General features: G+C 40.9%; 1 protein-coding gene and 2 pseudogenes across 1 annotated transcript; 1 reads left to right on the forward strand and 2 right to left on the reverse strand.

The window, feature by feature from the left end:
• Positions 1-23,856: 23,856 nt before the first annotated feature.
• LOC142456820 (guanylate-binding protein 1-like) lies at positions 23,857-48,381 on the reverse strand. Its single transcript, XM_075558108.1, has 11 exons — positions 48,198-48,381; positions 42,696-42,905; positions 40,056-40,183; positions 37,706-37,815; positions 37,290-37,486; positions 36,441-36,683; positions 35,326-35,606; positions 34,127-34,339; positions 30,219-30,321; positions 29,487-29,680; positions 23,857-25,635 (listed from the first exon to the last, which is right to left on the reverse strand). Exons 2-11 carry the CDS (start codon positions 42,883-42,885, stop codon positions 25,498-25,500), a joined length of 1,797 nt encoding a protein of 598 aa, XP_075414223.1. The 5' UTR covers positions 42,886-42,905; positions 48,198-48,381; the 3' UTR covers positions 23,857-25,497.
• Positions 48,382-56,314: 7,933 nt separating this feature from the next.
• Positions 56,315-56,489, forward strand: LOC142438085 (U2 spliceosomal RNA; annotated as a pseudogene).
• A 5,140-nt stretch (positions 56,490-61,629) lies between these two features.
• Positions 61,630-85,404, reverse strand: LOC142434417 (guanylate-binding protein 1-like; annotated as a pseudogene).
• Positions 85,405-128,914: the final 43,510 nt, after the last annotated feature.

A 128,914-nucleotide genomic window follows, 5' to 3' on the forward strand; every position in this document is an offset into this window, starting at 1 on the left:
CATGTGCATGTGACAGACATTGAAAAAGGAAGGCCAGAGGAAAATAATCACCATATTTTAATTATGATGCTGGCAAAGAATATGGAAAAATAGAGAACAGACAAACCTGTTTTGGAAGAGGTACAGTGATAATGCTCCTTAAAACCAAGATTGGTGAAGACTTGTCTCAAGAAGTTTGGGCATGCTATCAAGAGAAACCCATCCCTGGAAAAGGGCATCATGCTTGGTAAAATTGAGAGGCAGTGAAAAAGGGAGACCCTCAACAGGAAAGACTGACACATGTTTTAGGGTGAACAAGAGGCCCTAATCTCAAATAAAATTTGAGGAATACTTTGATTAAATCTTAAAAGGGACAATGAAAACACAGATACATCATCTGGGTGAGGGAGGCCTTTAGCACGAGGAGGTCAAAAAGGCATCTGAAGATTCAACTCAGGAGACGAGTTAAATAAGTCATGGCATGAAGGAAACTCACAAATTCATGAGTGGTGGCAGATCAAAATATCACAATTACAGGTGGGACTATAGGAGCAGGAACAGGCTCATCACTGGGGCATGTACATTAATTTAGATAGAAGGGCTTATATGATGGATTCAGGGTCTTTTGATCCAGGCAAGAATAGTAAGACATGGCTTGTGACTATGCGATCCCCAGTAGTGTCCCTAGTAAGGTGACCTCCAACAAGAACACCCTCAAGCAAGCCCTTAAAAAAGACTGCCTCTTCCTGAGCTGGCTGGAAAGAAAACCAAAACTAAACTCATTGCCATTGAGTCAATACTGACTCACAGCGACCCTCAGGGGCAGCATAAACTGACCCCTGTGGGTTTCCAGGGTAGAAAGACCCATCTTTCTACTGGAGGCTGGTGGTTTTGAACTGCCAACATAACCATCAGACCACCAGGGCTACTAGCAGTGGAGATAATCTACTTTCTAAGGCTCTCTGCCTGAGGGCAGCATCATCTACCTCAACCTCACTGATATCAACTCAACCTCATTGAGTAATGCCAACTCATAGAGACCCTATAGGACAGGGTAGCACTGCACCTGAGGGTTCCTGAGCCGGTAACTCATTACGGGAATAGAAAGGCACATCTTTCTCCAGAACAGCGGACCTTGAGGTTAGCACCCAGCTCACAACCACACACCACTAGGGAAAGCATTCAGTGGAGGTGTAATCTAGGTGGTGATTCAAATGTATTTTGGGCTGTCATTGTCATCCACAGACTTTCATAATCATGGATACTCAGAATTTAATCTCTAATACACACCGTGGCTGAAATGGGCGCAGAACAGAACGGTGTGCTGTTCGGAGGTGCATAGGGTGACTAGGCGCCAGAACCCACAGTACAGCATCTAATGACAGCATAGGGTCGCTATGAGCCAGCATTGGCTTGTTGGTGTTGAGATTTGGTTTCTTCCCACTCTGCTTTCGGATAGGAGAATAGATCAATGGAGTGGCCGGTAGCACTGTTATTCAGGCCAGAGGTAAGAACGAAGTTAATCTTTGGTTGAAGGTCCCTCCATAGAGGGACAAGGAAGGTTAGAAGATGATGATGAAGAGAGTGGGAAAGTATGTGTCCACCAAAGATTCTGCCCTTAGAATGCGAGCGACGGTGAGAGGCAATCCTTTGGCAATACTTTGCAGACACAAGACGACCAGGAACACGTTGTTATTGGGGCCAGGTTCTTGTCAATTATGGTGCGAAAGAATCACTGGGACACTCCGAGAAATTAGCGAGGCTACGCTGGGAAGGGCCAGAGGGGCCAGTGGCAAAGATTGAGGACAACTCATGGGCTGCCTCTTGAGTGTAGGTGAGTCAAGGGATTTTAAGTTTATTTATGCATTCTTTGGGGAAAGGTAGGAGTGGGGGTGATGAGGTGCTTGCAAGTCCAGTTTATGTTAATGAAGGGTGTAGAACTATGAATTGATTGTGGGGGTAGATGGGAGGCATCACAGTACTGTATTTAGGGGATGGGGGCACACATGGGCTCTGTTCCTAGAACTTGGTTGCACTCTGAGGCTGAGATCAAGGCCCCCAGCTGCTTTGCCTGAAGCATCCGCTACCTGCCAGAGTTGGAGGTTTGGTGCACGGGGAGCCAATTGCTGGCTGTCTGCGATGATCGCTGGGACTTTTTAAGGGGAACGTGGTTCTCTGAAGAACAACCTAAAGAAGAACTTCCCTTTTACATCAATAGGATCACTGAGATGAGCTGCATGCAGATGGCTAGCTGAAGGGATTTCTCCAGCCAAAAGGAGATTGTTTTAACGCTGTTCACAAGCCAGCTTCCAAATATCTGCTACGTAGTCTTTGGTTTTTACTCCTATAAACCTATCTCAGCACTTCTAGTGTGAGAGTGGTTTGAAAGCAAGGCCTGATGATGTGTTTCCAAAAGACCACAGCCACTGAAGACATCACGAAGCACAGTTCTGCTGTGGAACTCCTGGGTTACTGTGAGTCAGAGGTGATCGGGTCTAACTGGTGTGATTCAGGCAAGACTGTAATGCGAGCTCATTTGTTTCACGGCATCATGGTCCCAGGATGACCTTGTCTGAGATTGCTGCTCTGGGAGATTTCTTTGTGTACTAGAACACTCTGACAAGTTTCACAATCCTACATTCCTAGAATCTTTCTTTTTCTCACATATGACCAATGTGGGTCAAGTACCTTGTGCTGCAGCTACTGAGGAGATTTGGCAGAAAAAGCTATGTGTTCCATATGATCTTCTTGGAGGGAGTGATAGACAATAGACAATTAGATACGTACAATGATTACAGAGGGCATTACCTGCTGTGAAGAAAACAATGATGGGTAGAGGTACCTGGTAATTTTAACAGGGTGCTTAGAAAAAGCTTTTCTGAGCCAAGAATAGAGTAATAAGGAAGCATGCTTATAAATAATGATTTTGGAAAGGAAACTAGAACAGTCATTGGAAAATCCTGGTTATGGGAACAATCGCTATATGTTCTAATAATAAAAGAGAGGCCAAAGTGGCTAAAACATAGTGAATGTATGTGGGGGTGGGTGGGAACTTAACAAGTGTTTGTGAGAGAAAGGCAGGGGCTGAGTACCATAGAGTTTTATAAATTATAGAAAGGACTTTAGGGTGTTTTTTTTCCTGAGTGCAACGAGAAGCCATTAGAGAATCTTAAGTGATGTAGAAATATCATCTTATTCACACTTTAAAGCTATTCTGGCCGAGAGAACAGATTGTGGGGGCCCTTGTGCTTGACTACTAGCTGAAAAGTGGCGGTTCAGACCCACCGGTCTCTCTGTGGCTAACGATGGGCAGTCAGCTCCCAGGAAGATTATAGCCTGGGAATCCTGATTTAAAAACCCCACACAACCCAAAACTCACTGCCATCCAGTCGATGCCAACCTATAGTGACCCTATAGGACAGGGTGGGACTGCTTCTGTAGGTTTCCAAGACTGTAACTTTTTTTTTTAACATTGGTAATGCACTGTTTGATTTCTTGAAAGAAAATTTTAACATGAAAAACTGTCCAATAGCAGAGGTTTTGCCTTCACAATAGTTTCACCTGACCTATTTCAGCAGAGCTGAAATAGACTTAAGGGCAAAACAGGCTTTGCCCCCATCTAGTAAAACAGGTTATGTGGTCAGATTTCTGTCATCTCTTCTAGTCAAGCTCCAGTTTCTACTGAGTTGATTCTTGGATGCAGGATTTGCAGAAGGTAACCAGCCCTACTCCTTCTGAGGGCCTGCTTCCGGAAGACTGTAACTCTTTATGGGAGTAGAATGCCCCATCATTCTTCCCGGGACAAGGCTGTGGGTTCAAACTACTACCTTTACAGTTTGAAACCCAACACATAAATCACTATGTCACCGTTGAGTTGGAATCAACTTGATGGCTAGGGGGTTGGTGAGTGAAAAATAATGTTGCCTGGGACTAGGGTGCTGGCTCAAGAGAAAGCTAATGGATTCTTACATTGAAATTTATTAAATTTTCGATAACTGTATATGTGGTTCATTGCAATTGAGATGTAGTAGAGCTTAAATTCTGAACACTAGGAATATTTATGGTGTGTGTTAGTCTGGGTAGACTAGAGAAACACATCTATAGAAACTCATATGTGTATAACATAGAGTTTTATATAAGGGGAAATTGTACATTAAGAAAGCATCCCAGTCCAAAATAAGTCCATATGTCTGATATTAGCCCAGATGTCCGATACCAATCTATAAATTCCTCTTCAGACTCACAAAACACATGCAATGATGCCAAATGCAGGAAGATCACAGGCCAGTGGGTGGGAAATCTTGTGGATCCAGTGGCAGTGGAAGCATCTCAGCATTGACAGGGGTCTCCACGTGGCTTCTCTGACTCCAGAGGTCTGGTTTTATCAGGGTAGGTCCATGAGGAGCTACTACTGTAGTTCAGAGCACCAACATAGTTCCGTGTGTCTTGTCAGCTGCCATGTCTCCCAGGGAGTGAGTAAAGAGACAGTGTCTCTCCTGCCTCCAAGGAGGAAATCCAGGAATCACCAGAATTCTCAGGAGAAGGCCATGCCCGCACAGAGGCTTCATTAGCTATGATCTGATTTACAGACTAGACTCCACCCCTTCACTCTTAATCCTCTCAAGTCCCCAATTGACACCAGATTATGGAACTACCAAATGGTGAGAGTTCGAAATCATTTTTTTAATCTCAAAAAATGGTGGTGCTCAAGAAGAATGTTGCACAAACTTGTGTGTCCGTTACCATGGACTGCTAAAGCACAAACCAACCAGTCTTGGAAGAAGTAGGGCCAGAGCGTTCCTTAAAGGTAAGGATGGCAAGAGGTTACCTTAAGTACTTTGGACATATTGCCAGGAAAGACCAGTCTCTGGAGAAGGACATCATGTTTGGTAAAGTAGAGGGAGCAGTGAAAAAGAGGATGCTCTCTGTGAGATGGATGGACAACAATAGGCTCAAGCATAGAAACAATTGTAAGCATGGTGCCAGATGGGAAGTACTTTGCTCTGCCATGCTTGGGGTTGTTATGAGTCAGACTGAGTTAATGGCACCTGTGTTAGTTACACAATCTAATGTCAACTTGAGACTGTTAATAGTGAAAGGGCGCGGTTTAGCTGTCAATCAGATTGCAGCTTGATGATCTCGTTTGGAGGTGCTATGGAAATAAATAGCTCACTGGAGGCCAGGTCCCCTCTCTCTGCTACATGTTCCTGATGACAAGCCACATGGAGCCAAAGCCCTAGAGCTGGAGGAGCCATGTGGAGACCCACACCAGCACTGAGATGCTTCCATCCACCATTAGATCCACAAGACTTTCCACCCACTGTCCTGTGCATTTGGCATCATTGCATGTGTTTCTTGAGTCTGAAGAGGAATTTATAGACTAGTATCAGGCATAGGGGCTAATAGCCGACTTATGTATTTCATCTAGACAGGGCTGGGGTGTTTTCTCAAGATACAATTGCTCTTTTATATAAAGCTTGTTCTTATACACAGGAGTATCTCTGGATTTCTCTCTCTAGTCAGCTCTGACTAACACAACATGGTGCCTTAGGAGTGGGGTGCTAGAGCAAGATGTCATAAAGATGGCGAGTGCTTGTTTGACCTCAGCCTCATGGTAGTTTTTCTTCTTTGGAGAGGCAGAGGGCAGATATGGCCATGCAGTTTACTGTTTTGTTTTCTGGAAAGAACTTGGGAAGTTAAAGTTTTATTCTTTTCCTTGGTTATTGTCTTTGGATGAAATTGCCCTTGAATTTCTCAGAGCTGCTTAGTGAAAATGGCAGACAGGAGATCAAAATGGTGGACAGAAAGCCCGGCCCTGGCTTGATTCAGTCAGATGCCTAAGGCCATATTTCATGTCAACAGAATAGTTTATAAAAGGATTAAGATAAGTTAGATAAGGATTGAACTTGACTATTTGAAGAATTCATTTTAGGATCTGGCTCTACTAGGTTCATACTGCTTCCTTCTGATTATTGTTATTGATATAATGATTGATAGAATTTATTATTGGGGAATATGAAAATAGAGAGTTTGTAAGACTGCTTGCATTCAGCCATTAAATTAGAATTTAAATGTGTTAGGCTCTAAAAGGTTAAGCCCCACCCAGTGTCTTGAGTGCTCAGGACATGGGAAGGCAAAGAGACTTGCCTAGGGAGCTTTTTGAACTTTGAACTAGTGGTTTGTGTCTGAAGCTGGAAAAAACCTGGAGCCCTGAACCCCCTCTCTAGGACTGAATGTTGCAAATAACCTGTGAGCAGCACCAAACAACTGTCAGACAGATTCAGGGTCCATTCATTCTTTCCCACCAGTGACTGGCAACGTGAAAAGCTTTGTTTTCCTGTGTAGCATGTTTGAGAGTGGATTGCTGCCCAGCCCTGGGCACAGCCTCGCCCATGGGGAACCGCCTGAGAGTGCTAGTATTGCACAAACCTGGGAGAGCCTGCCTGACTTTATCAACCAGTCGAAATAAAGTGGGCACTTTGTGCAAACGAACAAGACAAGACATTTCATTGTCTGCACAGACAAGGAGCACTGTGGCGTTTCTTGACTACAGTGCCACACACTCCCTAACTTGGGGGCTCCTGGGACCTTTATGTTTTCTGACTACCAATATTCTGACTTGTTCCCATCTCTCTTCACCCCTAACCTGCTCCTGTCCAGAAACAGTCACGCTCTCCAGGATGTTTTCTCAATGAATCCCTCAGTAGAGAAATAGGTTCAGGTGAATAATGGTCAGATAGTGTTGTTGCTTCTAGTGACTCTCATGGTCAAGGTGAAGTGAATGCTACTAAGTGTATCAACTTTACATGCTCTTAATCCCGTTTCAACTGGGAGGGGCCTGGAATGATTTTTTGGAGAAATTTTTGGGGGTGAAAGTCTGCACAAAGTGGAAGAGAAGGGTGGATCGCAGCATAGGAGGAGTGAGCTACAGAAGAGAGTATTTTTCTCAAGGCTTCCATCCTTTCTCTGATTTTTGGTTCTTTTTATATTTAAAAGGGAAAAAAGATAGGTTCCCATCTTTTGTAGCTTCTTCAAGCGGAAAGGGGACAATGTTAGGGAATTCTACGAGCTTCTCTCTAGTTCCTTCTCAGAGGATAGCATGAAATTCTTGGGCTGGTACTGTCTGGAAGTGGGTACCTCATAATTAGAAGAAGCAACAACAAAAAAGCCATGTTCCAACTTATTTCTTGAACAGGAATCTGTTATCTTCAACTGGCATGCACTCCCAGAAGTCTGGGGTACATCAATTACTTGGTCTCCAGGTGGGGCCTTCTTGACTCTGGTGGAGTGAACCCTAGGTTTTACTCCTAACTTGAGAGAAGAATGAGTGGTTAATAAAATATACTATGGTCCCACTCAGGTTTCATGGCGACCTCTGTCTGTTTCCCAGTATTATACTCACATCTGAGAAAGACCATGTTTTCTACTCCCACAAACAATTACAGTCTCAGAAGCTGACAGGGGAAGTTCTACCCAGTCCTATGGTCTTGCTATGAGCTAGTATTCACTTGATGGCAGTCAGTTTCTTTTTGGTTTTGGTATCACTTGGTGAATTTTGGTATTATTTACATTGAGTTGTAATTCATACTGATGGCTGCAATCCTTGTTCTTCATCAGCAAGTGCTCAAGTCCTCCTTACTTTCAGCAAGCAAGGATGTGTCATCTGCATATTGCAAGTTGTTAATAAGCCTTCTAACAATCTTTATGGCAAATTCTTCAAAATCCTCACAACTAGACCAATAAATAGGTAAGATCATGATAAATGGAGAAAAGATTGAAGTTGTCAAGGATTTAATTTTGCTTGGATCCACAATCAATGCTCTTGGAAGCAGCAGTCAAGAGATCAAAGATGCATTGCATTGGGTAAATCTGATGCACAAGATCCTTTTAGTATGTTGAAGAGCAAAGATATTACTTTGAGGACTAATGTGCGCCTGACCCAAGCCATAATATGTTCAATTGCCTCCTATGCATGTGAAAGCTGGACATTGAATAAGGAAATCCAGATTGCCCGCCTGGCACTCCTGCTACCAGACCAGAAATTTAAGAGGTAAGGAGACCGAGACTGGGAGGCTGAGTGCTTGAAATAGAATCAGGGCACTAGAGTCCAACCCAGACAACCCCCCCCCCCCCCGCCCGCACCACCACCCCTCCACCGCCATCTTAAAATATTTTCACTCACAAGGTGAATTGAGAATGCACTGAAGCTTGATTCTTTGTGCTGGCTTGTGGGCCCCACTGGACCTGTGCTCCTCCCTGCACCTACCTCTGCATCGACCAGTGATTGCCCCAGACTGCTGCCTAGGGGTGGTCATAGTCCCCCGCTCAAGGAGAGCCTTTGAAAGCTAGTCACAAGATCCCACACTGGAGTTCCCCACACTGCTTTCCACCTTGTGATTGCAGTGTAAAAGTTGGTGCCCCTCCCCAAGCCAGGAACAGAGTGGGACATCAATCACCCTCTCCCACCTCTCCCCAGCTCCACGCCTGCCAGCATGGGTAGCCACAGATTTTCAGCTATCGGAGAGCTGCTAGGATATTGACCTGTGTCTGATTGCAGTTTAGCAGAGCACAAACGGATTGCCATTAGCAGAGGGTGGTGATGGTGGTGGGGGGGACACAATTCAGTTCCAGGTGGCCAGGGGGGGAAACCCCTCTCTGATAAGCTAGCCATCATTCCCTGGGGGTCAGCAGGACAGCCCTGAAATCAGGGTACCCCACAAGCCCAATATAAAAAGGAGAAAAAATATTTTCTTGGTAAAGATTTCCAATTCCAGGCTGTGGCAACTCTGTGTAACTCTGAGGCAAACCTGCAGAATACTGTCCTTTAGTATGTACTAACATACAAGGTATCCAGAGCTACAGAAACCAGAAGGAATCACCAGAGCATAGCCCAGAGGCTTTCAACGTGAAAACAGCTGCTGGGGCATCCATCCGTCTCAGAACACAGTTTCAGAGAGCATAAATGAATAGCCCACAGCTAGGGTGCCAATTTAGTTCCAGTTGGCCAAAAAATACAAAAAACAAAAGGAATAAAAACATAACACTTCTCTGAGCTACTTTTATTAGTCTCACTGAGCACAAACTAGGGCAACTCCACTTGTCCAACTGGGGGAGTTACTGTTTGCCCTCAGTGGCCCTACACGCAGCTAGGGAAATCCTTCCCGCCCTTTACAGTGCTCTTCGTGGCTGGGGATCCCTTGCCCATCCTTCATGCCCTGCCTATGGTGGAGGGAGCTTCCCCCTGCCTGCTGCAGTGCTGCGAATGCCACAAGGCTGCTACACCAGTGTTTTCTAATGCTCCATATGCTGTGGGTGTCTCCACCTGACCTCCATTGTCATCTTGGCTATGCAATTCCCCCAGCATCCAAAGCTGGAACACTCACCCGCCACTTTGGGGCAAGATTTAAACCCCTCCAGCCCATGGTCAGGTGATTGGGGTTTCGCTATCTCCTTACTCCTCCCACTTTCTTCTTTTTTTCTTCTTCCTCATCTCCTCTCTCTTTTCTGCCAAAGTCTCAGAGTGCTCAGTTTTGCAGGTATTTTTTTGGTGGTGGTGTTTTGTCTTTGCTTGGTTTTTCCCTTTTCTCATCTTCTTTGCTTTTTTAAAAATCATTTTATTGGGGGTTCGTACAATTCTTATCACAATCCATACATACATCCATTGTGTCAAGAACATATGTACATTTGTTGCTATCATCATTCTCAAAACATTTGCCTTATACTTGAGCCCTTAATATCTGCTGCTCATTTCCCCCTCTGTCCACACTCCTCTCCACCTCATGAACCCTTCCTCATTCATATATTATTATTATTTTGTCACATATTGCACTGTCTGACATCTCCCCCTGCTCTCTTCTCTGCTGTCCCTCCCCCAGGGAGGAGGCTATATGTAGATTCCTGTAATCAGTTCCCAATTTCTACCCCACATTCTCTCCACCCTCCAGGCATCGCCACTCTCATCACTGGTTCTGGAGGAGTCATCTGTCCTGGATTCCCTGTGTTTCCAGTTGCCATCTGTACCAATGCACATCCTCTGGTCCAGCCAGACTTGCAAGGTAGAATTGGGATCATGATACTGGGGTGAGGGGGCTTTTCTGCTTTTCTTCTTTCCCCCCTCTCTTTCTGTTCATACTGCACTGCTGGCTTCCAGGCTACTCCCCTCCACTAGGGAAACTCTACCTACTCAACTGGGGGAGCTCCCACTCGCACTCGGTGACCTTACAAATGGCTAAGGAAAACCTGCCTGCCTTGCACTGCATCCTAAATGGCTGGGGATCTCTCTTTCAAATAGCTGGGGGAACTACCACCTATCCCCAAGGTGCTACAAGTGATTGGGAGAACTCCTGCCTGCCCTTTGTGGTGCTCCACACTGCTGTGGGAATTTTGCCCAACCTCCGTGGTGATCTCTCCAACTAGGGTAATTCCATTTTCCATCCACGGTGCTCTACAACAAGGTGGGTACACCTACCCCACCTCTAGTCACTCCTGTGACTTATAAAGGTACCCAAATAAGAATATGTGCAAACCTGTCAACAGACACGATGAAGAACAGGAAGGAATGGAGTAACATATTCCAAAAATTGAAGGAAAACAGCGCAAACCCAAGAATACTATATCCAGCCAAATTCTCTATTAAGATACACGAAGAAGTAAGAGTTTTCCCAGACAAGTAAAAACTCAAAGAATACATAAAAAGAAACCCAGCCCTACAAAAGATCCTTGCTGATCCAGTATGGGTAGACATCAACCCTCAATGAGGACAAATAAGAGACTGTCACATAGAATAACTCCACCCAGAGGGAACAAAGAGAAAACAACCCCAAGATAGGATTAGCTCAGTGGTGGAAAGAAGGCAGAACAAAACACACACACACACACACACACACAACACTGATAGGAAAATACCCAAATAAATGGTACAAGAAGACATTACAATGTCCACAGATGGATGTGATAATACTGAATATCAATGGATTGAACTCAGGTATTAAAAGGCAGAGGCTAGCAGACTAGCTTAGGAAACATGACCCATTGACCTGTTGCCTACAGAGGACACAACAAAAGATTACAGACAAAAACAGGCCGAGAATCAAAGGCTGGAGAAAAATAAACCAAGCAAATGGCAAATCAAAAGCATCAGGGGTTGCATTCCTAATCTCAGACAAAATTGATCTCAAGGAGCAGGCCATAACAAGAGACAAGGAGGGGCACTATATAATGCTCAAGGGAACAGTAGATCAAGAACCAGTGAGCATAATATCTACGTGCCCAACCAACAGAAAAGTGGGTGAAGGGAGACAGAGGTCGGTGTAAGACATGGGTGGAGGATTATAAATTTATAAATTATCAAGGGTTTATGAGAGATGGAGGCTGAGGGAGGGCAAAAATGAGGAGCTGATATCAAGGGCTCAAGTAGAAAGAAAATGCTTTTAAAATGATAATGGCAGTATATGTATAAATGTGCTTGACACAATGGATGGCTATATGGATTTTGATAAGAGCTGTAAGAGCCACCAATGAAATGATAGGTGAAAAAGAAGGAAGACCAAAGAAGAATCCCTGTATTTGAATTTTGGTGCTGGAGAGGAATATTTAAAGTACCATAGACTGCCAAAAGACAAACGAGTCTGCCTTGAAAGAAATACAGCTACAGTGCTCTTTATGGGCAGGAATTATGCAATTTAGTCTTTCATATTTTGGACATGCTGTCAGGAGAGACCAATCTCTAGAGAAAGACGTCATGCTTAGTAAAGTAGAGGGGCAGTGAAAAGTCAGAAGGCCCTCAAGGAGATGGATTCACACGAGGTCAGAACCAACTTGATGGCACAGCAGCACCAGCACCACCAGCACCAGCACCAGCACCAGCACCAGTACTAGCACCAGCACCACCACCACCACCACCACCACATATCATTTGGTGAGAAAGAATGTAGGTGTCAGTTGGAAAAATTAATTTATCTTCAGTATACTGTTCCCTGGGAGCCTTAATAACCTATAAAGTCTTCAAATACTCTCTCCAAGAGTTTTGGTGTTCTAAGTGGGGCCTCATCCTGCGTGTTGCAGAAAGGGCCTACCATCCATCACTTCAGAGGGGATTAACTTAAGCCTGCTTCTAGGGGCCACCTGTATCTTGAAGGAAACCATAGGGACAGCCTTAACCCGGGACAAATGAGTCTCGTGGAAAACTTTGCAATGGTCTTTTTAAAAGTATCATTCATTTTTTTCTACTGGGGATTGTTGTCTCCATGCCGAATGAAGTTCCATTGAACTCCCAGGAGAGAGAAGATGGCTTGAGTCATTTCAGCTATGAAGACTCATCTGCTGTCTGACTGGATAAAAGCGGGAGCCCCCAAACCAGCACATATTTTGTGTCAGTAGTCTTTTAATGACTTCTTTGGCTTTTGCAGCAATCTTCAACCCCGTTGGTGAAAGTGTCTATTATGACTAACATTTATCTTAGACTGTCCACTGCCAAGGCCATAACAATAAAGTTGACACCCCAGTAGTCTCTGGAGTACTGATTTCTATATTGTCTTCCATGGATTAGAGTAGGAGGCTTGTTCTTGAGATGGTTGTTTCAGGAGTAAAGATGCCACCTTCAGATGACATCTCAAATGATACAGGACATCCACTGCCCAACCACATTTGGCTATGTCCAGTCTCAAGGGGAATCCACTCCCCAATGTGTACTCTCATGGAAGGTTTTAAAAGACCGACCATAATAACTCAGGCATGTTTTTTTTTACAGCATTGTTCTTTTGTGATAAAACTGCATTCTCTCCAACGATTTTCCTCTTCTGAGTGTAGATAGGATAAACTCCAAACCAATCTCACTGCGGTCAAATCAATTCTGCTCACAGCAACTCTGAAAGACAGAGTAGAACTGCCCCCGTGGGTTTCTGAGGCTGTAATCGCCCCAGGAGCAGAAAGTCTCTTCTTTCTCCTGCAGAGTGAGTGGTGGGCTCAAATTGTTGGCTGGTAATTAGCAGCCCAGCGTGTAATGCACTGTGCCATCAGGTCCCTTAAACGGAGGGGGGATACTGTGAGTGGCCCAAGGGTTTGGCCATGGGCTGCTGCAGCTCATCACAGAGGCAGGATGAGAGCTAGTGGGTGTTTAGTAAGGGATCTGGAAGACAGCAGGACAAAATCACCAAGACCGCCTTACTCATTCTCATGCAGTTGGGCTTTATACTTCTTTGCATGCCATCACATTTGTCCTGTTACGATATTTCTCAGGGTCTAATGTCTTTCCCATCCAGGAGCACAACCTGCATTGCCGGATTTACATGCAAGGCCATGACTGCTCCTGCATTCTTTCAGTTTAGATTAATGTTCGGAAGGGAAGCAACTTCCCTGAAGGCACCTCCTTAGAATCTGGGTTTGTGTCCTTTTGACTTCTCTCAGCACTTATTCTCTCATTCTGAGTCAGAGTTAACTCTACAATAACCCAACGGGAAGTCACTCAACCTATGTGTTTATCTCCAAGTTTGATTTAAGCATAACACAGCACCGATGGGAATGTCTTCACAGGGGAAGTTAGTCTTGGCAGCAAATAATGAAAAGTTTTTAAGTCTAGTGTTGGTTGACTCTATTTCTTAGATAATACAGAAGCAAACAGAATTTCTTCTTCTTTTTAATTAATAAATCATTTTATTGGGGACTCATAAAGCTCTTATCACAATACATACATAGTGCCAACCACATTTGTACATTTGTTGCCATCATCATTTTCAAAACATTTTCTTTCCAGAAAGTTGATGGAGCACAGCTATCAAAAGATATAGTGTCTGGGTCTTAAAGGCTTGAAGGTAAACAAGTGGCCATCTAGCTGAGAAGCAACAAAGCCCACATGGAAGAAGCACACCAGCCTGTGCAATCACGAGGTGTCGAAGGGAATCAGGTATCAGGCATCATCAGAACAAAAAATCTTATCATAGTGAATAAGGGGAGGAGTGCGGAGTGGAGACCCAAAGCCTATTTTTTGGTCACTGGAGATCCTCTTACAGAAGGTTCTTGGGGAGGAGATGAGCCAGTCAGGGTGCAATGTAGCAACGATGAAACATACAACTTTCCTCTAGTTCCTAAATTCTTCCTACTCCTCCCCCTATCATGATCCCAATTCTACCTTGCAAGTCTGGCTGGACCAGAGGATGTACACTGGAACAGATAGGAACTGGAAACCCAGGGAATCCAGGGCGGATGATCCCTTCAGGACCAGTGAAGTGAGTGGCAATACTGGGAGGGTGGGTTGGAAAGGGGAACCAATTTTAAGGATCTACATGTGACCTCCTCCCTGGTGGACAGACAACAGAAAAGTGGGTGAAGGGAGACGTCAGACAGGGAAAGATATGACAAAATAATAGTTTATAAATTATCAAGGGTTCATGAGGGAGGGGGGGACAGGGAGGGAGGGGAAAAATGAGGAACTGATGCCAGGGGTTTAAGTGGAGAGCAAATGTTTTGAGAATGATGAGGGCAATGAATGTACAAATGTGCTTTACACAATTGATGTATGTATGGATTGTGATAAGAGTTGTATGAGCCCCTAATAAAATTATTAAAAAAAAGACATTTTCTTTCCACTTGAGCCCTTGGTATCAGCTCCTCATTTTTCCCTCCCTCCCTAATGAACCCTTGATAATTTATAGATCATTATTATTATATTTCCATGTCTTACACTGACAAATGTTCCCCTTCACCTACTTTTCTGTTGTCCATGCCCCTGGGAGGGAGTTATAGGTAGATCATTGTGATTGTTTTCCCATATCTCTCCCCACCTTCCCCTTCCCCTCTTGGGATGGCTACTTTCAATATTGGTCCTGAGGGGTTATCTGTCCTTGATTCCTTGTGTTTCCAGCTTTTGTCTGTACCCATGTACATTCTCTACTGTAGCCAGATTTTTAAGGTAGAATTGGGATCATGATAGTGTAGGGGGAGAAGCATTAAAGAACTAGAAGGAAATTGTATTTTCATCAGTGCTATACTGCACCCTGACTGGCTCGTCTACTCCCTGAGTCCCTTCTGCAAGGGGATGTCCAGTTTCCTACAGATGGGCTTTGCGTCTCCATTCCACACTTACCCTCATTCACAATGATATAATTTTTTGTTCTGGGTCGTTGATGCCAGATACCTGATCCTATAAACACCTCGTGATCACACAGGCTGGTGTACTTTTTCCATGTGGGCTTTGTTGCTTCTGAGCTAGATGGCCGCTTAAATATATTCAAGCCTTTAAGACCCCAGATGTTATAACTTTTGATGGTCGGCCACCATCAGCTTTTTCACCATATTTGCTTATGCACCCGCTTCGTCTTCAGTGATCATGTTGGGAAGGTGAGCATTATGGAATGGCAGGTTAATAGAACAAAGTGTTCTTGTGTTGAGAGAGTACTTGAGTAGAGGCCCAATGTCCATCTGCTACCTTAATACCAAACTTATATATATATGTATATAGATCTATTTCCCCATCATTATACAGAAATATAATTACATAAGTACATGCCTGTATTTAGGCCTCTATAAATGCCCTTTGCCTCCTGATCCTTTCCTTTATTTCCTTTTACTTTCCTCTTGTCCCACTATCATGTTCAGCCTTAATTTGGGTTTCACTATTTTCTCTCGGTTACATTGCCCTTTATCAAGTCCTACCAGGCCTCCTACACCCTCCTCGCCATCGATTTTAGATCACGTATTATTCCCTTGTCTCTGGGTTTGTTAATACCCACCTCCTTTCCCCCACAAAACCACAACAACACAACAAAAATATAATGGCAAAAAAGAAAAGCAAAGCCTATAAATAGTTCAAGGTCTGTTTGTTGACCTTTAGGAGTTTTTTCTAGTCGAGTCTGATCGGGTTCCACACTCTGGCCTCAAAATCTAATTTTGGCATTCCCTGGGGACTTCGTTGCTCTGCTTTGTTTTGCCAAACCACTAAAAAACAGAATTTCTTGAATTTCGTCTCTCGATGCCTGAGCCAGCTCCAGGGGTTCCATCCATCACGTTTGCTGCTGCTTTGGCAGCTTGATCTGCCACATTGTTGCACAGAGAAGATGCATTTCCAATGGAGATCCCCTCATAGAGGGGTTTAGGAGAGGAGATGGGTTAATTAGGGTTCGAGGTAGTACCAATGAAGAACACAGCTTTCCCCCAGATCCTGGATGCTTCCTCCCCCCAACTACCATGATCCGAATTCTACCTTGCAGGGCTGGATAGGGCAGAGGCTGTACACTGGTACATATGAGGGCTGGAGGTACAGGGAATCCAGGGTGGATGATACCTTTAGGACCAAGGGTGTGAGGGACGATGCTGGGAGAGTGGAGGGTGAGTGGGTTGGAAAGGGGGAACTGATTACAAGGATCCACATGTGACCTCTTCCCTGGGAGAGGGACAGCAGAGAAGGGGGGAAGGGAGACTCCAGATAGGGCAAGATATGACAAAATAACGATGTATAAATTACCAAGGGCACATGAGGGAGGGGGGAAAGGGGAGGGAGGGGAAAAAAAAGAGGACCTGATGCAAGGGGCTTAAGTGGAGAGCAAATGCTTTGAGAATGATTGGGGCAGGGAATGTATGGATGTGCTTTATACAATTGATGTATGTATATGTATGGATTGTGATAAGAGTTGTATGAGTCCCTAATAAAATGTAAAAAAAGAAAAGAGGAGAAAAAATTGATTAGGGCAAAGACTGTACAGATGTGCTTTATACAATTGATGTATGTATATGTATGAACTGTGATAAGAATTGTATCAGCCCCAATAAATTGTTAAAAAAAAAAAGAAGATGCATTTCGAACCTGTGTCAATACTAGCTAGCTTTCCCAAGCTAGCTTTAGGGGCCTCGGTGAATGCTATTATCTCTGCCCCATCCAGGAGGCCTGCTGCTTGGACCATCCTAGAATGGGGGTCATGGTACAGCCAGTCATTCAAATTCCTTGTTTAAAATACTTCAGATGCCTTGTGGATGAAGCTGCTCTCATCTGTGATGAGCTCCACTCTGGAGCCTCTAGGGAAAAGAGCTAGAGATCTGGGCATTGTGTCCAAGTCCTCAACTGTGGCAATACAGTCACAGGTGAGCATCTCCCTTTTAGCAATCATAGGGCAAAGGTGACAGGGCTTAGGGTGTGTGCGTGCTCATAGACTTTCTTAGTCTGTAAGTCTTACTCTCCCCCCTGGAGTGGCTGATGTGTTTGAACTGCCAATATTTGCTTAGGATTCCAACACAATGCTCACTGAAGCACTAAGGACCTTTAGATATCCTTGTGTGGGTTACAAAGATTGGAAATCATAACCATAGAATACTTCCAAACTCAAAGCAAAAACCACTGCCATTGTGTCAATACTGACTCATAGAGACCCTATAGGACAAGGTACAACTACCCGCCTGGGTTTCCAGGACTGTCACTCTTTATGGGAACAGAAAGCCACATCTCCTGATCCTTACAATGCATAATTTTTAGAAGAGGTTGATAAACACTCCTTGGAGCTGGAAATAAGAAGTAGCATAAACAGTTTCTTTAGGAACAGTTACCCAGGTGAATTCTTGGTCATCTGAGCAAGTGAGTTAGCAACTTGGTTGCCCAAGTGTTCTTCTAAGGGTATCCTCGTCACGAAAAGAATATTTCTTAAGGTCATCTGACACCAATCATCTGCGGGAAAACCCTTTCCTTGGAGTGTGTTCTTCCACAGCCTCACGTGCCCTGAGGAAATGTTCCCTTAGATATTTATGGGTGTTTAATTAGGCACAGATTGTGCTCTTGGCCCTGAATATTGAGAAGTACCATGGACTTCTAGAGAAACAAACAAAGGTTTCTTGGGAAAAGTACAGACAGAATGCTCCTTAGATGTGAAGATGGTGCGACTTTGTTTCACATACTTTGGCCATCCTGCCAGGAGAGGCCTGGCTTGGAAAAAGACACAATGTGCTGTAAAATAAAGGGCCAGCAACAAACCGGAAGACCCTCAGTGCGATGGATTGACACAGTGGCTGCAAGAGCGCGCTCAAACATAAAAACAATTGTGAGGATGTGAAGGACTGGACAGTGTTTTGTACATCAGGACAGAACTGCCATCAATCACATAAGGAGCCCATGGACAGATGTCAGTGAAAAATCCACCCTCAAGTTGATTTCAATTCACAGTAACCAGGTGGCTTATGCGCCATGTGTTCAATGCAAGAACCATCTTTGTGCACAGCACCCACACACTTTTAATCAGGCTCAGTTTTCTATGTAATGGCGACACTATGAGTCTATCTCTGACTATCAAATGCTCACTGGCTTCATTTTGTTCTCCAACCACCATCTATTCCTTCGGAGGCCAAGCTTTCCTTGCCCAATGTGCATACTTGACTCTACTATCCCAAAGGCAGAAAAAGCAAGAGTGCTTTGTGTAGCCACTTTGTTGACCAAGACCCTCACATACTACCCATTGCTGCTCTGGGCGACATCTTTGCTGAGACTAAAGAGGTGGCCTTGTGTCCCGGTGCAGTGACTAACTGGAACAGAATCATACTCATTGTCTTCAGTTAAGAGAACAAATTTCAAGCTACCCTTTGAACCGTTCATTGAAAGATTTCACTCACTTGGTTATATATTCTGAAAGACCAATTTTCTTCAGAAGGTTTTCGATGTTATTGCAGAATGCTAAGTTGTTGTCTCCAGTAAGGGATAAACACACATCCTTTACTCTTTTGATAAAATGAACTTTTCATTTCAGGTTTAAGCACCTTCTGTTCCTTTACTCTAGAGGAAATCAAATCATAAGATGCTTTGGAAAGATTTAGTCCCTGCTCAGATCCCTCAATTCATTGGTTAAAATGTTCACCATGTGAAGGTGTTTGGAAATCACTGGGACTGCCCCACTTTTTTTTAACCTTGTGCCATAGCAAACATGCAAGACTCATCCTCATGAAAAGGTGCAATGGATCCAAGATCCGGGTGCAGAACAGGGTGCCTTATAGAAAAGGAAGTAGATGAGAAGTTGTGAAACTAAAGTCCTTATATATACACACTGTGGATAATTTAAATATGTAAATTTTCCATTTAAAGAAGAACGCTGTTATGACATACTGATTCTGCAGAAGAGAACTTTTAGAGTGGAGTAAATTTAAAAACTCATCTTGTTAGGAGTTTTTACAGCTCTTATCACAATCCATCCATCCATCCATCCATTGTCAAGCACATTTGTACATATGTTGCTGAGATAGTTTATTGTGCCAGCCTGACCGATAAACACACGTGGGATTAATTGAAAGGTGGAGAGATAAATGACTCAGTGAGTCTCGCCTTTCTTATCTCTTACTCTTTGATCATTGGACCAGTGTGTGGCTGTCTTGCTTGTTTTGTGCCTCAATTTGCAAGCTACCTGTGGGACACCTAACCTGTGAACTGTGTCGCTGTAATTTGAGGTCCCTTTAAGACTTGCCTAGCCAGAGAATTGGAATGTACATCTCTGGAGCTGGGGACTGATGGTTGGTGACCTGGCTAACGGTTGGTGACTTGCCTTGCTGTTTGCTGCCTGTGCCGGGATAGCCTAGCTCTCTCTACAGAGGACTACCTGCCACCCCTCAAGACTTGAAGGACTGCCAGTGTCTCACAACTCTCTCACGGGAGTGAGTTGCACAATCTGTATATAATTTATCAGTTCATTTCTTGTGTTATATCTATCTATCTATCTATCTATCTATCTATCTATCTAAAATTATCAGCAATCTGATTTTCTCTCTCTAGAGAACCTTGTCTAACACAGTTGCCATCATCATTTTCAAAAAAAATTATTTGTACTTGAGCCCTTGGTATCAGCTCATTTTTGCCCATTCCTCACCCTCTCTCCCTCATGATCCATTGACCATTTACAAATTAAAATTATTTTTAATCTCTTACACAGACCACTTTCTCCCTTCACCCATTTTTCTGTTGTCCATCCCCCCTTGGGGGGATTATATATAGATCACTGTGATCCGTTACCATTCTTCTCCCACCTTCCTCTTCCCTTCCTGGTATTGCTACTCTCAATATTGGTCCTGAGGGGTTTATCTGACCTGGATGAGTTTAATAAAATTGTATAAATTCAACCATATCTAAGAAATTAGAGCTGATGTCTATCTAATGCAATTTTCTGAATCTCTGCCTCCAAATAATACCAGGAACAGGCCCAAAAATCAAGGTACCAAGAAAAAAAAATTATTGCGCTATGTAATGGAATTGTCCGATGAACTTTTTCGAAGGTCTCTCTCTCGTATTATCTCCCACTTTCTGGAGGAAATTGTGTGCGATTGGTGCTCTCTTTTTGCTTTGTACAATTTACTAGTGAGCAGGGCCACATGGAACCGGAAAATTGCTTTTCAGAGGATTTTCCCCTAGAAATATAATTTCTTTCATAGTCACAGCACAATTTAGGCTGTCTGGTGCCATGGATTAGGCGTTGGGCGCCGCTCTGCAGGAGATAGACGAGGCTATCTGAGCCTGGAGAGATACACAGCGTCAGAAACCCTGGCTAGGTCACTGAGTTAGAATTGACCAGATGACAATATTTCATTTGAATTTCATTTATTTCATCATGGGTGGGTTTGGTAACTTGTGCTTAACGTTTGTTTTATTGTTTTTTTTTTTAGTTGTAAATTGAGTGAAGGTTTACAGAGCAGAGCATCAGTTTCATATCCAAAAATTCAGACGACTGTTTGTTTTGGCCCAGCCACTGCAATCCCCTCATTGCATCATCACCTGTCCTGCGTTCTGTTTCCTGCGTCCATTCCTCCTGCTTTCCTAAACCCGCTAAACTTTGATGTGGCAAATGCTGCCCCTTTGATCCTAAATGGTAGATTATTTATCAGAGGTGTGAGGTCAGTCTCAGGCGTGAAGGGTAACTAAGGGTTATAGTCGTGGGTGTCCAACCTGTCTCTTTTCAAGCCTGTCTCTTTTCCAGCCTGATGTATTTTATAATCCTGAGTTTTGTTCCTCATTTCTCTCCCACACTACCCAGTCCCCCTCGAATGTGATCTTTTCAGAGCAGTTGGTAATAGTAATCCAGGTCTAATGTAATTATTTTGGTCTCAGGATTGTGGTGGCAGATGTTTATGTGTGTGATTCATTAGTTCATTGGATTGTTTCCTGGCATAATTTGTACTTTGGAGGACATTAACCCATTTCATCTAAGTTGTCAAAATACTTTGTATCATAATGGTGATATTTAGTTTGCTTACTTGATTTACCATATACTTAAACAATTCTTACACTTTATATCTATGCTTACTTTTCAGGGAATACAACTTTAATTGGCTTAGTTTATTACTGTTCATTTGGACATGTGTGATAGGTTTTAGTGAGGGATCTCAGTGATTGCTAAAATGGAGGGAGGTGGTGTCCTTCCTCTTTTGAATACACAAATGGAAAAGAGAATTAAACTCATCAACTGAAGGTTGGTTCCTATGAGATGAAGGCCAGGCATGCCTCCATCCTCCAATCATCTTTGCCAATTCTGACACCAATTGTCCTTCCCATAACATCCTCTGCTGGGTGCAAAAATACAACAATTCGTTACAATGGCCACTCAGACCTCATAGACCACACTCATGATTGCAAAGTTATTGGGGGAAGTTAGCAGATTACAATTCAGGTTCATAAATGTTCAGAACACATTTATTTGATCAGGACAGCCTCTTCCTAAGCCATGCCTGTCAGCAGGTCTGTGTCTGATCCTTGACCTTCCACATGGTCTCTCTGCCTATGCCTGGCTTAGGTAAGAACTCTTTTAGGTCTGCCAATAAATGCCCAAGAACGCATCACTCTACCACAAGCCTCAGCCAGATGGTGCTCTGGTCTAACTCCAAGGGACAACAAATCTAGCTCCTCAAGAAGACATCGGAGGCACCCCACTCTTTAAGCAATCCTCCTGTCCAGGGCACTTTGCTTTACTTGCTCTCTGGGCCAAGTAGTTCACAGCTCTGTCTCATGCTCTGGTTCTTGGTTCTGCTGCTGCTGTCCAGCCTCAATATTTTGCATTTTTCTTTTGAGTCACAGCTCTGTGTCCCTAGATCAAAGAGGTTCAGTGTGCAGGGGCTTCAAGGTTAAAAGATGCACTCCATTTCTGGCTCTTCTTTCTTTTTATTAATAATTTTATGGGGGGGCTCTTAAAAATTGTATGACAACCATCAATCAATTGTTTTAAGCACACTTGTATGTATGTTGCCATCAATATTTCCCAAACAGTGACTTTTCTTTCTGGATGGTGATGAAATTTCCTGGTCCTTGTTTCTGAAATGGCTGCCATCACAATCACTTTAACCCTGCAAACAATCACTTACACCTGAATTACATAGTCCTGTGAGCATCCCCTCCTCTGATTCCCTTCTTTTATGCAGGCCCATCGGGAAACAAGGAAATGCACCCAATCTACATGGTCTCACCCAGTTAGTTGGTGGAAGGTGCAAAGACGATGGCTAGGAGCGCTGTATCAAATAACTTAGTGTACCCCATTTATGTATTCCCTTTTTATTCCCAGCGAAGGAAAATACCGTCACTTATAAAGGGATGATACATGACAGAGAGAAATCACAGGGGTCAGGCAATATAGGCCCTAACCTGTGGGAGTGTCAACAGACTGTGAGCGTGAAATCCTTGAATTACCCCTTTAATGTCATTAAATTATCCAATGATCCATCTCTGACCTACTGTCACAGAAAACCAGGGAGTGAGAAAGGGTCAAAGAAACTTTATATTGAATATATTTATTGGAGACACAGCAGGATTTAGGACCACTGGTGAGAACAATATGCCTCCCCTCAGAGAAAAGCCTTATTTTATTTCTGGAGCTATTACAGAAAAAGCACTGAAAAAATAAGTGAGATGGGGTGGCACCTGACTTCCTTGAACTTCACAAAGGAAAAGAGAAAGTCAAACTCCACATTGGCATCATCTGAGGCAGATTTCTATGAGGCTGAGGTCCGACATGGTTTCAGCCTCCAAACTTCTTAACAATTCTGGCGCCATGTGTCTCTCTCCCAGTGCTGCTTTTCAGCTGGGTTCAAGAATTCATCAACATGATCACACAGAACGTAGACAATGCTCACAATACAGATCCATATTAAAGAATTCGCTGCCTGCAAGCACAAAACCAAAAGCTAGATGATTTCACATTGTGTCCAGACTCTGATGCTACCAAGCTAGGAATGAATGCCTTAGCTTTGCTGGTCTAGTTTTCTACCTTTTAAATTGCTAATAAAGAAACTACTATTTGTTTTTGAAATCAGAGTTCTTCTTTTCTACTGTGAGGTTTCTTTGACTTTTCAGTGAGCAGTGTGTAATGCACGACACCATCAGGGTTTCTTTGGCCATTCATGGTATGTTTTGTTTATTCCCTTATGGCAGTAGAGTTTGGAATTGAAAGATAAAACCTGTCTCCCTAAATTCGCCATCTAGTATGTGTGGTGCCTCCTGGCTTCCAATGGGCGCAGGAGCGGGAAGGAATGCTGCGGAGAAGCACACGTGCTCAATGAGGAAGGGGCTCTACTCTGGCTGTCTCACGGGGCGGGGTTTCAGAGTAATAAAACGCTTCAAAATAATCAGAACAGGCAAATTTATGAATGTGGGCTTAATGCTATTAACTGCTTCCTTACATTTTTCTCTCTGTATAGCATCGTGAGACACTGAGTAATTTTTACAAGATGTTATCATATTCGAGGGGGTTTCATGAACTAAATGGAAAACTTTCATGATCTTTCAATGCTATTTTCCAAGAACATTTGAAACTCTCGATCATACAATCCAACCTATGTGTTTTGTATTTTTAATTACTGTAAGCAATATAAAGCAAGTATGTAGAGATTTATCCAATGTTCCTATGAAGCAGAGGTCTGTAAACAATGGTGGCCCTTTTGGGGATCATTTGGTTTTAGAAATAAAGTTTTATTAGGACATAGCTGTGCCTATTAATTTTTGTATTGTCTTGCTAATTTTGCACTGTTGTGGCAGAACTGAGTAGTTGAGAAAGACACTATGGAGCCTATATAGCCTTAAATATCTACTAGGTGGCTCTTTACAGAAAAGTACTGACCACTTATATAAAGACTAAATTCTTATTTGGGGGGGGGGGTGGTGAAAAACAGAAAAAAAATTAGGAATAAAATGTCAAATGAAATATATTTCATTATAGCTTTAAAAAAAAACATCTGAATAGCATCAACTACTTATTCAAGATTTTTGATAATTGGGAAACAGGTTATATGTTTGGATAATAATAAGTACACTATTAAATTAGAAAATGGCACCAAAACAATCTATATTTTCTTTAGGGAATATCAAGTAGGCTTTCAAATATTCATGCTCAGAATTGGGAAAATAGTAGCCTAATATTTAAGATTAAAAGCAATCAATCATTAAAGTATCTCAGTTTTCTATCACATGTTCCATTTAAAGTTGATGTTTGCATATTACACTTTGGTCAAATCTCGTTGCCATACAGTCAGTGCTGACTCATAGTGATCCCTTGGTTGGGTTTTGAGACTGTACTGTTTACAGGAGTAGAAAGCCCTATCTTTTCCCCTCAGAGCAGCTGGTGGTTTTGAACTACTAACCATGTGGATCGCAGCCCAATGCATAACCACTATAGCATCAGGTGCCTTACACATTGATACAAATGCATACTATCCGGTTGTCATCATCTCATTGAGTTTAGTCCAGTGTAAGTTCAAAGTTCCTGATGTCACGTTAAAATGATAATTTGGGTGAATTAAAGAAGAGAAGATGTTTCTTTCTGTAGTATATTTGCTAAGAACTAAATTCCTACCCATGGTGATACTTGCTCTCATTTTCCGATGGAGATTATTACATAGTCAAGGTTTCCCTATTATGTTGATTTAGCTTGGAAGTCATCAGTGATTATCGACCATTAACAGATTATAATCTTAACCCAGAGGGGAACGGCACCTTGTGTTTACCAAAAAGCTAGAGTGGTTTCTCCTGTCATTGGTATCCATCGTAAACTTGGACACACTATGTCCGGAACCCTAAATTGTCTCCTTAAGGCTTTGCTCATTATTCAGTTGACTACTGGTGGCCATTTGAAAGAATGATTCCCCCTAAAGTTGATCAAGTATTGGTCTGTTAATCAAATGGTTGGTGGTTTGAACCCACCATCCTCTCTGGGGCAGAAAGATGGGACAATGTGCTTCTGTTAAGATTTACAGCCTCAGAGACCCTATGGTGCAGTATGAGGCTCTCTAGTCAAGATGTACAGTCTTGGAAACTCACAGGGGCAGTTCTATTCTAGGGTCTCCATGCATTGGAGTCAATTCGATGGCAGTGAGTTTGGTTTGGTTGACCACACAATTTATAATCTCTTTAGAACAATAAACATGAATACAACCATTGTATTGCCTGTCTTTGCAAATTTGGGGTGTTACAAAAATACAAGACTGAATTATTATCAGATATAATAATATCTGTTTTTCTGTAAGCTACCTTACGAAACTCTAAGTTTTGTAGTGGGTACGAGGGATGAAAGAATTCTGCTCTTTAGGTTTTTAACTTATGGTGCATCTTTTTCGTGGAGGTAGTATTCTGTTTTGTGGAGGTAGCATTCTGTTTCGTAGAGCTGTTATTTCAGTTTCCAGTCGTTTGCTCTCATTTTGGAATCCTTCCTTGAGGAGTTGGGCTTGTTCCTAAGGAGAGATGAATGGAAGTTTAACAAAGTGCAGCATTATGTAAGATCTCTACCTTCTCTTCAGTTTCCACATTCATGGGTGTTTTCAGTATTTGACTTTTAACATTTTCTCCAGCCCCAACTTTCATTATATTTTCTCTTGTGAAGTCTCTCCTAGCAATTCTTTAGTTAAAGAAGAATCTGCAGCTCATGCCTCCTGAGGAATTGTTGAACCTATAATACCAGTCTCGGCCTTTCTTCCTGTTAATTGTATACATCTTTGTGAACAACCTTATCCATACGTTTGTTTCAAATGTTATCTATGAATTATAGACCCTTTTATATACCCACACAGACATACACACACGTAGCACATAAATAAACAGCAGTCTCAAAATCTGATGATATGTCAGAATCTTAGATCAGGGAATTTTATCCACACCCCTCTCGCCTACATGAGATTAGGGTCATATTGGATTTATGCAAGGAAATTTAGATTCAATACTGACTTAAAGCACGACATAGAAAGCCTTGTTGGAGGGGCAGGTGGTCACACAGGTAAGCTCAAATGGGGTTAGAGCAATGGTTCTCAACCTTCCTCATGCCACGAACCTTTCATACAGTTCCTCATGTTGTGGTGACACCCCCACACCCAACCACAAAATTATTTTCATTGCTACTTCAAAACTGTAATTTTGCTACTGTTATGAATCAGGCGACCCCTGTGAAAGGGTCATTTGACCCCCAAAGGAGTCACGACCCACAGGTTGAGAACCGCTGGGTTAAAGGGTTAAGGTGTCCTTTTTCTCCTAAAGTTTCTTTTAGAACTAAAACCAAAGTTGGTATGGTATTTGAAATAATGTCAAAACAGTGCAGATTCTAATAAGGGATGAAAATAGACCAGATACCTTACTAAATTGTGTGACACATTGGAAGTTATTTAATATTGCTGAACCTCTGTTTTTTGTTTCCTAATGACCAGAGATATAATCTTTCAATGCAACATGTTCAAAATATGTGAGATGAAATCTTGCCATCCTCACTTCTTTTTTTTGGGGGGGTGGGGTGTGTTTGAATTAATTAATTTATTATTATTATTAATCATTTTATTGGGGGCTCTTATAGCATTCCATCCATCAATTGTATCAAGCATATTTGAACATATGTTGCCATCAACATTTTCTAGACATTAACTTTCTATTGGATATCACCTCCTTATTTTCATCCCTCCTCCCCACCATCCTCACTTCTAATGAGTATCCTGGCTGTACTTATTTCTAGACAGATTAGTGTATTTTTCTGGAAGTCCATGGTACTTTCAATATTCTTCATCCACACCCTAATTCAAATGCATAGATTCTGCTTCCGTTTCGTTGCGCATACAGGGTGAATGAACATACCTTGACTTGGGTTAGTCCTCAAAGCGACATTATTGTTTTCCACACTTCAAGGAGGTCTTATGCAGCAGATTTAAACAATGCATTGCATCATTTGATCTCTTGTTTGTTGTTTCTATGAGCATTGTTTGTGGACCCAAGGAACATCAGGGTCTTAAAATTATCAATGGTGCTGACAACGAGTGTTGTGGCCGAGTCCCGGCAAGCAGGAAGGCAAAGGGCAGGCAAGAGGGATGTTCCCAGATTCCCCGCTTATAAAAATGCCACACTCACAAGGAGGCATCATCAGGCTGTGACCTAACTGGCAGGCTGGGTTTTACCACTACACTGTCATAAAAGTCCAAGTTCACATAAAATCATCTAATTACCACAGGAAGGGTTGTGGAACTCTATGCTATAGTTTGCTTCTCTTTCTAGGGCAAAACCTTTGAACCATGGCTCTGTTGCTCTGAGGAAGGACAATGGTGTGCTTCTCTCTGAAGGACATCCCAGCTTTAGAGTGCTCAGCAGAGAACCAATTGAACAGAAGCCCAGGTTTTCACATCTAGTCTTTCACTATGTATAACCCCTAGCCCATTAACCAGGACAAGGAAGAGCAGGGTCTTAGAATGATCAGTGGTGCTGTGTCCACAGTAGAGACACTAGCCTATGAGTGGGAGGTCTGAGGAAAAACTGAGCATTCATTTCTCAGCTGTCCTTGCCTGGAATTTAGCCTCAGGAGCCCTGGTGGCAGTCTGGGATAAACTCTAGAATGCTAACCAAAAGACTTGCAGTTCAAACCCAGCAGCTGTTCCTCTGGAGAAGGATGGAGCCATCTGCTCCTGTACAGATTTCAGTCTTAAATGAGTTAGAATTGTCTTAATGGTAATCCTTTTTTTGAGAGAGAGAGAGAGAAGGGGAAGTACTTAGAAACAGTGTGTGAAATGCTTACATTCTGCTACGCCCTGAGATTCAGCTTTCTGACTGGGATCTTAGTGGAAGGCACACCCTTTTCTTGACTTCAGCAGACTAGAGCAGAGTTTCCATTTCACTGAGTTCAAATAGGACATACTCACTGTTCTTACTAATTTTTAGTAGATTTTCTTGAGTAAATGTTCTTAATTACATAACTTTAGCTCCATTTCCAGATATTTCAGAGAGTTATTTTAAGAATATGTGTTACCAGTTTCCCAGAGGAGTGGGCCTTTGAGCGATTCACTGAGACAGGAAGAAGTCAAATTAGGAAGGAAACTGGCTTTAGGATGGACTATGTATATCTTCAGCGTGGTGCTTGAAGGGTCTTTGGCCTAATAACAATTTTCTTAGGTTAGGTTCCTATAAGAAAAGCCCAAGGTGGGAATTATTGTGCAGTTAATATACTGAGAACACCATCTTAGGAAAACTCTTTATAGAAACAGGGACATTAGGGGTCACATGTTCCCAGGTATCTCTCAAAGGAGGTGATGTGACCATATGGTAGCCAACTCTCACAGCTGCTGGTGGTGGATGCTCTTTGTATGAGTGAGGTTCAAAAGCGGCTGCTATGTGAATATCAATGTCCTTATGACAAGGTTGCTGCTAGGTGCCATCAAGTCAGTTCTTACTGATCTTGACCCTATGCACCAAAGAGAGGCCCATTGCCCTGTCCTGCGCCACACTTATGATCATGGCGAGGCTTAAGCGCATGGTTGCAGCCGCTATGTCAGTCTATCTCCTTGATGGTTTTCTTCTTTTTCACCGCCCAGCTGCTTTACCAAGTGTGATGTCTTTTTCCAAGAACTAGTTTTTCCTGATAAAATGGCCAAAATATGTGAGATTAAATCTTGCCATCTTTGCTTCCATTCAACATTCTGGCTGTACTTATTCCAAGATAGAACTGTTAAGTTTTTCTTGCAGTCCACGGTATTTCCATCTTCCTTATTTATAAAATAATTCAAATGCGTCGATTCTTCTTTGATCTTCCTTATTCACTGTCCAACTTTCATGTGCGTGTGAGGCATTTGAAAATACCATGGTTTGGGCCAGCCACACCTAGTTTTGAAATGGCTTCTTTACTCATCAACACAACGGTCTTGCGCAACAGGTTTGCCTACACAATGCACAGTTCACTTTATCGACTGCTTGATTGATTGTGGATCCAAGTAAAACGCGATCCTTGACCACATCATTCTTTTTTTCCTTTATCATGACTCCTGTTGGTCCAGTTGTGAGCGTTTCTGTGTCCTTTACATTGAGTTAAAATCCATACTGAAAGCTGCAGTCCTTGATGTTTATCAGCAAGATAATAGCTACCATTTATTAAGGGTTATACAGATAAAGAACTGGATGTGATATAATGGCAAATAACATAGTCAATAATCAGACATAAGTAGGGTTGAAAAACATAAGTGAGCATACAAGTTCCTTCTGCATTTTGTATTCTCACTCTACACTGTGTTTATGATCAGGGAAAACAGAGAGAAAATAGAAGCACAAAGATGGTGTAATAAATTACCTGAAGCTTAATAGCTAGAATCCTGTCTTGCTCTTCTTGCCACTGGGCCCTGTCCCTCTCCATCTTCTCAGTCAGCTGTTTTACATGCTCCTGATAGCTCTTTTCCTTCTGTTCCATAATCTGCTGATTCTTTATTTGCATTTCCTCCAGCATTTTTGCAGAAGCCCGTGCAGCTTCAGTTTTCACACGTTCCACTGAGGAGAAAAGAAAGGGGTGAAAAAATAAGATTACACGGTTGCCTCCTTTTTCTTTCATATGCAATTTTAATTTTTACTTCATAAATGAAATTTCCTACAGTGATTTTTCTTTTGGGTAGCTGGGCTACAGTAGAAGTATATAATACAATTAGGAAAGTTTCAGAAGCTAATACATGTTGTTGTTCTTGGTCAAGTTTAATGACCCCAGATTTTGTCTGTCTGTCTGTCTGTCTCTCTCTCTAGCTAATTATTTTTATTGTACTTTGGGTGAAAGCTTAAAGAGGAAATCAATTTTTCATTAGACAATTTGCACATGTTTTGTTCATGCTATTGATCGCAATCTTTATAGAGTAAAGCACTTATTCCACTTCCTCTGTTTCTGGCAGTCCTTTTTTCCTACCCCTCCCTGCCATCTGACCTTCATCTCTGGATAAATGCGGCCTTTTGATCTGGAATAGGTCATTGTTTCCAGTCAAATTACTTAAATCTTCCAGAGATTTTTGAAAGCTCTCTGGGTTTATGACTTGCTCCTCACCCTCAATCTCCTTTTCCTTTTCTGTAAGTGTCTGATCTGTCTGTAGAATTGAATCCATCATAGCCTCCTTAGACATCAAGTATTTCTGCAGAGTCTCTTCAGCCTTAGGAAGAAGAGAATATAGAGTTAGTGGTAGGATACACACATATATAGGATATGTAGGATATAGAACGTATGTGTAGGATATATATATATAAAGGATATATGTGATATGTAGGGTATGTATAGGATGTGTAGGGTATATATACATGATAGGTAGGATACACACACACACACACACACACACACATAGTTGTTTGTCGCTCACTTTTTTCTCTAAGAACTATTCCTTTTTAGCTCTAGTGAGCTTGGCTCAGGTAATGCTTCCCTCTCAGGGGTGCTCCCGGCTGGCCATTTATATCCCTCTACTACACAAGGTCATTGATAGCAGATTGAAATGAACTAGGAAAAAGTATCTCAGGCCTTTGTAGATTGAGGGCTCTAAGTTTGTAACCATCCTTGCTAGCCATCTGGGATGAGTTTGCTACGAAATAAAGTCATTATGTAGTAAACATATTGTAAGAATGTGAATAAAAAAGAAAGAATGAAAGAATGTTTGGTAGGCAACCGATTCAGAAGGAGATGATAACATTCTTTATAGTCTTGGACCCAGTTTTCCTGGAACTATGAAAGCCAATTTTTTGGTTTTTTTTTTTTTTGGCTTTACAAAGAGAACTTTATTCTGTCTTCCTTGAGGTATAGGACAAAGAAATGTAGACGTGGCTGTTTAAAAAAATAAGGTTCTCAACAGGTTGGCTGTAGAAAGTACTGGTCTCTTTTCAACATCTGAGGTGCCTGCATTCCTCAGAGATCTCCGTGTCTGGGCATTCATGTTTTACTGAGTCAAGAATGTTTCCAAGGCAGGAATCTTGGCTTCAAAGGAAATGATTGTCTCCTAGGAGCCTGGTGGCGTAGTGGTTATGCATTGGGTGAAATCTGCATGGCGGGCAGTTTGAAACCAGCAGCAGCTCCACACGAGAAAGACTGGGCTTTCTACTCCCTTAAACAGTTTCAGAAACCCACGGGGCGGGGGGGAGGGCGGGGGGGTTGCTAAGAGCAATTGCAGTGAATTTGGGTTCCTTGTTTGCTGATGGGAGTCAGCATCCTCTCTGCCTGCTGACTTTGCTCTCCTTTGATGTCTTGTAGAGGAGAGACAGGAAGCAAGCAGGGGTGAAAGCCAGTTTTAAGTTCAGAAAGTTCAATTAGCCTGTGTGAAGTTTAAATCAGTAGATTATTATTTTTCTTAAGCAATCATCTTTGGTTTTGTGTCCCTTGTGGTGTAGAAGCACCACCAATAGCAGCTACAATAGAAGAAAGGCGTTCCTGTTGTGGGATGGTTAAGCTCTCCAATGCTAATTGAAATCTTAGTGGCTTAACCCCACCTAGTAGCTGTGGCAGAAAGCCATGGTGATGTCCTGTCATACATTATATAATTAAGAAATTTTTATGTGGTTTTCTACTCTATTGGATGGGATTGCTATTGAGTCGAGGGTAAATGACAGCATAACAGATGGTTACAAAAAACAAGGTGATTAGCTGGCTCCAATCTCAACTACATGGACACCCCACCCCCCACTCCCTGCAGAAGAATGCACTTCAGAGGACAGCACTGAAACCACATCTCAGGGAGAGGGGCGTGTCTGATCAGAGCACACGGGAGCAAAGAGGGAAGGAGAGAGAGTGGAACACATTCTGGACTACCAAGTCCTGAGAACAATATTCCTGCTCAGAGCAGCCAATGCACAGAGAAGACCATAGGGCTGGTCCCACCAGGAGACATGATGCTCCTCACTGATCCATGGCACTACGGGGGACAACACTGGAGACAGTGTGGGAATTGTGGCCAATTTGACCCCATCACACTGGGGCAAAACACTAAGGGCATGCAACAGAGCAGCAAGGGGATCAAAGCAATGAAGCCCCTGGGGAATACCAAAAATAGACTGTGAGGCTAGGGTGTGGCACCCCATCAGACAACAGTAAAACACTTCTAAAGGTCAACAAACAGACTTGGAACTATCAGCAGTGGTTCTCAACCATCCAGTTTCTCATGCTGTGGTGACCCCCCCCAACCATAAAATTATTTTTGTTGGTACTTCATAATTGTAATTTGGCTACTGTTATGAATTGGGCAACCCCTGTGAAAGGGTCATTCGACCCCCAAAGCGGTCGCAATCCACAGGTTGAGAACTGCTGATTTATACTTTCTTTTTGTTGTTATTTCTTGTTTTGTTTTCTTTCGATGTCGTGTTTTTGTGCTTATTATTGTCTCTGCATGTTTATCTAGATAAGATAGGTGGGATAAACAATCCAGAGGAGAAAACAATGGGACGGACAGTACCAGGGGGACACAGGAAGGGGGGGGGAGAGAAGGGGGCTGTCAACAAGCTCATGGACAAGGCAACAGCAAGTGATCTAAAATAGATGGTGAGGAGAGTGTAGGATGCCTGCTGGGGCTCGATCAAGGGCGATGTAGCTGAGAGGAGTTACTGAAACCTGAATGAAGGCTGAACATGATAATGGAACAAGAGGAAAGTAAAAAGAAATAGAGGAAAGAATTAGGAGGCAAAGAACATGTACAGAGGTCTAAATACAGGCATGTACATATGTAAATATATTTATATATAATGATAGGGAAATAGATCTATATACATATATTTATATGCTAAGTATTAAGGTATCAGATAGACATCACGCCTTGACTCAAGTACTCCCTCAACACAAGACCACTTTGTTCTATTAACCTGGCATTCTGCGATGCTCACTTTCCCGACATGATCACTGAAGACAAAGCGGGTGCATAAGCAAATGTGGTGAAGAAAGCTTATGGTGCCTGGCTATCAAAAGATAGCTGGCTGGGGTCTTAAAAGCTTGAAGATAAACGTATAGCTGAGAAGCAGCAAAGCCCACAAGGAAAAAGTACAACAGCCTGCGTGATTATGAGATGTTGATGGAATCAGGTATCAGGCATCAAAGACCCAGAACAAAAAAGCATATCAATATGAATGAGGGGATTGCAGAGTGGAGACCCAAAGCCCATCTGTGGACAATTGGACATCCCCTCACAGAGGGCCACAAGAAAGAGACGAGCCAGTCAGGGTGCCGATGAAACATACAACTTTCTTCTAATTCTTTAATGCTTCCCGTCCACCCCAAATCATGACTCCAATTCTACCTTAAAAATCTGGCTAGATCAGAGCATGTACACAGGTTGAGATAAGAGCTCACACAGAGGAAAGCCAGGACAGACAAACGCGTCAGGACCAATAATGAGAATAGCGATACCAGGAGGGTAAGGGGAAGATAGAAAGAGAAAGGGGGAACTGATCACAATGATCTACATATAACCCTCTTACAGGGGGATGGACAACAAAAAAACTGGGTGATGGGAGACAGTGGTTGGTGTAACACATGAAAAAGAATAATAATTTTTCGATCCCTGGCATCTCCACCAAAAAAAAAAAAAAGAATAATAATTTATAAATTATTAAGGATTCATGAGGGAGGGAGGTGGGGGAGAGGGAAAATGAGCTGATACCAAAGGCCCAATTAGAAAGAAAATGTTTTGAAAATGATGATGGCAACATATGTACAAATGTGCTTGATACAATGGATTGCTATATGGATTGTGATAAGAGCTGTATGAGCCCCCAATAAAATGATTTTTAAAATGGTGATTAATTTGATTATTCAATTTGCAACTCAAGTGCGAGTTGAATATCTTCTTTTTAATGAGGATACTGTGCGTGTTTATTGAAGGAAGGAACATAAACTATGTAGACCATAAGGCATTTTTGTGGGTAATTACTCTTGATCACATTCATATTTGAAAAAACTGACTTTGCTACAGAAATGACCAAGTTAGTTACCTGTATTCCTTTCCTGGGTTGCTCCAAGTACTTTTTCTTCAGCTCTTGTGTCTTCTGAAGGAGGAGCCGATATCCCCCTGGTTTAGAATAAACGCCCTGCTTCACGTCTTCTTCTAGGCAGCTGAAGATGTCCTGAAGCAAAGCTGAGCAACGATCCGAAGATGCTTGCAGATTCTGTTTACAAAAGTCATCTCTCTTTTTCTCTAGCTGTTCCTTTAATGCGGAAACAGGGATTGAGGGGAAGAGCAGGGGAAGAGGTTAGAATTTCAGAAACTGTTTCTCCACAATGTCGATTACCTGTACACACGGTATATAGGCACTGTATGGGATATTGACTCTACTGGAATCCCTTTCTATTGGAGGTGATGGTCAAAGTGGAGAGTGCTAGTTTATGCTATAATTTAGCAATGAATTTCTCCTTTCCAAATTGTGCCAAAGATCTCCCCTGAACAAATGTAAAATTCAATCCCGCTCATAACAAATAAGACTACAATTATTTTGCTTTTACCTCTAATATCAAATCTGTCTGATATCAGTGAGCATATGTCTTGATTAGAAGTTCTGGTTAAATTTAAATATGTTCAATTAAACTAAGGGGAAGATTAAGACATGTATGCCTCACTTAATGACTGTTTTGTTAGCCAACATGTCCCATTTATGACAGTAGAAAAAAATTTGCTACCCAATCCTTGTGCTCATTAATGACATAGGGCTGGGAGCAGTAGAAGGTGATGTGCAAGGTGAGAGCAATGCTAGCAATGATGGTGAAGGTCATGTGTTAACTCTCCTGGAGCCAGAGTCTCAGTGGTTTGCAGTAGTGAAATGATGCAAATTTACAGTTAAGTAATAATGCTGTCATCTTCAATTTTGCATAATATTATTTTTTATATCAAGCTCCTGTTTGCAATCTAATCACGTCAATCAGTAAGGAGTAGGTGTAGTTCATTCCTGGTGCTTTGAGTCCATAATAATATAATTTGTCCTCCATTTACATGTTGGGCTCCAAAATGTTTTGAGCAAATTCCATTATCCCTTAATCCCATTTCCCCCCACAAAGAGTTTGAAGGCCCTTGTAGTTAAAAAGATGTGCTTGTTAATATTCTAAAGTCGAGTAAGACTGGCCCCTTAAAATGAACATCCATTTCATTTTTAAGTATTTCGTCATCTAAAACTCATTTTGTGTAAGCGAGAGAAATTACCGCTAGTGTCTTTTGAAATAAGTGGTCTTTGTCTTTGAATGAACTCTTGATGAAGAGTTGAATGGCTTCTTTCTCAACAGCTCTGTGCAGGTCCAGCAGCTCCTGGAGGGTCTCTGTGGGCAGCTGCACCTTCTGGCCCATCTGCTCGTCATAGTGGGCAATGGCCGTTTGCACTGCAGCCGAATTCTCTATCTGGGCCAAGGCCAGGACTGCGTTCTCCATACAGGGCAGATCCCCACTGCTGATGGCGTTGACATAGGTCAGCACTAGGTTCTCCAGACCTACAAATTAAAAACAAACGGCGATATTCACTGTAGGTGGTGCAATCCTGAACATGTCTGTTAGCAGCGCTATAACACACTACCTACAGCACCAGCATTACCTGCAAATTTGTTAGAAATATAGACTTTCAGGAACCCCCAGACCTAGGGATCAGAACCTGGCCTTCGACCAAATCCCTTGGTTATATGTGGACAGCAACAACAGGAGCTCTGGTGCCATATGGATTACTCCTCGGGCAGCTCCTGAAACGTCAGCAGATCAAAACTACCAGCCACTGTGCAGTAATAAGCCGCGTCATTCTACCCTCACAACGATTGACAGTCTCAGACACTCACAGGGGCAGTTCCACCCTGTTCTATGGGGTGGTCATGAGTCATAATCTACTAGAAGGCAGTGAGTTTGGTTTGGGTTATGAGTTCTATATAGGACAGGTGTATATTTATTTAATGTTTATATCCACTTTACTATCAAATACCATCAGGACAAAAGCTCTGCTATGTATGTCTATATTATCTGTCCTGACATATGATCAGTGTTTGCAGTTTACCACCTACTGTGTTGAACAGCACAGGTTTTGCTGACTTCATCAGTATCAAGCTACAGAATGTCTTGCTCTGGCTTCTCTATCTTTTCCTCTCCGAGACGTATGACTAGCAAGACCTAGTAGAACCTACTGGCATCACATGGAAGTTAAGACAATAGCAATGCACTTCACATTCCTGTAAGCTGAAATTCTTACTCTTCACTCACTACCCTTGAGTCTATTTTGACTTGGTGGGCATTATTTCTTCCAAATTTATGCTTCATAATTATTAGAATGACAGAGCACTCACGAGGTCCATTGACTTTGAGGTCTCCTGAGAGAGTCTTGACCTTAGAATGGTTGAAGATGAAGGAACAGAAGACTGCAACTTGCTGCACAAATTCAGGATCCAAGCAATCCTCGTGCAGTGTCTCCAGCTGGCCAAGCTTCTTCCGATGAACGGGTCGATCGAAAATAAAGCATTTCTTCTTGGGGAAGAACTTCCGGATACAGAGTCTGGGCAGGTTATAATTTTTATCTTTTTGAAAATTACCTGAAAAAAGATTTACAAAGTTTTTTGTAATTCAATTGGTTAATTTTTCCCAAGGACCAACACATAAATACGTTTTTTACTTTGTAGCCCAATGGTCTCTTTCAAACATCTCCACTCTGTTTTTTGTAGCATGTAAACACCCATAGGCAATGTATATAAGAAGTGCTCATGACTGTGTTAAAATAATATTTTTTATTTACAAAGACAGTTGGCTGACTGGAATTGGTGTGTATGTGCTACAGTTTTCCAGCCCCTGAACTACTATGTCATTCACACTTTACTGTAATCAGTTGCCTTCTCAAATGATCTCTTCTTCTTCATTTTATTTGGCTAACTACAATGTCACAAACCCTAACTACCGAGAGAAACTCAATCTAATCATAGCACAGGACAAGGTGAAAGAAAGAAAACATTTTTTTTCTCTGAACAGAGGATTTGTTTAACTAATTACTTATCAAGTGGTGTAATTAAAATTTGTATTTTAATTCAGATATTGAACAAGCATTAATTTTTAGGTATAACCAGTTTGAGATGTTAACACCCACTCAAAAATAACAATTTATAGTGTAGTTGACTCTCCATTCTCTACTCCTGAGTCTCTCTTACCTGGGCTTAACTTCAGGGAATTCTCCAAGTATTGGTCTGCTGTGATGGGTTGACCATTTACTTCCAAATCCAGGGAGAAATCTCTCAGAGTCCACACAAAGTCTGGAAAGAAGCTCATAAAGTCAGCTGAATCCTCAATCTGACTTACATCTGGAGAAGAATTTGCCCTGATTCGTTCTGTCAGCTCTGTCACATAGCTGAATAACTTAATTAAGGAACAGTCACACAAATGCTAGGGCACTTCATCCTATATTCATTTTATATATTCCAAATCTTTGATACGATCTTAACCCATGTCAATATAGCTGTAGGTATTCGAGCTCTTTCCTCAGCACTTGATTCAAAATCACATAGCTTGTTTATTAACCCCAGGGTCCCCTCTGGCTCTGGGGCCATCCTTGAGCACAAAAGGATACTGCAGTTGGTCCATGGCCTGCTGGTTGATGGTTCCCATGCTGTTGTACACAAAGGTGCTGCTCAGGAGGACCGCCAGGGCAAAGATCCAGGCATCATTCTGGTTGTCGCCCTGCACATCAAACACAGGCCAGAAATATGAAGGTCTTCAAAAAGTGTGTGGAGAAAGCGGGTGAAGAGATATTGGATTTGTTCCCATGAACTTTTGGAATCCATCTCACACGCTCTGTTTTCATAGCATGTTCTTGATTAGCACTGGGAACGTGTGCCCGTTTAATGGGAATGGTGTGAGACTAGGGACCCCCAACCACGGTCACTGCTGTTGATCGGATTCTGACTCCCAGTGACCCTGTGGGTTTCCTAGTCTGCACATCTTTGTGAGCACAAAGAGCCTCCCCATCTCCCTCACAGAGGTGAGTGAGCTCAAACTATTGGTCTTTCAGTGAGCAGTTCAAACTATACCTACCATACCACCAAGACTTTGTAAAGGGAAGTCATAATTACACATAAATGATTCTTAGTTGGTTGTGGGCTTTTTTTCAATTTGTCCTTTGTATTTGAGGTTTTCGCTGATTCATGGGTTATCACTAACCAAGCTCTCTTACGAGCATTTTCAGATAATTGCAAAATAAATACTCAAAAATTATCGCACATTCTTGAATAAAATTTAGCTTTTTAAAAAAATTTAAGTCCTAAATAACATTTAATTTTGCTATCTCTTTATCGCAGTGAAATTTTCTTTTACAAAGGGGCTTCAAAAATTCCTTGAAATATAATAGAAATTTTCCATGAATTTTTTGAAGCCCCTTTGAATAAGAGTAAACCTATGTCTATTTATTTTATTGAATACTTATTTTGCACCTGACATTTTGCACTGCTTATTTTTATTAAATATTCAAAACACCACATGAGGTAGGTCACATATTTATTATATCCATGTTGCAAATCAAAAAGCTGAGATTCAAAGAAGTCAAATAATTTGCTAAGGCAACTGTGTTAATGACAGAGTTAAAGTCCAACACAATGGCATGTCATATGGGTTAATCCTCAAATAATAATAAATTGAAAGGAAAAAACCCAAGCAGGAACAGGTTTAGGACTCACAATAAATCTCAGGACTACCTTAAGAACAATTCGTTTTTTACATCTTGGACTGCTCAATAATCGCCTCCAGGAAGGGAACGCAGAGGAGACGGTGCTACAGCAAAGTGTAGTGAATAAATTGGATGGTGCCCGGCTGTCAAATAAAATAGTGTCTGGGGTCTTATAGGCTTGTCTCTGAACAAGAAGCCATAAAAGTGAGATATCAACTAAGTCCACATGGAAGAAGCACACCATCATCAGTCACTGAAGGACTGTAAATCATGTAATCCGAAGTTGAAAGGAGGGGTGAGTATCAGAGCCCAAAGTCTGAGAATCTGGTTTGCAGAAGGCTATTGATGAGGTGGAAACCCAAGATTCATAGGAAACAAGCCGTTGGTGAACTCCCTCCATCCACAACTGAGGGATGGGAGGAAAGTGGTCACTAAATGGAGTGCATTGGAGAGTTGGGTACAGAAGGTCAAAGGCATAAATCTTACTTGAACAGTTAAAACTTGTCAGAAGATTCCCCTTATGACGCATGCTGGAACTAATCTGGCTTCCAAAATTCAATGTGTTTTGAGGTTTTATTGTTTAGCTTGGTTTTTGATTGTGCATATTAAGGAGAACCTCAGAAGTGTTATGTTATTGGGGTCACCTTCTTGAAGTTGTGATATATGTTTTTTCATTTTGGGGTGTATGAAAACTAGGATCAATGACCCTATAGAGTCAGCAAGTGGAATAAAGGTTTTGATTGGAGTGGGGCACAGAGGTGGGGGCAGGGGGGAGGGGTGATAACATGAAGGGGTCCAAATAGAAAAAGAATGTTTGAAAACTGAATGTGGTAGCGAATGTACAATTCTGCTGGATGCGATTGAACTATGGAATGATTTAATATATATTAATCCAAATCAATAACCCCCCCAAATTTGAAGCTTAATAACACAAATTTTTAAGTACATTTCTAGGTAGGATAAGATTTAGGGCATTAATTTTATTTCTATTTGTTTTATATAAATGAGTTAACTAGCTTATCTCAGAACCTATGGTTAATGAATAGAATATTATCTCCTGATTATCATGCTCTTCTGGTAGAATTCTGGCTTATGATCTGCCCCACCCCCTATCTTTGGTTGCTAAACCTGGCTTCATAACATGTAAACAGAAACAGAAAGAAACACTGTGGTTAAGTGGAAACGGAAAACCTACATAGTGTAGAAGATATTAGGAAATGAGAATCTTAATATGAAGTTGAAAACTCTTTTTCCTTACCTTCTCTACATCTCCCAGCCCCTCGGTGTCAAGGAGAACTAAGGTTTGGTTTAGCTTCAAGGGGTGAGGCACGCACCACATCCAGATTCCCTTGGTGTGAGACTGCACCGTGGAGCCCAGAGAGAAGCCTGCCGTGAGATATTAAGGGAAGAGCGTTAACAACAAATTTTGGAACTTGCCTTAAGAAGTTAAGCACCCAAAGTTACAACAGTCAACAGAAACAACAAACCCGTATTCTTAATTACAACCAGAGAATTTGGAAAATCAGAATATCCAATACTTTTTTTGAGAGTTTGTTGAACTGTGCTGACTTGCACGATTCGGTGATGCTGGAAGCTCTCCCACAGGTACTTCAAATACCAGCAGGGACATCCGGGTGGATAGGTTCACCAGACTAGGAAGAAGGAAAGGCTGTCCACTTCTGAAAAATTAGCCGCTGCACATCTTCTGAATAGCAGCATAACACTGTCTGATCTAGTGCCAGAAGAGGAGCCTCGAAAGTTGGAAGGCAGACAGTATGTGACTGTGGAAGAGTTGGCCCCGCCAAGGACATGGAGAAAAGCTTTGGGGACCTTCATTTGCTGATATGGCATAATTCAAAGGAGATGAAACAGCCACAGGCATCCATTAATAATCAGAGCATAGAATGTACAAATTATGAATCTGGGAAAATTAGAAGTTGCTTAAAAGGGAAATGGAATGCTTACAAATCAATATCTTAGGCATTACTGAGTGGAAATGAACTGGGATGGTATGTAAAGGGATATTAAATATGCCATTGTGGTGCAATAGAATGACTTTACATGACTTTTCTGTCTATAGTTGTAACTCCAAACAAGTGATTGGGTGGGAACCTCACAATAATGTGTCGAGTGTCCTACTAAGGGTCAGTATTCTAAATTAGTCAGTTTTGCATGCCTCTGGGTATATCTGATCCATCCCATAAGCAGGACAGGTAATACCATCACCAGCAGGAAAGAGTTTTACAAGGAAGGATGCCCTGGATCCCTGCGTAGAGAAGCAGCAAGGGCTTCCCATCCTATGAAATGAACAAAGCTGAATGACTTTGGGCAGGGGACTGGTTCGCAGAATGGGCTGGCCTTTTGGGCATTTATCAGCACTAAAAGATCTTTGTAACACTTGCAGAGGTGAAGGGGTCAGGTAAAGGAGAGGCTGAGGACCACATAGACATGAGCCTGCTACCACGAAGGAGGAAAGACATGGCAGATTAAAGAACTGTGTCCTAACATTCCTGATCCTGTCTTGTAACCTATTACCTGCTCAAATAAAGCCCATGGTTGTCAGTATTGTCTGCGAGTCTCTGATGGCTACTTCAGCAGAGAAATAGAGTGCCATGAGAGAGACGGTTGGTGTGAGAAGAGGCTGAGAAGAGTTGGAGGGTGGAGGCCTGTCTGGCCTCTGGGGCAGTTGTGGAGTTGGGTTCTCCTTCTCCCTTCTGTGCCGGAAGGAGATCAGTCGTGACTAACTCCCCCCCCGCCCCCCCAGCCATGGACTACTAGAAGAATGACTAAATCTCTTTTAGAAGATATAACACCCAGAATGCTCTTTACAAATGAGAACAGCAAGACTCTGTCGCACGCACTTTAGAAATGGCACCAGGAGGAACCAGTCCCTGGAGAAGGACATCATATTTGGTAAAGGGTCAGTGAAGAGGAAGGCTTTCTTTTTCTTTCTCCCCCCTTCATTTTATTTGTTTATTATTCAAAAAGCTTCATTTACATTTATGTAGCCTTCACCACTTTCACAATGATTTTCTGCTCCTCAGTAAGGAAAGCACGCTTGAGCCTGTCTCAAGCACATTTAACCCCCCCTAGGCCCTGCTGACATGTTTTTGGTTTAGGTCTCAGAGCACAGACTCCTAGAAGTCAGCCAGACCCGAGCACATGCCACACGCAGGGCGTTGCCACCCTTCTTCATATAAAAGTAAACAATTCTATGACCAGGGCTTGGGGACAGCCTACTTTTGTTCGAGGTTGCATTGTAGGACAATGTAGGCTGGTAGGTCAGTTGCTGAACAATTTTGAGTGCCTTTGCACAGCATCCCCGGATGAGCAAAGAGGAGTTTCTATGAGATGGCTTGACACAGTACCTGCAGCAATGGGCTCAAACATCGACATCATTGTGAAGGTGGCATAGAACTGGGTAATGTTACTATCATAAGATGGCCATGAGTCAGAATTGACTCGATGGTAATAACAGCACAGCTGTTTATTTTATTTAAAGGTCAGTGGAAACTTGTTGCTACTACATGGAACATATTAATACATGTTTTATTGTGCTAACTAGATGATTTCATTTGTATAAAAGTAAAGAAACATTTAAAGTTCATGTCAAAATGTTAATATTTGTTTTCTACTTCTCTACTTGGTTCCAGAATCCATTGCAATGGCCACACAGAACTTATCCTGGGTTTAAAGCAAAATGAGACAAGAACATCATGAAGCCAAATATTTCATCTCTACGGAATAGTATGAGTATAATAGTCTTAATTGTGACCAGGAAGTTAGTTTTTAATATTCATCTCATCTCAGCACTTTCACTTCTCATGTCACCGTATTTGACGTTGAGCAGTATGCGTGAACAGAAGACACGCTGTAGAGCTGTACTGGGGCCACTCACCCTTTTTCTTCCCAGCCAGCTTGTTCATCAGGTAGGATTTTCCTGTACGGTAGAGGCCCACGATAGCCACCACCACCAGAGGCTGCTTAATGGCAGACAGGATCTTCAAAGCTTCCTGGTTAACCATTAGGTTTTTATTAATGTTCTCAATGAGGCACACTGGGTTTGGCATGTGAATCTCTGAGGCCATCTTCAGGAATGTTACCTTATCTGCAAGGAAAGAGGTGCGACAAATAGAAAGTTCTAGTCTCTAATTAGATCAAGATTTTACAGCATATTGGATTTGCAAGGTGGAGTCATAAAGTTTCCTAGAAAGGGAAAAACTTTTGTTCATAGCAGCAAGAGATATGTACCATTTTACAAAATCATCTAAGTATTACAAAAGTAGTCTATTGATAAAAATAATGGTAAGATGATAATTTGTCAATATTCAATAACTCTCTTGATCAAAATTTTCCATCTAGTATTTTGTTGATAATTTTCCCTTTTGATATTCATTTAATAATTCCACAAAATTTACTAGACACTAAATGGAAAATAGTATACACTGCAGGGATATATACATACTGACTATATGTAAGAAAATCAAGATTTATCCATTAATTCTTTTTTTTGTTTTCTCATTAAATATCCATTAATTCTTAATTGAACAAAGGCTTATTTTTTATTGAGATTCTGTTTATACTAACTGATAAATTTTTGTTTTTTATTACAGTGAACTAGTAATGTGATTATGAGAAAACAAAAAACTCACAAACAATACCTATGTTTACATGTAATATACTTAGTGTGGTTGTGGTAGTGACATAATCTCATGTCAGCTTGACGGTATTAAGAGTGAAGAGGTGGAAGCTAGCCTGTCAATTAGGCTACAGCCTGATGATCCTTCCTTGTGGTCATGGCCTTCTCAAGAGGATTCTGAGAATTTCCTCTCATTCTACCTGGTGATTGGACTAGCATGCTGCAGCTTGAGCTAGTTCTTGGCCTCAACCATGTGCTGCACTATCTGTGGGCTGAGCCAACTCATGGATTGTGTTGCCTTGCTGTGCATCACTAGAGCTCCTTTGAGATCTGCTTTGCCATGCTGATGGTGGACCATGTCACCGTGTATACATCAATAAACATTGAGATGCCAGGGGGCCCTGCTTCACTATGTTCCCTCGCTACTGAGTGTTGCTGCCCCACCATGCTGTCTGCTGCCTGTTGGCTGACTCTGTTTGTTTTGCCTGAGGGGAGACTCCTCTGTCTGCTTCCTTGACCTTGGACTGGCAGCCTGAGTGAATTGAAGAACCTTCAGAATATTAACTATTCCATGAAAGTGAGTTGAACTGAGCCCTCTCTACTGCTGTGTAGATTAATATTCTTTCTTGCTATATAAACCTATCTATCTATCTATCTATCTATCTATCTATCTATCTATCTATCTATCTACCTATCTGTAATCATAAGTGTCCTGGTTTTGTTTTGCTAGAGAGAAAAGTACGTAAAGAAGGACTCTGGAGATTATCAGAGATCCCCTTGAGTATCAGCTGAGTGTTGATCAGTTCATAGGAAGAAACAGTCAAAATTGGTGAAATAAATGATTAGTGAACTTGGCATTTCAAAATGAAGTGCAAAGAGAAGAGACTCTACAGAAACAGTTTTTTATTTTGTATAGAATAATTTTCAATAGTCCAATATTTATGCATTGGGTTGCTGACCACAAGGTTAGTAGCTCGAACCCACTAGGTGCCCTGCTTACGAAAGATGAGGCTTTCTGTTCCCATAAACATTTATAGCCTCAGATACTCATTAGGTGCAGTTCTACTCTGTCCTATAGAGTTGCTGTAAGTCAGAATTGACTTGATGACTGTGAGTTAATATTTAGGTAATGGATATGCCAAAGGACAGAAAGACTTTTTCACAAAATAATGGATAAAATATTCTGGATTAATGAAAACTCACAAAGTTATGAAGATCAACAAATCTTAAATTAAAAATTCTTGAATGAATTAAATAAAGTGCTTGTGTTAGGCCCAGTTGACTGAGAAGCAAATCCAGTGACACTCATCTATGTATAAAAAAGAACTTTGACATATCAAGAAGTCATCCCAGTCCAGTTCAACTTCAGTCGTCCGTAAGTCTGACGCTAGTCCTTGGTCCCTCTTCAGACTCTTTCAGCCAAATACTGGTCAAACAGAATGATGAACTAGAAGCAGAAAGATCACAGACTGGCGGGTGCATGCCAATGGAAATATGGCATAGCTTGTGGGATTTCAATTATGAAATAAAATATATATACTTGTTGAAACATTTCCATTGGAATTCCTTCAAATCCTGCAGACTTGTTTTTGGCTAATGCGTTCAGTGCAGCTTGAGCATCTTCCTTCAGTTCTTGCTCATATGCTATGTCTTGAAGTGCTTGAAATAATTCACAATAGAAAATTTTTAAAAAGATAATAAAATTTTCCACAAATGCTTTTTTTTTCCTTTTTGGTGATTGTGATGAATTATTTTGAGTAGGGTTTGGTTCAGTCTTTTAAAGGCAAAAGCAAATTTACATCATATTTGTATGTGTTATCCATACATTGGTAAGTCAGGCATTTGCAACCAAGGGACTTACTATATACCCTTTGCTGTGTTTCAGGCTTTAATCATTTTAACATACTCTGGGTACCTGAGACACATAATCAACACAGGCAATGGTGTTTCTTTTTTTTATGGTTTTTGACCAAAATTATAAGGCAGTTCTCTTGAGGAATGATATCTATTCAATAAATGAATGCAGAGTAATTAAATTTATACATACAAAAGGATGGTAAGCTTGGTGAATTGAAATTGCTTAAATATGGCTCTTTTATCCACGTCTTTGTAACTTCCACTAAGTGACTGGGTGAGATCATGAAAATAGGGTATGTGAAACATTAATAGAGGGAACTGGTTAATCTTGTCATTCCTCTGGGTATAAGAGAGCCATCTCAGAAGCAGGAACAATAAACTCATGATCATGAAGCAAGAAGAGGCACTGGCAGAGCACATACTGCCGAGGTACCAGAGGAAGACTTAGGTAGAGACCATGAGGCATCACAGAGGAGCAGTGTTGAGAACAGGCCCTGAGAGATTGGCTTCTCAGCTCACAGAACAAGGCAGAGGCCAATGAATCACATGACTGGGAGACTGAGAGACTGAAAGGCCAAAGTCCAGAGAAAGATATGGCTGCTGGCTGAGAAGGGGCGTTGCTACAGACCAAAGACTGTATCCTTAATGTTTTCTGTTGCTGACTTGCGGTAACTTGTTAATTTCCCCCAACAAACCCCCATTATTATGAGTTTGTCTTTGAGTTCTGTGTAGCCCAGTGGTCCTCAACCTGTGGGTCACGACCCCTTTGGGGGTCGAATGACCCTTTCACAAGGGTCACCCGATTTGCAACAGTAGCAACATTACAGTTATGAAGTAGCAACGAAAATAATTTTATGGTTCAGGGTCACCACAACTTGAGGAACTGTATGAAAGGGTTGCAGCATTAGGAAGATTGAGAACCACTGGTGTACCCATTGCAACAAATTACCAAACCCAACAGAGCAGAGTGTCATGGAAAGAATGGCTGGTGTCCAAATAGGGTAAAGAAAGATGGGGCTTGGAAATACGTCTGACCTCTGCCTGTGGAATTCAGCCTTGGGCTGGTATTGGGTTCTCCTCTTCCCTTCTGAAGGCATAAGAGGTCAGATGTGACCTCCACCTCATGTCCATAATCTCAAAATAGCAATGGCTGTGAGGATGGTTCACACTGGACCGTGTTTCATTCGACTGTCCAGAGGGTCTCTGTAAGGTGGCACCTGCTGGACAGCACTGAACCACGACTAGTCTACGCAAAAACAAGAGAGCTTCAACACGTACTTTGAACCATACTGAAAATAGAACTCAAAATTTATCATACACTTAGATTTAAAACCTAAAACAATGAAAATTTTCTAAGAAAACATTTGTGATCTTGGGCTAAGCAAAGATTTCTTAGATGTGAAGCTGAAAACAGGATCCAACATTATGGATTGAATTGAATCCTTCAAAAGATATGGTCAGCTTTCAGCTGTGATCTTATTTGGAAGCAGGTTTTGCTTTGAGGATGCTATCAGTTACGTGTATAAGATCATACTAGAGGGAACTGGGGCCTAGTCTTTTCTGAGTGGTAGAACAGAGACAGACAGACAGACACAGGGAAGGCAACAAAGGCACATACATACAGGGAAGGCAGACACCATGTGAAAGTTCATCTAAAATCCAGGAACACCTAGAAATGCCCTGGGCTACCAGAAGCTGTAAGAGACACAAGGCTCGGCTTCCGTGTTGATTTGACCTTCTGGTCTCCAGAACTGTGAGAAGACAATGTTTCTTTCTGTAAGCTACCCAGTTTGTGGTATTTTGATAAGGCAGCATTAAGAAAGTAATGCTCCCATAAAAAACCCAAATGATAATTTCTTCATCTTCAAAATGTAGAACTTCTGACCTTCAAAAGACAGTCATATGTTTTTTTCAAAGTAATTTTATCCAATATATATAAAGAACTCTCATAAATGTGTGTATATACACCAATTAATAAAGCAAAGTTTTAAATAGCTATATGTCCAATGAAGATACAAGGATTGAAAATAAATATTAGTTAAATAAGGAGATGCAAATACTCTTCTAAATGGTCTATTTTCTTTTGGAGGCAGAGTAAGGGAGATGAAGGAGAGCACATCGCACAAATAGATGATGGCCGAAGGCCATGGCTGCCAAGAACTTCAGGGCAGGGTATTTAGACAACCAAGACAAAGATACTGCCTTTTAACCCCAAAAAGACCCAAACCAAGACCACTGTCACGGAGTGATTTCCACTCACAGCGACCGCTCAGTCACGCACTAAGTAGATTCCTTAAAGGGGCAGCCTTTCAATAAAGTAGTGGATAGAAGTGTTTAAGGAATGGACAGGTAAAAAAAAAACTGTACTCTTTCTCAAGACACACATCTGCTTTCAAAGAAACTACAGGCATATGATTAAAAGTGTGCTGTTTTCATGAATCTTCCTCAGCTTTTCATATCAAGTTCAGCTTTCTCTTTCTTTAACAGTGAGCTTACATTTGATTTTTTTTCTTGAAAATAATGCCCTTTACATTCTTAGATGTTATCAGAATACTAAGGAGCAAGTTTCAACAGAGACAGCAGTCATTTAATTGTGTCTCTAGCCAGCACAGGCAGTGCCAAGACAAGGAAAGACAATCCTGAGCATTTCACACTTGAGCTCCCGCAACTGCTGGGCCAGATTCAGCACAGAGCACAGCAGGGAGTCAGTCCTCAGGGACACCAGCTGGGGAGGCCAGGGCACCAGAACTACTGTCACATTAGTTAGAGCAGCTCTTGTTGGTGCTGGTCCCTAGGAAATTCTTCCCACCCGGTCCCACTGCTATCGTAGGCTCTGTCCTGGACCAGAGATCCTGCAGAGCTGGAACAAACCCTGCTTGGTGAGAAAATAGTAAACGCTCTTACCTTCTTTTCCCCTTGAGGTTAGGTGGAGTGGTTTTGTGAGTTCTTGTCTCCCACGCAATCTTGGGGCTTTAATTTCACTCCTCTAACATCGAGGGATGTTGTGCGCGTTCTAATGAGACCGTCACTGCCACAGAACCAGACTGGAGTGAAACGGAAAGCACTGAGTGCAAGTCAGGCAGTGTCTCAACAAGCAGACAAGGAATTACAGGAAGCAGTGCTTGGGGGAGGGCACATGTTTTTCACAGCATTTTCTTGTAAACTGGAAGTTATCTCAGAGACATTTATTGGGGCCGGGGAGGGGGGGAAGAGTGCCTATTGTATCACTAGAATATCATGGAATATACTACAGATTTGAACATCAGATTGGGGAAGATTAAAAGAAAGAAATCAAAGTCTCCAAGACTTAACGTCTTTCTCCCTTGAAGTGGCTGGCGGGTTCAGTCCACGGACCTTGTGGTCAGCAGATCAGTGCATATGCCACCAGGCCTCCTCATAAAGAACCTTTATTAAACAAAATTGCAAAACTTGGAAGCTATGGTTCTGGACATCCTCCACACAGGTCTGTACACTTCTGATGGAGATGTTGACATCTTGCTACCCCTTCCCTAAGAATTCTGGACCCTCTGATTAATATCACATTAAACAGAGAGTTTTAAATATTCTCTCAATATAAGAACACTTTGTTCTATTAAACTGGCACTCCGTGATGCTCACCTTCCCAACACGATCGCTGAAACAAAGCCGGTACATAAGCAAATGTGGTGAAGAAAGCTGATAGTGTCTAGGTATCAAAAGATATAGCATCTGGGATCTTAAAGGCTTGAAGGTAAACAAGCAGCCATCTGGCTGAGAAGGAACAAAGCCCACATGGAAGAAGCACACCAGCCTGTGTGATCATGAGGTGTCAATAAGATCAGGTATCAGGCATCAAAACCCCAAAAGTCTTATCATTGTGAATGAGAGGGAGTGTGGAGTGGGTACTCATATTATATCTGTCCTTTTGAGTTTGGCTTACCTTGCTTAACATGATTCCTTCCAGCTCTTCCCATGAAACGACATGTTTCATGTGATTGTCTGTGCTTTTCAGTGCTGCATAGTACTCCGTTGTGTGTATGTGCCAGAGTTTACTAATCCACTCATCTATCGATGGAAACTTAGAATGAGATAATCTATGGAGAGACTGTTTTTCCAAATATTTATCCATGTTTTTCAGGTTTCTGAATTCATTAGATTACAGACCTTCATAGTACTTTGTGATTATCCTTTTAGTCTCATTAGGGTCTGTTGTTATTGTCTCTGATTCGTCCCTCATCCTAGATATTGATGTTTGCTCCTTTCTATTCTTGGTACGCTGTGCTAGCAGACTGTCAATTTTGTTAATCCTTTCGTAGAACCAGATTTTAGCTGCATTTATCTTTTGCATTGTTCTCTTGTCTTCCCACTGGTTTAACTCTGATTTTTACTATTTCTTTTCTCTTTTTATTAAAGGGGTTGTTCTGCTTACTCTGTTCTAGTTGTTGGAGGTTTTGTATTAACAACAGAAAAGTGGGTGAAGGGAGACATCAGAAAGTGTACAACATGGAAAAATAATAATTTATAAATTATCAAGGGTTCTTGAGGGAGGGAGGAAGGAAAGGGGCAGTTCTACCCTGTCCTATAGGGTTGATATGTGTCAGAATCAACTCTATAGCAACAAGTGAAGGAGCCCTGCTAACATAGTGGATCATGCTTTGGACTTCTAATTGTGTGGTCTGCCTTTTGATGAGTCATTCTGCTCCCATAAAGATCGACAGCCTCAGACACCCAGAAGGGTCGCTCTGCTGTGTCCTACAGCCTTGCTGTGAGTCATAGTGGACTCAAGGGCAGCAAGTTTAGGTTTCATCACACGTATCTACTTTTATTTGAAACTGGGGATTCTGGTGATGATGGCTTAGAGGCCACATGGCCATGAGTCCTAACAGAACCAACAAATAGCCAGGTGCATGGAGAGCCAGAACCAACCCTTAAGTTTTTAAATCTGCAAGAGTGCACATATCCCAGTGAGGGTCCCCTCCCCACTTCTGCAATCCTGCCTGCAGCCACGAAAATGTGTGCCTACTATCAGCTGTGATCCTGTGATTTCTGTTGTTCTGTACTGGATTTATGAAAACTATGGCTATAAATAGGTGGGAATCCATTGGATTCATGCTGATAATTTCCCTTATCTGGTTTCTCTCATTTAAGATGATTTGCCTTTGTAGTTTCTCTGTCTTATCTAAGACTGAATAAAAAAGTTTTAAGCAAAAAATAAAGAAAGAGAGAGATAGAGAGAGAGAAAGAGAGAGTTTTGGGATCCTTATAGGGTTCAGATAAGCTTTCATTGAGAAACAGATATCATCAGAGATCCCCTTTGAATTTTGGGGGGAAGTAAGTCCAAAGGGGTAAATCAGGGCTGGCGGGTGAAAGGAGTGAGCTTTCCCAATGAAATTCTTAAAGGACAGCTCTTGCTACTGTTGTAAATGGGCGAGATTAACCACACCATGGGATTAATAAATGAAGACTATATTAAACAGCTGGGCCCAAAGTAGGCTAGTGTCTGGAAAGCTCTCGAATCAGAACAGAAATTCCTAACTCTATAGTTCAACATAGGGGGCTGGCTCAGGGGATGGGACATTCTAGCTGTTATATTCTTAGGTTGGCAGCATAATTGGATTGGGGGCAACAGCACAGCAGCAGGTGCTAATTCAAGTTCTTACAAGATAGTGTACCTTTCTTGCTAATTGGGCAGGTGGGGTGTGGAGACATCTCAGAAGAATCAAGGTCTTGTTGGGAGAGCTGGGAGAGGAAAGAGGAGAAGAGGGCTAAGTGGTGGCTGGCATTAAATGCAGTTTGAAACAAGATGGAGTTCTCGTGTTAAGCCAGGTGACTCCACTCTGCTAGGAATGAACAGGTACATTGTGGTGATGGGAACAAAATTCCCTGGCAATACTTTCCCGGCCTTTTTTCCCATCAGTGCAGTTTTCAACTTTCTAAAACTTCTTTTGAATAGGTAAATCCTTGGAGCACCCTGTGTTTTTGAGAAAAATCTGTCAAGATTACCTCATTGCAATCATAATCATAAAATACTGTCGCTGTGACCTTCTGAGCCGAACTATCTGCCTTGACTTTCAGGGGCCCAGCAGATGCTCATGGAACCTACTGCTTTGATTGGAATAAAAATACTTTTTTATTGACTCTCAAATGAGTCTAAGGCAAGAGTGTTACTTGGAGAACTGTGCCTCTCGCTGGATCAGCATGCTCTGTTCATACATGTACAAAATGAAGTACAACTCTAACAATCATACTTTCTGATGTACCTTCCAGGTCTTAGCCTCGAGTGTTCCCTGGTGAAAGCTTAATTTTTCTCTATGAAGGTCAATCCCCAAATGCATCGGTTTGGATAGGTTCTCTAGAGAAGCAAACCCAGTGACTCTTGTATGTGTTTGTATATAGAAAGAGATTTATAGCAAGAATTAGCTTACACAGCTGTAGAAGTGGGTAAGTCCAATAGTAGACCATAAGTTCCTGCTCAGACTCAAGCAGTCACATGCAATGATACAGAATACAGAAAGATCATAGGGTGCTGGATGCAGAGCCTCCAAGATCCACAGTCTGCAGAAGCATGGCACAGCTCTGCCAACTATCAAGGTCAGTGGCAGAGAGAGGGGGAGATTCCCGTGTCCTCCTTGAGAAGGCCACCATCAGGCTGTGACCTGACAGATTGAATACCACCTCTATACATCTTCAAGTTCACATGAAATTAGTATCTCACTAGCACAGCATCCTTACGGATAACCTTGGCTCTCTGACCTCCAATTGGGTTCTTGATACCTTTTCCATACATTCCTTTTGAACAGTAAGCTATAACATAATTACAAGGCCGAATAGGAACAAAATAAAAGACCAGGTAAAGTGCAGAGTGCTTGCTTTGTAGCAAATCTTAATGGCTGTACCTTTGGAATCTCATATAGGCACCTTAAGCCTATGTTCTATAAGATGGCAATACTAAAGCTTATCTGGTAGATCTGTGTTGCAGGTAAGTGTAAGTGTTATTATATTTCTTGACTATCATCAGAAAATAAAAGGAGAGGAAACTGGAAGGAAAGAAAAGACTGAAAAAGTAGGAGGAGTTGAACAGCAGAATGGGGAGGGAACGTTTTAAAAAACCATGATATTGCCAGCCACACACTTCTAGGCCTTATGTTTTCTTTTTCCATTTGGAAGAGAAAAGGAGGCGAAGGAGCTAACAGAAAAGGGAAAGAGCCTCAGGGCAGTGGATGATGAATGGAGTGAGTAGCTGCCAAGGAATTTTGGGAGGAATTTCCAGAGGCTAGAGTACATTACAGGAGGGCAGGGAGAGGTCAGAGTCAGCAAATATGTTTCTTTTACTGGTAGAATGCTTACCAGGGGAAGTCTTCCAGTAAAGTAGAGAGGCAAAGTCTGCTTGGATGGATTTACAAAGAGGGCGGGCACAGAGAAGTTGGTCCTCGTGACCCTGGACTATAGAAAGAAAACCCTTCCTGATACAGTACAGACATGTCACCTCAAAGCATGCTATTCTGATCCATCGTATTTACCTTTTAACATAAATTTAGATTTTTAAACAATATTTAACTGAGTCACTTCCCTGTTTGCACTGAATCTAATTTTCTGCTCCCTTTTTCCCCCTCTTGAAAACGATGCTTTTGGAAATGTCTTAGATGCAAGCAGAATGGAAAGAGCAAGTTGCTCCAGTTGAAATGGTGATTTAGTCAACACAGACCAAATTCCAAAGGAGAACGATGATCCTAACACATTTCAAACCCTGGTTCTCCTCACTGTTACAGTCTGATTCAACACAGAGCACAGGAGGTGGGACATCTGCCACCTGGGGAGGGCAAGGCTTCATTGGAACTGTTACCCCCCATCAGGCTGAGTGCAGCCTGTCTTCCAGTGGGTTACTATTAAGGAAATTGACCCTTAAGAATCCCTTCTCTCCGTACCCCAACTTTGTTGTAGACTCTGTGTTCTGGAACAGAGATCTTTTAGAGCTGAAAAGGATGTTGTTCATGGGAAAGTGGTAAGAATACTTGTTTTTCTTCAGATTCTCTTGCTTCTCTGTCTCTCTATCTTGATTTTTTTATTTTTATGTCCCTTCTCCAACATCCTTGGCCTGTAGAAATAGCTAGAAGCGGCCGTCATGTAACGGAACTAGACTAATCAGAAACTGAAAGCCGCAAGCACAAGGAAATCTCAAGAAGCTGTGCTAGCGGGGGTAGGGTGGGGCGGAGAGTACATGGATTTCACAGAATTTCACAACTAAAAGCTTCAAGTTTCAGTTTTGGAAGAGACCATTTGCTGTGGAAAATCCATTTTCAGTTGATCATTTGAATGTAATGGAGTTTATTCCAGGAATAGGGGCCAGTTTGGGAACTCTAAGATGAGGAAGCACTATAATAATTTTTAGGGCCAATTTCCTAAAACAAGCTGTTTCCTGAAATGTGTCATACCCAGTGCAATGCAAGACCAACCCAGTCACACAGAGTGAAGTGATGTAAAAAAAGTTTAATCATCTATTCATAAGTGGGAGTATCCAATAAACACAGTTTATATATGTTTTCTAAAACCCAGCAGTCATTCTTACACATTCCATTTCCAAGGGCAGGGATATTTTGATCTATGAGAGAAACAAAAAAAGTTCATTTAACTAACTTTAATTGCATAATTACATCTAACAAAAGCCCTACTGCAGGCATAAGATTGATATTTAGCCCAGGGGAGGAGACACCAATTTCAGGAAAGCCCAATTATTCTTCAAGGCGGAACTCATGTAGAATGTTGTCTGTCAGAATCCAGTATCCTGGGGATTTTGTTTTAGTAAGTTTTATACATGGAGTAACCAGTGTATAAATGCGCTAGACTGGGTTGTTTTTCTGGAAAGCAGATCCAGTGACATATGAGAGGGTAGCCTCCACGCCAACCAACTAACCAACCAACCACCCAGCCCAGAGTTGTTTTTTCAGAGCTAGGTTTAAAAATTTTTTTTACAAAACCTCATCACCTTGAAAGTACTCACCATTACACTTAATACATTTGTCAAATCTGCGATTCCATTCTCAGGAACATTTTTCAAACTCATCTTTTTGGATGGCTGACAGCCCCTCCCCTTGTTTTTTTCTTCACCTCTTCTCTCTCTCTCTCTCTCTCTCTCTCTCTCTCTCTCTCTCTCTATATATATATATATATATATATATATATATATATATATATATATATATATATATATATATGCTGTCCTTTCATGTCCCTCTTCGTTTGTGTAAACAAAAAGAAATTGCAAGGATCAAGGTCAGGTGAGTAAGGTTCGTGGGGCAAGAGAAGCATACTGTTTTTTTTGTTTTTGTCAAAAACTGGCGCAATGAGATGGCTGTGTGAGCCCGTGCATTGTTGTGGTGGCAAAACCAGTCCACTGTCTGCCTCAAACAGACCTTTTTGATCTCACACTGTTAAGCAATCTTTTCAGATCCTCTAAATAGAAAGCTTGATTAACAGTCTGTCCTGGTGGAATGAATTCCAAATTCACTTCCCCGCTCACATAAATTAAAAAAAAAAAATTAACATTTTCTTGATCTTTGAAGAGCTTTTTTGGGGCAAGGTGATGATGGTGACTCCCACTGGCTTGACTGATGTTTGCTTTTGGGGTCGTCAGAATAGCACCATATCTCATCATCACAGGAATGACCTTGGGAAAAAATTCAGGGTCATCTTGGAGCTGTTATTTCTAAGTACCATGCTTACAATCAATGCTATTTTCATTGGTCAGTCAGAACCAGAGGTGCACATTTCTCAGCAATCTTCTCATTCCCCAGTCTTCCATAAAATTTCACTGAAACGACATCCAAGATAGTCCAGATAACTTACCTATCTCTTCAGTGGTCCATGGTTTGGTCTTTGAGAACAAGTGAACAGATTTTCTTGCCTATAAGGCAATTGAAAATACCATGGTTTTGGCCAGGGGAACCTTAGTTCTCCAATTAACTCATAAGGTCACATGCCAGTGACACAGAACAGTAAGCAGAGAAGCAGAAAGATCACAGGTCGATGTGTGCAAAGGCGCATGGATCCAAGGTTGGTGGAAACATGGCAGGTCTCAGGGTCAGATGGCCCACATGGGCTATACTTCAAGTTAGGTTGAATTCCATCAGGCAGAAAAGCAGAGGTGAATAGAGACCGAGCGCAGTTCCAAGAATCCCTCATTCTTCATCAAGGCTTGTGACATCAAGGAGGTATCATCAGACTGTGACTTGATTGACAGGTTTGATTTCACCCCTAGCTTGGAATGTCTAGTCGACAGAAACCCTACCACAGTTACAGTCTGAGAAACCCACAGAGGCAGTTCTACTATGTCTTTATAGGATCACTTGAGTCATTATTTGCTCCAAGGTAGTGAGTTTTTAATTTTCACATAATGCTTATTTATCCCGTAACACATTGATCTTTGGAATCTTACCTTTTACATCCTCCCTAATATGTATAAGCATGTCTTTAATAAAAATATGAGAAGTCAAAAATGGTATGCTGTTTTAATATGCAAAGTTTGATGTACTACTGAAATGGAATATATGTTCATATAAATATTTTTCTCCACATCTCCAAGTTTTAAAGACTTCCTTGAGGCATGGAAGTGTGATTTAGTGTTATAATTGCATCTAGTGACTACTGCAGTAAGAACTGTGAGAGCCAGAACCTGTCACATATGCTGTGTTTTTCAGGTCTTGTCAGCTTCCCTCCCTGACAAAGAGCCCTCCATTAAAATCCTACCTTATAAACACCCAGTGAGTTCTCCTTCCTGACTGGTTTCAGCCTCACACAGATACTGACTTTTGCATGTTTTACGGTGTATGAAAACACCAGGGAGCAGTTCTACTTGTTCAACATGGGATTGTCATAACATGCTAATAACACATGTGGCAATCAGTCTGCTAAATTATTTACAGGTGTTATTCATGACATAAAATGTATTTCTTAGTACAAGCTTATGTTGTATTATCATTCCTATTTTAAATCCAAACCATACCCTCTGATATCAAGTAGATTCTGATGGATAGAAATCCTATATAATCGCTTCTCAGCCTTTTGGCTAAGATCAAGTGTAGTAGAAATCCTATAGAGCAGAGTAGAACCGACCTCTAGGGTTTCCAAATTTATAAATCTTTAAGGAGGGAGATGACCTCATCCTTATTCCTTGGGGAAACTGGTAGGTTGGAACAGAAGACCTTTCAGTTTTCAGCTCAAACATTAACCCAGTGGACCACAACTTCAAATCTAATGGCTTTTAAAATCAGTTTAACATGTCATACCAAACCAAAAGCAAACCCATTGCCATAGAGCAACCCTATAGTACAGAGTAGAACTGCCTCATAATGCTTCTGAGATCACAAGTACAGGAGCAGACAGCCTCGTCTTTCTCTGATGGAGTAGCTGGTGAGTACCTTTATGGTAAGTAGTCTGATGCTTAACCCATTGAACCATCAGGGTCCCATAAGACCCAAGCAGTTGATCATTTGGGATTCTCTAAAATGATGAGGCAAAGTTAAAAGAGAACACTTAAATTATGCTCATTAATGAATCTATAATCTACAAAAGTGGACTAGAACATTCTAATATAATTTGTGTCTCCTTTTACTCTTTCTCACATCGACAGTCTGCTAATTTCTTTCATAAATATACAGACATTGGCTCTCCTGTACTTTTTCTTATGAGAACAGAATTTCTATTGTCAAGTTGGGACAAGTAAATCTCTTTTTACTGAACAAACGTCAGACTGAAAGTGAAACCAAGGATCATCTCTTAATTTCTGGGAAATGTTCTAGATGCTGAGAAAACAAGTTTCTTTCCTTTCAAGTAGAATGTGATATAAGCAGTTTTTTTTTGGTTGTTTTTATTTCAAATAACTTCAAAGGATCTTCTCACCAGAGCAGAGGAGGCTGTCTGATCCTGTCAAGCTTGGTAATCTCAGCAGCTTTGTGAAGCAGTTCTACTGTAGAGTCCCAGTAAATTAGAATTGGCTTTATGGAATTGTATTTGCTTTTGGCTCCTTACTGAAACGTCTTCTGTTGTAAACTACCAGTTGCCCCAAGTAATAAAGATGATGTAGTCTCCTTCCTTAAAGACTTACAGCTTTGGGAATTCTATAGGTCAGTTCCAGTTTGTGCTATAGTGTTACAAAGACTATGGATAGAAGAACCATACAGAATAACTCAGCTGTACCAAAGCTTCCTACATCCTCTCCAACCCCAGGTGTCATTCTGTCAAGTTTTCATTATACTGGAGAGAAATGTGTCCATCAACTCCCTGATTGAATAGTGCAGGTCTATCTAACTGGGTCAATATTCAGAATAGAGCTTCATGTCCTTGAGCTTTCAAACCCAAGAGATTTGAATAACACAAAGAGATATTTTTAGACTATGGAATTTGACAAAATAAAAGTGCTACACCTTTCGTTTCTCAAAGCTGAAAACAGGTAGCTGTTCTAGTGCTCTCCCTTCTCTTGAATAATGACTAGACATTCTGAGCATGGTCCATGGGGTCTATTGACATTGATCCTCCCAATAGCTGTAAAAATCTTCTAATGATCAGAACTTGGAATGTGCCAAGTATGAATTTCGGAAAATTGGAATTGGTAAAAAATAAAATGGAATGCATGAAGATCGATATCCTAGGATTTAGTGAGCTAAAACTGGCCAGCCTGAATCAGAAAATCATTTGATTTATCATGCCATGAATAACACAATAAAGAGGAAGAATATAATAAAGAGGGATGGCGTGGCATTCATTGTCAGAAAACATTGCAAAATTCATAATGAAGTACAGTGCTGTTTGTGATAAGATTATGTCTAGCCACTTTCAAGAGAATCCAAACAATACAACTATAATTCATATTTTGTAACAACCTCAAAAAGCTAGTAATGAAGAAATTGAAGATTCTACCAATGACTTCAGGTAGAAATTGAGCAAACATGCAATCAAGATCCATTGCTAATTATTGGTGTTTGGAATGTAAAAGTTGGAAGGAACAGTAGCTGAAAATATGAATTTGGGGATATAAATGAAGCTGGAGATCACATTATAGAACTTTGCAAAATCAACAACTTTTTCATAGCAAATACCTCTTTTCAACAACACAGAATTTGACTGTACACATGGACTTTCCTAGATGAATTACACAGAAATCAAATTGACTATAATTGTGGAAGACAGGATGGAGAAGTTCAATATCACCAGCTAAAACTTGGCAGTGGCTGACTGTAGAAAAGACCATCAATTGCTTATATGTAAGTTTCAAATAAAGTGGAAGAAAATGAAAACAAGTCAACAAGAACCAAAATATGACATTGAGTCTGTCCCATCTGAATTTTAAGAAACATATAAGAACAGATTTGAAGCATTGAACACTAATGACAGAAGAACCCATGACCTGCGGGAGTACATTAAGACCGTCATTCACGAAGAAAGCTAAAGGTCATTAAAAAGACAGAAAGACTTTAGAAAAGATCAAATAGATGTCAAAAATGACTCTGAAAATTGCTCTTCATCATAGAGTAGCTAAGGCAAGTGGAAGAAATGATGAAGTAAAAGAGCAGAATAGAATTTCAAAGGGTAGTTCGAGAAGACCAAGGAAAAAATATAGTGAAAGATATAAAGACCTTGAATTAGAAAGCCAAAAGGGATGAACATGCTCAGCATCTCTGAAACTGAAAGAAATGGAAAAAAAATCAAACGTTGAATTGCAATCTTGAAAGATTTTATGGAGAAAATACTGAATGATGAAGGAAGAATCAAGAGAAGATAGAGAGAATACTGTACCAAAAAGCAGTAGTTGATATTCCACACTTCAGGAGGTGGCATATGCGCAAGAACCAATGGTGCTGCAAGAAGAAGTTCAAACTGCACTGGATGTGTGAGCCCAAAACAAGGTTCCCGGACCTGACGGAATGCTCGTTGAAACGATTCAGCAAGCTGAAGAAGCACTGGAAGCACTCATTTGTCTCTGCCAGGAAATTTGGAAGACAGGCCCTTGCTAAGTGACAGGAAGAGATCCATATTTGTGCCCATTTCAAAGAAAGGTGACCAAACAGAATGCTCAAACCATAGAACAATATCACTGATATGACATGCAAGTGAAATTTTGCTTAAGATATCCAACAATGGTTGTAGCAGTACATTGACAGGGAACTGCCAGAAGTTCAGGGTGGATTCAGAAGAGAACATCGAAGGAGAGATAGTGTTGCTGATGTCAGATGAACCTTGGCTCAAACTAGAGAATACCAGAGAGATACTTACTTGTGTTTCATTGGTTATGCCAAGTTATTAGACTGTCTGAACCACAATAAACTGTGGATCACCTTGAGAAGAGGGGAAATTCCAGAACACTTCACTGTCCTCATGAGGAACTTGTACATGGATCAAGAAGCAGTTGTGCAAATAGAACTAGGGAATATTATTCAGTTTAAAATCAAGGAAGGTGGATGAGAGGATTGTATCCTCTCACCAAATTTGTTTAATCCATATGCTGAGCAAATCATCAGAGAATCTGGATTATATGAAAAGAATGTGGCATCAGAATTGGAAGGCTTATTAACAGCCTGCAATATGCAGATAATATAATCTTGTTTATTGAATGAGGTAGTTAATTTATTGTGCCAACCTTCCTGATAAACACATGTGGAGTTAATTGAAGGGCGGAGGGATAAATGGCTCAGTGAGCCTCACCTTTTTAGTTCTTGGGTCTCTTGTTTTGTGATGGTCAGACCAGGGAGCAGCTGCCTTAGCCAGTTTCCTGCTTCAGCTGGCAAGGCTCACTTCCTGTAAGACATCCCTAAAGAGAAGCCACATGGACCTACCCTGATGCATCCCTGGGTGCTGGAGCACCTGTGTGGAGACCCCTGCCAGCACTGAGATGTTTACACATTCACTGACTTGGCTTTCCTCCTACAGTCGGCATCATTCTGTTGTTTTGTGAGATGGAGGAGGACTTTGTGGTTTGGTGTTGGACATATGGGTTAATGTTGGACTTGTGGGCTTGGGGAGCACTGGGTTGGGATGTTTTCTTGATATGCACTTAAGCTTTATATAAAACTCTCTCTTATACATGAGTTTCTGTGGATTTGTTTCTCTAAAGTACCCAGACTAACACACTGAACATGAGGTGGGATTAAAGCACTTGTTGATGAAGAGCAAGGATTGTAACTTTCATTATTTATTATGACTCAATAAAACCCAAATCCTCACAGCTGGACAAATAGGTAACATCATGAGAAGCAGAGAAAAGACTGAAGTTGTCAAGGATTTTGTCTAGCTTGGATCCACCATCAATGCTTATGGAAACAGCAGTCAAGAAATCAAACGCTGTAATTTGTTGGTTTACTCTTCGGCACAAGTCTTCTTTAGATTACTAGAAAGCAAGGGTGTGACTTTGAGGACTAGGGAGATATGTGCCTGACCCCAGCCAGTCGTCTCCATTGCCCCATATGCATGAGAAATATGAACATTCAATAAAGAAGACCAAAGAATTGGTGCATTTGAATTGTGGCACTAGGCAAGAATATTAAAATGATCATGGGCTGCTAAGAGAACAAACCGATCTGCGTTGAAAGAAGTAAGCCTGAGTGCTTCTTAAAGACAAGGATGGCAAGACTTTGTCCTACGTATTTTGGACATAATGTCAGGAGAGACCAGCTCCTAGAGAAGGACATGATGCTAGGGAAAGTGGAGGAGTAGTGAAGGAGAAAACACTCAATGAGAAAGATTGACACGGTGGCTGCATGGATGGGCTCAGGCATAGGTGCACTTGTGTGGATGACACAGGACCGCGCAGTGATCCGCTCTGCTGTGCATAGGGTTGCTATTGATTGGAACCCACTTGAGGGCACCTAACAGCATACTTGACTTTGATGCCACCTGAGAGAACCCTGATCTTAGATTGGCTAAATGTATAGAAACAGTCCAATTTTGTTGCACAAATTCAGGATCTAGCTTTTCAGGATTAGGCAGTGTCTCAAGACAGACAAGTTCTTTCCAGTTGTTGGGTGAACGGAAGACAAATAAAATGAAGTTTTTGCTTCCCAAAGTCTTATTCTTTGGGAAGCATTTTTGTACATAGACTTGGAGCAGGTTAAATTTTTTATTCTCCTGACTCGTACCTGGAGAAAGAGAAATAGGAGATGTATGGGGGTGTTTGGGACCTGATGACCAGGAGTTCCAGAAGGAAGACAATGTTTGGAAACTGACTGTGGCGGCAATTGTACAGCACTGCTTAATGTGATTGAACTATGGTATGATATGAAATCTGTATTAGCTCCAAATAAAATGGTTTTGATTAAAAACAGGAAATATAATATACTTAGTATAATGTTTGTGTTTTACTTTGAATAAATTATGGCTACAAAAGGAGGACAAGTGAAACTGAAACAGGCTTAGATTCTTTAGTGACATACAAGTTCCTTTCAAACAACAGGAACAAGAAAAAGGGCAATGTAATGAATACAGCATTTGTGTGTCACTTTCAATAATTAATTCATGTAAATTATTCTTTTTGCTTCATATTATTCGACTATATCTAGTGTCACAAACTATAAATATGGAAATGAATAGAATTACAGGAAAAGATTTTTAAAAAAGAAACTTCTTTCATGAATAGGGAAATAATACAATTTAAAATGTAACCCATTAATTCAGGTAGAGATGGTTGCTAGTGTTAGGTGCCAATGACTGTGTTCCCACTCATCATAACCCTATACACAACAGCGTCAGACACTGCCTGCTCCTGAGCTTGTTCCCACTCATCATAACCCTATACACAACGGCGTCAGACACTGCCTGGTCCTGAGCTATCCTCATAATAGTTCTTACCTTTGAGCCCATGGTTGCAGCCATTGCGTCAATCCATTTGTCTAGTGACTTCTGTTTTGCTACCTCTCTCTTTTACCAAACATAATGTCCTTTTCCAAGGACTGGCTTCTCCTGACAATACGATGTTCCAAGTACATGAGACAGAGTCTTGCTGTCCTTGTTTCTAAGGAGAATTATTGATGTACTTCTTCAAGACAGATTTGTTTGTTCTTTTGGCAATCCATGATTCTTTCAATATTCTTCTCCAGAACCATAATTCAATGCTTCCACTCTAATTCTGTCTTCTTTATTCAATGTCTAGTTTTCACAGCCTTATGAGGTGTGGGAGAATACCGTGACTTGGATCAGGTGTGCACATTTTAAGAATAACCTTGTAGAGATACAAAGTATAAATATAATCATCTGCACAAAAATGATAATTGCTGGATTATTCCCCCCCCCTTTTTCCCCCAATCAGCTATTGCTATTACCTGGCTTTATCTGCAAGGAATTCTCCAAGTACTTGTCTATGAAAGGATTTTCATTTGCTTCAGATTTCAGAAATCAGTCTCTCAGAGTCCAATCGAAGGCTGGAAAGAAGCTCACGAGGTTCAGTGGAATCCTCACCACCATTTACATCAGGTGTAAAATTTTCCTCTGTAATACAGCTGGGTAATTACCTAAGGAAGAGTCGCAAAATTAATTCTACATATTTTCAAAACTTTGTTTTTAACAAAGTGTCAATTTATTATTCTATACAGTATATGAGACATTTTTCTGTCCTTTAATTATATTTCATGATTTCTGTGTGCTTTATTCCAGGATTCATAACAAGGTAATTAGTTTGCTGATATAGGTGTCCCCTGTCTTTGGTATAAACCTTGGTGGTTTAGATGACTAGCTTTGGACTGCTAATCACAGGTCAGCAGTTTAAACCACTATCTGATCTTCAGGAAATAAATGAGGCTTTCTACTTTGGGCATACTTTGAACACATTGTCAGGAGAGACCAGTCCCTGGAGAAGGACATCATGTTTGGCAAAGTAGAGGGGCAGCGGAAAAGAGGAAGGCCCTTGAGATGGACAGGCCCCATGGCTGCAACAAAGACGCAGGCATGCAGTGGGCCCCCGTACTCGACCGTATCGGTACTCGACCGTATCGGTACTCGACCGTATCGGTACTCGACCGTATCGGTACTCGACCGTATCGGTACTCGACCGTATCGGTACTCGACCGTATCGGTACTCGACCGTATCGGTACTCGACCGTATCGGTACTCGACCGTATCGGTACTCGACCGTATCGGTACTCGACCGTATCGGTACTCGACCGTATCGGTACTCGACCGTATCGGTACTCGACCGTATCGGTACTCGACCGTATCGGTACTCGACCGTATCGGTACTCGACCGTATCGGTACTCGACCTAATCAGATTTTGACATGAAATGTCAAGAAAACTGCATCGGAGCTCGAACAAAACATCGAAATCTGACCCAACGTACATGATTTTTGTAAACAAAACCAGTTCGTGTTGGTCACTCAGGGTTAGTTGGCGTTGTTAGCGTTGTTTAAAACTTTTGCGACTGTGTTCCAAGCATTTTGCTAGAATTTTCTTAGTTTTTGTGGCTTTTTGTACTGTTTTTAGATTAAAAACTTGGGTCCCAAGAAAGAGTTTTCTGAAAAGAATCATCATGGTAAGGAACTGGTAAACCATGTTATCGATATTGTTGATGATAGCTTAGTAAATCCTTTTAGAACACAGTTAAGGGAATGCCCCTAGCAGACCACATTAAACAGATTTTTTTTAAAAAGAGAAAGCAAGCCAGGTCCTAGTGAAAAAAGGCAAAGAAGGGGGAAAAAAATCTCCTGAAAAGCAGCTACTAGTTAATTTTATGGAAGGGGATTCCCCTTCCAAATAAAGACTGTCTCCACCCCTCCCCTCCATATCCATGTCCACAGATCCAGATGCCCAACAATCTCAAGGTATGGCTTATACTGTGGTTGTTAAAAACTTTTTAAATGTTGTGTTTCTTATTTAAATTATATTATTTAACTCTGAACTTATTTACTTTGAAATTTCTTTGTAATGTTTTGTATAAAAAGGCAATGTTAAGGTAAAACTTGGTGGTTGAGAACGGATGAATCCGTTTTCAGTATTTCTTCTGGGAAAAATTGATGGGACTTGACTGTATTGCATCTCGATGTTCCTTCTAGAACGGATTAGTGCTGAGGTCCAGGGTTCTAATGTGGTAACAGTTGTAGGATGACACAGGACTGTGCAGTGTTCCCGTTTGTTCTGCACACAATCACTATGGTTAGAACTGACTTGATGGTACCTAACTACAACTCTGCTAGAGAGCTACAGTCTGGGAAACCCGCAGAAGGCAGTTCCAATCTGCCCCGTAGGGTCCCTGGGTGTCAGCAGGAGCTCAATGGCAGTGAGTTTTTAGTTTTCTGACATTGGCCGATGGCCTGCTGGTTGATGGCTCCCATGCGATTTTCTATGAATGTGTTGCCAGAATGAAGATCCAGGACTCATTTTGGTTGTTTCCCTGGAAGTCAGAACACAGTTAGTTCAGGAATTTTCCAGCTACAGGGCACCTTCCTGATCAGCTGGGGAATTGCATCAGTCTGGGTGCTTTCGAGAAAAAAATCCACAGATGCTCATGTATAAGAGAGAGTTTTATATAAAGGTTAAGTGTGCATCAAGAAAACATCCCACCAATCCAGTGCTGCCCAAGCCCACAAGTCCAACATTAACCCATTAACCTATATGCCCAATACCAATCCACAAAGTCCCCCTCCATCTCACAAAATGCACACTATGACGCCAACTGCAGGAGGAAAGCTGGGTCAGTGAATGTGCACACATCTCAGCACTGACAGGGGTCTCTACATGGATGCTCCAGCATCCAGGACTGCATTGGGGTAGGTCCATGCGGCTTCTCCTCAGGGATGTCTTGCAGGAAGTGAGCCTTGCCAGCTGAAACAGGGAACAGGCTAAGGCAGCTGCACCCTGGTCTGACCATCACAAAGCAAGAGACCCGAGAACAAGAAAGGTGAGGCTCACTGAGTCATTTATCCCTCAGCCCTTCAATTAACCCCATGTGTGTTTATTGGCCAGGTTGACACAATAAACTAACTATCTCAGGAATTGTGCTCACTAATCAGAGCTGTTTTAGGCGAATAACACCCACAAAACCAAACCACATCAAACTCATAGCCACCTGCAGTAGTGTGCTTCTTCTATGTAGGCTTACTTGATAAAAAACAGACTCAGGAATGGATTTGGGGCTCAAACTTAATCCTAGCTCCAATCTAAGAAAAATTAGTTCTTATGACAAGGCTCTACTTGATACTCCTTCATGACGGAAACCCAGAAGATATGGGTATTATAGGAAAGTGCGGTGAAGAAATTAGATGGTGCCCGACTGTCAGAAAGAATAGTGTGTGAGGTCTTAAAGGCGTGTTTTCAAACAAGCAGCTATCATTAGTATATTTAGTTTTTACATATTCATAATTTACCAGCTTACTAGACCCTCCTATGACCACTGTTAAGATTATTTCAATATAAATACTCAAGATTTGTTAACATGATAAGGACGATAAAACATTTCATTTCTAAAGCAAAATTGACTTAGACAGGAGTATTAATTGTATCTATTTTATATAGCTCTTACTGTGCACTTGAAACTTTATTTTATTTACCTTATTAAATATCCCAAACAATATAATGTGTCAGAATAATGGAAGTATAATTTAACCATGTGATATATGACAAAACATTAGTCTTATGTAAATCATATTTGCAAAAACCATTGATTTTGTGTATAATAGACACAGATGTATGCTTTCAACAAAGGTTGTCAACACTTCAAGAATCTAACTAGTATTCCCAACAGGATAAAGATTATGGCATTGATGTTACTAGTTCTATCTTTAAGTGTCTGGGTAACTGGATTTGCGCACAGCATGTGGTAAATGATTAGAACCTGAATTAGAATTCTAGCCATTGTGCTCTTCTGCTAGAATTCTGTGTTAGGGGTATTTTCACTTAATTCTGGTTTCTAAACTTGGACTAACATCATGGGAATGGAAATAAAATCTATATCATGCTTCAGTGAACATTCTTTTTAACTTAATTTATTTAAATTTAAGCACATATGACTAGTGATACTTGATTAGATCCAGAGACTTGATTAGATTCAGGTAAAATGTGTCCATTTGGGCAGATCTTTCTCATGAATGGTATTGTATCTTTTTCTTTCTTTAAAAAAAATCTTTAATACGTCATTTTATTAGGGACTTTCACACTTCTTATAACAATCCATACTTCCATTATGCCAAGCAGTTTTATACATATATTTCCATTATCCTTCACAAAACATTTTCTTTCTACTTGAGCCCTTGGTATCATTTCCTCAATTTCCTCCCGCCCCCACCCTCATGAACCCTTGAAAAATTATAAATTATTATTATTTTCATATCGCACATCATTCAATTTCTCCCTTCACCCATGTTTCTGTTGTTTGTCACCCTGCAGGTGGGGGGGTGGGGGAGGAATTATACATTGATCATTGCGATTGGTTCCCCAATCTTTCTCCCCCGACCTTCCCCCTACCCTCATGGTATGGCTACTTCTATTATTGTTCCCAAGGGATTTACCTGTCCTAGATTCTGTGTGTTGACTAGAGCTCTTATCTGTACCTGTGTGCATGCTCTGGTCTAGCTGGATTAATAAGGTAGAACTGAGGTAATTAAGGGGGAGGGGGAGGGAGAGCATTAAAGTTTCTTATTTAAGAATCTTTACTTAAGGAATTTATTTAAAGGATTCTTATCTAAGGATAAACCTTTAGTAATTTTGAGCAATTGTTAAGTCAACTTGAAGATCTATGGATGTGTATGGGTCAGATCACAGACTGATGGTGCTTGACTAGGGGGTGTGATTTCTCATAAGGAGGACACTGAGAACCCATTTCTCTCTCCTCCATTGCCTCCCTGCTTAATGGGTCTCTTCTGCCACTGACCCTGAGAGCTGACAGAGCCCTGCCAAGTTTCTTTGGATCCGCATGACTACACCCATCAGCCTGTGATCTCCCTGCATTCTGTATCATTGCATATGACTGCATGAGACTGAAGAGAAATTTGTAAAACTAGTACTGGATTTTTGGAGTTGAGTTGGATTGAGATGAGATGCTTTCTTGATATATAGTTGCCTCTTGATATAAAGATCTTTATTATACATACATAAGTATCACTTCATTTGCTTTTCTAGTCAACCTGGTCTAACACAATACCTGACATAATACATTACTTAAGTTAGCAAATATTCCAAACAAAACTAGGAGGCAGGTACAGCCACATTACATTTATTTTGTGAAATACAAAGCTGAGGCTTTAAAAGTCCAAATACTTTGCTAAAGGCACTGAGATAGAGATAGAACTAAAATTTGATAATTAATTATAAATTATATCATTAATCTTCTGTGTTAGTCTGGGTAGACTAGAGAAACAAAGCCACAGAAACTCATATGTATATAAGAGAGTTTTATATAAAGGGTAAGTGTACATTAAGAAAGCATCCCAACCCAGTGCTGTCCAAGCCCATAAATCCAATATTAGCCCATATATCCAAAACCGATCTACAAAGTCCTCCTCCATCTCACAAAACACACACTATGACGCTGACTGCAGGAGGAAAGCCAAGACAGTGAATGTGTGAACATCTTAGCGCTGCCAGGGGTCTCTGCACAGGTGCTCCAGCACCCAGGGCTGCATCAGGGTAGGTCCATGCGGCTTCTCCACAGGGATGTCTTGCAGCCTTGCCAGCTGAAGCAGGAACCTGGCTAAAGCAGTTGAACCCTGGCCCGACACAAAAAACCCAAGAACGAGAAAGGTGAGGCTCACTGAGTCATTTATCTCTCCTCCCTTTAATTAATCTCACATGTGTTTATTGGCCAGATTGGCATAATAAACCTTAATTAGCTCATCTTCCCAGAAGATAAAATTTATGACACTGTTTTTAACTTGTATTCTATGCAACTAGATTAGTTAAATTATCTCACAGCCTGTAGTTAATGGCGACACTACTATTTCCTAATAGTCACTTTCTTCCCAAGAATTTTTCTTGTAAACATTTTATTTACCTCCTACTGCTAAACATGGCCACATAATAATGAAAGGTATATTATGGTTAAGTGGAAACTTTTTTATAATGAAAAACTAAAGAGAGTAGAGGCTATTTAGAGATGAAGAATATGTTGGATGGGTTCTCTAGAGAAGCAAAACAAGTGATATAGATATACATTTTTATCAGTAGATATACTGTAAATTTATTTTATATATTTAATTTTTATGTAATTTAACTTGATTGATAGTTTATTTTATATATATTAAAATTTATATCAAGAAAGTACCTCTCACAGTTTTAGAAATGGGTAAGTATAGATATAATAGATATAAGTATAGCTTTCATATATATAAGCATAAAATAAATTATATGTAAAATTTAAAAATTGTCACAGTTTTAGAAGTGAGTAAATCCAGTCTGGCTTAAGTCCATGGATCAGATGTTAAGCTGGAGGCTTTTTCTGACTCAAGTAGCTGTTTGGGATGATGAACAAATAAGCAGAAAGACCACAGCTCAGGGATGCAGAGGTGAATGAATTCCAGATTGCAGTCAGATGGTAGGCTCTGCTGACTCTCAGAGTAAGCTGGCCATAAGGCAGGTAATTGGCTGAAGTCCAAAGAACCCAAGCTTTATGAGCCATATATAGAATTCAGATCACCAAGTAGTGAAGAAACCCACCACAGTATCTATTTATTTATGAAGTGGGTCACAACCTCTAGGATATATCATTAGCACTGTCATCTGAAGAAGGGTGGCACCCCACCCTAATCTTTCCCAAATGACTTGGCTTTTCACAGAAGATCCTGTCATGGATGTTAGATCACATCATGGAGGAGGCCTCAAGTTCTAAAATAACAACAATCTTGGCCTAGCTACATTGACATGAAGCTTAACTATCACTTGGCACCTGTACACCTGCTAAAAAACCATCATCTTCAAACAAAGCACATAAGAGGCATATTTGTACCTAACATGATACAACTAGTATGTGTACTGCTGAAAACATGCTTACAATTATAAATGAACAAAACAAAATATTTTGATGCATACATACAAAAAAGAAACATAACAATTATAGTCCTTGTTACTAAAACTAATCAAATGCTCACAGCTGGTATTTAGAACAACTTTCATCCACTATCCTTTCTATATTGCCTTTACATTTCTCAGGTACCTCAGTTGGTCATGGTGTGTATCCAACCTTTATCAACCCATCACAAGGTTGCTGGTTGATCTCCCTGAGAAAGGTCCCACATTGTGAATGCAGTGTTGTTCTCTGCTGTTGACAGATTGGGCATTTAGCAGTGGCAGCAGCCACATTGGTTTTGCTCGGTGGAAGTCTTTACTGCCGAGGTCATGCATAACTTCATCCTGCTCCCATAGCTACTTTGTTCATGAATTCATTGAGCAGAGACAGGTGTATCTTGGGAAAGGAATAACTATTTTCACAGAACATGTCATTCTATCCAATTGGTTAAAATTTTCCTCTGTAAGGTAACCTTTTAATGAGCATTTCATGAGACACAAATATCTTTACTTCTTTTGCACATTTAGAGTAGTCTATCCAAATACCCCACACCTCTTTGTCAACAATTTGTTACTCATGTTCTTTCCAGTTCCTGATCAGCCAGCCAAACCACTGACCACAGATCATGTATCAGTATACAGTCTCACATCTGGCCATTTCCTCTTCTAAGTAAAATGACCACCTATGTGTACTACTTAAAGTTCTGAGCTTTGGGGAGTATTCCTTTTACAACTGTCCCTCAAGGAAGCCCTAGGTGGAGCTATAGTATTGATGCTATCCCCTTTTGGGATATTGTACAGAACCCTCTGTAAACTAAACATGTGCTTTCTTGTCCTTAGTCAACTGATCATAAGGAACTTCCCAGGAGGCCGTGGTTTCAGGTTGAGAAGGATGGTACTGTGCAGGAATGGAGACCAGAGGCATTTGAGCCATTTATTCATACGACTTATTTGTACATTCAAGTCCTGTTCAAGTCTGATGTCATGTATAGTACTTCCATTGAATGATGGAATAATGCTGTCCACATTCGATTTGATAACTTTTCAAGTCAAACAATACCCAGTTCATGATGGTGTCCCATGGTTAGTTGTTCTATTACTGCTAAGTCCCAGTAACAAGCCAAATGGTGTTTCTTAAAAAGAGAGTAAGTGTTTGTGTGGGATGGCAGAGTTTGGTTCCAAAATCTTAAGAGTCTGCACTGTGAATCACCCATAGAGGCCTGGTAGAGTAGCTAATTTGCACTGTTATGAGTTCAAATACATGACAGCCATTATAATGTCTTGATAATTTAGAAGAGACTTTATTCGGTTTTACCGGACTGCTAGAATCTATAAGGCGATTCTTGGATTGCAGTCCCAAGTACACATTTCAGCCAATCTTTAAGGACAAAAATTCCATTTATCAACTGCCTGGGATTCAAGCAAGTGCGAACAGAAGCAGTAAGCAAAATTAGTGGATTAATTGTAACTTCAAGAAGAGCAAGTGTGCATTACAAGGTACATTCCTTATCATAAAAAAAATACCAAAATCGATGAAAACGTCTGGCTACCATAACAAATTGATCATAACAGAAACAATACTAAAATTGATTATAACACCCTGGTTATCATGACAAGATTAACTGCATCATTCAGATTATAACATCAGAAGGAACAATATTGAAAAATAATCAAAATAAAGGATATATTGAAAAGTAGTCAAAACTAATTGTAGTGTCCTGAATCTGGGAACATGGGAGTGCATTATAAAATGAATCACCAGCAGAGACTTTTCCAAAAGGAGAGGGAGGATGGGCAGGTCAACTTTCTGAGATGGGAAGGAGGAACGGGTGAGTTATTTAGCAGCTAACAAAAACAGAGTTTCTTTTGCTGATCTGCCTCAGCATCTCTCAGCCACTGACCCATCAAACACCATTGAATCATGTGGTCTAAGTGACAGAGCAGCTTGCCTTGCCTACACCTGTTGCACAGCCTTCTCTTTTGCTGGACCCCATTCAAAACTAGCAGCCTTTTGAGTCACCTGAAAAGTAGGCCTCAGTAGCACACCCAGATGAGGATTATGTTGCCTCCAGAATCTAAAGAGGCCCACCAGGTATTGTATCATTTGTTAGTCATGTGAGGGACAGATACAATAATGCACCCTTCCCTTTCTTAAAGCTGTCTCGATATGCCCTACTCCATTTGATATGCCCCACTCAATTTCGTTCATTTCACTAAGGTGGAAGCCACTTAAATGTAAGTTGTGGGAATTTCCCACCCTCTCGCATGCAGCTGCTTTTCCAATAATTTTACACTCATTGACTTACTCGGTTCAGTTAGCATAATGTCATTAACGTAATGAACTAGGGTGAAATTTTTGGGCAGGAAAAAGTGATTCATGTCCCCGCACACTAAATTATGGCATCATAGTGCTGGGCAGGGTAGGGTGTTGGTATAACTTTAAGGGAGGACCATAAGAGTACCTTGGTGTCCATGCCAGTAGAGGGCAAGTTGCTTTTGATGGTCCTTCAGAACTAGCATTGGGGGGAAAACATAACTAGACCAGTAGCTGCACACCAGGTACTAGAAGTACTCATTTATTTCGGCAGTGAAAACACATCTGGAAGAGCAGCTTTAATTGGGATAGTTCCTGGTTAATCTCAATATTAATTATTTTCAATTGCTTTATATGTATGTGAAAGTTGGACATTGAGAAAGGAAGACTGTAGAAGAATTGATTCATTTGAATTATGGTGCTGGTAAAGAATTTTGAAAGTACCATTGACTGCCAAAGGAACAAACAATCTGCCCTAGAAGAAGTATAGCCGAACACTTCTTAGAGGCCAGTTTGGGGATGCTTTGTCTCATGTATGTTGGATATGTTATCAGGAAAGAATAATCCCTGGGAAAGGACATCATGGTTAGAGAGAGGCAGCACAGAAGTGTAAGATCCTTGACAAGATGGATGGACACAGCACAGTGGCTATGAAAATGGGCTCAAACATAAGAACAACTGTGAAGCTATCAAGGGACAAGAGATATTTCATCGTTGTACAAAAAGATCGCTCTGATTCAGAATCAGCTCACCACCTAGCTACAGCAACAACCACAACAACACCTGCTTCAAGTTATGATAATGCAGTATTATTCAGCGAGGTCCATTTGGTTTCGCAATAATCTCTGTTAGTGTGTCACCCAATGTTTTTGTATGGTCCCAGCTAATCATTAATGAACCCTGGACTCCAAGAATGTAGCTTCTAGTATGGATTGCTGCTCAACTTAAGGAAAGTCAAAGTCCTCAAACCTGGACCAATAAAAACATAGTGATAGATGGAGAAATGATAGAAGGCTCTCCTCTTCCTTGGATCCACAATCAGTGCTTATGGAAACAGCAGTCAGGAAGCAAAGGATGTATTGGACTGGGCAATAGTGCTGCGCCAGACCTCTTAAAAGTAGTGAAAAGCGAGATGTCCCTTTGATGTCTAAGGTACACCTGACCCAAGCCATGGTTTATTCAATTGCCTCATCTGTACATGAAAGTTGCACAGCGAATAATGCAGATTGCAGAAGAATTGATAGACTTGAATTATCACTATATGTCAAATTACCGGCCTACTTGCCCCCCAGCCCAGCATCACTTTTCTACATAGTCTTAGAGTTAGTGAACATTTGGTCTGTCTTACATTTTTGGATAGTGCATCTCCTCTCCCCTTGCCTCATTAGACCGTTAACTCTAGGAAAGCAGATTTTTTTTCCTCCCTTGTTCCATACAACGGACGGAGCTGTTTCAGCACTTTTGCCACCAACCTCTCTGAGAGAGATTTGCAGACTTGGAAATCCTTGACAGGGTCCCTATGAGTCAGAACAGAATTGATTGCAGTTGGTTTGGTTTGGATTTGACAATCTGATTATTTTATTTTATAAATAAATAGTCCCAAACTCTTTTCTTTGTTTACATGGACGGAAATAATGCTTGGTGTGAATTCAGGACAATGGAAGTGATTTGTTCACAGCATATGTCAGATTGAAAATAAAAGCAGGGACTAACTCTTAGTTTCTAGTAAATAGATTAGAACCTGAAAAAAAAAACCCATTTTAGTTTATTCCAGTATAATGAGATATGAGCAGTTTTAATGTTGCTTTTAGTTCAAATGTATTACAACGTTTCCCAAAGCTTTTTCTTTTAAATTCCGTGTATGAGAAAGCTAAGTTTAACTTCCAATTCACTTGGAGTTACTTCCTCTAGAATAACCTAGAAATGTAGCGATCCATTTCAGATCAAATTAATTCACAGTTTGTGTTCACATATTAAAGGATCTATGTTAGAAGAGATTAAGACATCCATGGAGAAGGCATTCCAGGGTATGGATACCTCACTAGTATTAATGTTCCTCTTATAGAACTCTCTGTTGTTTGGTTGAACATGGAACCATAAGGGTGAGCTTATTTCCACACCAGAAGGGTGACTGAAAGCCATATTTGGCTGGGGGGGGGGGCTTTAGCTGAGCAGTAAGCCTCCCAATGCTTTAGCTGAGCAGTAAGCCTTGATTTTTGAGTTTTGTTTCACATTTTTCTCCAACTCTATCCATGAACCTCTAAGATGAACTCTTTCAGAGTTCAGCAGTGTTCAATGGGCACTATTAGTTTTCCTGGTCTCAGAGTCATGGAGGCTGAGGTTCTAGTGATCCATTATTCCATTGGATTGTTCCAATTTTCTTTGATTTTCTTCACTCTTTTTTCCCCCTGGACCAGTAATTGAAGCTTAGATGGCTGCTCACAAGTTTTCGGGCTCCAATAGCTTAGTGAGCAGCACTGTGGATTGTATTATGTAAATTGGCACTGGGCCCACCAAGACCATGGTTCTTGAGCCCCCATTTGGTTTACCTAAGAGGTTCCATAATTTCATCCTTTGTTGTCTCCAACACAGTAATAGATATATTTGAAACTATGGTACACTCATCATCACATCTATACACTCTTGGGTATACTTCTGTGTTAGCCCGGGTACTTTAGAGAAACAAATCCACAGAAACCCATGTATAAGAGAGAGTTTTATATAAAGGTTAAGTGGGGATCATGAAAACATCCCAACCCAGTGCTGCCCAAGCCCCCAAGTCCAACATTAACCCATTAACTCGTATGTCCAACATCAATCCAAAGTCCTCCTCCATCTCACAAAGTAGATGCAATGACGCCGACTGCAGGAGGAAAGCTGAATCAGTGAGCGTGTAAGCATCTCAGCGCTGGTAGGGGTCTCCACACAGCTGCTCCAGCACCCAGGGCTGCATAGGGGTAGGTCCATGTGGCTTCTCCTTGGGGATGTCTTGCAGGAAGTGAGCCTTGCCAGTTGAAGCAGGGAACTGCTAAGGCAGCTGCACCCTAGTCCGACCATCACAAAACAAGAGACCTGAGAACCCAAATGCCAGGCTCATCAAGCCATTTATCTCTCTGCCCTTCAATTAATCCCACATGTGTTATCGGCCAGGTTGGCACAATAAACTAACTCAACTTCCTTTCTCTTGCCCACATCTGCTCTGTCCACGTGTCTATCCATGAATTTACTTGTAGGTCACCATTCTCACAGGACTGTGCACATAACTGTATTTACCTCTGTTGCCTTTAACTTGAGATTTTAAAAAAGGACTAGTTCTAAATGTTCCACACTAGGTTACTCTTATCTACATTCAGCAGGATCTAGCAATTCAAGAAAGAGGGAAGAGGGAAGAAAACTGGTCCATCTATTGGTTAGATTCAGGTCTCATGGGTGCGTACAGAGACCGTGTGGACTTTATTTCCGGCACTGCCTCCAGTGCTGCCACAGTATCTGTCCCTTTTCCAACTTTTGGTCTAGTTTCTGGCATGCCCGAGAGCCCAGTTTCAAAGTCCGTTTTCTCTTGGTTTTGGGAAGTTAGCATGGTGGTGAAGTCTGCCCTTTCACTCCATTCTTCCGTTGTCTTTATTTTTGTGCCCCCCCCCGCCCTTGGGGAAATATTGGAGATGAAAAATAGAATGAAAGAATAATAACCATTTTTTATCCTAACCCATTTTTTGAGACTTCGCTCACATTTTCCTGGAAAAGTGCTTTCTGGCACTCTGTGAAGATGGGATTCTCCACCTCCTTTTCAAGACAAACACTTGTTCTTTCATGTTCTGGTTAAACTGGTGGTCGATGATAACTTGTGCTTTCACTATGCTGTTTTTTACAAGTATTTCTGAACATATGTTTCTATTTTTAGTGTTCACATGCAATTCAAACAACTTGTATTGAAATCTTTTGCCCTCCACTCTGAGAACAGAGAAACAACCCCCCTCTTACATAATTAGTTTTACAAACACACATACACATTCTATGACCTTTCCTATTTTCCTATGACCTTTTTGAAGATGGCACAGAAATAGAGAATATAGGTATAATGTTGGAAGAAAACTGTTGTTCAAAAAGATTGTTATCAACTATTTCTAATGCCTAAAGACTAGTCACCTATATTGTTAACATGTTAATAAATTTAATTTATATATATATATAATATTTCTCTATATAAGCATAGATATATGTATTAGCTACGTATGCTATATTTATGTCCTTACTGTTTTCTATATAAACAAAATCAAGTTTTCCATCTTGGAAAAACCAGCAGGATATATTCTCATTAGGAACAAGGTGTATGTCTTAAATACGGGTTCAAATACACCAGTGAGGCCGGTGAAAGACAGGGCAGTGTTTGATGCTGTCATGCATCAGGTTGTCATGAGTCAGAATCGTTTCAATGGTGACTAATAATAATAGAACGAAGATGACTTTTACTGTAGCAGTCTTGGATGTCTACAAGATAGCTAGTCCGTGTGAAAAGCAAACAAAAACGGTTGCATGTGGCAGGATATGCCACATCAACTTCTATGGATTGGACCCAGAAAACAGAGTGGCTTCCACAGATTAATCATGACTTCCCCATGATTGTACAATCATGTTGTGTAATCATCACAAATATAGCCTTTGTCAAAGTTTCCATTTCCCAGAACAGGAACTCAATGCTCCATAAGCAACACATTTTACTTTTTTTTCTTTCTCCTTTCCTCACCCCGTAACCACAAGTAAATGCTGCCATCCACATAGCTGTTAGGTTTTAAGGCAGTTGCTGGAGACTTCCAAGCTTAGGGCTTATGGCTCTTGAGCACCCACACTGTCAGAGTGATGGAGGGAAGCTCTGCTGCTGGGGAGTTCACAGCCAGGACCCCCTTCAGCTGAGAGGGCTCAGTCCCGGGGCATGGGGCTGCTCGGGTGTTTGTTCACCTGCCAACGGCTACCCCCCAGTGGAGAGATGAGTAGAGTAAGTGGGTAGTCTGGAGTCTGGATAAGTAGAGGGCACCCCCTTTGTGGGGTTAAGTTAAGCCTCTCAAGTCTGCCATGAGATCATCAGGTTGGCCTGGCTGGAGGATGGGCTTGGCTTCTCCCCTTTTCGTTTACACTCTGCCATTCTTGGCGCTCCTGGATTTCAGCAGTGCTTGGGTCACTTACATATTGGGTTGATTTTCAGACTGCTTGCACCACTCTCTCTCTTACTCGGTGATTTTCTCCTGGTTCTTGGGGAGGGTCTAACTCCGTGTGTGATCAGTTGACTATCTTGACACCGAGGGTGTCAAATTCATTGTTGAGATGATTTGTAAATCCAAGAGGGATATGCGAAAGGTTTATTTCATCGATGTGCTTTCATGTCCTTCATCACAAACCTGAATTTACCAATGAGCGATCGATGGTCTTTCCACGGTCATCCACAGCCGCGGTTTGGGTGTTGATCTTGCGCTTCTCCAGGCTCTTTCCACAGATGTCGTCAGTTCAGCTCCCTTGCTTCCCACTTGGCAAAGTCCACCTGGACAGCTGCCATTTAAGTTGCTGAAACAAATGTAGCTGCAACAAACAAGCTTCTGGTTTTTGCGAAATTGTCTCATGCAATCTCTAGCTTTGTTATTATCACTGAGGTCATATTCAAACAGCCGAGTCTTCCTTTTTCTGTCCACCTTTTGTATTTCAATCTCCAGTAATTATTAATGCATCTTGGTTGCCTGTGTGATCCATTTCAGATGGGAAAAAGTTGGTAAAATTCTTTGATAACTTCATTACTGACTTCAGTGGTAGGCCCATAAATTTGAATAACAGTATTTTATTAGCTATTTTCTGTCTAAGAATCTAGATATTATCCTATCCTACCACAGACAACACTGTATTCATGATAAATCTTGAAATGAAATCAGTATTTTCATGATGACCGCAATACCATTCCTCTTGACTTTGTCGTTCCCGGCACGGTCAACCACATGATCGTCTGATTAAAAACAGACAACAGTCCATACTAGATCGGGTCAGCTCACTAGAATATGGATCTTTATGTGTTTTGCTTCATTTTTGATGACTTCCAATTTTCCTAAATTCATAACACTGTCCAACACGCCTTTTGGTGCCTTAAATGTTAGCCCTGTTTGGGGATGCAGTTGACTGTTAGATTTTTTAAATAGCACCAGTTTTCCCCTATCAATCTAGTTTTTGAGATGTACAATATATGCCATACACCACTCTTCACTCTGCTCACCCTTAAAGGAAGCAGGATATTTTATTGTAGTATTTAAATTAATATCTTTGAACCTAAAGGAATTATATTGAATATTAAAAGAAATGTTTAAAACATGAAAATGACTGCTTTTGTACAAAAAGCATATATTTCTAATACAAACTTTCCAGTCTTCAACAAACAAGATCCTTTTGTAGCACTTCCTGTTTTGTTAGCTCACCTTCTTATCCTGTTGGAACTCCTTTTTCCGCTCCTGTGAGACTGGCCCGGATAAAGCTACTGTGTCAAAGATGTGCCACACGGGGCCAATCATATCACCCTCCTACCCAGAGTCACTGATAGCAGACTGAAATATACTAGGAAACAGGGCCTCAGTCCTTTGTAGGTGCGGGCTCCAAGTTTGTAGTCATTGTTGCTGAGGACACGCAAGGGATACGTTTGCTGGAAAATAAGGCCATCATGTAGTTAGCAGATTGTAAGAATTTAGATACAGAAAGAAAGCCTGAAAGGGTAGCAATGGGTTGGTTGAAATGCAACAGACTGATAAAGAAATGTTCACATTCTTTATAGTCTTTGACTCAAATTTCCTAAAGCTGAGAGTTGTTTGAATTTCAGAAAGCTTAATAAACAAGTGTGAAGTTTAATTCAATAGATGCTTATTTTATCTTATGCGATAATCTTTGATTTTGTGTCCCTTGTGTTGTAGAAGCACCACCAATAGCAGCTACAATAGAAGAAAGCCATCCCTGTTGTGTGATGGTTAAGCTCTCGATTTCTAACTGAAATGTTAGTGGCTTCACCCCACCCAGTAACAGTGGCAGACAGTCACGGCAATCTCCTGTCACACATTACAGCCAAGAAAGCTTGATGGGGGGAGTTCTACTCTATGAGATGGGATTGTTACTGAGTTGAGGGCATCCAAGAATAACAAGAACAAAATCATGGATAATTACAATAATCTGATTATTAATTTGATCATTGAATTTGTAACTTGTGTGAACTGAGTATTCTCTTTGTGATGAAATTGAATGTGTATCTGATATAACACGATCATTGTATATATTTGTTGAAGGAAAGATCATAAGCTTTGTAGACATTAAGGCATTTCACATGTAATTACTCTTGATCCCACTGGTGTTTGAAAAGCTACCTTTCTACAGAAATGACCAAGCTAGTTACCTGTGTTCCTTTCCTGGGTTGCTGCAAGTTTATCTATCTATCTATCTATCTATCTATCTATCTATCTATCTATCTATCTATCTATCTATATCATTTTATTGGGGGCACATCCAACTCATCACAATCCATACATCCATCCATCCATTGTGTCAGCACATTTGTACATTTGTTGCCATCATCATTCTCAAAACATTTTTTCTTCAGCGCTTGTGTCTTCTGAAGGAGGAGCCGATATCCCCCTGGTTTAGAATAAACGCCCTGCTTCACGTCTTCTTCTAGGCAGCTGAAGATGTCCTGAAGCAAAGCTGAGCAACGATCCGAAGATGCTTGCGGATTCTGTTTACAAAAGTCATCTCTCTTTTTCTCTAGCTGTTCCATTAATGCGGAAACAGGGATTGAGGGGAAGAGCAGGGGAAGAGGTTAGAATTTCAGAAACTGTTTCTTGACTCTCTATTGAAATCCCTTTCTTGTGGAGAGAGCTAGTTTTATGCCACAATCTAGCAGTGAATCTCTGATTTCCAAATTGTGGCAAAGAACAAAATGTAGTACAATGCAAGCCTGCTCACATTAAATAAGATTATAATTTTCCTTACTTTTATTTCCAATATCAAATCTGCCCGATATCAGTGCGTATATGTTTTGATTAGAAGTTCTAGCCGATATTTAAATGTGTCATAGTAAATTAAGGGGAAGATTAATACATGTATATCTCACTTAGTGACTTTTGTTCACCAATATTTCCCATTTACGACAGTAGGAAAAAATGTGCTACCCAACTCTTGCGCTCATTCATGACATAGGGCTGGGAGAAATAAAGGTGATGTGTGAGGTGAGAGCAATGCTAGCGACGATGCTGAAGGTTAGGAATCAACTTGCCGGGCTTGGAGTCTCCGTGGTTTGACAATAGTAAAAAGATGCAATTTTACACTTAAGTAATGATGCTGTCATATTCGTGTTTTGCATATTATTTTATAATATATAAATGTTTGGAACCTAATCATATCAATAAGTAAGAAGGATGTGTAGCCTATTCCTGGTGCTTTAAATCCATAATAATACAATTTGTCCATTTTTAATATGGTGGGTGGCAGTAAGTCTATTGGCTAATACCCTTATCTCATAATCCCATTTCCCCCCACAAACTCTTCAAAGCCCATGTAGTTACAAATATGTGCTGTTAATATTTTAAAGTCCAATAGGATTGATCCTCTTAACATAACTATCCTTATCATTTCTTAGTATTTCTCCTTTCAAGACTCATTTTGTATAAGTGAGAGAAATTACCACTAATGGGTTTTGAAATAAGTGGTCTGTATCTTTGAATGAACTCTTGATGAAGAATTGAATGGCCTCCCTCTCCACGGCCCTGTGCAGGTCCAGCAGCTCCTGGAGGGTCTCTGTGGGCAGCTGCACCTTCTGGCCCATCTGCTCGTCATAGTGGGCAATGGCTTCTTGCACTGCAGCCATGTTCTCTATCTGGGCCAAGGCCAGGACTGTTCTCCATACAGGGCAGATGCCCACTGTTGATGGTGTTGACATAGGTCAGCACCAGGCTCTCCAGACTTACAAATTAAAAACAAATGGTGATATTCACTGTAGGTGGTGTGTAGACACATCTGTATGCTCTGTAATTATGAGCATGTCTGTTAATAGCTCTATAACACTACCAACGGCACCAGCATTACCTGGAAATTTGCTAGAAATAAAGACTCTCAGGAGCCTCCCAGACTGAGTGATCAGAACCTGGCCTTACACCAAACCCTTCAGTTAGATGTGTTGACACCAACAGTTAAATATCTCTGTTTTATATAAGTAGGAGCCCTTATGCCATATGGGTTATTCCCTGGCTCACTAACCACAAGATCATCAGTTTGAATCTGCTAGCTGTTCCGAGGGAGAAAGATGAGGTTTTCTCCTTCCTTAAACATTTAGTCTCAGGAACCCACATGGACCATTTTACTCTGTCCTAGAAGGTTGCCATGAGTCAGAAATGATTTGAGGGCAAATTTGGTTTTGATTTGAGTTCTATATAAAGCAGGTCCATATTTATCTAATGTTTATTGTCATTTTACCCTCTAGTACCATTAGAATAGGACTATAACTCCATCCATTATATATATATAGCAGAGGTTGGCAAATTGTGGTTTGAGTGTCATATGCAGCTTTTTCTGTATGTATTTGTGACTTTGAAGTAAAATTGAAAAACAGGATAAAACTAATTTTATTTAGTTTAATATTCAAATAATGGTGATTTCATGCATTTGCAACCTAAATTTACAGCTCTCGAATTTTTAAAAAATTTTTGGAGGTACAGGATCGATTCTTCCATTTCAAAAGGTTATATCATCAGTTCTCGTATTTAATCAATGTTTTAGAGGGGGGGCTATCTCGATTAAAATGTTCCATCTGTTTTGTTCTGTCTAACCTAGCACTTCATAAATGTTTTCTGTGATAATGGAAATACTATATATCTGTTCTTCCATTGTGTTAGCTAACTCTGCTTGCTACCGTGTTGAACAGCACAGGTAAGGCTAACTAGATCAAGGCTGCTATAGAGCTTCCTGCCTTTGCTTCTCTCTGTTCCTCTATCCAAGTGATTTAACTAGCCAGGTCTATTAGAAATATTGTTATCAAGTGGAAGTTAACACAATGATAACAATACACTTTACATTTCTCTAAGCTGAAGCCCTCACGCTCTATGAACTCCCTTTGAGTCAATTTTCATTTGGTGGTATTATTTCTGCCCAGTTTATGCTTAATAATGAGTAGAATGGTAGAGCACTCACGCGGTCCATTGACCTTAAGGTCTCCTGGAGGGTCTGGAACTTGGACTCTCTGAAGAGGAAGAAACAGAAGAGGCCGACGTGTTGCACAGAGTCAGGATGCAACTCCTCATCATGCAGAGCCTCAGGTTGGTCAGGCTTCTTCCAATGAACGGTCGATTGAAAAGAAAGCATTTCCTCTTTGGAAAGAGCTTCCAAATACAGAGTCATGGGGTAGTGATAATTTTTATATCTTTTTGACTAGGACCTGAAGGAAGATTAAGAAGAAAAACTTTTGCAAAAGACCAAAGAATAAATATTTTTGACTTTGTCACCCAAAAATGCACTCTTTCAAAATGCCGCCACCGTGTTTCTGCAGCATGGAAACAATCTGAGACAATATGTACGTAAGTGAACGTGAGTGTACGTAACATGACCGGCATTGGTCTGGATTCTGCCTGTGGACTATAGTTCTGCAGTCACTGAGCTACTAGATAATTCATGCTTCCACGTCATTCGCTTCCTTCTCAAACAATCTCTTCTTCATTTTATTTGAACTACAATGTCACAAACCCTAACTACAGAGAGAAACTCAATCTAATCATAGCACGGGGAATATAGGGGGGGAGCTTTTTCTTAGAGTAGGGGATTTGTTCTAATAATTAGTTACTAAGTGGTATCATTTAAATTTGTATCTTTTAATTCAGATATTTAACTAGCATTAATTCTTAGAAATAACCATCTGAGATACACAAACACCCATTCAAAAAATAGCAATTTATAGTGCTTTGTACTCTTCATTTGCTACCCAAAAGTCCCTGTCACCTGGATTTAACTCCAGGGAATTCTCCATGTAATGGTTTGGTGTGATGGGTAGTCCATCTTCTTCCAAATCCAGGGAAAAGTCTCTCAGAGTCCACACAAATTCTTGGGAAAAGCTCAGAAAGTTAGCTGAATTATCCCCTTCATGTACGTCAGCTGAGGAATTTGCTCTGATTCGATCTGTCAGCTCTGTCACAGAGCTGCATAGCTTCACTATGGGAAAGTAGCAAAATCAATAGGGGACCTCATCCTTTATTAGTTGTACATATTTTGATTCTTTGATATTGCCTTTTTGTTCTTTACCCATGTCAATTTAGCAGTAGGTATACTGGCTCCTTGCTCAGCACTTGATTCACAATCAGGTAGGTTGTTTGTTAATACAGGGGTCCCTTCTAGCTTTGAGGCCATCCTTGAGCACAAAAGGATACTGCAGCTGGTCCATGGCCTGCTGGTTGATGGTTCCCATGTTGTTGTACACCAACGTGCTGCTTAGGAGGACCGCCAGGGCAAAGATCCAGGCATAATTCTGGTTGTCTCCCTGCACATCAAACACAGGTCAGAAATACAAAGGGACTTCCAAACATTTTGTAGTGGAAGAATGGAATGAGGAGGTAATGGATTTTCCAGGTGAGCTTTTGGAATCTGTCTTGTATGTTCTGTTCTCACGGCACATTAGGGATTAGCAGTGGAAACGTGTGCTCATTTAATCTGGACATTATTTGTAAGTGCTCTTCAGCCACTCCCACTGCTGCTGAGTGGATTCTGATTCCTAGCGATCCTTCTGGTGTCCTAGGTTGTAAAGCTTTCTGAGGCCAGAAGGCCAGTGTTTTCCTTTCCCACAGAGCATTTAGCAGCCTAAACCCAACCCAACTACACCTTCCTTGCCAAAACTCCTTAAAGGGAAGCCTCCTTTAAAACTCCCTGCCATCATGTCGACTCTGCCTCTTGGTAACCCTGTAAGAAAGGACTCAACTGCTCTTGTGGGTTTCTGAGATTGTAGACTCTTTACTCAAATAGAAATTGGCCACTGAAAATCTTATGCACGGCAGCATCGCAGTGTCTGATACAGGCCTAGAGGAGGAACACCTAAAGTTATGCCAGTCAAATATGACTGTGGGAGAGCTACTTCCTAAAAGTAGAGTGAGCCTTCATGACCTGGGTGGAGGGAAGCTTTTGGAACTTGCTGATGTGGTAGGATTCAAATAGGAAGAAACATCCATTAATAATCAGAACATAGAATGTACAAAGCATGATGTTAGGAAAATTGGAAGTTAATAAAAAGAGAAATGGAGTGCCTATGTATTATTGAGCTGTAATGAACTGGTACAGCATTGGAGGGAATATTAAATATGTCATTAAGATGAAGTGAAATTACTTGATAAGCCTTTCCCCCATTTAACTCCATTAAATGTCTGAGTAGGAGCTTCCAAATAAGGTGTAGAGTACTCTGATGAAGGGATTGGTCAGTTTTGGCTTGCCTTTGGGCTAACAGTGCAGTAGCAGGACAGGAAACACCACTGTCAGCAGGAAGAAGTGCTAAAGTGACGTGTCTGAGATCCCCGCACAGAGAAGCAGAGGCAGGAACATGAGACACAGTATAAGGCTCCCAGCCCATAGGAAGAATAAAGCTGAGTGAAATTGGGCAGGAGGCTGGTTTGCATCATGGCATATCCTTTGGACATTGATCAGCACTAAAAGATTTTTGTAACACTTCCCCGGGTGAGGCAAAGGACAAAGGACCAAATAATTGCGAGGCTGAGGACCACATAGTTGTGTGCCTGTCAGAACTGGTGAGGATAAACACTGCAGATTAAAGAACTATATCATTAACATTCTTGAATCTGACTTTTAAACTAATAATGTCTCTAAAAGAGCCCATAATTTACTGTTTGTGAATTCATGTGGCTCTTGCAGTGGCAGAGAAATAGAGGATGGTTAGTGTCAGAGTAGAATAAATACAGTTGTAGGTTTTAGGCATGTCTGACCACTGTCTCATAGGACATCATCTGAGGGCAGGTGTGGAGTTGGATTCTCCTTCCCCTTTACGAAGCTGGAGGAGGTCAGACATGACCCCGCCACATTTCCTCAACTGTGGATTGACAGAAGAATGAACAAATTTATACTGGAAGACATAACAACCGGAAAGCTCCTTAGAAACGAAGATAGTGCGACTTCGTCTCATGTATTTCAGAAATGCCATCATGAGGGTACAGCTCTGAGGACAGACATCATATTTGGTGGAGGGTCAGTGAAAAGTCAGGCAGATGCTCCACTTAGATGGATTGCCACAGTGGTTACAACAATGGGTTTAGCCAGAGGAATGATTGCCAAGATAGTAGTATTTGCATCATAAGATTGCTGTGAGTCAGAGTTGACTCGATGGCACTGACAACAACCATCTAGAGGGAAACTTTTTTTTAACCTAAAGATCCATGGAAGACTGAATATGTTACTACATGAATATATTAGTAAATGTTTTATTGCACTACCTAGACAATTACACTTATATAAAAAGTAAAAGAACATTGACACTACTTCTCTACTGGGTTCGGTATTCCATTTCAATGGGCACACAGCACTCACCTTGGGTCTTAAACAAAAGGAGATAAGAACAGCATGAAATGTTCACTCTCCAGAACAGGATGAAGTCAAATTGGGGCCGCTTACCCTTTTTCTTCCCAGCCAACTTGTTCATCAAGTGGGACTTGCCTGTGCGGTAGAGGCTGACGATAGCCACACCACCACCACAGGCTGCTGAATGGCAGACAGGATCTCCAGTGCTTCCTTGTTCTCCATTAGCTTTCTCAGTGTTCTCACTGAGGCGCACTGGGCTTGGCATGCCAATTTCTGAGGCCATGACTAGGGTGTTGCAAGGTAAGAGGTGAGATGGAAGAGAATAGAGACTAGACTAGAGAATAAGATTAGAGACTAAACTAGACATTTCTAGTCTCTAAAATTTCACAACAGATTGGGCTCACAAGGTTAGTTATAAAATTCCCTAGAATGGGAAAGACCTTGTATACAGCAGTGAGAGATGTATCATTTTACAAAATCAATTAAGTATTATAAAGGTAGTTTAGTGATTAAGTTAATGGTATGATGGTATTTTATAAAAATTCAATGACTCTTTTGATCAAAATATTCCATCTAATATTTTGTTAATAATTTTTCTTTTTTATAGTCATTTAAGAATTGCACGGAATTTCCTAATTTTGAACCATGGCCCTGTTTGATCCACACAACTTCTCTTGACCCATGTATATGATCCACATGAGCACAATGAAGTGTCCTGGAATTCCCGTTTTCTCACAACTAAGCATGGTTTCTTATGATCCATACAGTCGAATGCCTTGACATAGTTAATAAAACACAAGTAAATATATTTCTGCAATTCTTTGCTTTCAGCCAGCATCCATCTGACAACAGCAATGACATTTCTTGTTTCATATCCCCTAAACGCACTTACCCCTCACATCAAAAAATACATGTCTAGAGTATGTAAAAGAGGAAGCGTCCCCAGTCTTGTCTCGAAGGAGCACTCTGGCCACACTTCTTCCCAGACAGATCTGTTTGTCCCTTTAGCAGTCTGTAGCACTTTCAATATTCTTTTCCAACACCACATTCTAATGCATCAATTCTTCCTTGGCCTTCCAAATTTCACATGCATGTGAGGCAGTAGAAAATACCAAGGCTTGGGACAGACAAACCTTAGTCCTCAAAGTAACACCCTCATTCTTCAAGACTCTAAAGAGGTCTTGTGTAGCAGTTTTACCGAACACAATGTGCCACTTGATCTCTTGACTGCTACTTCTACGAACACTTGTAGATCCAAGCATGACAAAGTCCTGGACATCGCCACCCTTTCTCTATTGATAATGTTACCTATTGGTCCAGTTATGGGGATTTTTTGTCTTCTTTACATTGAGTTGTAATCCATACTAAAGGCTGTAATCCTTGATCTTCATCAGCAAGTATTTTGCTTTGAGCAAGTAAGGTTGTGTTATCTGCATATCACAGCTTGTTAATAAGCCTTCCTCCAATTTTGATACCACATTCTTCCTCATATACGCCAGCTCGCTGATGTTCTTCTCAGAGTATAGATTGAACGAGTACGCTGATAGGATCCAATCCTGACACACACTTTTCGTGATTTTAAACAATGCAGTATTCCCTTTGTCTGGCCACACAACTACTGCCTCTTGATCCATGTATAAGTTCTGAATTCACATAATTACGTGTTCTGGGATTCCCATTCTTCTTAAGTTTAGCCATAGTTTATTATGGTTCATGCAGTTGAGTACCATTGCATAGTAAATAAAATGCAAGTAAAAATCTTTATGGTATTCTTTGGTTTGAGCCAAGATCCATCTAACATCTACAATGCGATCTCTTGTTTCACTTCCGCTTCTAAATCTAGCCTGAACTTCTGGCAGTTCCCTGTTTAATGTACTGCAGCAATCATTGTTGCATGGTCTTTAGCAAAAATTTACATGCATTCAGTAGAACGATAACATTCTATAGTTTGAGCATTCTGTTGGGTCACCTATCTTTGGAATAGGAACAAATATGGGTCTCTACCAGGTTTTTTTATGGTATCCCCGTGTATGTGGAGTATGTTTCTCCTTGTTGGTTTTCTAACTCTAAGGTTGTTCACATTTCATTATGATGTTTGACTTTGTCTTCTCTAACTGCCCTTTGAAATGATTTGTTCAGTTCTAAGACTTTATTATTCCTTCCATTAGCTTTAGCTACTTGATTAAAAGGAAGTTTCAAGGTCTCTGCTGACATCCACTTCGATCTATTCTTCCTCTTTTATCTTTTTAATGATCTTTGGTTTTCTGTGTGAGTGATGTTTTTGATGTTCTCCCACACTTCAAATCTTCTGTCATTAATGTTCAATGCAGTAAATCTGTGTGGTAGGCTGGAATAACTAGAGAAACAAATTAATTGACACTCATATATGAGGGGTACCAAAAAAGGCAACAAAAAAAACCACCCTGGAATTATGCTGGGCAGAGCAGAGCTTTCATAGTACACAATTTTTCCCCATTAGGCAAGCATCAAGCAACTTGCTCTGAGTCAGTGCACCCAGTGGCATCACCTGGGAAAGTTCTCTCTGGTCACAGTGAATTTTTTTCATAAAAGCAGTTTCACTTAACCTCATTTTTTGTGATAGTTGATTTAAGAAAACATGTTGTATGCAGCTGTGAAATTTTGTTTACTGCACTACAAGTTGACATTTATATCTATTCAGGAAGTTGATGAACATCCAGAATGAGGTTTGTCATCAGTCAACATTTCACCTTTTTGAAATGAGAAAACTATTCACACACTTGAGTTTTCCCCTAGCACTGTCCTTGTAAGGGGGAGGTTCACAGGATCCTTCTTAAGAGGTGGTCATACCCACACAGAGGCACCATTAGACTATGATCTGATTGACAGACTATACTCCACCTGAAACATCAAGTTGACATGAAATTATGTAACTACCACAATCTGTTCTTGAGTTTTTCTCAAAATTCAGGTGGGATAAACTCTAGTTCATATTTTGCTCTCAGGAATTTGTTGCAATTTTCTTCAGTTTCCTCCTGAACTTCAATAAGAGCAATTGATAGGATGTGGTTTTAGTTGCCAAAATTAAGCTTCTGCATCGTGTCTTCCCACAGATGGAGTCAATTGATTTCTCTGTATTCCATCTGAGAATTCCATGTGTACAGTCTCCTTTGTGGTTCTGAGAAAAGCTATCTACTATGAACAATTTGTTGATTTTGCAAAATTCCATTATGTGATCTCTAGCTTTATTTCTATCACCAAGACTAAATTTTCCAACTGTTTTTTTTGTTTCCAACTTTTCATCCCTATCATCAATAATTATCAATTCATCTTGATGCATGTTTGATTAATTTCTGACTGAAAACATTTTTAGAATTCCTTAATTTTTTGTGTGTCTAGCTTTCATGGGTGGTGAATTAATTTGAACAGTAGTTTCATTGATTTGATTTCCTTTCATTAGGATAGATTAATCCTGTTACAGAAAGCATTTTGCATTAAGATTAACCTTGACATGTCCTTTTTTTTATTATGAAGGTAATGGCGTTTGTCTTGGTTTTGTCACTCCCAGCATAGTAAACAATATGATTTTCTGATTCAAAATGGCCAATACTATTTCAGCTCATGTATGCCTAGGATATTGATCTTTATGCATTTAATCAATTTTTGATATCTTCCAGTTTTACTAGATTCATACTTCCTAAATTCCAAGTTCTGATTATTCATTGATGTTTGAAGCTGTTTTTTTTTTTCATTAGAGCTTAAATTCTGGGCAACTTGATTTGCACAAGGCTATTGATGGTAGTGAGAACTCAAAATCCATTAGCAGATTTCTCAAATAGATTAGCTTCCAGTCAATTATTTCTAAGCACTGACCAAGGATGTAGATAATATTTCCCTCGGGCAGAATGCCTGGGCCAGTAGATTGCCTCCACTGCCATCTGGCCAGCCCCGGTAGAGTCAGTTTCTCTTTTAGGAGCTTTCTTAGTGTGTCCTTGATGGAGGTCACCATACTGGGGACAATGCAGGGGATCATATAGTCATAGAAAGGGGGTTACCAGCCTGGAGTAATCTTCTAAGTTCTCCTATCTAATAATGTACATGTCCCTATCACGATCCTGTTCCTGCTTGTGGTTCCACTTAAAATTGTGATGTTTTGATCTTCCACCAATAAGGCCTTTGTGACAGATTCCTTTGTCCTCTCATGCCCCTTTAAAGGCTTTGTATCACAGGAGATCCTTTATTATTATTATTTACAAAATCTTAGGAACTGTTATTAAACTAAAATATCAATGTTGTGTTTGGACATATCCTCCATCTAGGTCTAGCCACTTAATTTTTTAATAGTTTTATTGATACAAAATTTACATATCATACACTTTCATAGCTAAGTCTCTTTTGAAAAGAGTTGTATATACATCATCACAATCAGTTCTAGTGCTCCCGCCCATCTCCACATTCATTATTTACTCTTCAGTTTCCCTCCCCCTCCCAACCCCAACCCCTTTAAACCATTGCATCAGCAATATGCATCCACTCCTTCTGTGCTTCATAAACTGGGAAACCCAACAGAAACAATGGCAAAATTAAACAGAAAGAAGATAGATATATATAATTAAGCATAAGAAAGAAAAGACCATCAGCAATATGTTTTTTAAAAGGTCATAGGGGAAATTTCTGTCAAAAAACAATGGAGAAATATTTAAATCTAGAGAAAATTCAGGTTGGGTCAATGAAGTAGTGGACACAATTCTACTTGTAATTCTTTAGGTATGGGCAAGCCAGAGAAATTGTACTTTTCCTGAAGAAAGGCGTCCACTTTCAAAGAAAGTATAAGCATACTCTGGAAAAGTATTCTGTTTTCACGAATCTTATTCATCTTTTACTGTCACTTTTACTTTTCTCTGTCTTTAACAGTCAGTGGGCTGCTTACATTAGATTTTTTTCTCTCAGTTGAAAATAATTTCTTAGATGCTATCAGAATAGCAAGGAGCAAGTTTCCACAGAGGCCGTAGTAATTTAATTGTGTCTCCGCTCAACATAGGGAAAGACAATCCTGAATCATTTCACACTTGTGTTTCCTCAACTGTAGTACGGAGCAGGGAGTCAGCCCGCAGGGACAGCCTGGGGAAGCCAGGGTTTCCCTGGAACTGCCTGCTGTTGGATGAGTTAGTTAGTGCAGCTGCTGCTGGCCCTGACAAATCCCTTCCCCCCTGCCCCAGTGCTCCTGCAGGCTCCATCCTGGACCAGAGATCCCTTGGAGTGGGAACAAACGCTGCTAGATGAGAAAGTAGGAAAAGGTCCTATCTTCTTTTCGGCTTCAGTTTAAGTGGAGTGATTTTGTGATGTCTTGTCTCTCACTCAGTCTTTGGACTTGACTTTCTCTAACATAACGGGACTTCCTGGGTCTTCTGTATGGACCCATCACTGCAACAAAATCAGCCCCGAATGAAACGGGAACGCGCTGAGAGCATAAGCAAGTGTCCCAACAGCCAGACGAAGCCTGAGCTTATGTTTAAGAGGAAAAAAAAAAACCAAGGTCTAAAAATTGGCAGCAACGTAGCCTGTCAGTTTTGCTTCACTTAGTGCAGTTGTTTGCGCACGCATTTGATACCTAAAGATTGTATCTGATTGGCTGCGCTGTATATCAATTAAGTGACAGGATTGATAGGCTTATGTCTATTTTTTAATGTTTTTTTAATGCCATGCGATCTACCCACACTACATTCGTGATCACTAGTGGATCTCGATCCATGTATTGAGCACCCCTGCTCTATGGGTTTCTGAGATTAACTGTTACAGGAGTAGAAAGCTCAATCTTTCTCACCTGGAGTTGCTGGTAGGTTTTGAACTGCTGCCCATGCGGAGAAGAGTCCAGCGTGTAACACTTACACCACCAAGGTTCCTGATGTTGAACAGCTCCGAAATCACCTATACCTTGACAGTGAGCCTGTTCCTCATTCATAGATGTAGTAATTAAGGAAAAATATCTTTCTAAAAATTTCTATTTTACTGGGGGCTCTTACAACTCTTATCACAATCAATACATATATCCATTGTGTCAAACACATCTGTACATGTGTTGCCATCATCGCAGAATTCTCCACTTGAATACAGGAGGCTCAGTTTTTATTCCTGACCAATGGATCTCATGAACAGCCACCCGCCTGTCACTGGGGCCCTGAGTTTTCCTGAGATGCTGAGTAGCTGTCAGTGGAACTTCTAGGCAAAGGTGGACTAGGAAGAAGGTACTGATGACTGAAGTTCAACATCAGCCTGTGAAAACCCTATGCTGCACATAACAGGGATGTCTCTGACCTTTTACAGAGGCTAACGCAATTCAGTGGGAAAATAACCCTTTTCAACACATGATGTGGGAAGAATTACATATTTATATGCCAACCCCACCCCCCAAATACTTAGATTCATACTTTGAACTATATTTAAAAATGAAATTCATCATATACCAAAATAGAAAGTCTTAGAATTATTTTTATAAATTTACAAGAAAACATGAAAGAAACCTTCATGATCTTTGGTTAGGTCATGGTTTCTTATAACCTTGCATAACCCATTAAATAATAATTAATTTGGACTTTCTAAAAAAAACCAAAAAACAATTCTGTTCTTCAAAAGGCTTTGAGAAGGAAAAGTGAAGCCAAATACAATGGAAAATATTTGTATATTGTATATGTGTTAGATATGTATAAAATATCTATAAAGAATTCTCCAAATGTTCAAAAGAAAAAAAACAACTCAATTAAAAAATGACTACGTGGCAAGATGAAGTCAAGACTCCTGGTGCCCAGCTGCCTCTTTCAGGATAATGTCTAAAGTCTTCAAGGTTATTTCAATTGAATAACAAGGAAAGTCAGTTCATATGGATGAGAGCACCTTTAGAATAGTGATCAGTGACCAGGCCTTGAGGACGATGACCCCAATTAGAGCAGCCAGTACACAGGACCACATGGCCAGCCCCACCATGAGATATGACACCCCTCACTGACCCATAACCCTGTGGGGACAGCACCTGAGACACAGTGTGGGAATTGCACCCGACCTCATCCTGCCACACCGAGGCAAAGCACTGGGGGAGTGCAGCGGAACAGCAAGGGAATGGAGTGGCAAGGTCCCCAGAGAATGGTGAAGGTGGATTTTGGGGCCAGGGCATGGTGCCCCAACAGACTGGACTGCAAAACGCTCCTAAGGGCCAGCAAATGATCCCTGAACTAACTACAAGCTTTTCTTTCTTGTTGTGTTTTGTTCTTTGTCCGTGGTTTGTTGTTTTGTTGTATATTGTTGCTTGGTTTTGCTCTGTCTTGTTTTTGTGCATGATATTATCTCCGCACATCTGTCTAAATAAGATAGGCTGGCTGAACAATCTGGAGAAGAAAATAACGGGACCATCAGTTCCGGGGGACATGGGAGAGGGGGAGGTGGGGGGAAAGGAAGTGGTGTTAACAAACCCAGGGACAAGGGAACAACAAGTGATCCAAATCGGTGGTGAGGTGAGTGTGTGAGGCCTGGTAGGCATGATCAAGGGTAATGTAACCAAGAGGTACTGCTGAAACCCAGGTGGGGACTGAGCATGATAGTGAGACAGGAGGAAAGTCAAAGGAAAGAGTTTGGAGGCAAAGGGCATTCATAGAGGTCTAGACAAAGACATGTACATATGCAAATATATATGAGGATGGGGAAATAGATCTATGTGCCTATATTTATAGGTTTAGTATTAAGGTAGCAGAAGGACATTGGGCCTCCAATCAAGTACTCCCTCAATGCAAGAATACTTTCTTCTATTAAATTGGCATTCCATGATGTTCACCTTCCCTACACAACTGCTGAAGACAAAGCGGGTGAATAAGCAAATGGGGTGAAGAAAGCTGATGGTGCCCTGCTAACAAAAGATGTAGTGTCTGGGGTCTTAAAGGCTTGAAGGTAAACAAGTGGCCATCTAGCTCAGAGGCAACAAAGGCCACATGGAACAACACACTAGCCTGTGTGATCACGAGGTGCCAAAGGGATCAGTTATCAGGCATCAAAGGGCAAAATATCATATCATTGGCTGCACACCTCCATGATACGATCGCTGAGGACAAATGGGTGCATAAACACATGTGGCAAAGAAAGCTGACGGTTCCCGGCTATCAAAAGGTATAGTGTCTGGGGTCTGAAAAGCTTGAAGGTAAACAAGCGGCCATCTAGCTCAGAGGCAAGAAAGTCCACGTGGAAGAAGCACACCAGCCTGTGCGATCACCAGCTCTCAAAGGGATCAGGTATAAGGCATCATCTGAACAAAAAAATCTTACCATAGTGAATGAGGTGGGGAGTGCAGAGTGGAGACCCAAAGCCCATTTGTCGGCCACTGGAGATTCCCTTGCAGAAGGGTCTTGGGGAGGAAACAAGCCAGTCAGGGTGCGATGTAGCACCGATGAAAAATACAGGTTTCCTCTAGTTTCTATATGCTTCCTCCACCACCACCACCCCACACACCCCCTTGCAAGTCTGGCTAGACCAGAGGGTGTACACTGGTACAGATAGGAACTGGAAACATAGGGAATCCAGGGCAGATGATCCCTTCAGGACCAGTGTTGTGAGTGGCAATACTGGGAGGGTGGAGGGAGAGTGGGTTGGAAAGAGGGAACTGATTACAAGGATCTACATGTGACCTCTTTCCTGGGGCACGGACAACAGAAAAGGGGGTGAAGGGTGACGTCGGACAGGGCAAGATATGACAAAATAATAATTTATAAATTATCAAGGGCTTATGAAGGAGGGGGGAGTGGGGAGGGAGGGGAAAAATGAGGACCTGATGCCAAGGAATAAAGTGGAGAGCAAATGTTTTGAGAATGATGAAGCCAATCATCCATACATACAATTGATGTATGTATGGATTGTGATAAAAGTTGTATGAGCCCCTAATAAAACGATTAAACCAAAACAAAAAGAAAGTGTTGAAGTCTCTCAAAAATATTAAAAGAATAGTGATCAGTGAATTTCTATGAAAATTCTTGACAAAAAGGGAGGAATGACAAAAAGCATGCTAAAATTGACGGCATTTGGCTTGGCTGAGACTTCTGACTCCAGTGTAGGCCTGACTCCATTTTGACAGCGTGATGATTTCTCAGAAATGACCTCTATGAAAGCTGGCTAACTGGACCGAAGGCTGGTCACCAAGTCAATGTTGTCACAACGCAGGTGCCACTATGCTGTCACCTTGCTCAGGGACACAGCCCTGACGCTCAGGTTTCACCTGAACTGTTATCAGACTAGCTAATGCAGCTCATCTTGGTACTGGTCCTCTATTATCAATCCATTCCCATCCCACCCCGATGTGACTGTAGGCTTTATGTCCCGGAGAGCCTGTACCCTTTCTCTGGGAGAGCCTAGACCTTTCAGAGCTGCACAGACTTTCACGGTAGTTGTACTGATCCTCAGAAGCTACCTGTTAGCAGCCCCATCAACAAACATTTTCTAATCCCCTTGAAATGCTTTGTCCTTTTCCACAACTTTCATCTAATTAACCTTGTAATATCAACTAACTCAAAGTGTTTAGCTGTGCTTCTTTACTTGCGTTTTGCCATTATAAACACTTGTAAATGAGTGAGCTTTTGTAAACATTGGCTTTGTTTGTGATGTGGAATGTTTCCCAGTTTGAACTGTGTTTAAACTTTCAATAAATCTTTTTAAATTTTGTTTTTCACAAAGAAAAAATAGGATGAGGTCAGGGAGGTTCTAATAGACATGTCCCCAAAGAGGAGACACGGATGGCAAATATGCATTTGTAGAGATATGTAGCATCATTGATTGTTAGTGAAATGAAAATGACATCTATACGGAGATTCCTCTTCACACATATGACAGAGAAACTACCTTTCCCTGCAAATGGGAATGCAAAACAGCACAAATACTGTGGGAAACTATTTTGCAATGTTTTGGTTGTTCTTTAAGTTGCTGTCAAAAGTAAGCCGTTGCTAAAAGTGTTAAACACAGAAATACCAGATGACCCAGAAATTCTACCTGCATCCTCAGAAAAATAGGGGGGAAAGTCTCCAGAAGATACCTCCATTCCAATGATCATAGCAATGCTACTCACAATAGCTAAAAGCTAGCAGTAATCCAAGGGCTAATTAACAGGTGAATGGATAAACAAACTACCCCCCCAAAAAAACCAAGTCAAGTCATAGTCACCTCGTATGTGTGTGTGTGTGTGTGTGTGTGTGTGTGGCAGAATAGAACTGTGTTCCAGCAGGTTTTCTTAGCTGTGACCTTATGGAAACAAATTTCCAGACTCCTCTTCTGAAACCTGTGGAGGGGTTGGAACCACTAACAAGTACTTAAGCATGTGTACTACCCACAGTCACAAAACCAAACTCATTGCCAACAAGTCAATTCCAATTACACAATGCAGTATTATTCAGTGACAAAGAAAAATGAATGATATGCATGGTGTAGTCATTTCTTATTTTGTGAACTTATGTGGTTCTCTTCATCTTCACATGGGTCCAGGTGGTGGGGTGGGTTACTCATTGGGCTGCTAACTTCTGGTGGTCAGCAGTTTGAAGCTCCAAGCCACTCTTGGGGAAAAAGCGGAGGCGTTGCATTCCCATTAAGTTACTGTATTAGGCCCAGTTGCCTAGAGAAACAAATCCAGTGATGTGTAACGAAGAGCTTTATATTAAGAAGGCATCTCAACCAAGTTCAACTGAAGTCCATAAGTCAGATGCTAGTCCGGGCAGGTTTCAGGGTCAGGTGGCCCGTATGGGACTGCTTCTCGAGGCAGGCAGAGTTCCAACAGAATGAATGACAGAGGCGCAGAGAGAGAGAGAGAGCAGTACTCAAAGTCCATCACTCTTACACATAAAAGGCCTATGGCATGAAGGAGGTATTATCAGGCTGTGACTTGATTGACCGGTTTGACTCCATCCCTAGCTAGGACTGACGAGTTGGCATAATCCCTAACTACCACAGTTACTGTCTCAGAACCCCTCGGAGGTAGTTCTATTCTCTTGGTATAGCTTAGCTATGAGTCACAATTGACTCACTGGTAGTGAGTTTCTTATTTTCATGGAGTAGTTATTTTCCTACAACAAACCAATCTTTGGAATCTAACCTTTTACATCTTCCCTAATAGATGGAATAATAAAATGAGAAGCAAAAAATGGTATGCTATTTTAATATGCAGTCTTTGATATGCTATGCTTGGAATACAAAAGGATGAAAACAAAATCAAAATATGATAAAGGGAACACTTTCAGAACTTTGTGAACACCCAACTTATAGAAAGCTATGGAGGATGGTGGGAACCCCAAATCCATCTGCAGTATATCTGGTCAGATTGGGCCTCTGGCAGATCCCCTCTAGTCACAGTGAGAAACACTAACAGATTTACTATCAGACAGAGATTCTAGTAAGCTTGATTATGGTGAATTCAACCATGATATAATTTGCTATTTGGTCAGTTGACCTCTCTCTTGACCCAACCTGAATTTGCTTTATGCTCAAATATATTTTTTTATTGTTCCAGGAAGGAAATTTCTTCTCTGGTTTTTAAAATATTTTTGTTTTTCTGTCTTACTCTTTAGCATTGTTTTTAGCTTTATATTATTACTATTATTGCTTTCTTCTTTCTGTTAATTTAGTTTAGTTTTTTATTGGTTTCTGTCAGGTCCCCCTTTTTAGGAAGCACAGAAGGAGTGGATGCACAGAGGCAGTAACTGATGCAGTGGTTTATCACGAGTGGGGGAAGGGACTTGAGGAGTGATCAGTGGATGCTGGAGCGGGGAAAGGAGCTTTAAAGCTGATTGAAATAATGTATATAAATTATTTTTAGGAGTTGTTTAACTGTATATGATATGTGAATATTATATCAAGAAAATGACTTTTAAAAAAAAGAAAAGAAAGGAAACCAAGCTTGACCTATGGTTACCATGGGGGAAGGAGGAAGAGTTTTTGTTTGGGGGCATTGAGTTAATTTTAATGGCAGTGTAGAGGGCTAACAGTGTAATCAATGGCAATGAATTATACATGTAGAAGTTGTTGAATTGGTGAATGTTTAGTTGTGTTTTCCAAAATGGAAAAACTTTACATGAATAACAGTGAGTACGGGGAAAAGGAATACGTCCTAAACTTGATTGTGGTAAAGGTGGTACAACTCTTCTTGACATGGTTGAACTAATGAATTGTCTGAAATGCGGATCAAGTGCCAATAAAGCTGTTTTGTATTTTTTAATGACTAGACTGGAACATGTATTCCTATAATTATTTTCTTCACATTTACAAAATGTAAAGACTTGCATGAGGCATGGAAGTGTGATTGAGTGTTATAATTGCATTTAGTGACCACTGCAGTGAGACCTGTGAGCGCTGGAATTCATCAGGGATGTTCTGTTTTTTCAGGTGTTGCCAACTTCCCTCCTTGGCAAGGTGCCCTCTATGAAGAATCCTGTCTCATGCACACCCAGTAAGTTTTCCTATTCCAACTGGTTTCAGCCCCACCCGAGTCCAGGTCTGGCATGTGTTGCTGTACACGAACACTACGGAGCAGTTCTCCTCTATCAACATTGGGTCGCCGGGAGTCGAAGATACTCAACAGCATCACATAGCAGAGCATGTGGCAGGCAATGTGATACATTATTTACAGGCGTTATTCATGAAATTAAATGTATGCACGAGCTTATGTTGTCTTATCATTCCCATTTTAACCCAAACCTGACCATTGCCATCAGATAGATTCTGACTCGCAGCAATCCTCCGGGACAGACTAGCACTGACCGATAGTTTCCAAGGCTATAAATCGTTCGGGAAAGAGACTGCCTCATCTTTATTTCTTGGGGCAACTGGTAGGTTAGAACAGAAGACCTTACAGCTAGCAGACCAATGCTTAAACACATCTTCAAATCTAATTGCTTTGATTGATTGATTTTTAGTAAATCATTTATTAGACACTCTTAAACTATTATAACAATATATACATCAATTGTATGTAGCATATTTTTACACATGTTGCCATCAACATTTGCCACACATTTTCTTTCTACTTGAACCCTTGGTATCAGCTCTTTTTTACCCTCCTCCCTCCCACCCTTGTTGAATCCTTGACAATTTATAAAAACATTTTTTTTTTCATATTTTATGCCATCCACTGTCTCCTTCACCCACATTCTGTTGTTTGTCCCCCTGGGGGTGGGTATTGCACATTGATCGTTGGTGATCAGTTCCCTCTCTCTCCCCCTTCTCCCCTACCTTCCTCCTACCCTCATGGTGTCGCTACTCTGAATATTGGTCCTGAGAAACTTATCTGTCCTGGATTTTGTGTGTCGGGAGCTCTTCTCTGTACCAGTGTACATGCGCTGGTCTAGCCAGATTTGTAAGATAGAACTGGGGTCATGATGGGGGGGGGGGCGGGGGTAGAAAGCACGAAAGAACTAGAGCCGTGGTTCTCAACCTTCCTAATGCTATTACCCTTTAATACCATTCCTCATGTTGTGGTGACCCTCCCCCCAATAAAATTATTTTCATTGCTACTTCATAACTGTAATTTTCCTACTGTTATGAATCAGGCAACCCCTGTGTAAAGGTCGTTTGATCCCCAAGTGGTCGCAACCCACAGGTTGAGAACTGTTGAACTAGAGGATTATTGTGTGTTTGGTAGATGCTATACTCTACCATGCCGGCTTTGTTTCTTCCTGTGACCCTTCTGTGAGGGGATGTCCAATTGTCTACTGATGGGCTTTGGGTCTCCATTCTAACCCCCTTCGTTCACATCAAAATGGTTGTGTGTTTGGGTTCTTACAATGCCTGATATCTGATCCCATTGACACCTCGTGATCACAAGCATTGGTGTGCTTCTTCCATGTGACCTTTGCTGCTTCCCTGCTAAATGGTTGCTTGTTTAACATGAAGCCTTTAAGACACCAGACACTATATCTTGTAATATCTGGGCACCATCAGCTTTCTTCCCCACATTAGCTTATGTACCCATTTTGTCTTCAGTGATCGCATTGGAAAGGTGAGCATCACAGGATGCCAGTCTAATGGCTTTTAATAAGGTTTTGTCATGCCATGCCTATCCCAAAGCAAACCCAGTGTCATGGAGCCACTTCTAATTTAGAGTGATGCTACAGTATTGAGTAGAATCGCTTCATAAACTTTTGACACTGCAAGTCTTTATGGGAGAAAACGGCCTCCCCTTCAGCACAGAGTGCTGGTGAGTGACTTTGTGATCACTCACACCCATCGCACCACCAGGTTCCTATACTGTACCATAAGGCATAGCCCAAGAAGTTGGTTGAGACAAAGTTAAAAAACGGAAAGCTGAATTAAGCTTATTAATGAATCTATATTCCAAAAATGCACTAGAGCATTCGGATACAATTTGTGTTTCTTTTTCCTCTCCCTCATATTGAAAGCCTGCTCATTTCTTTTTGTAAATATACAGTCAGGTAACCTATATTTATATTTATACATTTCACATATAAATACATGTATATTTATGTGTATAAATATACAGTTCTACATTTTTTTCTTCTGATGACAGAATTTCTATTGTCCATTTGGGACAAGTTGGGACTATTTTTACTGAAAACATGGCAGACTGAAAGTGAAATGAGGTTTCTGAAACCCAGGGGGGGATGGAGCATGATAGTGGGACAGGAAGAAGGTAAAGGGAAAAAGAGTAAAGAGCTAGGAGGCAAAGGGCATTTATAGAGGTCTAGACAAAGACATGTACATATGCAAATATGTATGAGGATGGGGAAATAGATCTATGTGCCTATATTTATAGGTTTAGTATTAAGGTGGCAGAATACTTTCTTCTATTAAATTAGCATTCTATGATGCTCACCATCCCGACACAACAGCTGAAGCCAAAGCGGGTGAACAAGCAAATGTGGTGAAGAAAGCTGATGGTGCCTGGCTATCAAAATATATAGCATCTGGGGTCTTAAAGGCTTGAAGATAAACAAGCGGCCATCTAGCTCAGAGACAACAAAGCCTGCATGGAAAAACACACCAGCCTGTGTGATCATCTGGTTCCGAAGGGATCAGTTGCCGGGCATCAGAGAACAAAAAATCATATCATTGGCTGCACACCTCCATGATACAATCGCTGAGGACAAATGGGTGCATAAGCATATGTGGTGAAGAAAGCTGATGGTGCCTGGCTATCAAAAGAGATAGCGTCTGGGGTCTTAAAGGCTAGAAGGTAAACAAGCGGCTATCTAGCTCAGAAGCAACAAAGCCCACATGGAAGAAGCACTGTGCGATCACTGGGTGTCGAAGGAATCAGGTATAAGGCATCATCAGAAAAAAAAATCTTACTATAGTGAATGAAGGGGGAAGTGCAGAGTGGAGACCCAACACCCATTTGTTAGCCACTGGAGATCCCCTCACAGAGGGGCCTAGGGGAGGAGATGAGTCAGTCAGGATGCGATGTAGCACGATGAAGAATATAGCTTTCCTCCAATTCCTAAATGCTTCCTCCCCACCAACTATCGTGCCGAATTCTGCCTTGCAGATCTGGATGGAGCAGAGGATGTACACTGGTGCATATGGGAGCTGGAGACACAGGGAATCCAGGGTGGATGATACCTCCAGGACCAGGGGTGTGAGGGGTGATACTGGGAGGGTAGACAGTGAGTGGGTTGGAAAGAGGGAACTGATTACAAGGATCTACATGTGACCTCTTCCCTGGGGGACAGTCAACAGAAAAAGGGGTGAAGGGAGATGTCGGACAGGGCAACATATGACAAAATAATAATTTAAAAATTATCAAGGGCTCATGAGGGAAGGGGGAGTGGGGAGGGAAGGGAAAAAAGAGGACCTGATGCAAAGGGCTTAAGTGGAGAGCAAATGCTTTGAGAATGATGAGGACAAAGAATGTACAGATGTGCTTCACACAACTGATGTATGTATGGATTGTGATAACAGTTGTATGAGTCCCTAATAAAATGTTAAAAAGAAAAAAGAAAGTGAAACGAGGAGGGATGAGCACTTAATTTCTAGGAAATTACCTAGCTGCTGAGCAAATAGTTTGCTTCGTTTGTAGTGCAGTGCGACGTGAGCAGGCCGGGGCGTGTTCTTGTTTGAGATGGCTACCACGCATTTTCAACCAAGAGAAAGGCGATGCTGTCTGCTCCTATAAAGATTCATCTTCTCAGGGTCGCTGGGAGGTCGAATTGGCTCCATGGCACGGGATTGCTTTTGGTGTGGTATGGCATGACAAGCTCTTATCACAAGCCATTCCATTTGAAGACGTGATTCAGTTAGCACTGTAAGGTATTTGGTTCTAACCTACCGGTTGCCCCGTGAAATATAGATGAGGTAGTCTCCTCCCTTAAAACTTTGTAGTTTTGTAAATCCTATTGGTGAGTTATACTCTGACCATATTAGAACCATACCTAGAGAGCTTGTGCATTCTGAAGTGGCCACACTGAACTCATGGAAAATATTCAGGATTATGAGGGGATTTTAGAGAAATCACAGGTTTTAAGTCAGAATCAGAAATGTTAAAGATAAAGTTCATTTGTCCAGAGCACCTCTTCGCTGTTATTTTGTCTGGTCTTCATTACATTGTCCTTTCAATAAACAATTCTTTTTCTTCACGTCCTTTTAAATACTTTATGTACTTTTAATGTCATATTTCTGTCTTATAATGTGTGCTAGAATATTTTGCCTTTTTAACTCCTTGGGAAGGAGGCCAATAAAAGTCTCTCAGTCCAACAATAGGCAGGCCTCGGAGACGGACAGTAACCCGAGGAGGTACGCTCTTCTTAGCGCAGTCAACCACTCAAGACCAAAAGAGCAGCATGTGCTGTGGGATCCAGCTCAGCAGGCAGGAAGGGACAGGATAGCAGCCTGTGGGGAGAGGGGAAACACAGGAAGGAAGTGGGAGGGGAGCCTGCCCGTGGTGGAGATTGCAATCTATGAATCAAAATGCCTAGGAAGTTTTGACTGAAAAAGCAAATTGCTCCCTACACTCCTACCCAAATCACAGTAAAATGTTAAAAACAATAAAAAGCCAATCTTGTTGCCTAATGTGACCATTCACAGTCAGACTTTATGGCAAGATTGTTAGCAGAGTGTTAGAGGACAGATTTTCTATGGTTAGAAGACCAACTCACTTTTTAAAACATTTAATAAATGTTTACAAATTGTTTTGTATCTATATATACATATACCAGCAGTCCTGTTACTAGCTTCCATCCTAGGCTCAATTTGGACTAGAGATTATGAAAATCTGTCCTTTCTTTGAAATGGTTCTGCTTGTACTAAGCCCTCCTGTTAAGACATTCTTCATCACAGTCACTTTCATTGCTGCACACGTTTAAATCATGAAGAGGATTGAAGTCTTTTCTTGCACTAAATTATTGTGAGGTTAAATAAGGACAGTAGGCACTTGCTCCATCTTAGTTTCTGGGACATACACTAAATGCTCTGACAGACCTACACAATCTGCTTAAAAATATAGGTAAGCAGAAGCAATATATATATTATATATAGTTAAGAACAGAACTCACTAGTGACTTGGGGACTCAAGCATAAAGATCAGGGAAGATAATTTGTTCATATCCTTTGGGAGATTCTTTATTGACTTGGAGCAATTTGCTTTTATCAAATATAAGCCCTCAGATTATGGAGTATTGGCAGTTTCTCCAACATTGTTCTGCTTCCTTTGTTTAGGCTTTCAGGATTTGAAAATGCTTTGAAGTTATGCATAAGGTTTTCAGGGGCTTCTTCCTCCAAAGCAGGGGCCCAAGTCTTTCTTTATTGTCTGCTTTTAGTCTGGAAGCTCCACTGAAACCTGTTCACTTTGGGTGACCCTGATGGCATTTGAAACACCAGTGACATAGCTTCCAGCATCACAGCGACACACAAGCCACCACAGCGTTACAAACCGACCGACCAGTGGTTTGTATCAGCCTCGTATCCTTTCACCTCTATAGGGGATGGAAAAGCATCCTTTCACCTCTATAGAGGATGGAAAAGCATCCTTTCATCTCTATAGGGGATGGAAAAGCATGCATTTGACTTTGAGCAATAGTGTTCCTGACTCAAGCCAGAGTATTTTCAATCGCCTCATATGCATGTGAGAAATGGACATTGAATAAGGAAGCCTGGAAAAATGTCAGTGGATTTGAAGTATGGTATTGGCAGAGAATATTGAACGTGCCATGTACTGACAAAAGGACAAACAGATCTGTCTTGGAAGAAGGGCAGCCATAAATCTCCTTAAGGGCAAGGCTGTTTGCCTTTAAACAAAACTTTGTGGCACATACTTTGGACATGTGGTGAGGAGAGATCAGTCCTTGGAAATGGATGTAAAGTGGAGAGGCAGTGAAAAGACAAAATGGGTTGACAGTGGTGGTCACAATGGGCTCAAACAGAAGAACAAATGCAAGGCCGGGGCAGGACTGGCTGGTGTTTGGGTCAGGTGTACATCCCGATGTGATATGCTGGAAATGACTTGGCGTCACCTGAGAACAACTCCCTGAGGTCTTCAGACGATCTGTCTTGGGAACTTTCCAGCCATCTTTCCCTTCTACTTAAGTTCCAGCATCCTTCTGTCCTTGCTCAGAAAACTTTTATCTACTTTTTCAGTTGTGTTACGTGTCCATTTCTCTTTTGCTGCTGCCCTTGATTTTTATGTTTGAGCAGCTTTCTCCTGCTTCCTTCCTGGTCTGCTCCATTGCCCGTGAAGAGCTCAGAGAGGAAGCAGCAGTCCTTGCATTGTCCTGATGTTAGAACCACTGATGGAAAATTGAAGGAAAGGTTTGACATGTCTGCATTCTCGGTGTCCCCTCTGCCAAGCACAAGTAATGGGAAAGACCATGCCTGCCCCGGAAGATGTCCAAGTTCAATTCCCCTGGTTATTCTCAGATTGTGCAGAATGTTTGCTTCCAGGAGAATCAGCCCATTCCTTCAGCTATTAATGTCAACAAGGAGAGCATTACAATAAAGTTTCCTGCTGCCTGGGAGCCGAGCCCTCCCCTTGTACATGCTGGGTCTTTCACCGCCTCTGAGAGGCTTTTGTCTGACTGCAGAAGGGATCTTTTCTCTTGGTTGTCTCTGAATTTGGGAATATGGAGGACCTAGTTTCTTTGAGGAGTCAACAAAGAGCAAAGACATGTCAGGCAACAAAGATCTAGTTTTTGTTGGAAATTTATTGCTTCATAAAAATTAATTTATGACCACATAAAGTTTGTAAACTATTTACAAGCACTTGGTATTTCCTTTCTTCTCTATTCACTTTCACCATCCCTCTCCACCACCCATGGCCATAGTGTAAATTCCAAGTTAATTTTTGGTACACGAAAACCCACATTCCCACCTCACTCCTAGCTCTCCAGCATCCTCATCCAGTGATGCCATCATCTATCCTTAGGCATATCCAACAAGTTTTCAGGTAGCATACCATTTATGGTTTATATGTCTTTGCATTCTTTTTTTTCTGGTTGGACAATATTCTACCCATTATCAACCAGGATTTCATCTATCAATACGTTCACTGGTACCTCCTATTTCTTCTGGTTTTAAGCCTTCCTAAGATGACTTCTCAAATTGTAATGGCTGCCAAGTACTATGAGCTGTCATACCAACTCTACTGCTTGTTAACTGTGTGACTTTGGCTAAGTTCTCTGTGCATCTCGCTCAGGTTTTTAAATTGTAATATAAATAAAAGTAGTACCTAACCCATACTATTTCCCATACCATACGATTTAATCATTCAATCATCTTAAGAAGAGCTGTGAAATCATCACAATCAGTTTCAGAACATTTTCTTCTCATGCTCAATGGTTGTAAGCTCCCTGTTTCCCCCATCTGCCCCTGTCATGCCCGGGGCAATTCTCAATCCAGTGACTGTCTCTGTAGAGCTGCCTATCTTGAATTTCATATTTAGAAAATCACATAAAACACAATTAGGAAACAAGCAACAACAAGAATCCAACAGCAATGATGAGACGAATCACAGAAAAATCTCAATCAAAAAGAAAGCAGAAATGTTAAAAGTCAAAACAGCTTTAAATAGGTCAAAAGGAAAATGATAAGACATTACATTTTAAACTTAAATACTTCTATCAAGGTCACCTTTACAGTGCTCTCTGTCTGACAGCCAGGTTATTGACATCAATGATGGATAGTCCGAGGGGATGCATCAGAGGCTTCTTCCATGTGGGCGCCCAGCAAATGGATCTTGGCTTCCCACTGTCCTCCATTGCCTTCTGCAAACCAGAGGCTCACAATTTAAGTTCTGATACCATTCCCTACTTTGGATTTGTGTTTTGTTATTTATATCCTTGGCTCACAGAGGCAGGTATTGTTCTACCATGTGGATTTAGTTGATACCTCCCTAATTCTTAATATTATTGCTAGGATTAAATAAGTAATCCAACAAAGCACCTAAGACAATGTTCATATAGATAGTGAGTACTCAATATGAATTAGCCTTCATCATCATCATATTCAGTGAATGCTAGTATAATTCTTACTATACCATATTCAATCGACAGATAAAAGGAATATTGCAATATTCATTAAAATAATGAAGGGTATGCGTCAGCATTGTATACCTCTACCATACTCATTCAATCCATATGCTGAGTATATAATCTGAGAAGCAGGAAAATATGAAGAAGAATGCCTTCTGGATTAGAGGAAAGCTTATTGAGAACCCGAGATATGCAGATGATACGACTCTACTTTCGGAAAGTGAAAAGGACTTCAAATATTTGCTGATGAATATCAAGGACTGTTTTCTTTGGTCTGGATTGGAAATCACCATAAAGACAAACAAAATCCTCATAACCCATCCAATAGATAGTATAATGATAAGCTGAGAGAAGATTGAAGTTGTTTAGATTTCATTTTGCTTGAGTCCACAATCAACGCTCATATAAGCAGCAGTTAGAAGGCAAAGGAAATGTTGCTCTGGGCAAATTTACTGCACAAAACCTCTTTAAAGTGTTGAAGAACAAGGATGTGAGTTTGAGGATTAAGGTGCACTGTGATCTTTTCTATTGCCTCATAAGCATGTGAAAGTTGCACAGTTAAGGAATATCAGAGAAGAATCAATGCATTTGAATTATAGTGCTGATGAAGAATACTGAAAGTAGTGTGAACTACCAGAAGATTCTGAAGCCAGGGTCCAACTTTGGGAGATACCATTAACTGCCTATGTGCAAATTAAATTAAAGCTGGAAAAAATCAGATCAAGTCTATGAGAGCCTAACTTCCCATATGAATTTAGAGATCATCTCTAGAGCAGATTTAACATGCTGAACTCTAATAACAAGTGCAGAACAGATGTGGGATGACGTCAGCAAGAACATCATAGATGAAGAAACGAAAACGTTTTTTAAAATGGGGTGGGAAGCAAGATCTAACTTAATGTGAGAAGAGACTCTGAAACTTGTTCTTAAGCACAGAGAAAGGAAAGTGCATAGAAGAATTAATGAAGTGAAAGCTAACCAGCTGACTTAAAAGGATGATTCAAAGCATTTAGTTGCTTATTTACAATATCTGTGGGGCTCCAGCTGCATCCATGACTCGTCTGTGACTGTGTCACCTTATCGTCTCTCTTGTGTGGCTCTGATGCTGGAAGCTATGCCACTGGCATTTTGAATATCAGCAGGGTCGCCCGTGGTAGACATGGTGAGCCACTTCTTAAAAAGCTGAGCAGTAAAAGCCATAGAAAGATGTCGGACATAGAACCAAAGGATGACGCTCACCAACTGGAAGATACTCAAAATATGTCTGGAGAAGAACTGCCTCTTCAAAGTAAGGTTGGCATTAATGATATCAATGGAACAAAGCTTTGGGGCCATTCGTTTGCTAATGTGGCATGATGCAAAATCAGAAGAAACTGCTGAAATCATCAACATGTGGAATGCATGAAGTATGAGTCTCGGAAAATTTGAAGTCATCAAAAATGAATTAGAACACTTGAAGATCAATATGCTAAGCTTTGGTAAACTGAAATGGACTAGTAATGATATTTTTCCATTGGCCAATCATGTGGTCTACTACCCTAGGAGTCACAAATAGGAAGAACATGGTCGAAAGCAACATTTCAATATCTACACTAAAGTACTCCTCCAATGCTGTTGGGGTAGGATAACATCCATATGCCTACAAAGAAGAAGAGTTAATACACCTATTATTCAAGTTTGTTAAAACTCACTATTGCCAAAAGATTAAGGGTATGAAGCTGAGGATATATAGAAAAATGACATAAACGTGGAAAGTAAAAAAAGTCAACCCTGAACTGAACTTGCTTAATATCTTCTCACTGTAGGATGTACCCCAACTACAATATTTACAATCTTTCTAAAAGCAATGTGTGTGATTTCAAAAATAGGATTTAGGTAATTCTTATCATAAATGTTAGCAGTGCCAGTAAACATGAATGAATAGCCTCAGCAGGGAGCACATTGACTTCTCTCTTAGGTGTATCTTTGAAAACCTTATGGCTCAACAAAAAGGCAGGCAGCATGCTTTCAGGCTTTAGGGGAAATAGATGTTCTCAAGTTGCAACTTGATGCTGTGCCTTGCTGCGACTACATGGGAGATAGAACTCTATTCTTTTAATTATGGAAGCCAATAAACTTGTCTCTGTGTTCTCATCTGCTATCTTCTTCAAATATTTTCGTAAGAAGTCCTTCCTCTCCCTAAAGAGGAATAGAGACTACTGAAACTGACAAAGCATAAAATGGGTTCACTAAACTTGTTTCATAATTGCTAAATTTGTCTTCTTTGTAGTTCTTCAAATAAATCTCTATAACTTTGGACACTGCTAGTCTGGGTGCATTAGAGAAACAAATCCACAGAAACTCATGGATAAGAGAGAGTTTTATATAAAGAGTAAGTGAACATCAAGAAAACATCCCAACCCAGTGCTGCCCAAGCCCACAAGTCCAACATTAACCCATGTGTCCAACACCAATCCACAAAGTCCTCCTCCATCTCACAAAACACACACTATGACTGCAAGAGGAAAGCAGAATCAGTGAACATGGAAGCATCTCAGCGCTGGCAGGGGTCTCCACACGGCTGCTCCAGCACCCAGGGCTGCATCAGGGTAGGGTCATGTGGTTTCTCCTCAGGGATGACTTGCAGGAAGTGAGCCTTGCCAGCTGAAGCAGAGAACTGGCTAAGGCAGCTGCACCCTGGTCTGACCATCAGAAAGTAATAGACCTGAGAACTCCAAAGGTGAGGCTCACGGAGCCATTTGTCTCTCTGCCCTTCAATTAACCCCACATGTGTTTATTAGCCAGGTAGGCATAATAAACTTTAACTATATCAGACACTTTCCCCAAAAATATTTTCCTTTTTTGCTTTCATGAGATCAATATCACTCACTCTATTTTCACTACTGATTTTTATTGTTTTTTCTAATTTCAGGATTGTTACATTTTTACAGTATCTAAAATACTGTTTCCTTAGGATTCAGCCCAGAGATTCTTGAACCCACATTAAAAACAATTCTGAGGAAATTTTCTCCCACCTTAATTATTATTTTGTCTCAACTCTCACCTGTATGAATTTTCATAGATATGTCTTAGGAAAAGATGTTTGAAATAGAACTGGAAGGTTTCCCCATAATGCTAAGAATCAGGAGAAATGTCTGATAAAGGTATTCAGTTCCAGGATCCAAATTTTTGGTGGAAGTAGAAAGATAAGAAAGTTCAGATTATTAACCAATGTTGCATTTCTGGGCCAACATTAATGTTCACCTTGGCTAAAGAACAGAAATGGACTGGCAGACTAGGTCCAAGCCCAGTGGGATCAAGTGGGAAGGTGGTAGGGATTCTCCCTGTTCATAAGATTGATTACAGAGAGTAAGTTCGACAAGGGATGGCAGAGACAAAATTATTGTGGACTCCATTCAGTAAGAAGGGTAGGCCAGACATTTTTTTTTTCAAGGAGCCATCACTGAGAAAACCAATGTATCTCTCATACAATTATAATTTCTCATTTGAAAAACCAAGTACAATAGTTCCAGTACCATACCACGAGGTGTCAAATACATAATGAATTTGTGTCCTCTTGTGAAGAAGCTAGAAATTAATAAATTGCTATTTACTGGTGGAGCTAATAATATTGGTAGAGTAGGTATTGTTCTGCTAACCTCAAAGCAGGCAGTTCAAACCCACAGTCATTCCACAGGGAAAGATAAAGCTCTCTACTCTGTAAAGATTTACTCTCTCAGACATAGTATATTGAGTCACTATGAGTTGGAATCAACTCAGTAGCGGAGCTTTCCTTATTTTGTTTTATTGAGTGATATAATGAAATATTTCATCCAAACCCTTCATAAGAGGTCTTATGTCATTGGGGGTCACCCTCTTGAAGTTGTGTTACATGTTTTTCTATATATGAAACCCAGAATTGGTGAACCTAGGGACAAGTAGAATAAGGGATTGGGGCAGGGAAGTTCAGGGCTGGTGGGTAGTGGGGTGGGGAGCTAAAGGGGAGATGGTGTCAAGGGGTCCAGGAAGGAAAAGAATGTCTGGAAATTGATTGTGGTAGCAATTGAATAGTACTGCTTGACATGATCAAACTATGGAATAATATCATGTATGTATAAACTACCAATTAATAATACATTTTAAAAAACAATATCTAAGGTGGCAATGTCCTTATTCTGGGTGTAAAGCTGAAAATCCCATGGTTTGTTTTTTTTTAATTAGGGGTAGTAGAAAATAAAAACAAAATGATACAAATAAATACCTGATGTTTAACAGCTAAAATATTCCCATGGTCTGACAATAAGTGGGTCTCATTGCTCTCCATTTTTGTAGTTAATTGATTCTCAGGTCCTGGTGAACCTTTCGTTCCTTTCTATCATCTGTTGTTTCTTTATCTGCATCCTTCATCATTTTTAATGAGGCAGATTCATTTTGAACACATTCTACTGAGGGGATAAAAGAAGAAGAAAAATTCTACTAGAGTCATCGTGTACTTCCTCTTTTCTTTTACCCTATTCCTTACTGTTGTTATTCCATAGATGAAATCTCATGAAATCTCTTCCGATCACTTCTTTTTCCCCCATAGCCTGCTGACTCTGTATGCCATCCTCAAACATTACTGTTTGACCCAAGACACACCTTTCCTGTTTTTAGTCTGGGATTGGTCATCTCAGATTGACTTTGTCCAAATGATTTAAATTGTTAAGGACGTTTGCTTCAAGTCTGTTGACTAACTCCTCCAACGTCAATCTCCTTCTCTCTTCCGTGGGAGAATCAAGTGTGTCTGTAGAATGGCATCTATCACAAACTCCTTAGGCGCCCAGTGTTTCTGCAGAATCCTTTTAGCCTTTAGAAACAAAGGACATAAAGTCAGCAGCAGAAAATATCTGCAAACATTTGTTTTTCTAACCCATCATCTTTTACCCTAGACACTGCTCATTCTGAGTCTGGTGGGCCTAGCAGTCAAGGTTCACTGTCACAGGCTGGGTAATTAGAGGTCATCTCTAAGCAGAGTCCCATATACGAGATGGATACTGGGACAAAGAAAGCCTCGGTCCGTGGTTCTCAACCTATGGGTCCTGACCCCTTTGGGGGTTGGGCAACCTTTTCACAGGGGTCGCCTAAGATCATTAGAAAATACATATATCCTATGGTCTTAGGAAGAGAGACACCGCTCCTCTATCCGTCTCTGGTTGGGTCCGCCCACATGCAGATACGTCCATATGAGTACCCGGCCTGAAGACTGTTACCTATGCTACACCATGCTTCAAGACAAAATTTCATTTATTTGTAATTAGAAATAAATATGTCACAATCTATAATTACATATTGTTTTTGTTATTAGTCACTATGCTTTAATTATGTTCAATTTGTAACAATAAAAATACATCCTGCATATAAAATATTTATATTATGATTCATAACTAGCAAAATTGCAGTTATGAAGTAGCAACAAAAATAATTTTATGGTTGGGAGTCACCACAACATGAGGAACTTTATTAAAGGGTCATGGCATTAGGAAGGTTGAGAACCACTGGTCTTGGTCCTTTTTACAATGATGGTTCTAAGTTTGGAATTGTTGAATCTGGTAAATAATGAACCCATAATGGAGAAAATACACCAGAGGGATGGAAATAGAAGCAGAAGGCTGGGTGGGAAGTGATGAATCTGATGGAATTAAAAATGAGAGAAAGGGCTCAAATTGTTTAAACTCTTAAATTTGGGTGTCCTTCAGAAATGGGAGTGTGAGTGCAGACCCCACTGTGGCATGCCAAACCTTGAGGACAATGTGACCACATGGAGCAACTGATGAACAGAGAGGTCTACAGGGCAGACCCCAATCAGAGCCACACTGACACCACCACCACCACCTGGTACCACCCCCCCCCCCCCAACACACTAGAAGCAGGTGCTGCAGAGGACAACACTAAACCTACAGGTTGGGGAGAGGGGCCGGCCTGCCATGTCCACAAAGAAGCAAACCAAGAAGGAAACAGAGGGAGCGAGGGACTATCCCATAATGGAACACCAAGCCCTGAGGATGATGTCGCTGCATGGAGCTGCTAAAGCACAGAGAGGAGTGTAGGGCCAACAACAGCTCGAGGTATGATGTCCCCTCTCCGGAGCACACTGTGACGGGGGCGGGTGGGGGGAGGAGCAGACAGAGGAAGAAAGGAGCAGTGAGCAAACAACACTATAGACAGGGGAACAACTAGGGAAGTAAAATCAACAACAAGGAGGACGTAGAGATCCTGGTGGTGTTGAAGCAACAGCAATCTAGCTGAGAGGAATTACTAAGAGGCAGAAGAAGGGCAAGCATGATGGTGGGGCAGGAGGAAAGTAAAAGGAAACAGAGGAAAGGTTTAGGAAGCAAAGCTATGAATAGAGGTATAAACAGGTGTGCACTTATGTAAATATATTAACTCATAAAAATAGAGGTATTGGCCTATGTACATATATATTATTATGGCAATATATTAAGGAAGTATACAGACTTTGGGCCTCTGCTCAAGCCCTCTCTCAACTCAAGAACACTTTGTTCTAACAACCTGCCTTTCTGTGATGCTCACTTCCTGACACGATTGCTGAAATGGGTGCATAAGCAAACATGACGAAGAAAGCTGATGGTGCCTGGCTATCAAAAGATTTATCATCTGGGGTCTTAAAGGCTTGAAGTTAAACAAATGGCCATCTAGAAGAAAAGCAACAAGCCCACATTGAAGAAGCACACCAGCCTTCCGATCATGAGGTATCAACAGAATCAGGTAACTACACCAGAAGACCCAAAACAAACAACCAAAAAAACATATTGTTGAGAATGAGGGGCCCAGAGCAGAGATCCAAAACCCATCTGTAGACAATGGAACATCTCCTCACAAAGAAGGGATGAGTCAACCAGGGCATAGTATAACATCAATGAAGCACACAATATTCCTCTGGTTCTTTGAGGTTTCCTCACCCCCTCTACCATGACCCTAGGCCTGTCTTTCAGTTCTGGCTAGTGTGCAATGTAGCAATGGTGAAAAATGCAACTTTCCTCTAGATCCTAAATACTTTCGCCCCACTCCCCTCCACTATCATGATCCCAATTTTACCTTGCAACTCTGGCTAGTACACTGGTACAGATAGGATCTGGAAACACAGGGAATCCAGGGTGGATGATCCCTTCAGGACCAGTGGTGTTAGTGGCGATACTGGGAGGGTAGAGGGAAGGTGGGTTGGAAAAGGAGGAACCGGCTACATGGGTCTACATGTGACCTCCTCCCTGGGGGACAGACAACAGAAAAGTGGGTGAAGAGAGACGTTGGACAATGCAAGATATGGCAAAATAACAATTTATAAATTATCAAGGGTTCATGAGGGCCGGATCAGCGGGGAGGGAGGGGAAAAATGAGGACCTAATGCTAGGGGCTTAAGTGGAGAGCAAATGTCTTGAGATTAACGAGGGCAATGAATGTACAAATGTGTCTTACATAATTGATGTATGTATGGATTATGATAAGAGTTGTATGAGCCCCTAATAAAATGATTTAAAAAAATCAGAAGCTTTTTTAATTACTTGAGAAGTTGGCCAGATTAGCATCCCCCCAATGAGGGATATATTGCCTCCAAAATCTCATGAGGCCCAGCAGGTGCTGCACCTCCTTTTTGAGTTGTTGTCAGGCCTAATACCGGTCATTTATCCTTCACTGTGATAGGGGTGTCTTGGCATGCTCCACATCACTGAGCCTGACGTGTTCACTAAGGTGGAAGGCACCTGACTTTCACCAGGGTATTTTCCCACCCTTCCTCATGCAGGTGCTTTCTCAGTAAGAGTGGAGTCGCTGATACTTCTTCCTCCCTGGGTCAGTCAGCACACTGTCGCCAACGCAATGGACTGGTGAGGAGTGTTAGGGAAGGGAAAGGTGGTCAAGGTCCCCGTAGACTAGATGATGGTCTCCTAGTGCTGAAGAGTTGATGTAACTCTAAGGGAGAACCATGAAAGTATATTGGCACCCTTGGCAGCTGAAGGCAAGCTGCTTCTGGTGGTCCTTCAAAACAGGAATTGAGGAGAAAAAAAAAAGCAGTGGCCAGATCAATAGCTTCATGCCAGATACCAAGAGGAGTATTCATTTCTCAAGCAATGAAAACACATCCAAATTACCAGATTCTTTTCATCCCGTCACCACTTCTCTGCATGGACTTGTAGCCAGTGGCCATGTGACCTGCCTTACATTTGTGTTGATTGCCTGTCCTCTCCCCTCACTAGACTGTCACCTGCAGGAAGGCAGACTATGTTTTCTCCTTTGTTGCATTCTAAGGAGCCCTTGTGGCACATTTGCCCCCGCCTCTCAGAGAGAGAGATTTACAGCGTTGGCAATCCTGTATCTGGTCCCTATGAGTCAGAAGAGAATCTCTGGCAGTCGGTTTGGTTTGGTTCAACTCTTGACAGTCTGATAATTCCTGTTACAATTGGGTATTCTTTGGGCCTCCTTCACTGTTTCCAATGAGGGGAGAGTTCTTGGTGTCAAGTCAGGACAATGGAAGTGTTTTTTCCTGAGCATGGGTCATATCGAAAGTGAAAGCTGGAGCCAACCTTAGTTTCTAGGAAATGGACTAGAAGCTGAGAAGAAAGCTCCTTTCTATTCTGATATAGTGATGTGGGAGCAGTTTTTATGTTGCTTTTAGTGCCAGCTGATCACAAATTTTTCTACGTTTTTTTTTCTTTTAAGCTCTGTGTATCAGAAAGCAAAGTGTCGTCACTTTCCAATGTACTTGGAGTTACTTCCTCTAGAATAGCCAGATCAAATCCATTCATGGCTGTTATTCATATATATAAAACCCAGGTGCATGTGTCTCTTCAGGGGGGAAAGTCAAAGATGTTTGTGGGGCAGTGAGTGATTTGCTGCGGCTCTTCAGACCAAAGTCTCCATAACTTCCCCCAACCCACCTTTTCCTGCGTAACCCTGGGTAGGAAGTTGTAGGAAAGACACCAGTAGTGCTCCCCTATGAGCAATCATTGACAGGATTCATCGTGATTTCCAATCTGCTGAATATAAAATAAGCTCTCTGAGAAGCAGGAGCGGGGAGGGCACTGAATTTTCTTTTCTTTTTTTCTAAATCATTTTAGTGGAGGCTTTAACATTCCATACATCAATTGTATCAAGCATATTTGTACATATGTCAGCACCATCATTTTCTAAACATTTACATTCTATTTGAGCCCTTGGTATCAGCTCCTCTTTTTCCCTCCCTCCCCCAACCTCTCACCCTTGTGACCTTTTGATACATTATAAATTATTATTTTCATGTTTTACACCACCGGCTATCTCCCTTCACCCACATTTATGTTAAATCAATCATTGCAATCCATTACCCCTTTCTCCCCCGTTTTCCCTCACTTTCCCTTTCCCTCATGGTATCACTACTCCCATTACTGTTCTTGAGGGGTTTGTCTGTCCTGGATCCCGTGTGTTGAGAGCTCTTATCTGTACCAGTGAACTAGTGTCGTGAGAGTGTGGGTGTGGGGTAGTGAAGCATTAAAGAACTAGAGAAATGTTGTATGTTTTGTGAGTGCTATATTGCACCCTGGCTGACTCGACTCTTCCTTGTGACCCTTCTGTGAGGGGATGTTCAACTGTCTACAGATGGCCCTTGGGTCTCCACCAACACACACACACACACACACAAACACCGCCCAACCCTTAATCATGAATCTTGTCTGTGAGTTCAGTGTGGCTATTGTAATGAGTGAATGAACCCAGCAATAAAAGTAGTTTTGTGTATGAAAGAATATTAAGATATACCCAAATAAATCAATTTAATAAATCACAAATATGTTGTGCTAAGATTTGTGTTACAGTATTTCTTCTAAATGAAGCATTTTCAATTTTTTTGAGGTATGTGGACATTTATAGAGCAAATCAATTGTCCACTCAACAATTCGTACACATTTTGTTTTATGTCCTCGATTCCAATCTTCACAAAGCACAATGCAACATCACTTATATCAGCCCCTCCTAGTGGCTCCTGTTTCTATTCCTTCATATCCCTAATTCTTTGAATTTTTTCTTGGAAGAATGCCACTCTTTTGATCTCAAATGGTTACTTATTCCAAGGTATGAATACTTCACTAACGTTGGCATCTTATAGAACTGTCTGTCCTTTGGCTAAAAATGGAACCCTAGGGGTGAGTTTATTGCCAGGTCAAAAGGATGACTGGAAATCATAGTTCTAGGGGCTCCAATAGGCTCTATCTCACCAGCAAGCCTTGTCTTTTAGGACTTTGAATTTTGTTCCCCATTTTTCTCCCACTGTGTCCAGGACCTATTAATATGATCCTTCTGAGAATAATCAGAGGTGGTCACTGGGAACCTCGAGTCTCTCTGGTCTCAGAGTCACGGAGGCCTAGGTGCTAGTGGGCCATTAGTCCAGCGGATTGTTTCCAGGTATCTTTGATTTATTTTCACTCTTCTTTCCTCTGGACCAGTAGAGGCTGCTCAGCAGCTTCCAATACCTTAGTAGCTGCACACCAGAGTAGGATATAAAGCACTCCCTTTGTGAATTATATTATGTCAATTGGTGTCCTCCAAGATTCTGGTCTTGATCCTCTAGGCCCAGTGACTCATTTCTTAAGGTGTTTGCTTTGATCTAAGAAGTTTTAATAGTTTTGTTGTATGTACACACCAACACATTGATATATACACATTTGCAACAATGGTAAATTCTTTGTCACTTCCGTCCTTTGTCATATTTCCTCTCCCCCACCCATGTTCACTCACACTGTGTTGCTCTGATCTGTATTCAGCAGGATGTAGTAATTCAAGAAAGAATGCGGAGAGCTGGCCAATTTATTGGTCAGATTGAGTTCTCCAGGGATACAGTTATAAAATGGGTGAAACTTTTTTTTAAATATTGTCTTCAATCCTGCCACATTATATTTCTGTATTCCAACTTTAGTTTCAATTTTGGCCTATCCCAGAACCTTATTTTTCTTGGTATAAAACATTACAGTTAAAATTGAGTCTAGATTTCTTTTTGTTTGTTTGTTTTTGGATGCAAATGATTTTATTTTGCTTGGATTCACAATCAGTGCTCATTGGCTAAATCTGCTAGAAAAGACATCTTGATTAAGAGTGAACATGCTATTTAAAAATTAATTCATTTAGTTATTTCGAAAGTTCCACCCACATACAGATCACATATACATTCCACGAGTTTCACCACATTCATGAGGGCTGTGGAGTGTGGTTTTAAAGTTCATAGTTGCTTTTTGCTGGAGCTCCGATTTGACCAGTAGAATTGGCAGGTTAGTGTGGGAGTGAAGTCTCCCCTTTCACTTCTTTCTTCCTTTCTTTGTATTTTGCTGGTCTTTATTCTCTTGAAAAAAATATTGGAGATAGCAAATAGAATAAAGGAAGAGTTTTATTTTAAGTTCCCAACTCATCTTTTGAGACTCCCTTCTCCATTTGCCCTTGGAAACGGTACACATTTTTCAGCATGCTACGAAGGGGGGATTCTCCACATCCTTTTCAATACAATCACTTCTTTCATGTCTTGCTTAAGCTGGTGGTGGGTAATAACTTGTGCTTTCAGTAAACCATTTATTTTTCACAAATATTTTTGAAATATGTTTACATTTTTAGTGTTCAAATACAATTCATACAACTCATGCTAAAATCTTTTGCCCATGTTCCTGCTGAGAACAAAGAAATGAAACTCATGTAATTACATACACACATAGCCCATTACCTTTTTATTCCCGCTTCCCATGAATTTTTGAAGATGGGTCATAGGCACAGACAGAGCAAAGATTATAGACAGGATGTTGGAAGAAAAATGTTGTTCAGAAAGATTGTTAACAATGTCTGAAGGCCCATTGCTCTTATTGGTTTAATGTTAATAAATTTTATTTACATATAGATATGTTTTCATGGATAGTATAAATATGTATGCACATATTTTTCTATATAAATAAAATAAAGTTCTTCCTGCTGGTGTAGTAACATCATGAAAATACAGCACAACATATTTTTAAATAGTTGGATAATATATCTCTTATGGAATAGGGACATAGCCCTTGAAAATGGGCTCAAACATACCATTGACTCTGGTGAAGGACAAGTCAACACTTGGCTCTCTTATGCAAAATGTTGACATGAGTCAGACAGTTTCAATGGTGACTACTACCAATTGCAAGCGACATTCACTACTGTAATGCCGGATGTCTATAAGATAGAGAATAAGTGTGAAAATAAGCAAAAAAAGAGATACACATAGACGGACAGACATGGGATCTGGAAAGATTTGCCATACAAATTTATCTGGGTTGAATGAAGAAAACAGAGGCTTCAAATAGGACCTTGAATTTTAAAGTCAAGTACACACTCTGGATTTCCAGCATGGAACTTTAAAAGAAATGTTGTAAAATATATGCAGATAACACAACATTTAAGTGAACATTTTTCACATCTACAACTCAGTGAAATTGACTAAATCAACAATGTAATGTAATCATTAGTAACTTTTACCAACATTTTTATACCTGAAAACAATCAGTGCTTCATAAGAAAGAACTCCTTCCTTTTTCTCTCCTTTCTTTACCTCATAAACACTATTAAACTCTGTTATCCATATATTTGTTTACATTGAATTGCTATCCAGAAGAAAGCTACCGTCCTTGACTTCCATTAGCAAGTGCTTCAAGTCCTTTTCCCTTCAACCCAGTCTAATCTGGATACAGCAAGTTGTTCATGAGCCTTCCTCTAATCCGGATGCCATTTTCTTTTTTGCATGGTCCAGCTTCTTGGATTATTTGCTCAGCTTATAGATTGAATAAATATGGTGAAAGAATACATCCTTAACAAATACCTTCCCTAACTTGAAACCACGAGGTATCCTCCATGCACCCTCCGGCCCCAACCACCACCACCACCACCACCATCACCACCACCACCACCACCACCACCACCACCACCACCACCACCACCTGGTAGTTTGCCACATTGTGGTGGTTTGTGTGTTTCTGTAAACACTGGCAGGGTCACGCAAACCGAACAGGTTTCAGTAGCGCTTCCCAACTAGCGGCAGATGTGAAGAAGGAATTTTGATGAATTAGTCACTGAAAACAGCAGCAAACCTTGTCAGATACTGAAAACTTCCTGGATAGCAGCAGAGCACTGCCAGAGTTGGTGGCGAACATGGGCCTCACAGGTCAAAATATGTGTGAGGAAGAGACAGCCTCTCCAAGTAGAACCATGAAAAGCAAAGCCTTCGGGATCTCTACTTGCCGAGGGAGCAATGACCCCGAATGAGAAGAAAGACCTGCAGACGTTTATTAATAATTAGACCTGGGAATGCACAAAATATGAATCTAGGAAAACTGGAAGTTGTCAACAGAGAAACAGAACACGTAAGTTCAATATTCCAGATGTTAATGAGCAGAAAATGGATTGATATTAGCCATTTTGAATCACACAACCATTTGATTTATCATGCTGGGAATGACAGATTGAAGATGAATGATATCACATTCATCATCAAAAAGGGCATTTAAAGATCTATCTTTAAGTATAATAGTGTCTATGATAGGATAATATCTATCCACATCCTAGGAAATCTATTCAATACAACAATTATTCAAAGTTATGCACCAACCACTAAAGCTAATGATGAAGAAGTTGAATTTTACCAATTTTTTCCATCTGAAATTGACCAATTAGGCAAACAAGATGCATTATTGATTATTGGTGGCTGGAATGCAAAAGGTGGAGACAAAGAGGCAGGAACATTCTCTGGAAACTAAAGCCTTGGAGATAGGATGCTGAAGAGCACATGATGGAATTTGGAAAGACCAATGATTCCTACACAGCAAATGCTTTTTTCCAACACAAAAGGTGGAATACCCAGATATCAAATGGACTAAATCTGTGGAAAGGGACTATGGAAAAGATCATTATTCACAGGTGCTGGTGAGAAATATTGAAAGTACTATGGACTGCCCCCCAAAAGTCAAACAAATGAATCTATCTTGGAAGTCCTGTCAGAATGCTCCTCGGAGTCAAGGATGGTGAGACTTTGTCTCATGTACTTTGGACTTGTTGTCACCAGCCTCTGGAAAAATACACCACGATTGGTGAATTAGAGGGGCAATGAAAACAGGAGGGCCCTCAACAAGATGGATTGACACCATGGCTGTAACAATGGACCCAAATACAAGAACAATTGTGAGAATGGCACAGGCCTGGGCAGTTTGACTCTGTTGTGCCTGGATTTGCTGAGTCTAAGCCGACTCTATGGCACCTTTCAACCAACAAAACAAAGCCAGAGACCAACCGTGGAACAGAGCACCAATTGCTCATCTGTGAGTTCTGGGCAAAGCTGAAGAAAATGAAAGCAAGTTCAAGAGAGCCCAAATACGACCGTGAGTCCATTCCACCTGACTTTCCAGAACCTCTCCAGAACAGATTTGACACGGGGAACACTCATGACAAAAGATCTGATGAGCTGCGGGTGGACAGCAAGAACAAGCATGAGGAACACAAAAGGTCCTTAAAAAGAAGGAAAGAAAAGATCATCGTGGAGGTCAGAGGAGGCGGAAACTTGCTTTGAAACCGTATGGTAGCTAAGGCAAATAGAAGAAATAATGAAGTGATAAATATAGTTTTCAATGGTATTTTACAATGACTTCAGCAAGCTGCAAGACCCTGACAGTCGGTTTGGGTTTCCTCACACAGAGTGTGAGGAATCCGTGTGCTAGAAGAGGAAGTAAAATTTAAGTTCATTTACAGCTCTGTGTTTTGCAAAACTGTGTAATGCTCTGCTGCCTGTTTTGCCTTTTCCCTCCCTAACTTTAACAGATGAAAATTGTTTTACGAATAAGCAATCAGGCTATCCTTTACTTTGTCTCATGATTGAAAGAATTTCTGGTGTTGCTTCAGGACAAGCTGTAACTGTTTTTAGTTTTAAGATTGACATGAAAGCAAGAAAGGGCTCTTCATTTCTGGGAGGCACAGACTAAATGTCAAGAACACAGCTTCATTAGACGCTAGTCTACCTAACCAATTATATGCCATTTTGAATGTTTATCTATCTATCTATCTATCTATCTATCTATCTATCTATCTATCTATCTATCTATCTATCTATCTGGCTAGTTAAATAATTTTCCAGGAATTTTTCTTCCTTTTCGTTCTGAATAAGGGGAAGCTAAATCACCCTATGTTTCAGATCTCTTTGGGTGCTATCTCTCAATTCTTCATGTCCTTGGAGTAGGTGATCACAGATCAAATTAACACAACTATTTTTAATCTATTAAAATATCCATATATGTGCATATTCTTAGAAAAAGGCTTGAAAAGATATATACCAAAATATTAAATGAATTTAACTCACAACAGCATATGAAGAATGTTGTAAGGAATATATTTGCCGTTTATTCTTTCCAGATTTTATTGAGGCCCATACACAAGTTTTAATTGCTATGAGATCCATTCAAATCGATCTCCCTGCTGTTTCTGGCTCCTTGTAACCCTGGAGGACAGAATGATCAGTTGCATTCTCATAACAAAAGAAAAATCACTTGTCCCACTTTTCCTGGATTCCCACCCCATCAATGTAGTTTTCAAATTTCTTACAACTTCTGCATAATAAACTCCCAGGGTTGTCTGGGTCCTTTAAGAAAATTTATCAAATGTACAGCTTTGTAATCTCAAAAATGAATAGTCACAAGTTTCTTAGCAGACATCTCTGCCTAGAATTTACCTGGTTCAGCAGATCCTCTGAAAAGTAACTGTATTGATTAGACTTCTTTTCAGGGCAGTTTAAAGAGAGTAGGACAAATGAATTACTGACAGAACTTGTCTGTAGCCATTCACTGATTGCAGACACCTGTTTAAGAATTTTTTTAAAAATTTACCCATGTGTGTATAAATTGGAATCCCAGAAATAATACCTTTTACTCACCCTGCTTTAGGTTTAGTGTTCTGCAAGTCCAACAATTTATTCATTACAAATACCCCTTTAAACGATAGTCAGTCACCATACATGTGGGCCTCACCAGCATTCAAATTGACCAAAATTGTGTATTTGTGGAAAGAGATGTTGGGGAAGCTCAATATTATCAGTACAGATAAAATGATGAGCTAACTTAGGAACAGATCACCAATTTTCCATGTTCAAGTTTAAGCTGAAGGTAAAGAAAATTACAAGTCCATAGAGTCGAAGTATGATCTATAATGCATTCTGACTGAATTTAGAGACCACCTCAAGAATAAATTGGACACATTAAAAATTAAATTTGACACCTTGACCAAAAGACAAGGGCATTGACTTGAAGAAAGAAATCGGTCATTAAACAAAGACATAAAAGGCCAAAATGATGTCAGGAGAGTCTCTGAAACTTGCTCTTAAGCACAAAGTTACTGAAGAGAAATGAAGCAAAGGCATACCACAGTTGACCATAAGATTCCAAGTGTGACTTGAAGAAAGAAGGTAACTATTACAAATAAATATAAAGATGTGGAGTTAGAAAAACAAAATAGAAGACCACAAGAATTATTTCTTGAGCTGAAAGAACAGAAGCGAATACCCAAGATTGAAGGTTGGGAATGCTAAAGGGTTTTGAGTAAATGATTAAAGGATCCCGGAGACATCAATGGGTAGAATCCTTGTACCAAAAGGAATTGTTCTGCCATCAACAATTTCAGGAATCGCCTATGATCCAAAACTATTGGGACTAAAGAAAGATGCTCCAGGTACAGTGAAGGTGAAAACACGCCCCCTATAAAACTCCCCATGACTCCAAGAATTGACCAATACCCATTGAGGTACTTCAAGAAATGAATGGACTTGAGGTAATGTGACAACCAGATAACAAGCACTGGAAGATCCCTCATCACCAACTGGAGCGACCCCACCAGGAGAGAAGTCCGGTGCTTCCTGGGAGCCAAAAACCAACTTAAAGTCTAAGTTTAACATTTTCTTAAAGTTGGAGATCAATAGCACTTAGTAATTGTTACTGACTCCCCGTCACCTTTGACCAGTGGCCTGAGATGCTTCTGTGTATCCCTCTCTCCTGAACAGGCGGATCCTTCCCTGCTCCCGTTTTAACCCACCCAGACAGACCAGTTGCCTCACTGGCCTCTGGGGGCACCCCCGGCATGGACAGCAGACCATGGGGGAGCTTGGTGCAGTCTTCCTCACTACCCAAACAACTTTTCCTCCATTAAAACGATATTTTCCCTCTTATTTTTGTATTTCTTCCTTCTCCAGCACCACTCCAGCAACAAACACTGGCACATACCAACCCAAACTATGGTTTTATTTTTAACTTTTTGGTTCTTGTATTTTTGTGTTTTTTTTTTCTATTTCACTTTTTACCTCTCATTTCCTTGTCCCATAAGGCCATGCCCCCTGTGGATACACACTCCTCCCAGGAAAATGCATGCAAGCCACACCAACTCAAGCCGGGCTTGGTTTGTTGGTTTGCTTGTTTTTGCTTTTAATCCAGCCCTTTAACCCCATTGTCTGGAGGGTACAGACCTGCCAATAGGCACACTCTGACATTAACAGAACTCCATATTCTCACAGAAGACAGGCCTCTGTCTAGTATCTTCACATAAAAATTTCCCTCTTGTCTTTTTCTTTCTTCTTTTGTCTTCTTCCCTTTCCCTCTCTCTTTTCTTTCTTTTTACCCTTTCCTCTGTAAATCTGCACACGCACACGAATGTAAATGCTCTCAGGTCTGATTTTTTGCTTCTACTTTTCTTCTGCCTCACTAACTGTCTCTTCCTGCTCTCTCCTTTTCCTAATGAAATAGACTTCCATAATACATACATTTCCTATTTTTTACAAATCTTTTTGTTTATCCTGGCAACCCATTATTGCTTTTGTTATTTTCTTTCTGTCCGCCCCCCCCTTTTCACTTATTCATTTCTCTCATTTTTCTTCATTTCCCCACCATCTGTTTACCCCACATCACTAGAAAGAGTCAATTGCCCATAAGGCACCCAGAAACCCACTCAATACTAAGAGCTGTACCAGAGTACTGTGAAAACAGCAGTCAACAGTAGTACACACTTGCGCTCACACACACACACACATTCAGGAAAAATAAACTCAGAAGCAAACAAGTTCAAGGTGAACACTCATGAGAAAAACCAAAAGAATTGATAAGTAGAAACCCTACATCAAAAGAAACAGCAGATTAACGAATGGTGATAGAAAACATGGGTCTCCCTCTGCATAAATATGACACAGGGACCGTGCCTTTCTCTATGTACAAAAATGAACTCAAGACGGATTAGAGACATAAATTTAAAACCCCGGCCTATCAGGATCATCAGTGAGGAAATTGAGACAAGCCTAGGGGCCCTATTGCAGGGCATACGTGGATTATCAAGTATAATAAAGGAAGCGCTCACAGTGGATGACAAAATAGATGACAGGGGCCTATTAGAAGTAAAACACATGTGCACATCAAAAGACTTTATCAAAAGAGTGAAACAAGAGTTCACGGACTGAAATTTGTTTTTTTAGCATTTTACGATGCACAAGGGACTAATTACTAAAATGTACAGAATCCCAGAATTCTGAAACATCTCATTAAAAATAAAGCAAATAATCCAATTAAAAGATGGACAAAGGACATGAAGAGACAATCCACAAAGGATGAGACTTGAGTGGCTAATAAACATGCGCCAACAGTTATTATCACTAGCCATCCAGGAACTGCAAATGAAAATAACGACAAGATATCATTTCACACCCAAAATAATAGACCAATTTTTTAAAGCCCCCCCAAAGAGAATATCAAATGCTAGATAGATAATGATGAGCTGAGAGATAAGAATTCTTATACACTGCCGATGGGTTTGCAAATATGTACAACCATCGTGGAAATTCTTTGTTTCTCTTCATTCAATGCCCAACTTTCACATGCACGAGGAACTTCAAAATACCATGGCTTGGGTCAGGTGCACCTTAGTCCTCAAAATAACACACTTGCTTTTCAATACTCTAGTGTACTGAATAAAGAAGTCCTAAAAAAATTGATGCATTTGAATTTTGGTGTTCGTGAAGAATATTGAAAGTATCATGGACTGCTAGAAGGACAAACCAATTTGTCTTGGAAGAAGTACAGCCAGAGTGCTCCTTAGAGGCAAGGTTGGTGAGTCTCGTCGTACACATTTTGGCAACGCATGTTGTCAGGAGAGACCAGTCTCTGGAGAAGGACATCACGTTTGGTAAAGGAGAGGGGCAGCAAAAGAGAGGAAGACTCTTAAGGAAATGGATCGATAGCGTGGCAGCAACAATGGGCTCAGGCATGGGAACAATTGTTAGGATGATGCAGGACTGGGCAGTGATTTATTCTTTTGTGCATGGCATTGCTATAGGTCAGAAATGACTCAATATTGTGGAAAGAGATGGGGTGCTCCCTAAAGCAACTGGAAATAGAAATATGCCATACGACCCAGCAATACTTTCTTCTGGGCATACACCTCCAAAGAAATAAGAGACAGAACTGGAACACATGCAAGCTCTACCATCTTCACCGCAGCGTACCTTTACAATAGCAAGAAGCTACAAAGAGCCCAACCGCCCGTCAGTAGATGAATGAATATGAAATTCTAATACACACAAATAATGAATACATACATTCCTGAACAACACATCCATGAAACCTTGAAATTCCTCATGACATGGTTGGATCTGGAAACTATTAGGGTGAGTGAAATTAATCAATCACAAAGACATATTGTCTGAGTCCACCACTACAAGGATAAACACCAAGCCAAAGGCAGGCTTCTGCTCTCAGGTCATGTAATCTTCCAGCCTGGTCTCCCATGCAACGAGACAGAGAGCCTGCCCAGTGCTCCTGTACCAGACAGCAGCCGCATGATGTACATCTTAAAAAACACTCTGGCAGAGGCCGCCTCACCTCTGCTGGGATCAACTTTTCAAGATGCGGGGAGAGAAGGCCGTTCAGTTGCTGCCCTGCAACATTGTGCTAAGGTCACCTCACCTCAACAGACATTCCGACGTGAGTGAGAAGTGAACCTGGCTGGAAATAAGGTCAAGATGGGGAGGAGGATCTGTATGTCTTGGAGAAAGTCATTACATTACTGTTGGTGGGTGAATGGGGAGGATCAACTTCCCATCAGGGAAAAAGCAATACTTACATAGAACCCATGGGAAGACGGTGCCTGAGACGATGCTCCTAATGGGTTACATTCGACCTGGTTTCCAGTCAGCCCTTGGTGACCCAGGCCATGTGCTCTGGACTAGTAGGATTTTAGGCTCGGTCTTTTCAATGTGCACAACATCCTTCAAAGGCCACTCCCAGAAGTATCTGATGTGGGAACTCCACTAAGTGAACTGGGTTTTACCTTAAATTCACATGTAGCAGATTTATAGAATGGACATACTCCCCGAATTTAAGGCTTCAGCGCCCCAGTGTGAGGAGAAACAGATGCTCATTGGTCTTTGGTTCATAGCCCTTGCTTTGAAGGTGCCCGAGGAGTGGTGGCCTGAGACTACCATATGTTTACTATTTCAATGCCTTCCTTGCTTTCTTTTGTTTTTAAAAATCATTTTATTGGGCGCTTGTACAACTCTTATCACAATCCACACCTACATCCATCGTGTAGAGCACATTTGTACATATGTTGCCATCATAATAAGAACGATGTGAGCATGGTGCAAAACTGTGCAGTACCTCGTTCAGGTGTGCGGTGTCACTAGGAGGTGGAGCTAACACACAACACCTAACAATAACAACCTTAACACCAAGTGAAGCCCCTGAAACTTTATTTTTATGTCAATTATGAGAAAGGGAACACGCTGTACTTTTCCCCCCCAAGTAACTAGTCTTGTTTGTATTTCAACTCACCTCTTCACTTTCCATTCTGCTCTTTTTTCATTGATTCTGATTATATTCAATACCTCACTTTAAAATGATGGAATATATATATTTTAGTACCTGACAGTGAAATTCTTTCCTAATACATATTTTAATGTTCTCTCAAGAACCAGCTCTTCTTAGTGAAAATCAGGAAAACTTGGTGATTTCAAAATTTCTGTAATATTTCTAATGGACATAGCAGGCAAATAGAAATTGCTTTATAGATTACTAATGTATAGATATTCAAAAATTATGTTAACATTAAATGAGCTGAACAGATAAGTCACCATTACAGATTTTATTTAGATTGACTCTGTCTTGGAAGAAGTATAGCCAGAGCATTCCTTAGAATAGAAGATGTCAAGAGTTTATCTCATGTACTTTGGATATGTTATTAGGAGGGATCAATCCCTGGAGAAGAACATTATGCTGGACCACATAGAGCATCAGTAAAAAGGAGCATCCTCCATGAGATGGACTGACATCCTGGATGCAACAATGGTTCAGTCATAGGAATACTTGAAAGATTTGCATAGGATAGGACAATTTCTTTCCACTGTATGTAGGATCATTAAGGCTTGGAATAAATTCTATAGCACCTGACAGCAACTATATATAGCTTTATAGAAATTAATATTTTAGTTGATTTATTTCTTCTGAAGTATGGTTTGTTGCTCTATAAATTCACATTCCTTTTTTAAATCCCAGATTATTTGGTAATTTTCTATATTTTTAATATAATTCAGATTTCCTGATAAGTTTACCAATGCATTAGAAAATTTTAAATGTACATTTATTGAGTTTTCTTTTCTAGCCTGTTTTCTTGCCAGTTATTCCTGTTATCACTTGATCTTCCAATTGATCCATTTTATTGTTTTTATTTTTAAATCATTTTATTGGGGGCTCTTACAGCTCTTATCACAATCTATACTTATATCCATTGTGTTAAGCACATTTTACATATGTTCCCATGATAATTTTCAAAACACTTCTTTCTACGTGAACCCTTGATATCAGCTCCTCATTTTCCCATCTCCCCCACCCTTCTCCCTCATGAACCCTTGATAATTTATCATCTTGTGCATTTCTTATACTGACAGATGTCTCCCTTTATCCACTTTTCTGTTGTGTATCCCCCCTGGAAGGGGTTATATGTAGATCACTGTGATCGGTTCCCCTGCTGTCCCACAACCTTCTCCTTACACTCCTGGTATCGATACTCTCATTATTGGTCCTGAGGGGTTTATCTGTCCTGGATTCCCTGTGTTTTGAGCTCTTATCTGTACCAGTGTATATACTCTGATCTAGCCGGTTTGTAAGGTAGAACTGGGGTCATGATAGCGGGTGGTAGGAAGCATTGAAGAACTAGAGGAAAGTTGCATGTTTCATAGGCCCTATTTGCACCCTGATTGGCTTGTTTTTTCCTCGTCTATTGACCCATTTTAAAGTTGTTTTAGTAGTGAATATTTTCTGCCTTCATTTTAGTTGAGGTTTTTCTGTTTTATTTTATTACTGATGTTAGCTTATTTTTTGCTTCTTTGGTTTTGTATATTTTTTAGTATATGAAATTCAGGATGGATGAATATATAGACAGTAAGTGGATTAATTGCTTCAAAGGGTTATGGCAGGGGAGGTTGGGGAAAATAGGGAGTTAAGGACAATGACTACAAGAAAGACAAAGATGTTCTAAAATTGATTGTGGTAATGATTGTACAAGTCTTTGATATGATTGCACTATTGAATTATATGATATGTCAATTATAACCCAATAAAATTGTTTTTAAAAAATTACAGAAATTATTCCTTGGTTTCCTGGAAGGAGGAAAGACTGAAAAAGAAGATTAGAAAGAGGAAATGTAGAGGAGGCCTGAGGAAGGGCAGCAATTACCCATAGGGTTTTGATAGACGGAGAAGAGTGCGCCTCTATTTGTTTGTCCATTGTGTTCAGAAGTGCACGCCACCTCTGAGCTTCACGTCAGTGCTCACAGAACATGAAGTCGCCACCTAGTTGAAGGCGGTGCACTGTATGCGCTGAAGGTCTGCTTCATTGCAAGCAGCATGTGACCCCGTGACCGTCAGGGCAGGAGAAATGCTCAGCTGTGCCACAGAGCTTTCTCCAGTCTACTTCTAAGGAACTCTATATTCACAACCCCCAACAGTGTTAGAATAGCCCAAACTAAGTACACCTGAGTAAGAGAATAGGGTTGAAATATCTGGAAAGATGGTGTGGCGGAGAAAGAACACATTTACCCTAAAGGGAACCCACCTGATAGCTCCCCATTGCAAACTGCATTCCAATGACACCAGTTACAATTTCTGGTCAATATATATGATTATGATTTTAAATGTAGGATTCAGTAGATCATGTTCATCTTAGTGCAATATGAATTCAAGAACTGGGCAATGAGTAAGGGAGACCAACAATGAATTGATACCTTTGAATTACGACATTGGGGGGAAATATTGA

The sequence above is a fragment of the Tenrec ecaudatus genome, chromosome 1, assembly GCF_050624435.1.
Source record: "Tenrec ecaudatus isolate mTenEca1 chromosome 1, mTenEca1.hap1, whole genome shotgun sequence".
Lineage (NCBI taxonomy): Eukaryota > Metazoa > Chordata > Mammalia > Afrosoricida > Tenrecidae > Tenrec > Tenrec ecaudatus.

Bases quoted from the DNA above. Each gene is read 5' to 3' on its own strand.
- LOC142456820 (XM_075558108.1), bottom strand. From the start codon at position 42,885: ATGGCCTCAGAGATTCACATGCCAAACCCAGTGTGCCTCATTGAGAAC. The intron at 35,607-36,440 runs GTGAGTGCTCTG...TTTAATTTGTAG, and splicing joins CCTCAAAGTCAATGGACCTC to GTCTGGAGAACCTAGTGCTG. The intron at 25,636-29,486 runs GTAATTTATTAC...ATCTCTCCTTAG, and splicing joins TTCTAGCTATTAAGCTTCAG to GAACAAGCCCAACTCCTCAA.